The 120,340-nt window shown below is 43.6% G+C and overlaps 3 protein-coding genes across 10 annotated transcripts; 1 reads left to right on the top strand and 2 right to left on the bottom strand.

Annotated features, from left to right (window-relative positions):
- Window positions 1-5,976: 5,976 nt before the first annotated feature.
- On the top strand, window positions 5,977-90,520 carry LOC109894602 (probable palmitoyltransferase ZDHHC14). 8 transcript variants are annotated; one of them, XM_031829071.1, is made up of 10 exons: window positions 5,977-6,041; window positions 7,347-7,650; window positions 49,312-49,472; window positions 66,623-66,778; window positions 71,439-71,576; window positions 72,769-72,817; window positions 75,074-75,176; window positions 78,518-78,627; window positions 83,291-83,393; window positions 89,100-90,520. In XM_031829071.1, the coding sequence occupies exons 2-10, from the start codon at window positions 7,406-7,408 to the stop codon at window positions 89,505-89,507; spliced, it is 1,473 nt and encodes a 490-aa protein (XP_031684931.1). In that variant the 5' UTR covers window positions 5,977-6,041; window positions 7,347-7,405; the 3' UTR covers window positions 89,508-90,520. The 8 variants fall into 8 exon arrangements, with proteins under 8 accessions (XP_031684931.1, XP_020343797.1, XP_020343796.1 ...); XM_020488208.2 differs by lacking the exon at window positions 5,977-6,041 and adding an exon at window positions 6,049-6,579; XM_020488207.2 differs by lacking the exon at window positions 5,977-6,041 and adding an exon at window positions 6,049-6,534.
- Window positions 90,059-99,104, bottom strand: LOC109894604 (galectin-8). The gene is made up of 8 exons (XM_020488211.2): window positions 98,660-99,104; window positions 98,202-98,290; window positions 94,032-94,242; window positions 93,711-93,830; window positions 93,588-93,614; window positions 93,388-93,476; window positions 92,880-93,045; window positions 90,059-92,748 (listed from the first exon to the last, which is right to left on the bottom strand). Exons 1-8 carry the CDS (start codon window positions 98,696-98,698, stop codon window positions 92,599-92,601), a joined length of 891 nt encoding a protein of 296 aa, XP_020343800.1. The 5' UTR covers window positions 98,699-99,104; the 3' UTR covers window positions 90,059-92,598.
- Window positions 99,105-109,615: 10,511 nt separating this feature from the next.
- Window positions 109,616-118,194, bottom strand: kbtbd11 (kelch repeat and BTB (POZ) domain containing 11). The gene is made up of 2 exons (XM_020488212.2): window positions 117,288-118,194; window positions 109,616-114,497 (listed from the first exon to the last, which is right to left on the bottom strand). Exon 2 carries the CDS (start codon window positions 114,371-114,373, stop codon window positions 112,211-112,213), a length of 2,163 nt encoding a protein of 720 aa, XP_020343801.1. The 5' UTR covers window positions 114,374-114,497; window positions 117,288-118,194; the 3' UTR covers window positions 109,616-112,210.
- Between the last annotated feature and the right edge of the window lie 2,146 nt (window positions 118,195-120,340).

Consider the following 120,340-nt stretch of genomic DNA (forward strand, 5'->3'; position numbering starts at 1 on the left):
GATTTCACCAGGCAGGCCAAAACTCCATCCCACCAAAACAGTTTCAGGCAGTCTTTTCAAACAGTTCTTACACTTAAAGGGCATTAAGTGGAATGTGCGGAGGAGAGGGGTGACATGGTTGAAAACCAGGCGGGCCGCAACGTTCTGGATAAGTTGCAGGGGTTTGATGGCACAAGTGGGGAGCCCAGCTAACAGCGAGTTGCAGTAGTCCAGGCGGGACAAGTGCCTGAATTAGGACCTGCACCGCTTCCTGTAGAGGCAGGGTCGTACTCTATGGATGTTTGTAGAGCATGAACCTGCAGGAGCGGGTCACTTTTTTGATATTTGCAGAGAACGACCGGGTGTTGTCCAGGGTCGCACCAAGGTTCTTTGCACTGGGAGGGTGACACTGTGGAGTTGTCAACCATGATGTAGAGGTCTTTGAGCGGGCAGGCCATCCCCGAGTGGAAGAGCAGTTCTGTCTTGGCGAGGTTGAGCTTGAGATGGTGGGCCGACATCCAAGCTGAGATATCATCCAGTCACGCAGAGATGCCTGTCGCCACCTGGGTGTCAGAAGGGGGAAAGGAGAAAAGTAGTTGAGTGTCATCCGCATAGCAATGACAGGAGAGACCATGTGAGATTATGATGGAGCCGAGTGACTCGGTGTATAGAGAGAAGAGGAGAGGGCCTAGAACCGAGCCCTGGGGGACAACAGTAATGACAGTAAGTGGTGCAGACACAGATCCTCTCCACGTCACCTGGTAGGAGCGGCCTTCCAGGTAGGAAGCAATCCAAGAGTGTGCATAGTCATCATGGACAACTTTAGCATTTGAGCTAATTAGCAACTTTTCAACTACTTACTACTTTTTAGCTACTTTTCAACAACTTAGCATGTTAGCTAACCCTAACCCCAGCCTTAACCCATTTAGCCTAACTCTTAAACTTAACCCTAACCCATAGCCTAGGGGTGATGGACATCCACTAATTAATGCATACTATACAAAATGTAACATATCATACTAAATGGAGTGTCTCTGATTTACATACAGAATAATGTGAAATGCACTGAGACCAGGTTGCATTTTCCTGACCTGAACACTCACCAACCACAATCACAATCATGATGAAATTGGATGAAATGACATGGTGCTGACTGCTCCATGTGATTTAGGCCACGTTCTCTGTATGTGCAGCATGCCCCCTCTACCTAGAGTGAATGAGAACAAGACACTTGACTTCACCTCAATCATTCCTTGTCCACAACATCACTGATAAGTGTGGGGGTCAGGTAAGCAAAACTGCCTGTACTTTGGGGTTGATCAGTCTGATAGAGCCTCAATCGGACAGAGAAAAAACAATTTTTCAAGCTTACCCTCTGTGGTTATTTATTGCTCAAATAAAGCACTTATTTTTTATCTTATTTTGAACTGCCTTAAGAACACCATTCCAGTTACTGACATGGATGGTCTCATTAGATGTCATCATCTCAGTTCAGATTTGATTTTTAAAGGGATGATTATAAGGCTTCTTGTGCAGAGCCAAACTGGGAAAGCAGATAAGAACCCACAGTATATATTTTTCTATAATAGTGCCTGTGAGGTACTTCGTATACCTAAAACGTCCTTCCTTACAATTCTCAAACTACTGTACCTGTACTTTGGCAGTCTGTGTTGGTTGTTTGTAAGCAGATTGTCATGTTCGAATGAAATACTATGATTCAGAGCACCACTTAAGATACCTTAGTTCAGAATGTAGAACATGGCACAGATTGTGTCAGAACGTGGGTAGTTGTATTGTAAATGTATTAGATTTTAGCGTTGGTGACTGATTTTCACTCAGGGCCCACCACCACCACAGTAGTAGGCCTCCCACACAGTGCTGCTTCTGAGTGGCTGAATCATAGCTCTGACAGCAAGGCTGGAAGTTGTGCCAGAGCGTGTGTGAGAGAGTGTTTGCATGTGTGTAGTTTTTGAATATCTTTTGGGGGAAATCAGTCTGTAAAAATGGGGATTCTTTGTATATTTCAGGTTTTCCCAAACTCGGTCTTCGGACCCCAAGGGGTGCACATTTTGTTTGTTGTCCTAGCACTACACAGCTGATTCAAATAATCAACTAATCATCAAACTTTGATCATTTGAATTAGCTGTGTAGTGTTAGAGCAAAAACCAAAACGTGGGGTTCCAAGGACCGAATTTGGAAAACGCTGGTGTATTTAGTTGAACAAATGTGTGTATTCACCCCATTTCATGTAAATGGTAATTCTATCATCACATCCTCATGCAAAGACTAGCCAATGGGCACAGACGTCAATTCAACATCTAATCCACATTGGTTCAATGTAATTCAATGTAACATTGATTTAACCAATGTGTGCCCAGTGGGTATTGATTATATTTGACAACTCTGATACTGAATGGACTTGGTCACAGCACTGACCATCCTTCCCTTTCCATTATGTATTAGAATATATCCCTGGACAAAGGCCCAGATAGATTCTGAATCAACCCCATGTGGTTCTTAAATTGGAGGAAAGGGATATCATATCCAGTAATTTTCTTAGGCAAATAAAGCTTCATCATATGTCAGCACTTTGGTCAAACATGCTGCCAGTCCAGGATTTAAAGTCTGACCCTGTGGATTAAGGGTCAGTGAAAAGCATTGAAAACATCCATGGCTTGTCACAGATTTTTGAGAATGAATACAACAGCTTTATCCACTATGTCAGCCTCATTATACTGTATATACGTTTCAGATGATGTAATCCACTAGTATGAAAGTGTTTTGGATTATAACATCCAAATGCTGTTTGATTGGAAATGTGTTTCATGGCAATACCTCCTGAGACTGCTGATCAATCTACATGTACAGTAAATGTTACAACCACCTTCAGATAGTATTCACATCCCGAGACATTTCCCACATTTTGCTGTGTTGCCGCCTGCTTTTGAAATAGATTACATTTAGATGTTGTGTCACTGGCCTACACACACAATACCCCATAATGTCAAGGTGGAAATGCTGAAATGAAATGTCTGGAGTCAATAAGTATTCAATCCCTTTATTATGGCAAGCCTAAATGAGTTCAGGAATAAAAATGTGCTCAACAACTCACATCATAAGTTGCAATAATAGTGTTTAACGTGATTTTTGAATGACTACTTCATCGCTGTACCCAACACATACAATTATCAGTTGAGCAGTGAATTTCAAACACAGATTCAACCACAAAGACCAGGAAGGTTTTCCAATGCCTCGCAAAGAAGGGCACCTATTGGTAGATTTAAAAAAAAAAACAGACATTGAATATCCCTTTGAACATGGTGAAGTTATTAATTACACTTTGGATGGTGTATCAATACACCCAGTCACTACAAAGATACTGGTGTTCTTCCTCACTCAGTTGCTGGAGAGGAAGGAAACCGCTCAGGGATTTGTCTTTGAGGCCAATAGTGAAACAGTTACAAAATGTAATGGCTGTGATAGGAGAAAACTGAGGATGGATAAACAACATTGTAGATAATAAATTAGCTAACATTTCTAAAAACATGCTTTCACTTTGTTATTATGTGTAGACAGGTGAGAAAAAACGATTTAATCCATTTTGAATTCAGGCTGTAACACAACAAAATGTGAAATAAGTCAAGAGGTATGAATACTTTCTGAAGGCACTATATCCACATTTTACTATGAACATAAAATTGTATTTCCAATATATTGTATATGAAAAAACCTGTGGAGATGTCATGAAGAATGATGTATAGGCTATGTGTACCACTACTCTGAGAGACTAATGAGCATATTGGGCTCCTTTTCCATTCTCATTTCTACTCAATAGTGCATAGTAGTGATCTAAGCCCACTCAGGTTCTCATACAGTACAGGAAAAACAACTTCCTGTGCTCTCTCTGAGTCTATTTCTCACCTCTGAGAGACCTGTTGATAATACGTATGTATGCCCATTGACTCAGACAGAGTTCTCTAAGCCTGCCTGTGAAAGAGGAGCATTGACTGAACAAGGACATGTTTGTAGGACAGTGGGAGTGATTGAGTGAATCAAGCTGGAAGCCAGAGGCATTGTTCAGACTTGGAGATGTGTAGGAGGGCTGTGGGAGTGATCGAGTGAATCAAGCTGGAAGCCGGAGGCATTGTTCAGACTAGGAGATGTTAAGGATTTCTGTGGTGTGTAGGTGGTATGGGGGAGTGAAGAATCCAGAAAAATGACCAGGACCTCAGGAACTTGCAGCATCACATGACGAGGCTGGCATTAGAGGGCATGTCTGTATGACACGTGACAATGACTCCCCTGTTGATGTAAACATGGTAGACTAGAATTCAGGATCTAAAAGGGCATCATTTTCATGATAAATTGATTATATTTGTTCTATTAGTGAAGCTGTAGATAATATATGAATGTTCTTTTTTGTATTATTCAGGCATTGGACAGTTGTGTTTATTTTCTTTCCAGATGTGCAATCAATGAGATCAATGGGCTACTACATTCCCCATAATTCCTGTTGCACAGCTATCCACCAATTCATGCATTTGCTATCCACTGACCAAGATGAAGAGCGCAGAGGGGATGTGTCACAGCAGGAGAGAAGTGTGAAGATGTGAAAAATTCAAAACCATGGTGCTAAGTACAAACCTTCTTTCCCTGAATAAAAGACAAGTAAAATGAAATCCACTTTATCGCTTGAGCATCTTGAGGATGTTGGATCCCATTGGTCTGAGGATCATGAGATGGAGTCAGTTGGCAGTAATGAGTCCTTTGAAAATGAACCTGACCAGAATGAAGGTCTACCTGTGGCGACAGGTTTGGCGGTAGAGATTTCTAATGTTTGCCCCGAGAATCCTACGAGAGATGGAAAAGTGGATCCATGCTTTTTTGGAAAAAGTGGATCTATCCAACCCATACAGTGTATTCGGAAAGTATTCTGATCCCTTCCCCTTTTCCACCTTTTGATACGTTACAGCCTTATTTTTTTTTTACCCCTGTCTGGGATTTATTTAGAATCCAAGACACACTTAACCAGCATGGCATTCTGCAGCGATACGCCATCCCATCTGGTTTGTGCTTAGTGGGACTATCATTTGTTTTTCAACAGGACAATGACCCAAAACACATCTCCATGCTGTGTAAGGGTTATTTGATCAAAAAGGAGAGTGATGGAGTGCTGCATCTGATGACCTGTCCTCCACAATCACCAATCTCAACCCAATTGAGATGGTTTGTGATGAGTTGGACCACAGAGTGAAGGAAAAACTGCCAAAAAGTGCTCTGCATATATGGGAACTCCTTCAAGACTGTTGAAAAAGCATTCATCATGATGCTGGTTGAGAGAATGCCAAGAGTGTGCAAAGCTGTCATCAAGTCAAAGGTTGGTTACTTTGAAGAATCTAAAATATACTTTGATTTGTTTAACACTTTTTGGTTACTACAAGATTCCATATGTGTTATTTCATAGTTGATGTCTTCACTATTATTCTACAATGTAGAAAATAGTAAAAAATAATGAGTAGGTGTGTCCAAACTTTTGACTGGTACAGTATGTCCCTCTTTGTGGCACTTGACCATGTGACTGGCAGTTGTCCCGGTGCAACACAACTAGAGCCTGTAGGACTTGTTTTGTTGATAGCTATGTCAAGAAAACAGAGCAGTGCTTTATTATAGCCATGGTGATTAACTGAACTGCATGGATGGAGTGGACATCACAGAAGATAGGCGTGGTTGTTGCAGCAGCAGAGAAATATTTGGGTCTGAGTGATTTTAGTGCAGAAGATCTACAGGGTGTTTTGAGAGAAGGGGTTCCATCCTCCAAGGCTGATGGCCTGGTGTAAGATCATTTAGGGCCAAAGTAGTGGGATGGGTGGTGGGTTTTGGGGACAGACCGTTGCAGGGTTAGATGGTTGTGCAATTTATAATGTTCCCCTTTCCTTTTTTTGTGATAAATGTGCAATATGCACTCCGACCTCTGAAAGGCAGCAATACCCAACACAGCGTCTGGTCTGCCAGAAATTCACACGAATAAGAATGTGTTTCGAGGAGGGCGGGATGTGTGCTCGGTATGTTGTTGTTTGTTACTTGCGATGAGCAGTGCAACGTGATGGAGATAACAGTGTGAATGCTTTCCGAACAAACACTGTGGGATATCCCGATGTTTCAGCAGCCTTGCTGGGAATGGTGCATCTTTTCACTACGCAAGCGAACGAGTACGTGACATAATTATGTGAATATCCCCAAATTTAGCAACTGTAGATGGAAATTGGACCTGCAAGCGCGTTCAGATTTTTCGTATCACACGCAAACTTGTCTGAGAATCACTCGCGCGTCTTTCCACTGTGGTTGAGTTTGAAATGGTGTGGCGTGGGACCTACCCAGACTATCCTCAGATTTTTCCATGATTGAAGTGTTTGATATTTTCAAATCAGTCGTAAGCCTTTTGTAATTATTGTAATTCCGAGAGAAATTATGATATTGTTTTCGACTGCAGTTTGCAACAAACACCGATAAGGAGACCATAAAAAAGTGGCGTTCCAGCAGTCTCGACTTTCTTTGGTGAGCTGTCCAGAGGGCTGTCAAAACTGGAGGGTTTCTGTGATGGTATGCGGTCCGGGATGTGCCCGTAATGTTTGGTGAATGAAAACGGGTGTTGGCTCACAGGAAACGACAGAACACTCAGAAGTTTGCCCACGAGTTAACGTTAGCCTAGCTAACTAGATCTAGTTACTTGGCTGCATTTTTCTTTTTGCTAGCTAGCTGACGTTAGCTGTCTATATCTAGTCAATAGTAAAGTCATGTTGCTGGGTGATTCAGGTAACATTACCTAACTAGTGTAAGATAGTTAACGTTTGTTTATTTGGTCATGGTAGGTAGGTAGTTAGCTAGCTAGGACCAAGACTTATTAGCTAAGTATATTTGATTAAACCATTAGTTGCAAGCGTGCTAGTTGCTAGCTAGTGAAAAGTTTCAAGCATGTGAGAAGCTGTCACTGGTAGCTAACTAACGTTACTAAGCTAGTTAGTTATGTAGCCTAGTAAGATGGATAGGTCTGGATGTCATGCTGGAAACCATAGCCCACAAACGAATAAAACCATAGCTAGCTGATAAAACATGAACTCTAAAATGGTAGCAAGCTAAACCCTATACTAGCTCCTTTCAACATAATCTGCAAAACATTGAATGTGATCCTATAATCAGACTGATCCCAGATCTGTTTATATTGTTTTGCCAACAACTATTAATTGTCCGTCTGGCATGACAACATAGTAGTTGACTGTATACTCCACACACAGATCTGGGACCAGGCTATAATCAGACATCTATTTTTCCAGTAGATTAACATCACAGTTCTGTTGCTTTCATTTCAGCGGTGCTCCTGGCCCTGGACTGCTTCAACTGTGGAGGGGATCTCACTGAGTGACCATTGATGCTGCAACTCGGGGTGGCTGAGCCTATGCGAGAGTGCGAATACAGCCAGATCAGCACTCGCAGCTCAACCCCAATGGAAACTCCATACAAGAAGAGGACCCCCAAAAAGAGGAAGTGGCAAGCCTTCCCGGGGCGGAATAAATTTTACTGCAATGGGAGGATCATGATGGCCAGACAGACAGGGGTCTTCTACCTCACCCTCGTCCTCATTCTCATCACAAGCGGACTCTTCTTCACTTTTGAGTAAGTAGCTAAAGGTTGTTCCCTATGATTTTGCCATCCTTTGGCCCACATTGCCTATGAACAGGGCATTGGGGCTGTAGCTAACAAAGAGCCAGGGTTTATGGCCCAACCTGTCACTGTTGATAAGCCAGTGGTAGCCTGTATGTGGATGAGACAGGCTCCCTCTCACTCTTACTCAAGGTGCTCTTTCACCTTGAGCTGTCACATTGAGCAGCATCTTGTCTATGAGTTGGCAGAGTTGTATAAAGCCTTGTAATTCTGTTAGCTCAGCTTTAATGTTTAGTCTCAGACCTTTTTCTGGACGTCTCAGCAATCAATATGGTGTAGATAGCATAGAAGACTTGTCTTAACTCTCATGCATCATTCTTACTGACAGGGACAGCCCACTTGATGTCCTTTGTCTCCTGAGTTACTCATCATGGTAACACCTGTCTGGTTTCCTTTGAAAAGGTGTGGCTGTTCTAGTTTCTGTCATCACAGGATCTGTGTTTGAATGAATCTATCATACGATACATGTCCATTCATGTAGATTGAATAAACCTGAGGAGGTCATCCTTCCAAATAGATAAATACATTTTAGTTTAGTTAAAATATTTGTTATAGACAACCTCTCATTGTTACTGATCACACTTACCAGCTAAGAGATGCTTAACAACTGAGGTTTCTGATGTAGGCGTGCATCTTTCTGTCTCGACCATTTTCTCTCTTTTTTTTCTCTCTCGCTCTTTCTTCATTGCTTCCTCTTGTTCTAGATGTCCCCATGCCTAGACTGGTTTACCCTCTTCTTCTAAAATGTCTCCAGTTCTCAGACGAGCTCTTTGTGACATGTTGTTTATTACTATATTTAATGTGGTGAAATGTGGAGCCTGTAAAACCTGAGCAGCAGGCTGTTATACCCACAGACACCACTTCTCCTCTCCCACTGTCTGTCCCTGGTTTAATAACCGTGCCTGCTGCCTGGTTGATCTCAGCAGCACGACAACCTGAGTCCCTCTCATCCATTTTCAGGAGGTTGTAAATTGGCCCTCAGTGACTTCCAGGTCCCATGGAGTACAAAGGGGAGAGCATATATTTATATTTAGACACTGAGTGCTATTAGCATGAGGGATGTCTCCACAGCACTGGACCAGTCAGTCACTCTTTTCCCTGCTTGTCCTGACTAATCACTCATTGTGGTCCAGGAGCCAGACAGTGCTTAGCACAAGAGGCTGCTGAGGGGAGGACGGCTCATAGTAATGGCTGGAATGGAGTGACTGGAATGGTATCAGACACATGGAAACCATGTTTGATGAGTTCAATACCATTCATGTATTCTGTTCCAGTCATTAATATGAGCCCGTCCACCACAATTAAAGGTGCCACCCAACCTGTGGTGCTAAGGAAGATAAGGCTGTTTCTAACTCCTACCATGGATGTTGTTGCTCAATTAGACCGGCAGCTTTTCTCACTGTGTTCCGTATGTATGATCAAGCCCTGGGTGTATTCTGTACAGTGCATTCCTAAAGTGTTCAGACCCTTTGACCTTTTCCACATTTTGTTACATTACAGCCTTATTCTAAATGGATTAAATAATTATTTTTTTGTCCTCATCAATCTATACATAATGCCCCATAATGAGAAAGCAAAAACAGGTTTTTAGGAATGTTTGCACATTTCATATTTACATAAGTATTCAGACCCATTACTCGGTACTTTGTTGAAGAACCTTTCAGCTATTACAGCCTAGAGTCTTCTTGGGTATGAGGCATGGCACACCTGTATTTGGGGCGTTTCTCCCATTCTTCTCTGCAGATCATCTCAAGCTCTGTCAGGTTGGATGGGGAGTGTTGCTGCACAGCTATTTTCAGTTCTCTCCAGAGATGTTTGATTGGGTTCAAGTCGGGGCTCTGGCTGGGCCACTCAAAGACATCCAGAGAATTGTCCAGAAGCCACTCCTGCGTTGTCTTGGCTGTGTTGCTTAGGGCCGTTGTCCTGAGGTCCTGTGTGCTCTGGAGCAGGTTTTCATCAAGGATCTCTCTGTTCTTTGCCCTGTTCACCTTTCCCTAAATCCTGACTAGTCTCTCAGTCTCATGCTTCACCGTAGGGATGGTGCCAGGTTTCCGACAGATACAGTGCCTTGCGAAAGTATTCGGCCCCCTTGAACTTTGCGACCTTTTGCCACATTTCAGGCTTCAAACATAAAGATATAAAACTGTATTTTTTTTGAAGAATCAACAACAAGTGGGACACAATCATGAAGTGGAACGACATTTATTGGATATTTCAAACTTTTTTAACAAATCAAAAACTGAAAAATTGGGCGTGCAAAATTATTACCTGTTTTTGCTTTGTTGTCATTATGGGGTATTGTGTGTAGATTGAGGAAAAACATTTGATTTGTTGAAAAACAAATGATAGTCCCACTAAGCGCAAACCAGATGGGATTCCGTATCGCTGCAGAATGCTGTGTTAGCCATGCTGGTTAAGAATGCCTTGAATACTAAATAAATCACTGACATTGTCAACAGCAAAGCACCATAACACCACCTCCTCCATGCTTCACGGTGGGAACCACATATGCAGAGATCATCTGTTCACCTACTTTGCTTCTCACAAAGACGCAGCAGTTGGAACCAAAAATCTCATCAGAACAAAGGACTAATGTCCATTGCTTGTGTTTCTTGGCCCAAGCAAATCTCTTCTTCTTATTGGTGTCCTTTTTAGTAGTGTTTTCTTTGCAGTAATTCGACCATGAAGGCCTGATTCATGCACTCTCCTCTAAGAATTAACCAATGATATCCGGCCATGATTACAGACACCTGCTTGTGTCCTTTGACACTATATAAACGAGTTACCTGCAGTGTTTGTCATTATACCCTGATGAAGACAGCTTGTCTGTCGAAACGTTGGTTATTAAATTATTGCATCGGAGCTCCTAGAGTGTTGCTCTCCTTTTCCTTTTTTACTTGAACTCTGTGAAGCATTTATTTGGGCTGTGATTTCTGAGACTCTAAACAACATATCCTCTGCAGCAGAGGTAACTCTGGGTCTTCCTTTCCTGTGGCAGTCCTCATGAGAGCCAGTTTCATTGTAGCGCTTGATGGTTTTTGTGACTGCACTTGAAGAAACTTTCAAAATTCTTGAAATGTTTCTGGATTGACTGACCAACATGTCTTAAAGTAATGATGGACTGTCGTTTCTCTTTGCTTATTTGAGCTGTTGTTACCATAATATGGACTTGGTATTTTACCAAATAGGGCTATCTTCTGTATACCACCCCTGCCTTGTCACAACACAACTGATTGGCTCAAACGCATTAAGAAGGAAATACATTTCACAAATGAACTTTTAACAAGGCACACTAGTTAATTTATATTCATTCCAGGTGACTACCTAATGAAGCTGGTTGAGAGAATGCCAAGAGTGTGCAAAGCTGTCATCAAGGCAAAGGGTGGCTACTTTGAAGAATCTCTTATATAATATATTTTGACACTTTTTTTGGTTACTACAGGATTCCATATGTGTTATTTCATAGTTTTGATGTCTTCACTATTATTCTACAATGTAGTAAAAAGAAAGGAAAAACCATTGGAAGAGTAGGTGTGTCCAAATGTTTGACGTGTGTGTGTGTGTGTGTGTGTGTGTGTGTGTGTGTGTGTGTACTGAACAAAAATATAAACGCAACCATTTTAAAGATTTTACTGTCATATGGTTCTTATATGGAAATCGGTCAATTTAAATAAATTCATTAGGCCGTAATCTATGGATTTCACATGACTGGGAATACAGATATGCATATGTTGGTCACACATGCAGTCAAAAAAATAAATAACAAATGGGCCTCAGGATCTTGTTGCGGTATCTCTGTAAATTGAAATTGCTATCGATAAAATGCAATTGTTGTCTGAGCTTACGCCTGGCAATACATATCCCCACCGCCACCATGGGGCACTATGTTCACTATATATATATATTTTTTTTTTATTTTTTATTTTTGTAATTTTTTTTACCCCCTTTTCTCCACAATTTCGTGGTATCCAATTGTTAGTAACTGCTATCTTGTCTCATCGCTACAACTCCCATACGGGCTCGGGAGAGACTAAGGTCGAAAGCCATGCGTCCTCCGAAACACAACACAACCAAGCCGCACTGCTTCTTAACACAGCGCGCATCCAACCCGGAAGCCAGCCGCACCAATGTCTCGGAGGAAACACTGTGCACCTGGCGACCTGGCTAGCATGCACTGCGCCCGGCTCGCCACAGGAGTCGCTATTGCGAGATGAGACAAGGATATCCCTACCGGCCAAACCCTCCCTAACCTGGATGACGCTAGGCCAATTGTGCGTCGCCCCACGGACCACCCGGTCGCGACCCGCTGCGACAGAGCCTGGGTGTGAACCCTGAGTCTGCGCCACCCGGGAGGTCCTCTGTTCACAATATTGACATCAGCAAACCGCTCGCCCACACCACGCCATACATGTGGTCTGCGGTTGGGAGGCTGGTTGGACGTTCTGCTAAATTCTTTGAAACAACAGTGGGGGATTATAGTAGAAAAATTAACATTCCATTCTCTGGCAACAGCTCTGGTGGACATTCCTGAAGTCACCATGCCACTTGCACGCTCCTTCAACTTGAGACATCAGTGGCATAATGTTGTGTGACACAACTGCACATTTTAGTGGCTTTTATTGCCCCCAGCACAAGGTGCACCTGTGTAATGATCATGCTGCTTCAACATCTCCTAGATATGTTACACCTGTGAGGTGGATGGATTATGTTCGCGAAGGAAAAATGCTCACCAAGAGGGATGTAAACAAATTTGTGCACAACATTTGAGAGAAATAAGCTTTTTGTGCATATGGAACATTTCTGGGATCTTTTATTTCAGCTCATGAAACATGGGACCAACACTTTGCATGTTGCGTTTATATTTTTGTTCAGTATACTGTAGATGCAAGCGGCAGAGCCTGGTCCCCACACAAGGACCACCATCCACACACCTGGAGGATACCAGCTGCTTCTTGGTAATCGACACCCCTCAATTTTTCCTTTCCTGCCTGCCTGTGTTCCCAGTGGAACCACATCCCCCTCTCTGTGTCGCCTGCTGCCTCTGGTTATGACTGCAGGTTTCAGTTCACAGGAACTCTGGAGGATAACAGAGCTCATACACAGAGAGCTCCGTACTGTTGTCTCCAGCCCCTCAGGCCATCGGAGTCCTCCTGACTGTCCTCTGTTCAGCTGAGGGGAACCAGCTATCTATCAGACAGGGTGCTAGTCAGTCCAGTCCTCAACTGCTGTCCTCTAAAGCATTTCTAGATTTGCACTGCATTTCCTACCTTTTACCATCTGCCAGTCTCAGCTGAGCCCAAGGCATTATGGTAAACGTCTAGCCTAATCCCTATTGATGCCTGCCTGGCTGTCAACGTCTCCTTCCTAAACACTGTATCAAGATGGTGTGTTGTCCCTCACAGGACTTCTTTAATGATCAGAGCTGGACAGAAGTGTAATAACCAGGAATTCCTCTTCTTGCCCAACAGCAGGGACTTGACTGTCAGTCATTGCCCTTGAACTCTGATGAGAGGTCCTGGTGAGATCTGCCATTTTTCCTCTGCTTTCTCCAGACTTTCTTTCAGTTGGTCTCATGTGGAGAGCTGGGGAGAGAAAGCAGAGATGTACTTATGAAGCAGTAAAGCCTGGGAGCGAGACATATACAGGGCAGCAGGAAAAGCAGATATCTTCCTCATCCCTCTTTAATGTCCCCATCTCAGAGAGATGCTCAGCTATGTGTGTGCATATATGGTGAACCCTCTTAGTGAATGCCAGACTGAGCTGTTTATTATTCTGTTGTGTTGCTCTCTCCCAGACGCCCTTGTGTCCTGTTGTTGCAACTTGTACATGTCAACCTTTTCCTCTTGTTTTGTTATAGTTTTATCTAGAAAAAGGTTTTCAGTAGTACTTTTGAGCAACTATAGTTCATGTTCTTTAAAGTACTATAGGCCTAGTTCCACAGCATTTTCTGTTGTGCAAGGAGATGGTCTGAACTCAGGTCTTTTTCTATGATATTTGTCTATTCTACACTGAAATTTAGGCTTAGTTATTAAAGGGCAGCAAGGCCGTAGCACTGCACAAATAAGTTGGAGCTGTGTGCCTGTGTTGATGGATGGTGTCTCGAAGCTTGCTTTGTTACGCCGTCTTTTGAGCTAAGAAATGTGGACAAAAGAAAAAGGTGCTGCAAGTTTCGATGCAGATTGTGTCAGGAGGTGTAGCAAATCAGCAGAGACGGCAGGCGATATTCAGTGACTGGAGAACACCAGGAACATTGCGTAGTCTGCGTAGTATATGCGTAGTTTATGCTGCTCAGACAGGTGTGGTTGCTATTAGAAAGGATGCTTTGTTTCTCTCTGAATCGTGCAAGACAAAGTGATGCAGTTCCCCCTTTGTTTGCTTTCCACATTGTTCTCCAGAATAAAATCGACATCTTGGTCTAACATATGATCTACCACATTTGGCGTGCAAGTCCCTGTGTGTATGGATGAATGTTTAATTTAATGGGGATTTTTGTACGTTGACTCATTTAGGGTTAGTGGGTGGTAGCGGAGCGATTTAGTGCTTTTCTGTTCAATTGATAAAAAAAATAATTGTTTTCAATTATTTTGGTTGAATGCTTTAACACAGAATAAAATAATTAATTGAAGGCCCATGATTGTAGTGACTGCTAGGGCTGGGGGGATATCGGCAAAATATCATATCACAGTAAAAATTTCTGACGGTATTTTATGTTTTTCAATAATAACAGTTCTAAATGGACTTTGAGTAGTCGTAACCCTAGGGTGGCAACACATACACTGATCAAAAATATAAACGCAACATGTTAAAGTGTTGGTCCCATATTTCATGAGATGAAATAAAAATTCTCAAATTTTCCATATGCACCAATAAAATTGTGTGCACAAATTTCTTTACATCCCTGTCCAACCGGCCTCCCAACCGCAGACCACGTGTAACACGCCAACCCAGGACCACCACATCTGGCTTCTTCACCTGCGGGATCGTCTGAGGATTTATTTCTGTCTGTACTAAAGCCCTTTTGTGGGAAAAACACATTTTGATTGGGTGAACCTGACTGCCAAGTGGGTGGGCCTATGCCCACCCATGGCTGCACCCCTGCACAGTCATATGAAATCCATAGATTTAGGGCCTTATGAATTTATTTCAATTGACTGCTTTCCTTGTATGTACTGTAACTCAGTAAAATCTTTTGAAATTGTTTCATGTTTTGTCTATTTTTGTGATTTAAATGGGTCTTTCTACATTGACTGTTTTTATATTGTTCAACTAAACTTAAACCAAAAATAATTTTCAGCATTAATCATTTCTGTATTTCGTGCACTCATTTGAGATTATTTCCACGGTGCCATATTTTTAACCAAATGCGATTTTAGTAAAACACTTGGGTCAACTGTTGGAGTCAAGGAAATATAATTATTATTCTAATTGTATAGTTAGAATATAATAGTGTGCACTTTGAATACAGTGTTTGACAACGAATGAAAATGCCAGGGAGGAGTTATTGTGACAGGGTAGGAACTAAAGTGTCGATAAGTGTGTTTCCTAGGGAAAACACTTATCTTAGCTGCTACATGTAGCTAACATATTCATGCTTTGCATATTCCTCTTTGATTTAGACGATACTGTTGCACAAACAATATGCTGATTTAGGTCTACACAATCACTGGTGTTAGGCTCTATAGCTAGTTATGTTAGCTAATACAGTTAGTCAGAGCAAACTAGTGATTAGCATTAGTTGCTAACATGATTTAGCCCCAACTTGTTAAGAAAATACTATCAGTTTTCAGATGTAAGAGAAACAAACTAATAGTGTAATTATAGAACACTAGTGGATTTATATTAAGAAGCAAAGTGAAAACCGCATCATCAACATGTGCTGTATTGTCCATGCAGACTAAACGCAAGTGTCTCGTGGTTGAGTAAGTACAAATGAAGAGGGGGAGAGAGAGACCCCTGTTTATAGAGGGTAAAGTAAAAACCTAAACCGGTCCATGCATCAACACCGGTCTTTATAGTAAAATACGGTATTTTATTTGACTAGGCAAGTCAGTTAAGAACAAATTCTTATTTTCAATGATGGCCTAGGAACAGTGGGTTAACTGCCTGTTCAGGGGCAGAATGACAGATTTTTACCTTGTCAGCTCGGGGATTTGATCTTGCAACCTTTCGGTTACTAGTCCAACGCTTTAACCACTAGGCTATCTGCCGCCTTACACTGTCCAGCCCTAGTGATTGCCCATTACTGCTTATCACTTATTGACAATAAAAATGTTACTGAACTAAAATCTAAACACAACATGTAAAGTGTCAGTTCCATGTTTCATGAGCTGAAATAAAAGATCCCAGAAATGTTCCATACGCACAAAAAGCTTATTTCTCTAATTTTGTGCACAAATTTGTTTACATCCCTGTTGAGCATTTCTCCTTTTGCCAGAGGCAGGTCGTTATTGCGTTGGACTAGTTAACTGTAAGGTTGCAAGATTGCAACCAGGACTTCCACATCAGGCTTCTTCAGCTGTGGGATCGTCTTGAGATTTCCTTCTATGAACTGTAAAATCATTGTAAAATCATTGTAATTGTTGCATGTTGCGTTTATTTTTGTTCAGTATAAATGTAAGGGAAATGTTTAACCAGGTATGTTATGGTGAGGGTGTGCAGCGTGGTTTTTATGTGGGTGTTGGAAAGCAGGATCTTGTTGTCCATTCACACACCCCCAAGCTCTCCTTTCCATAGTCTAATCCATCTCTGCATCCTGGCTCCTAACGGCTGCAGCTCTCTGCTGGCCTGGCTGTGTCTGAGGAGTGAATCCACATAGGGGAGGGGGAAACATTCGCAGAGGGTGTGCCTCAGTGCCTGCCTCGTTGACTGGCCCTCATAAACCTCTTTTAAAGCATGCGATTAGGATTGACTAAATGCTCAGCAGTTTTTGAATAGTGAATAAGCTTTGCTATTAAGTAGGGGAGGCAACGAGAAAGAGATTTTGCCGTCAGCACTAAGTTCTTTGAGTCTCCTGATAAAGGAGAGTGGAACAGAAACATTGCCTTGAGGAAAGGAGAGTTAAGGACAACTAAATGCTCTTCATCATAGCTCCCTCTTGATGAGACTTTGTCAATGTCAGGCAGTGCCGCTACAAATGTGGTTTTAAGTTGCCATCCACAAATGAGGGCCTTATCTGCTTGTACCACCTTTACAACTTCCATTACAGTCTGAGCTCACATAACACGTGGGTCTAGATAATTTTTCAGTCCCCATCATTGCAGGGCATTAGAAACCAACGCAAATAACATCGACATGATCACACCACCAGTGGAGCTGCTGATCAAAACTACTCTCCACCCCCACATCCACATTAATGCCAGGGCATGCTCATTTGTTTTCTCATCATGCTGAGGTGCTCTGTCATTATGAACATGATCCCGTAGAGCAGCTGTTGCAGCTATGTAACCCTGTGGTGAGTCATCATACGCTCTCATTTGCATGGCCTGCCTGTGACTGAGCAGGTAGCAGTCATGTAGCTATGATGGGATGGCATGGTAACTCAGTGGGGTATGGAATGGGATTCGACTTTCATTTGATATAGCCATTCAATTATTGTCTTATTGTTATTATTATTGTTTTCTGCATTTCTGTGATATAGCTCTTTGTTCAAAGCTAAAACTGTGAACTTCTCCTTTTCAGAGACTGTTTGCAGATTGGCTATACCTAATTGAACACCCCAGGCAAAGCATTAGTAGCAAATTAGTGTAACTGCCTCCTTCAAAGAATACAGTAGGTCAGAATTCCCCCAGGAAAGAATGTTGGACTGTTTTACCATTTTTATTACAGTATTACATAGGATACATCCTCTTTATGCATCTTTATTAGTTCTGCCCAGTGCTCAGAGAGAAGGTCATCTGCTTTGGAGGACTATGCAAAGGCAGAACTCCTGTAACCGTTAAGTCAGTCATCGGGGGCAGCTTAATGATGATGAATTGTGGAAAACATTCAGCTGAACCTCTGAAGGCAGCAGCTTGGAGCAGAACAGCCACACCTGCATTACACACACGCTTCACTGAGGATAAAGCACACACTTTTCGGAGACTAAGACCTTGTTGAAAGCTTTTCTGAAGAAGGGGGTTTGTTCTAGGCCTACATGGAGTCAGCAAGAAACCACACCTGCCATTTTTTGAACAACATACACAATAACCTGCCTTTCACTAAATCCCCAACCACAGAGTTCAAATTGCTTTTCATTACTGTACATTTCATAAGCTGAACTTTATTGACACACTTACCTGCATTGCATAACTGGTCATTGAACCAGGATGAAAGGTAGAATACTAACATAAAATATGTTTGTCCAGTCACATCTGTGTGTTTATCCAAACATTTCCCTTTTTTGGACATGACATCGCTTCCCGCAGGTCACCTTGTCACGCACTTTCCTTTCCTGTTTCCGTCTCTTTCCTGGGGATGGCGAGAGGCTAACTCTGTCAGCTAGACTTAGTCCAACCAGGCAGAAATCAAGTTGTGTTCCTTCTCATCCCAACTCCCCCAGGCTGTCACTGACTTCTGGTCCCCAATATGTGCCACACAGCCTTCTCATTCTACCCCATGTCCGTTCACTTGGGTGGGGGTAATTGAGTGCATTGCATATGTTGGCGGCTTATACTAACACATTTGGAAGGATTTACACACACACACACACACACACTTCTGCTCTGCAAAGCTTTGATTGTTGCTCTGCTGGTAGCACATCATGCTACCAGAGGACATGACGACTAATTCATAACAGCTTTCACTGTGCTTGACAGACAAATAATTTCTTCCAGGGTAGGTTCATGCCCTGCCCTTGTGTAGATGCAATTAAGTGCAATGAGAATGCAATTAAACATAATGCTGACAAAGCTCTGAATCCATAGGCTATAGATTAAAAAGTAATGAATACTCTTTGCTAAAGGCCACTAAAGCTGCTGTTTTAATGGTCTACGCTCAGAGAAATTAATGGACCTTTCAGCAATGTTTTTTATCAACGTGCTTAATGGCTAACTAGCCTGCTTAATCATTTTCATTCTGTCCTGCAAATGCAGCATTAGATAAGTGCTTTATCTTTCACATAGCAGCTTCTTCTCTTGCACTACATCGTCTGCCTTCAGCTCTCACAAAACAAACAGTTATACATTGCTTCCCACTTACGCACATTTTGTCCCCCCCAGGCTGTTTGTAGTAGATCAGAGGGTATTGATCGTCTCTAAAGCCTTTTACAGCCTAGTACTCTAGTTCTGGGGGTTCTAATGACTTGAAACGTAGGCACTAGGCAACTGTGAAAGAGTGTTGCCACATCTCACAACAAGCTGCTGGGAAGATTTATTATAATCTATTTAGCAAGAGACCTGGCCAAAATAGTTGCACACAAAGTTTCAAACATTTACAACATAAAACACAAAGCACTCCAGTTTTAAAACCTCGGTTTACACACATTGAACAGGCATATTAGTTTATGGAGGAGTGGTTCAACACCTGTATGTATTGTCCCATCAAGAAATGGGTTGTTTTACAGGGTATGCCGTAGTACGGCTCACCTGGAGCATATTAGGGTTAAGTGTCTTGCTCGAGCACATCAACAGATGTTTCACCTTGTCTGCTCAAGTATTCAAACCAGCAACCTTTCAGTTACTAAGGTAGGGGTCAAAAGATTGACAACCCCCTAAATCATTTTTCACCATAAGGTAAAATCGAACAAAAATAATTTAAGGAGACGATTTCCTGTACTTTAAGTCCTTTTTTTGTAGCTCGTTCCAAGTAGAGGGGGACAGAGTACTGGAACACTTTATTTTTTAACCTATACGGGCCTTACGCCATATGTCCACCAGATGCGCATGAGTTTGCCGAATGTTGTTTTTGCCAGATGTCTAGTCTGCATTTTCCATACATGACGCACATGTGCTTCGCAAGCCTGCAGAATGGTTTACAGCATGGAGAAGGTCATTTTGCTACCGGCGGCTCCATGCTAAAAATGCTGCAGGGAGACACATTGCCAATACGATTGGATTACCTGGTCAGTTGAATGGGAAATAATTAGCTGGAAAGTGGGAGCTAGGTGCTGTTCATTCTTTTGGGATAAGCTATACAGCAAAGTTGTTAGCTTGACTGTTTATGAACTTCTGCTTGTACCACCGCACGGTAAAGCAACACATGAGTTGAAAATATTGAATGCATGCAGAACACACCGAAGTCTAGTGTGGCATCCCCAATGCAGCGTTGCGGACTGCTCCATTGACAATGAATGACCTCCGCTGGACTGCGAAGAGTTTGACGCATCTGGTGGACATGCAGTCCTGTGAGCGTAGGCAATAATTGTCATTAGCTTGCTGGACAATCTAGGTACTCTGGTAAAATGGGGACCTTCCATTAAGATCTGTGAGAAGTGGTAAATAATGTATAGTGATAACTATAACCTGTGTCTGGTTATTGTTGCAATTAATCTTCTCTGCTGGAGACAAAATTAGTGGGAAGACCTTCAGGCACCTCACTGAGGTAAAAAAATATTGTGCGAGATGCCACCGGTGATGATCAACTTACTCTCTTGAGTCTATCCGGCTCAACAGGATATGGATCTGACACTTCTGACTCATGTTCAGAGTATTTCCAAGAGACTGCTCAAACAGAATCCTGATTGACTGTTAATTTGCTTCCTCTTCCTGTTTCAGAACGGTATTGCTTCCTACTGAAAACAGCACAGATTAATTTTAAATGTCCCTAGACTGTGGTGTAGGTTGTAGGAGGGGAAATGGGCTTGGCTCAGATTCAAGCATCTCTAGTGTTTTGTTGGCCTTTGACCTCTTGGCTCAAAATGCGAAGCTCAAATCACTGTGTTCAATTTCTTAGTTTTAGTAATGAGGAGAAAGTTCATATGTTGTTTGTCCTTTGATTCATTACCAAACTATTTGTTTAAATTGCAGAGGGGTGGTGTGTTCCTATAGTCTCATCTGTTTTTATGTGGTGATGACAGTGAGTTAACTGGAATATTGGCGATTTTAGTGTTAGGCATACCATTTGCCTAGAAAAGGAGTGTTGAACTGTCCATCTAGGCCATAGGCTGATCTGAAGCAGTGTTGGTGTTTTTGACTGATGGGCTGATGTCACTTCTGTAGAACTTCAGTGCTTCAACATAAAGGCACCACATGTGGAGGTTCCTCTAGTGAAATGCAGGAAACAGTCTGCTTGTGGTAAACATACGATTGAGTCAAGATGTCACACATGGAATGTAAATGCATGTTTATGTCTGAGAGACGCATTTGAAACTTTTTAAAATTGAAAGTGATGGTAAGCTCCGAAACCCAAATAAACTCCCCATATGGTACGCAGCAGTGCATAATCCTAACCCACATCATCCTCCATGGATTTGTACAGTCTGCTTTAACATCTTAGTGATCCCTTCCCGCTCGAATCCTGGTAACGGGATTGATTTGACAACATCCAGTGAAATTGCAGCACTCCAAATTCAAAAACAGAAATAATTATAATAAAAATTGACAAAATATGCATGTGTAATTCATCAAAATAAAGGTTAACTTCTTGTTAATCCAGCCGCAGTGTCAGATTTCAAAAAGGCTTTACGGCAAAAGCAGACCATTATCTGATTATCTGAGGACAGTGCCCCGCATACCAACACATGAAAATCATATTTCAACCAGTCAGAAATAACAATATAATTCATGCCTTACCTTTTGAAGATCGTCTGTTGGCACTCAAATGTCCCATGTTCGATAAATTCCTTCTTTATATTCCCAAAATGTACATTTATTTGGCGCGTTTGATTCAGAAAATACACCGGTTCCAACTCGCCCAACATGACTACAAAGTATCTAATAAGTTACCTGTGAACTTGGTCCAAACATTTAAGACTATTTTTATTTTTTTATGGTCAGATAATGGAGTTGCATACAGGCACAGTTTTTTGTTGTCATCTATCATGTTAAGAAGTTAGTCTCATGATGTACTCCCTTCCTGCATTCCTACAGTGAACTGTCACGAACTTTTAATTGACTGTCTTTGCTATTTAAAGCAGCCAATTGCCTCTGTGCCATGGTTAGGTGATGTCAGTTTTCGGGACCCCTCAGTTGGTTCGTGATTTAAATGTTATTTTTTGTTATGGATAAAACATTTCTCAAAAGCCAATGTGTTCCCACACTGTTGTCGTTAAAACCCTCTACCCCCGTTCACTAATTTCACAGCCCACAGCTATAATTCAAACCACAGTTGTAGTGAATTGACAAGCCCATATCATCTGCCCTATCTAGTTAATTCTGGATAGCCTTTTTTTGGTTGTCATCCTCATGCATTTAAAAGAGAAAAGAGAAAGGCCTCCATAACAATTAGGCCAAACTTCCAGATTGAGCATTGGTTCGCCTCACCAGCTACCAGCACTCGCAGTGGGCTCTGAGGGAGGAGAGCGGCGCATTCAGAGAAAGAGCTGGAGAACGTGCAAGCTGAGAGGGCTCTGTGGGTGTAATTTTTCCGGTGGTACGCTGTTCATTTGAGACAAATCGTTTCAGGGATGGAATATTTCCCTCCTGATAAAGTAGGTCAGTGCTATAATACCCAATGGATCAACTCTGAGGGGAGGGGGGGAAGACGGCAGTTTGACCCTTAAGCCGAGAGAGGTGGAAAACCAGTTATAAAACAAGGAAAAAGAGCTGCTGTGGCAGGGCAGGGGAAATTGACGAGACATAGCTGAGGCTTGGTGCACCATGCTTGGAGGGAGATGTGGAACATCGTACCCCGGAATCTGACTCCGTTAACAACCCGTCCAAAGAATGTCAGAAGACCGGGTCTGACCCCGCTGCAGTTTGCCATCAGATCTCATGAAACCCGAGTTAATGATGCCTGAAATCACTGTTTTATTTGCTTTTGTGAGGACTCTTAACCTTTCTAGCGCAGGCATTCTGCTAGCGGAACCCCTCGACAACATTCCGCTGAAAAGGCAGCGCGCAAAATTCAAAAATATTGTTTTGAAATATATAACTTTCACACATTAACAAGTCCAATTCAGCAAATCTGGTTAATCTACCCCATCGTGTCCGATTAAAAAAATGCTTTACAGCGAAAACACAACATGTGATTATGTTAGATCATAGCCAAGTCCAAAAATCACGCAGAAATATAGATATAGCTTTAGATAAAATTAATCACTAACCTTTGATGATCTTCATCAGATGACACTCATAGGACATCATGTTACACAATACATGTATGTTTTGTTCGATAATGTGCATATTTATATCCAAAAATCTCAGTGTACATTGGCGCGTTACGTGCAGTAATGTTTTGATTCAAAAACATCTGGAGATTTTACAGAAATACTCATAATAAACATTGATAAAAGATACAACTGTTATTCACAGAATTAAAGATAGACTTCTCCTTAATGCAACCTCTGTGTCAGATTTTTTTTTTACTTGATGAAAAAAGCATAATCTGAGAACGGAGCTCAGAACCCAAAACAGCCAGGTGAATATCTGCGATTTTGGAGTAAACAGAAGTTAGAAATTACACCATAAATATTTGATCGTCATCAGAAGGCACTCCCAGGAATCCCAGTTCGACAATAAATTACCGCTTTGTTCCATAAAGTCCATAATTTATGTCCAAATAGCCACTTGTTGTTAGCGTGTTCAGCCCAGTAATCCATCTTCATGAGGCACAGGCACTTCGTCCAGACAAACTCAAAAAGTTCCATTACAGTCCTTTAGAAACATGTCAAACAATGTATGGAATCAATCTTTAGGATGTTTTTAACACAAAACATCAATAATATTCCAACCGGATAATTCCTTTGTCTGAAGAAAAGCACTGGAACGAGAGGTAACTCTGTCGGGAGCACGCGTCATGAGACCAAGGCACTCTGCCAGACCACTGACTCAGAGGTCTCATGATCCCCTCCTTTATAGTAGAATCCTCCAAGTTTCTAAAGATGGTTGACATCTAGTGGAAGCCGTAGGAAGTGCAACTTTATCCATATCTCAATGTGTATTCGGTAGGCCAAGCTTTGAAAAACTATAAACCTCAGATGTCCCACTTCCTGGTTGGATTTGTCTCAGGTTTTTGCCTACCATATGAGTTATGTTATACTCACAGACATCATTCAGACATGTACTGTTTTCTATCCAATACTAATAATAATATGCATATATTAGCATCTGGGACAGAGTAGGAGGCAGTTCACTCTGGGCACGCTATTCATCCAAAAGTGAAAATGCTTCCCCCTATCCCAAAAAGGTTAAGAACTTTGGAGGGGGGGGCAAAGGATTTAGTGACACTGCCTTGAGCTACGCTGGGCAATGAGATTGCAGGTATAGACTGAACTCTTTGTTATTTTGGGTGACTGGGTGGCCTAGCTATGCTGTAATTGCAGTCCCGGATAGGGCTGTATTACCGCCACACCGACAGTCATGACTGCAGCAAAATTCCACATGACCTTTGAGTCACGGTAATCTCCTGTTATGTAGTCTGGACATGAGCTGGTAGTACCCAACTCGCTAACTACCATCAGGTCCTAATGGCCTGGTACTCAGGGTTCTATTGTCCCTCCATCAGGTCCTAATGGCCTGGTACTCAGGGTTCTATTGTCCCTCTAACCACTCTTACATCAATGCAAATGAAATCGATAATCACATCAAACACTTATCATCAAAACAGTATCATGCTTTTAAAACTCGCCTCACTGTCATGATCAATTTGAAGAGAGAAGTTCAACAGCAGGTTGAAACTGAGTGTAAAACATGGTTGTTGTGGAGATTTGTTTGAAACCCATATACATATTTGAGCTTATGCATACGCTTATAAGCCCCCCCCCCCCCCCCCAAAAAAAAACTGATTAAAATGCTGTTATACAATACATAGTCTTTCACTTATTAAGCATGGCAGCAAAACATCAACCAAAACTGATTTTAAGATGTCTTTGGTACATACTTGATCTAACCTATAATCCAAAAGTAAATAGTTCTTAGTGATCACCTTTGTTTGTACTGTATTATTATGCATACTGGATGGACTTATGCTATGCTCCAAAATGTCTATCCACGAGTCTGAGAGAGAACTTATAGCCCTAGGCGATGCATTTGGTTCATTGATTATGCAGGGCGATTTTGAATAGCCTAGTAATAGGGATGTTAAATATTTTCATAATTAATTGGGTGACATTAACTTTAGCTATACAGAACATCTCACCACCATCTGTTTCCATCTCCTCCTCGCTCTCTTTTATTCCTTTCTCCAGCGTGCAGAGGGGCTGTCGACAGTTTAGTGAAATAGGTTTCATTGCGAGAAAAAAAAGAAGATTACTATTGATGTTCCCGAACAGATTTCACTTGGTTTCCCAAATTAAGCACTGGGTAGCTGCAGGAACAAGGTTGGAGAGCCCATGGCATATAGAGTTTGGCCGGAATATCACCTGTTGCGCAGCGAAAGCATCCTCCTCAAACAGTGGTTAATAAGTGTTTTTATATTAATTTGTCAGTTGTTCATATTAAGCACATGGTCTTCTATAAAACCAAAGGAGCCTGCCAGGCATTATAAAAAAAATTAAAAACAGACCTGCAAGAAAGCGCAGCATCCATTTGCAATTCGAGGGCATATAGATTAGAGGTCGACCGATTTTAATCAGCATGGGCGATTTGAATTAGTTTTCATAAATCAGTAATCGGCCTTTTTGCTCTATCAAATATCAAATCATAGACTTAACTATAATAAACACACAGAAATACGAGCCTTAGGTCAAATCCGGAAACTTATCACCTCGAAAACAAAACGTTTATTCCGTTCCCTTATTTTATCTAACGGGTGGCATCCTTAAGTCTAAATATTCCTGGTACATTGCACAACCTTCAATGTTATGTGATAATTACAAAAACTTCTTGCTAATTAGTTCGCAAAGAGCCAGGCGGCCCAAACTGTTGCATATACCCTGACTCTGCGTGCAATGAATGCAAGAGAAGTGACACAATTTCACCTGGTTAATATTGCCTGCTAACCTGAATTTCTTTTAGCTAAATATGCAGGTTTAAAAATATGTACTTGTGTATTGATTTTAAGAAAGGCATTGATGTTTATGTTTAAGTACACATTGGAGCAACGACAGTCGTTGATTGATTGTTTTTTTATAAGATAAGTTTAATGCTAGCTAGCAACTTACCTTGGCTTACTGCATTCGCGTAACAGGCAGGCTCCTCGTGAGGCAGGTGGTTAGAGCGTTGGACTAGTTAACTGTAAGGTTGCAAGATTGAATCCCCCGAGCTGACAAGGTACAAATCTGTTGTTCTGCCTCGTTCCTAGGCCGTCATTGAAAATAAGGTGTTCTTAACTGACTTGCCTTGTTAAATAAAAATTAAATTAAGGTGTAAAAAATTTAATTGGCGCCCAAAAATACAGATTTCCGATTGTTATGAAAACTTGAAATCGGCCCTAATTAATTGGCCATTCCGATGAATCGGTCGACCTCTAATATCAATTGTTTTGATGACTCCAGAGTAGTACAGTCGTGGCTAAAAGTTGACCTTTGTCAAGACCTCTGCAATCCTGGCATGTTGTCAATTAACTTCTGGGCCACATCCTGACTGATGGCAGCCCATTCTTGCATAATCAATGCTTGGAGTTTGTCAGAATTTATGGGTTTTTGTTTGTCCACCCGCCTCTTGAGGATTGACCACACGTTCTCAATGGGATTAAGGTCTGGGAAGTTTCCTGGCCATGGACCCAAAATATCAATGTTTTGTTTGCCGAGCCACTTAGTTATCACTTTTGCCTTATGGCAAGGTGCTCCATCATGCTGGAAAAGGCATTGTTCGTCACAAAACTGTTCCTGGATGGTTGGGAGAAGTTGCTCTCGGAGGATGTGTTGGTACCATTCTTTATTCATGGCTGTGTTCTTTGGCTGTGTTCAAAATTGTCAGTGAGCCCAGTCCCTTGGCTGAGAAGCAACCCCACACATGAATGGTCTCAGGATGCTTTACTGTTGGCATGACACAGGACTGATGGTAGTGCTCACCTTGTCTTCTCCGGACAAGCTTTTTCCGGATGCCCCAAACAATCGGAAAGGGGATTCATCAGAGAATTACATTACCCCAGTCCTCAGCAGTCCAATCCCTGTACCTTTTGCAGAATATCAGTCTGTCCCTGAGGTTTTTTCCTGGAGAGAAGTGGCATCTTTGTTGCCCTTCTTGACACCAGGCTATCCTCAAAGTCTTTGCCTCACTGTGCGTGCAGATGCACTCACACCTGCCTGCTGCCATTCCTGAGCAAGCTCTGTACTGGTGGTGCCCCGATCCCGCAGCTGAATCAACTTTAGGAGACGGTCCTGGTGCTTGCTGAACTTTCTTGGACGCCCTGAAGCCTTCTTTACAACAATTGAACCGCTCTCCTTGAAGTTCTTGATGATCCGATAAATGGTTGATTTAGGTGCAATCTTACTGGCAGCAGTATCCTTGCCTGTGAAGCCCTTTTTGTGCAAAGCAATGATGACGGCACGTGTTTCCTTAATCAGCATGACCGAGTGATCTCCAGCCTTGTCCTCGTCAACACTCACACCTGTGTTAACGAGAGAATCACTGACATGATGTCAGCTGGTCCTTTTGTGGCGGGGCTGAAATGCAGTGGAAATGTTTTTGGGGATTCAGTTCATTTGCATGGCAAAGAGGAACTTTGCAATTGATTTGCAATTCATCTGATCACTCTTCATAACATTCTGGAGTATATGCAAATTGCCATCATACAAACTGAGGCAGCAGACTTTGAAAATTAATATTTGTGTAATTTTCAACTTTTGGCCACGACTGTAGGCTATTAGGCTTATCCCATTCCCTGCATTAATTAATTTGTCTGCATTTGGATGAGAGGAAACCATTCCATGAATGAAGAACGATAGGCCTGTCTTATTTTCACGATTCGGCACATTGAAAACTCAAATTGCTTTGGAAAAAAAGCCTTGTTACCTAATGAAAGCCTATAGCCGACATAACAAAACAATACCTTTACATGAACCTACCAGACGAGCTAAATCACTTCTGTGCTCGCTTCGAGGCAAGCAACACTGAGGCATTCATGAGAGCATCAGCTGTTCCGGAAGACTGTGTGATCACGCTCTCCTTAGTCAATATGAGTAAGACTTTTAAACAGGTCAAAATACACAAGGCTGCGAGGCCAGACAGATTACCAGGACGTGTGCTCTGGGCATATGCTGACTAACTGGCAGGTGTCTTCACTGACATTTTCAACATGTCCCTGATTGAGTCTGTAATGCCAACATGTTTCAAGCAGACCACCATAGTCCCTATGCCCAAGAACACAAAGGCAACCTCCCTAAATGACTACAGACCCGTAGTACTCACGTCCGTAGCCATGAAGTGCTTTGAAAGGCTGGTAATGGCTCACATCAACACCATTATCCCAGAAACCCTAGACCCACTCCAATTTGCATACCGCCCAAACAGATCGACAATCTCCATTGCACTCCACACTGCCCTTTCCCACCTGGACAAACGAGCACTTATCTGAGAATGCTATTCATCGACTACAGCTCGGCGTTCAACACCATAGTACCCTCCAAAGCTCATCACTAAGCTAAGGATCCTGGGACTAAACACCTCCCTCTGCAACTGGATCCTGGACTTCCTGACGGGCTGCGCCAGGTGGTGAGGGTAGGTAGCAACACATCTGCCACGCTGATCCTCAACACTGGAGCTCCCCAGGGGTGCGTGCTCAGTCCTGTACTCCCTGTTCACCCACGACTGCATGGCCAGGCACGACTCCAACGCCATCAAGTTTGCAAATGACACAACAGTGATAGGCCCGATCAACGACGACACAGCCTATAGGAGGTCAGAGACCTGGCCGGGTGGTGCCAGAATAACAACCTATCCCTCAACGTAACCAAGACTAAGGAGATGATTGTGGACTACAGGAAAAGGAAGACCGAGCATACCCCCATTCTCATCGACGGGGCTGTAGTGGAACAGGTTCAGAGCTTCAAGTTCCTTGGCGTCCACATCACCCACAAAGTAGAATGTTCCAAACACACCAAGACAGTTGTGAAGAGGGAACGACAAAGCCTATTCCCCCTCAGGAAACAAAAATATTTGGCATGGGTCCTGAGATCCTCAAAAGGTTCTACAGCTGCTACATCGAGAGCATCCTGACTGGTTGCATCACTGCCTGGTACGGTAATTGCTCGGCCTCCGACCGCGAGGCACTACAGAGGGTAGTGCGTACGGCCCAGTACATCACTGGCTAAGCTGCCTGACATCCAGGACATCTATACCAGGCTGAGTCAGAGGAAGGCCCTAAAAATGGTCAAAGACCCCAGCCACCCCAGTCATAGACTGTTTTCTCTACTACCGCATGGCAAGCGGTACCGGAGTGCCAAGTCTAGGACAAAAAGGCTTCTCAACAGTTTTTACCCCCAAGCCATAAGACCCCTGAACACGTAATCAAATGGCTCCCTGGACTATTTGCATTGTGTGCTTCCCTCCACCCATCCCCTCTTTTATGCTGCTGCTACTCTGTTTATCATACATGTATAGTCACTTTAATTATACATTCATGTACATACTACCTCAATGGGGTGGCAGGGTAGCCTAGTGGTTAGAGCGTTGGATTAGCAACCAGAAGGGTGCAAGTTCAAACCCCCGAGCTGACAAGGTACAAATCTGTCATTCTGCCCCTGAACAGGCAGTTAACCCACTGTTCCTAGGCCGTCATTGAAAATAAGAATTTGTTCTTAACTGACTTGCCTGGTTTAAAGAGTAACAGGGAACTGTTCCAAGCTGCGTGGCTGGGAGCCTAGGCTGTGTCTGCCTCACTGCTCACAGCCTAATGGAATTCGCAACACAATTCAACACTACTAGCTTCTGGGTTTGTCAAACAAATATTAAAAAATAATTGTTCTGAACCGCAAGCTGACCCGTAGGTTGAAATTGTTATTCATTCCACCCGCCAGCTGATTTTATTTGTTACATTTTTTTGGGGGGTGGTCAACCACAGGGAACTGTGGGTATCTGTAAAGTCCATGGAGAATAAGAACACCTCCTCCCAGCTGCCCACTGCACTGAAGATAGGAAACACTGTCACCACTGATAAATCCACCATAATTGAGAATTTCAATAAGCATTTTTCTACGGCTGGCCATGCTTTCCACCTGGCTACTCCTACCCCGGACAACAGCACTGCACCCCCAACAGCAACTCGCCCAAGCCTTCCCCATTTCTCCTTCTCCCAAATCCATTCAGCTGATGTTCTGAAAGAGCTGCAAAATCTGGACCCCTACAAATCAGCCGGGCTAGACAATCTGGACCCTTTCTTTCTAAAATTATCTGCCGAAATTGTTGCCACCCCTATTACTAGCCTGTTCAACCTCTCTTTCGTGTCGTCTGAGATTCCCAAAGATTGGAAAGCAGCTGCGGTCATCCCCCTCTTCAAAGGGGGGGACACTCTTGACCCAAACTGCTACAGACCTATATCTATCCTACCGTGCCTTTCTAAGGTCTTCGAAAGCCAAGTCAACAAACAGATTACCGACCATTTCGAATCTCACCATACCTTCTCTGCTATGCAATCCGGTTTCAGAGCTGGTCATGGGTGCACCTCAGCCACGCTCAAGGTCCTAAACGATATCTTAACCGCCATCGATAAGAAACATTACTGTGCAGCCGTATTCATTGATCTGGCCAAGGCTTTCGACTCTGTCAATCACCATATCCTCATCGGCAGACTCGAAAGCCTTGGTTTCTCAAATGATTGCCTCGCCTGGTTCACCAACTACTTCTCTGATAGAGTTCAGTGTGTCAAATCGGAGGGTCTGCTGTCCGGACCTCTGGCAGTCTCTATGGGGGTGCCACAGGGTTCAATTCTTGGACCGACTCTCTTCTCTGTATACATCAATGAGGTCGCTCTTGCTGCTGGTGAGTCCCTGATCCACCTCTACGCAGATGACACCATTCTGTATACTTCCGGCCCTTCTTTGGACTCTGTGTTAACAACCCTCCAGGCAAGCTTCAATGCCATACAACTCTCCTTCCGTGGCCTCCAATTGCTCTTAAATACAAGTAAAACTAAATGCATGCTCTTCAACCGATCGCTACCTGCACCTACCCGCCTGTCCAACATCACTACTCTGGACGGCTCTGACTTAGAATACGTGGACAACTACAAATACTTAGGTGTCTGGTTAGACTGTAAACTCTCCTTCCAGACCCATATCAAACATCTCCAATCCAAAGTTAAATCTAGAATTGGCTTCCTATTTCGCAACAAAGCATCCTTCACTCATGCTGCCAAACATACCCTTGTAAAACTGACCATCCTACCAATCCTCGACTTTGGCGATGTCATTTACAAAATAGCCTCCAATACCCTACTCAACAAATTGGATGCAGTCTATCACAGTGCAATCCGTTTTATCACCAAAGCCCCATATACTACCCACCATTGCGACCTGTACGCTCTCGTTGGCTGGCCCTCGCTTCATACTCGTTGCCAAACCCACTGGCTCCATGTCATCTACAAGACCCTGCTAGGTAAAGTCCCCCCTTATCTCAGCTCGCTAGTCACCATAGCATCTCCCACCTGTAGCACACGCTCCAGCAGGTATATCTCTCTAGTCACCCCCAAAACCAATTCTTTCTTTGGCCGCCTCTCCTTCCAGTTCTCTGCTGCCAATGACTGGAACGAACTACAAAAATCTCTGAAACTGGAAACACTTATCTCCCTCACTAGCTTTAAGCACCAACTGTCAGAGCAGCTCACAGATTACTGCACCTGTACATAGCCCACCTATAATTTAGCCCAAACAACTACCTCTTTCCCAACTGTATTTAATTTTAATTTATTTATTTATTTTGCTCCTTTGCACCCCATTATTTTTTATTTCTACTTTGCACATTCTTCCATTGCAAAACTACCATTCCAGTATTTTACTTGCTATATTGTATTTACTTTGCCATCATGGCCTTTTTTGCCTTTACCTCCCTTCTCACCTCATTTGCTCACATTGTATATAGACTTGTTTATACTGCATTATTGACTGTATGTTTGTTTTTACTCCATGTGTAACTCTGTGTCGTTGTATCTGTCGAACTGCTTTGCTTTATCTTGGCCAGGTCGCAATTGTAAATGAGAACTTGTTCTCAACTTGCCTACCTGGTTAAATAAAGGTGTTCTCAACTTGCCTACCTGGTTAAATAAAGGTGTTCTCAACTTGCCTACCTGGTTAAATAAAGGTGTTCTCAACTTGCCTACCTGGTTAAATAAAGGTGTTCTCAACTTGCCTACCTGGTTAAATAAAGGTGTTCTCAACTTGCCTACCTGGTTAAATAAAGGTGTTCTCAACTTGCCTACCTGGTTAAATAAAGGTAAAATAAATAAATAAATCTAACTTGATACAGGACTCTACATCTCCTTTTGGAGATGTTACACGCCTGGAATGTGATGTGAACACAAGCCCTAGAAGAGGTAGTTTTGCTGCTTTGGTCAAAATGGACCAACTGCTTCACTCACGGTCTTTGCTATCGCTGACCTCTGTGCACACTGATCACATAGGCCAAGAAACAAGTTAACCCTTTCCTGCACAGAAAGTGACCCAGTTTGTTTATTTTGTATTTTCTGTTTTGATTTGTCAGTCATAACTTCATGCAGATCAGAAAATTTTCCCACGTTTTTACATTTCTATTCCGAGAGCACTCATGTAGAGAAATACAGGAACTTTGGATATATCCAATAACTTTGAATATTATGTTATTTATTCTTGGTATGAGAATCCAAATTAAGTAGGCCTAGTTTGCGTGAGACAGTGGACCTTTATCACGATCATTGTTCTTGCTTGAAATGTCCTGGACCAGTGTAGACCTAGAATGATATTAGAAGCAGCACAGTGAGAGAGTTATAGAGACATGTTTAGATTTCAGTCTAAACCTTTCAACATGGGCTAATTCAGCCTGCTCTGAGAACCTTACTTTAAGGAACGTTAGCTGGGTGGGATTCTGGCATATTACACGTAGGCTACATCATACATTGCAGTAATGTTTATCAGATTTCTGTGTACTGTGTAATGACATGTGGCAGGGGGAAAGTAACTCAATTCCCTTTGTGCTAAACCACAGAAAAAAACATGTCTTCAACTGAGAAGAGGAAAGTTATGCCAAGAGACAACAGAAGTTATAAAAGACATCCCCCCCCCCCCCCACCCACATATCAAGCCAAATTGTCTCCCTACGCTTTAATGACTTCCATCTTGTTTGCTGCCACAATTTCGATATCAAAGCGAAAGCTGAATTCAGACTCCTCTATAACTTGATGGTTTGTTGGAATGAAAAGGATTTGAATGTATTTCATCATACACTCTCATCATACCTCCTTTTTACCCATCTTTCTCGTCTTTGTTGCTGTCAGTTTACTCGGTTCACTTGTGTGGTTGTTTCCACAGTAACCACTTTCCCCATGACTGACAATGAATAGTGTCCGTCTCCATGACAACTATAAGCTAACCCTTTCAAAGCTCTGGTTTATTTTCAGAGTTTGGCATTGAACTGAAATATAAGGAATGGATTGAAAGTCTTGAGTCTTGAAATTGGTGCAGTAGATGTAGATCCATGTCTGTGGGGAAAATAAAGGCCTGATGTAGCAGGGTCTTCCCTCCTTAATCTACTGACGGAACGTAAGGGGTGGCTAACAGACCTCCATCCTATGCTAGCTTGCTACCGATGCCCTGGCTAGCTGTCTAAATCACCAACCAACCTCTCCACTCACCGGACCCTTTTGATCACTCGACTAAGCATGCCTATCCTTAATGTCAATATGTCTTGTCCATTTCTGTTCTGGTTAGTGTTTATTGGCTTATTTCACTGTAGAGCCTCTAGTCCTGCTCACTATACCTTATCCAACCTATTAGTTCCACCACCCACACATGCAATGACATCTCCTGGTTTCAACGATGTTTCTAGAGACAATATCTCTCTCTTCATCACTCAATACCTAGGTTTACCTCCACTGTATTCACATCCTGCCATACATTTGTCTGTACATTATACCTTGATGCTATTTTATCGCCCCCAGAAACCTCCTTTTACTCTATGTTCCAGACGTTCTAGACGACCAATTCTCATAGCTTTTAGCCGTACCCTTATTCTACTCCTCCTATGTTCCTCTGGCGATGTAGAGGTGAATCCAGGCCCTGCAGTGCCTAGCTCCACTCCTATTCCCCAGGCGCTCTCTTTTGACGACTTCTGTAACCGTAATAGCCTTGGTTTCATGCATGTTAACATTAGAAGCCTCCTCCCTAAGTTTGTTCTATTCACTGCTTTAGCACACTCTGCCAACCCGGATGTTCTAGCTGTGTCTGAATCCTGGCTTAGGAAGACCACCAAAAATTCTGAAGTTTTAATTCCAAACTACAACATTTTCAGACAAGATAGAACTGCCAAAGGGGGCGGTGTTGCAATCTACTGCAAAGATAGCCTGCAGAGTTCTGTCCTACTATCCAGGTCTGTACCCAAACAATTTGAACTTCTACTTTTAAAAATCCACCTCTCTAAAAACAAGTCTCTCACCGTTGCCGCCTGCTATAGACCACCCTCTGCCCCCAGCTGTGCTCTGGACACCATATGTGAACTGATTGCCCCCCATCTATCTTCAGAGTTCGTGCTGCTAGGCGACCTAAACTGGAACATGCTTAACACCCCAGCCATCCTACAATCTAAACTTGATGCCCTCAATCTCACACAAATAATCAATGAACCTACCAGGTACCTCCCCAAAACCTTAAACACGGGCACCCTCATAGATATCATCCTAACCAACTTCCCCTCTAAATACACCTCTGCTGTCTTCAACCAAGATCTCAGCGATCACTGCCTCATTGCCTGCATCCGTAATGGGTCAGCGGTCAAACGACCTCCACTCATCACTGTAAAACGCTCCCTGAAACACTTCTGCGAGCAGGCCTTTCTAATCGACCTGGCCGGGGTATCCTGGAAGGATATTGATCTCATCCCGTCAGTAGAGGATGCCTGGATATTTTTTAAAAATGCCTTCCTAACCATCTTAAATAAACATGCCCCATTCAAGAAATTTAGAACCAGGAACAGATATAGCCCTTGGTTCTCCCCAGACCTGACTGCCCTTAACCAACACAAAAACATCCTATGGCGTTCTGCATTAGCATCGAACAGCCCCCGTGATATGCAGCTGTTCAGGGAAGCTAGAAATCATTATACACAGGCAGTTAGAAAAGCCAAGGCTAGCTTTTTCAAGCAGAAATTTGCTTCCTGCAACACTAACTCAAAAAAGTTCTGGGACACTGTAAAGTCCATGGAGAATAAGAACACCTCCTCCCAGCTGCCCACTGCACTGAAGATAGGAAACACTGTCACCACTGATAAATCCACCATAATTGAGAATTTCAATAAGCATTTTTCTACGGCTGGCCATGCTTTCCACCTGGCTACTCCTACCCCGGACAACAGCACTGCACCCCCAACAGCAACTCGCCCAAGCCTTCCCCATTTCTCCTTCTCCCAAATCCATTCAGCTGATGTTCTGAAAGAGCTGCAAAATCTGGACCCCTACAAATCAGCCGGGCTAGACAATCTGGACCCTTTCTTTCTAAAATTATCTGCCGAAATTGTTGCCACCCCTATTACTAGCCTGTTCAACCTCTCTTTCGTGTCGTCTGAGATTCCCAAAGATTGGAAAGCAGCTGCGGTCATCCCCCTCTTCAAAGGGGGGGACACTCTTGACCCAAACTGCTACAGACCTATATCTATCCTACCGTGCCTTTCTAAGGTCTTCGAAAGCCAAGTCAACAAACAGATTACCGACCATTTCGAATCTCACCATACCTTCTCTGCTATGCAATCTGGTTTCAGAGCTGGTCATGGGTGCACCTCAGCCACGCTCAAGGTCCTAAACGATATCTTAACCGCCATCGATAAGAAACATTACTGTGCAGCCGTATTCATTGATCTGGCCAAGGCTTTCGACTCTGTCAATCACCACATCCTCATCGGCAGACTCGACAGCCTTGGTTTCTCAAATGATTGCCTCGCCTGGTTCACCAACTACTTCTCTGATAGAGTTCAGTGTGTCAAGTCGGAGGGTCTGCTGTCCGGACCTCTGGCAGTCTCTATGGGGGTGCCACAGGGTTCAATTCTTGGACCGACTCTCTTCTCTGTATACATCAATGAGGTCGCTCTTGCTGCTGGTGAGTCCCTGATCCACCTCTACGCAGACGACACCATTCTGTATACTTCCGGCCCTTCTTTGGACACTGTGTTAACAACCCTCCAGGCAAGCTTCAATGCCATACAACTCTCCTTCCGTGGCCTCCAATTGCTCTTAAATACAAGTAAAACTAAATGCATGCTCTTCAACCGATCGCTACCTGCACCTACCCGCCTGTCCAACATCACTACTCTGGACGGCTCTGACTTAGAATACGTGGACAACTACAAATACTTAGGTGTCTGGTTAGACTGTAAACTCTCCTTCCAGACCCATATCAAACATCTCCAATCCAAAGTTAAATCTAGAATTGGCTTCCTATTTCGCAACAAAGCATCCTTCACTCATGCTGCCAAACATACCCTTGTAAAACTGACCATCCTACCAATCCTCGACTTTGGCGATGTCATTTACAAAATAGCCTCCAATACCCTACTCAACAAATTGGATGCAGTCTATCACAGTGCAATCCGTTTTATCACCAAAGCCCCATATACTACCCACCATTGCGACCTGTACGCTCTCGTTGGCTGGCCCTCGCTTCATACTCGTCGCCAAACCCACTGGCTCCATGTCATCTACAAGACCCTGCTAGGTAAAGTCCCCCCTTATCTCAGCTCGCTGGTCACCATAGCATCTCCCACCTGTAGCACACGCTCCAGCAGGTATATCTCTCTAGTCACCCCCAAGACCAATTCTTTCTTTGGCCGCCTCTCCTTCCAGTTCTCTGCTGCCAATGACTGGAACGAACTACAAAAATCTCTGAAACTGGAAACACTTATCTCCCTCACTAGCTTTAAGCACCAACTGTCAGAGCAGCTCACAGATTACTGCACCTGTACATAGCCCACCTAAAATTTAGCCCAAACAACTACCTCTTTCCCAACTGTATTTAATTTTTATTTATTTATTTATTTTGCTCCTTTGCACCCCATTATTTTTTTATTTCTACTTTGCACATTCTTCCATTGCAAAACTACCATTCCAGTATTTTACTTGCTATATTGTATTTACTTTGCCATCATGGCCTTTTTTTGCCTTTACCTCCCTTCTCACCTCATTTGCTCACATTGTATATAGACTTGTTTATACTGCATTATTGACTGTATGTTTGTTTTTACTCCATGTGTAACTCTGTGTCGTTTTATCTGTCGAACTGCTTTGCTTTATCTTGGCCAGGTCGCAATTGTAAATGAGAACTTGTTCTCAACTTGCCTACCTGGTTAAATAAAGGTAAAATAAAAAAAATAAAAAAAAAAATGGACTCAGCTTGGAATCTGTCCATCTCCATCACCCTGCCACCCCTTAACACACTGTGACCTGACTCTTTCTCCATTACATGTGGCTTGTCTCCCAGCGTCAGAGCTGATGACAGAGGCAGTAGTTGTCGGCGCATTTGGGAAGCACACTCCTTCAGTGTCTGTCAGTAAACTTTGCATTTAGTCTACACAGTCAGGAGGGCGTTCATGGGTTGAGATATTGGATGATGTATTTTGTGCTAGGGTTGGACGGTATCCAGACTGTCATACTGTTTTCTGTACCATACCGGCATAAATGTTGTTACCAGAAATGCAAAAAAAGGCATGTTGTATTTTGAGACTTTAAAATCAAAGAAAATAGTGGTTTGTGGTTGATATTGCAGTATGTATTTAGTTTGAATAATTTAAATGAGCTAGCATGAGACTGGTTTCGTCTAGACAAAATGTTGCTTAGCAACCAGATAACGTGTTCTGTGGAGAGAAAGTAATGTTGATCCAGAGCATCCCAAACGTGTATGACAGCATGTTCAGGTTCCTGCCAATATCCATCAACTTCGCACAGCCATTGATGAGGAGTGGGACAACATTCCACAGGCCACAATAAACAGCCTGATCAACTCTATGTGAAGGAGATGTGTCGCGCTGCATGAGGCAGATGGTGGTCACACCAGATACGGACTGGTTTTCTGATCCATGCCTCTACCTTTTTTAATGGTATCTGTGTCAACAGATGCATGTCTGTATTCCCAGTCATGTGAAATCCATAGATTAGGGCCTATTTAATTTATTTCAACTGAATTATTACCTTATAACTCAAGTAAAATCTTTGAAATTATTTCATGTTGAGTTTTACATTTATCTTCAGTGGACTTTCATGAAAGCTTGACAACTTAAAATACAAAGTCAATGTTTGATCACTCCATCCACAAGTAATTACAACACCTAACCAGCCTATAGGCTTAGGGAAAGAAGATACAATTCTTTTAAAGTATTTGGAATTAATTGTTACCTCGACAACAGTCAAGCCAAAGAAGGCTTGCCTCCCTCCCTCAACCATGCTGTGATGTTAACTTCTTCGATATAGGGGGCGCTCTTTTAATTTTTGGATAAAAAAACGTTCCCATTTTAAACTATGCATATAATTGACACCTTTGGAAAGAAAACACTCTGACGTTTCCAAAACTGTAAAGATATTATCTGTGAGTGCCACAGAACTGATGCTACAGGCGAAACCAAGATGAAATTTCAAACAGGAAATGGCCCAGATTTTGAAGGCGCTGTGTTCCAATGTCTCCTTATATGGCTGTGAGTGCGCCAGGAATGAGCCTACACTTTCTGTCGTTTCCCCAAGGTGTCTGCAGCATTGTGACGTATTTGTAGGCATATTATTGGAAGATTGACCATAAGAGACTACATTTACCAGGTGCCCGCTTGGTGTCCTCCGTCAAAATTATTGCGTAAACTTATTGCGTAAACATTTTTCCATTTGCTTCAGAGGAGAAACCCAACTGCCACAAATTATTTATCATCGAATAGATATGTGAAAAACACCTTGAGGATTGATTCTAAACAACGTTTGCCATGTTTCTCTCGATATTATGGAGTTCATTTGGAAAAAAGTTTGGCGTTGTAATGACTGAATTTTCGGTTTTTTTTCTTAGCCAAACGTGATGAACAAAACGGAGCGATTTCTCCTACACAAATATTTTTGGAAAAACTGAACATTTGCTATCTAACTGAGTCTCCTCATTGAAAACATCCGAAGTTCTTCAAAGGTAAATGATTTTATTTGAATGCTTTTCTTGTGAAAATGTTGCCTGCTGAATGCTAGACTTAATGCTATGCTAGCTATCAATACTCTTACACAAATGCTTGTGTAGCTATGGTTGTAAATCATATTTTGAAAATCTGAGATGACAGTGGTGTTAACAAAAGGCTAAGCTTGTGAGCCAATATATTTATTTCATTTCATTTGAGATTTTCATGAATAGTTAACGTTGCGTTATGGTAATGAGCTTGAGGCTATGATTACGCTCCCGGATACGGGATTGCTCGACGCAAGAAGTTAGTCAGTTATATTTTAGGATACAGGGGCTTGCGAAAGTATTTGCCCTCCTTGGCATTTTCCCTATTTTGCTGCCATACAACCTGGAATTAACATGGATATTTGCGGGGTTTGTATCATTTGATTTACACAACATGCCTACCACTTTGAAGATGCAAAATATGTTTTATTGGGAAACAAACAAGAAATAAGACAAAATAAACTAAAGTTGAGCATGCATAACTATTCACCCCCCCCCCCCCCCCCCCCCGTCTCTATAAGCTTGGCACATCTAGCCACTGGGATTTTTGCCCATTTCTTCAATGCAAAACTTCTCCAGCTCCTTCAAGTTGGATGTGTTCCGCTGGTGTACAGCAATATAAGTCATACCACAGATTCTCAATTGGATTGAGGTCTGGGCTTTGACTGGGCCATTCCAAAACATTTAAATGTTTCCCCTTAAACCACTCGAGTGTGTTGCTTTAGCAGTATGCTTGGGGTCATTGTCCTGAAGGAAGTTGAACCTCTTTCCCAGTCTCAAATCTCTGGAAGACTGAAACAGGTTTCCCTCAAGAATTTTCCTGTATTTAGTTCCATCATTCCTTCAATTCTGACCAGTTTCCCAGTCTTTGCCGATGGATAAACATCCCCACCGCATGATGCTGCCACAACCATGCTTCACTGTGGGGATGATGTTCTCGGGGTGATGAGGTGTTGGGTTTGCACCAGATATAGTGTTTTCCTTGATGGCCAAAAATCTCTATTTTAGTCTCATCTAACCAGAGTACCTTCTTCCAGATGTTTGGGGAGTCTCCCACATGCCTTTTGGCGAAAACCAAACGTGATTGCTTATCTTTTTCTTCAAGCTATGGTTTTTTTCTGGCCACTCTTTCGCAAAGCCCAGCTCTGTGGAGTGTACGGCTTAAAGTGGTCCTTTTGACAGATACTCCAATCTCCGCTGTGGAGCTTTGCAGCTCCTTCAGGGTTATCTTTGGTCTGATTAATGCCCTCCTTGCCTGGTCTGTGAGTTTTGGTGGGCAGGTTTGCCCTCTCTTGGCAGGTTTGTTGTGGTGCCATATTCTTTCCATTTCTTAATAATGTATTTAATTGTGCTCTGTGGGATGTTCAACGTTTTGGATATTTTATCACCCAACCCTGATCTGTACTTCTCCACAACTTTGTCCCTGACCTGTTTTGAGAGCTCCTTGGTCTTCATGGTGCCACTTGCTTGGTGGTACCCCTTGCTTAGTGGTGTTGCAGATTCTTTCAAAACAGGTGTGTGTATATATACTGAGATCATGTGACGGATCATGTGACACTTAGATTGCGCACATGTGGCCTTTATTTAACTAATTATGTGACTTCTGAAGGTAATTGGTTGCACCAGATCTTATTTAGGGGCTTCATAGTAAAGTGGGTAAATACGTATGCACGCAACACTTTTCCGTTAAAATATTTTTATAATGTTTTGAAACAAGTAACATTTTTTCATTTCACTTCACCAATTTGGACTATTTATGTCCATTACATGAAATACAAATAAAAAATCCATTTAAAGTACAGGTTGTAATGCAACAAAATAAAGAAAATTCCAAGGGGGCGAATACTTTTGCTTCTACACCTGCATTGCTTGCTGTTTGGGGTTTTAGGCTGGGTTTCTGTACAGCACTTTGAGATATCAGCTGATGTACGAAGGGCTATATAAATAAATTTGATTTGATTTGATTTTGCAAGGCACTGTAACGTGACAGGTTTGGAATTTAATGTAAGTCGTCAAAAGCAAACAAACTGTCCAAGGGTTGTATGCGGTGGTTTCCCTGGCCAACATAGCCTACAGTCTGTAAAAGCTTGACTAATTACCCTCTTTGGCTGTCCTTGGGTCAGATTATCATGAACAGTTTGACAAGAAAAGCACAGAGCAGAAATGCTTTCAAATTTCCAAGAAAGTCTTGAAAGCTACGCCGATCTTGCTTCGCAGTGATGGGCTGTGGAGATATGGCCTCACATGATCCTTGTAAAGTGCTTCACATCCCTAGTGATTTCGCATTAGCTCTGGTAATTGCTGGATTCCTCAATACGATATGTGTGACCAATCAGACTGAATGGAAGCCAGATTGAATGGATAGATGAAAAGAGCTCCAGTAACAATTTTGGACATTCATGTTTGTTTCCTAGAGATTTGACATGTCCCTGTCTGCCTGCTTTCTCTGTCTAAATGGACTTGCAGTGTAGGGCTTGAGAGACTGCCCCTGAAACCTTTCCACTTGTCATTGCATTTAGATCTTGTTCTTGTGTCAAACCGCTTCGGCCAGTAGTGTAGCCTAGTGCTTTTCAAACAATTAGGTCTACCTTGTTTTTACTCATTGTCGTGATACGCTTTGCTCTTCATGTCTTACATTTTCAGGCACCTATCTCTTTCTAAGGCATTGAACTGTTAAACCTTGTCCATTCCCTACAGATGAGACCAGCTCACCTTGAATGGATTTCATGTCACAGTAGGTCCTGTGGGTTTCCCTTCACTTTAGCTGGAGCAAAATAGACAGGGATTAGGCCTCTCCAGCCTGCTGTGTGTTGTAAATTCAATCGATCAGCAAGCCTTGCATCTGGCCTGCATTGACAGGGATAAACACATGAGTGCTTAGGGCTCAGAATGCTCAGAATCACCCTCCATTACTGTGTGAGCTCTCCAGAGCAAGGAGAAATGCGAGTGGTAGGGACCAGCGATTCAGGTCATCTGTGAGATTTATTCATCTGCCCACTGTGGTGTACTACTACAGATGTAGAATCAAAATGTGACCAATATTGTCGCAGCAAAATAATCGTGCAGCAACAGGATTTTAATGTTTAGTCAATAATGTTGCTGGATTGGTGGTTAGACTATTAGCTGGCCAAAATTTGGCAACATGAAAAGTGCAGTACTGTTATTAATAACCTGGGCGGCAGATGTCCAATACTCTAACCACTAGGCTTAGTAACCGAAAGGTTTCAAGATCGTATCCCCAAGCTGACAAGGTAAAAATCTGTCATTCTGCCCCTGAACAAGGCAGTTAACCCACTGTTCCTAGGCCATCATTGAAAATAAGAATTTGTTCTTAACTGACTTGCCTAGTTAAATAAAGGTAAAAAGTAATTTAAAAATACCTTGTGTTAGTGTTTTCTATCCAATACTACCATGCATATGTATATCCTAGCTTCTGGGCCTGAGTAACAGGCAGTTTACTTTGGGAACATTTGTCATCCAAACATCAAAATACTGCCCCCTACCCAAGAGAGGTTAACAAGCCCAGGATGCATCAAGAGCAGAAAGGAACAATCACTCTGCTCATCCTCGCCTGGGTTAACCCTCCCACAGAGGGGGCAGGTTAGCGTCCACAGGTATCTATACCATCCATATGATGACAGCAGAAAGACATTCAAACTAGTTTTATTCCATCTTGCTTAGCGGTTTCCATCATTAAAAGCAGACAATGGCTCTGGATTGATGGACACACTATTGGACTGCTATGGTCGGAGCGAATGACTCTTAGTTCCACTCTGGCCTTCTATACGGCAGGGTCATGGTGGTGATGGGCTATATATATCAAGCTCCAGCTCTAGCAGGGCTCAACTTGGCTCTGAGGATTTGGCCTGGTAATGGATTACATCGTCAGGCAGGGCAGGAGCAGGCCTCTGGAGTACATCTTCCTCACTGTAATCTCTCCTCACAGGGACAGCTGTGCTCAGAACGACATGATCTCTCAACAGACAGAGGTGGAGGGGGATCCACTGGGTCTGTACTACCTCATGGGAATGAGAGCTTCACCATGGAGTGGGTTGTATGCATTCATAGTCAGTCTTTGCAACTCCGTTGCTATACCATCTCCCGTGCACTTAATCGTGTGTCTCCCTGTCCCTCTCTCCCAGACTGTCAGAGAGGGTGACGATGTCAGTGAGTTGGTATGTATGCTCACCCTTGGTTGAGCTGTAGAAAGAGGCTCACTATGACCTGCCTCTGGTCTGTAAGTCTGCTATACCCTCTGCTCTACCAGCATGTGACTGTGGAAGAGTCAGTGCTCACACACAGACACAGACAATTTCCAGGCACACAGCAGATCACATTTAGTCCATCTCTGGCAGAACGGGAAACGTGGATATTAGTCCAGCCAGCGCTGCTATTATCCCATCATTGTGCAGAGTAGACCCTAGCTGATGTCCCAGACAACAGGACAGAGGACACTACCACCATGTTTCATCCACACGGCTCTACTTTTACCCTCACTTTCTGTGGGAACTCATTTTCTCTGCTGCTCTGGGAACTTGGTGAAACAGGAGCTACTTTTGCTGTTTCACTGTTACTTGATCACTTTTTATAGCAGGTCCAGATTTGGTGTGTTAGCCAGCTGGCGACAGCAGCTGCTGCCCAGTCGTGGTATTAATAAGGCTTACAGGATGTAGTGTCCTCCAGCTTGCCTGGCAGCAGCCTTACTGAGGGATGGGAACTTGGGATGGGCATTGACCAGGTTGGGCCCTGGGGGCAGGCCAGCAAGCCAGGAACATGCAGCCACCTGATGCAGCCACCCAGAAAAGATAGCCAGTGGATTGGAAGACACTGTCAGTCACACCCCCAATCTGGCAATCAAATCAAATTTTATTTGTCACATACACATGGTTAGCAGATGTTAATGCGAGTGTAGTGAAATGCTTGTGCTTCTAGTTCCGACAATGCAGTAATAACCAACAAGTAATCTAGCTAACAATTCCAAAACTACTACCTTATAGACACAAGTGTAAGGGGATAAAGAATATGTACATGAAGATATATGAATGAGTGATGGAACAGAGCGGCATAGGCAAGATACAGTAGATGGTATTGAGTGCAGTATATACATATGAGATGAGTATGTAAACAAAGTGGCATAGTTAAAGTGGCTAGTGATACATGTATTACATAAGGATGCAGTAAATGATAGAGTACAGTATATACGTATACATATGAGATGAATAATGTAGGGTATGTAAACATTATATTAGGTAGCATTGTTTAAAGTTGCTAGTGATATATTTTACATTTCCCATCAATTCCCATTATTAAAGTGGCTGGAGTTGAGTCAGTGTGTTGGCAGCAGCCACTCAATGTTAGTGGTGGCTGTTTAACAGTCTGATGGCCTTGAGATAGAAGCTGTTTTTCAGTCTCTCGGTCCCAGCTGGATGATAGCGGGGTGAACAGGCAGTGGCTCGGGTGGTTGTTGTCCTTGATGATCTTTATGGCCTTCCTGTGACATCGGGTGGTGTAGGTGTCCTGGAGGGCAGGTAGTTTGCCCCCGGTGATGCGTTGTGCAGACCTCACTACCCTCTGGAGAGCCTTACGGTTGTGGGCGGAGCAGTTGCCGTACCAGGCGTTGGTACAGCCCGACAGGATGCTCTCGATTGTGCATCTGTAGAAGTTTGTGAGTGCTTTTGGTGACAAGCCGAATTTCTTCAGCCTCCTGAGGTTGAAGAGGCGCTGCTGCGCCTTCTTCACGATGCTGTCTGTGTGGGTGGACCAATTCAGTTTGTCTGTGATGTGTACGCCGAGGAACTTAACTTACTACCCTCTCCACTACTGTTCCATCGATGTGGATAGGGGGGTGTTCCCTCTGCTGTTTCCTGAAGTCCACAATCATCTCCTTAGTTTTGTTGACGTTGAGTGTGAGGTTATTGTCCTGACACCACACTCCGAGGGCCCTCACCTCCTCCCTGTAGGCAGTCTCGTCGTTGTTGGTAATCAAGCCTACCACTGTTGTGTCGTCCGCAAACTTGATGATTGAGTTGGAGGCGTGCTTGGCCATGCAGTCGTGGGTGAACAGGGAGTACAGGAGAGGGCTCAGAACGCACCCTTGTGGGGCCCCAGTGTTGAGGATCAGCGGGGTGGAGATGTTGTTGCCTACCCTCACCACCTGGGGGTGGCCCGTCAGGAAGTCCAGTACCCAGTTGCACAGGGCGGGGTCGAGACCCAGGGTCTCGAGCTTGATGACGAGCTTGGAGGGCACTATGGTGTTAAATGCCGAGCTGTAGTCGATGAACCGCATTCTCACATAGGTATTCCTCTTGTCCAGATGGGTTAGGGCAGTGTGCAGTGTGGTTGAGATTGCATCGTCTGTGGACCTATTTGGGCGGTAAGCAAATTGGAGTTGGGTCTAGGGTGCCAGGTAGGGTGGAGGTGATATGGTCCTTGACTAGTCTCTCAAAGCACTTCATGATGACGGAAGTGAGTGCTACGGGGCGGTAGTCATTTAGCTCAGTTACCTTAGCTTTCTTGGGAACAGGAACAATGGTGGCCCTCTTGAAGCATGTGGGAACAACAGACTGGGATAGGGATTGATTGAATATGTCCGTAAACACACCAGCCAGCTGGTCTGCGCATGCTCTGAGGGCGCGGCTGGGGATGCCGTCTGGGCCTGCAGCCTTGCGAGGGTTGACACGTTTAAATGTTTTCCTCACGTCGGCTGCAGTGAAGGAGAGTCCGCATGTTTTAGTTGCGGGCCGTGTCAGTAACACTATATTGTCCTCAAAGCGGGCAAAAAATGTATTTAGTCTGCCTGGGAGCAAGACATCCTGGTCCGTGACGGGGCTGGTTTTCTTTTTGTAATCCGTGATTGACTGTAGACCCTGCCACATACCTCTTGTGTCTGAGCTGTTGAATTGAGATTCTACTTTGTCTCTATACTGACGCTTAGCTTGTTTGATTGCCTTGCAGAGGAAATAGTTACACTGTTTGCATCAATACCCACCTCTCAAATCTTGGCCAAAATTCTTGAAGTTTTGGCTGCATGAATTTATACTAGTCGACCTGAGATCATCTGAAAACTGAGATGGTTACTTTTTTACCAGCCAGTGTTTGAACATTGTTGGTTCCTTAGCTTCAGCTTTGGACTCCCATCCTCCACTCAAGCACCAAAGAATGGTAGGCTTATAATAGTGTGGCCAGGTTGGTGGGAGTGCTGGCTCCCACCTTCTGACCCTGGCTGCGACCCTGGTTCTGTAGCACCGTGGATATGGCCAGGCTCCCAAGGTGTTGCCATCTGGAGAATGGTGATGGAACAGGCCTCTGCCATAAATCTGCTGAATAGTCAATCCACCAATGCTCCCTGATTCACAATATCTTTGCATACCTAGTAGTGTTTGGCCATACTCGTAATCGTATCTGTAAATGTACAGTTTATAGTCGGATCAGATGATATTGGTGATCGGAGATTTTTATTTTTTTTATATGCCTAAAATACCTCACTGCACGTTCTCACTGCAAATTAGGTGTGTGTGTGTCTGTGTCCCTCAACTTGCAGCAGGCAGACATGTTTTCTGTCACTCAGCGTTTTCATTATTTTTACTTCATTTTTTTATTTTTTACTTTCCCCGCTTGTAAGATATTTGACACATTTATAGCTTGATTGCAAACGTTCTTGCTGTGTGATTTATCATAGTAGCAGGCAGCAATCTATATTATCAGACCAAAAACATGGAGGAAAAGTGATCGGGTGAAATTATGGAGAAATACAACTTCACTCTCCAATCAGGGCAATCAATCAAATGTATTCTTACATCAGCTGATGTCACAAAGTGTTGTACAGAAACCCAGCCTAAAATCCCAAGCAGCAAACAATGAACCCAGGAAGAAACCTAGAGAGGAACCAGGCTATGAGGGGTGGCCAGTCCTCTTCTGGCTGTGCTGGGTGGAGATTATAACAGAACATGGCCAAGATGTTCAAATGTTCATAGATGACCAGCCGGGTCAATAAATAATAATCACAGTGGTTGTCGAGGGTGCAACAGTTCAGCACCTTAGGAGTAAATGTCAGTTGGTTTTTCATAACCGATCATTCAGAGTATCTCTACCGCTCCTGCTGTCTCTAGAGAGTTGAAAACAGCAGGTCTGGGACAGGTAGCACGTCTGGTTTACAGGTCAGGGTTCCATAGCCGCAGGCAGAACAGTTGAAACTGGAGCAGCAGCACGGCCAGGTGGACTGGGGACAGCAAGTAGTCATCAGGCCAGGTAGTCCTGAGGCATGGTCCTAGGGCTCAGGTCCTCCGAGAGTAAGAAAGGGAGAGAGAGAGCACACTTAAATTCACAAAGGACACCAGATAAGACAGGAGGGATACTCCAGATAGAACAGACAGACCCTAGCCCCCCGACACACAAACTACTGCCGCATAAATACTGGAAGCTGAGACCGGAGGGGTCGGGAGACACTGTAGCCCCATCCGATGATACCCCCGGACAGGGCCAAACAGGCAGGATATAACCCCAGCCAATTTTCCAAAGCACAGCCCTCACACCACTAGAGGAATATCTTCAATCACCATCCTGAGACCAGGCCAAGTATAGCCCACAAAGATTTCCTCCACGCCACAATCCAAGGGGGGGCGCCAACCCGGACAGGAAGATCACGTCAGTGACACACCCCTCCTAGGGACGGCATGGAAGAGCACCAGTAAGCCAGTGACTGTATTAGGGTTAGAGGCAGAGAATCCCAGTGGAGAGAGGGGAACCGGCCAGGCAGAGGCAGCAAGGGCGGTTCGTTGCTCCAGTGCCTTTCCGAGTATCGGAACGGATATGAGTAAGCAGGATGAACGTAGAGCCCGCCCTGTTCTTTACAGACAGGCAAAGTAACCAGATGAGTTCTTTAGACCACGTAGAACCTCGCACATGACTGACATGAGAAAGGTGTATGCTGGCACCTGAGTTTGTTTTTCTTCGATCACAGCTAATTACAAAAAATACTTTGATCATAATTGTATCCAGAAAGTTGCCCATATCCGTTACGATACTCGTTTTGTCTTTTTACTCGGCACACCCCTATTACCTAGTATTTCCTAGCATGCCATGTTTTCAGGTTCTCACATAGTGCCAACTAACACTGATGTAAACATGACTATAGATAATTTCCCCTCTCGCCTCTGTCTACACATACAGGGATGTATGCTACCTTTCTCCCACTTATCAATCTCAGCAACCTATCACTTCCTTTTAGAGTCCCTAACTTGGCCTTTATGATCAAATGTGATTTTGCTTGGCATTGACTTTCAAACCACAGTCAATGAATGAGAGCGTAAGTACTCTGTGAAAGGGAGCACTGCTGTCCTCCCGCTGCAGGCATCTTCCCTCCTGCTGTTGAACATCATACTAATGGAATAATAATAATAATCCTCACCTCTCTGTGCCCTGTTCCATGTCATCTTGCCTCATAACAATCCATCTTCTCTGAGAGACTAAAGCATGTTTAGGATCACCTCTCCTTCTATGTTGTGAATTTGGGGACAGTTCAATGATGAGCGTTTTTGATAATGACATTTTTTGACGTGTGTTTGAAATTGAGCGGTTTTACCAGTCCGATCAGGTGCTGTTCCTCGTCCTTCTATTCCTGGGCTACAGTGGTCACATCATTCAGATGGGCTAGTGTGGTACAGAACTTTTTGAGCAAGGCTCAACTCTATAGTACAGTTTTTCATAGTAAGTGTCCGAGTTAAAGTAACAGAATGACTTTTTGTTTGTTTGATAAACCATAAGGATTCCACATCACACATTCATTAATATCCCCCTCAAGGAATGCCTCACATCTGCCCCCCCGGCTCCTCGTCAGTAATGAAATCGGAAGTGACAGTGCATGGCCTGGCCATATCAGCTCTAATGATAAAGCGATTACAGTAATAAGTACCTGCAAGATCAGACCTAACTAACGGGATAAAACTCAATGATCTGTCATTAGATCAGATTACAGGGCAGACACTGGGGAAGCCCTGGCCCAGGAGGAGGAGGGTGCTGAGGGGGTGGGATAGAGACAGGCGTCCGGATAATTGTCTGTAAACGGAGGTCATGAGTCTCCATATCTAATATCTACGCTCTGCTTTGAAATGGGGCTGGGCGTGGAGGATAATTATATCCACTTCCGAAACGACACTTTCTTGGCCAGCAAACACGTGCCGACGATTCTCATGATAGTCGTATGTTTGACTTAGCGCAGCCTACTCTGAATACTTCAGGACTTGCATACACTGAGGATCTGTGAGTCTAACTCTGCCTCTCTCTCTCATCTTTCTTTCCCTTAGCTGTCCCTTCCTGTCGGTGCAGCTCACCCCAGCCATCCCAGTGATAGGGGGGGTGCTATTTGTCTTTGTGCTGGGGACTCTCTTCAGGACGAGCTTCAGTGACCCGGGGGTCCTGCCCCGAGCTACACCTGACGAGGCTGCAGACCTGGAGAGACAGATCGGTAAGAAGACTTCTATTAGTTCTATGTAGTGTATTTATCCCTCCTTCTCAATCATCCCTGTCCACAAACACTCCCTCCTAGGGATGTGAACATTAAAACGTTTAAACCAAATTGGGATCCTTAACATTAAGAGAAATCCCTAACCTTTTTTTTATTGTTGCAGAAAGTAAACAGCATAGTGCCCTCAAATGCAACTCTGGACCTTGAAGCCAGTTCCACTGCATTTGATCATTTTCCCCCTCTAATCAGGGACTGATTTAGACCTGGGACACCAGGTGCTTGCAATTCATTATTATCAGGTTGAACAGAAAACCAGCAGGCTCTGGACCTCGTAGGGTAAGAGTTGAATAGCCCTGGCATAGTGGGTCAATTTCAGCAACAACTAAGAGCGTTGAAGCGTGAAACTAACTTCTCCTCTGTTTTAGTGCCCTGGCTACCACACTGAACAAACTCATGCACGTTCGCAGGTACTGTGAGAGCAAACTGTTGCATCTCGCTCATCTTTAAAGCCTAATCACTGATGATAGGCCTTGTTGAGTGATTTTGCAAGCCAAGATATTGCTAGGTACAGAATTCCATTGCTGTTGATTGAAGATAGATGGCCCTAGTGCATAATTCTGATTCTGTATGCCTGGTGACCTACCTGCCTATACTGTGCCCCTCTCCACTCTCTCCGTTCCTCGCTTTGAAAGATGTGAGTGTTTGTGTTCCCGGAAGTGTGGCAAACGAATTGGTCTCCTCCATCCTAAAAATACTGAATCTCAGGAGTCGATTCTTAGGGGAATCCAATTTTCACACTCAGAAATGGGAGTCGACATTGTGAGTCGATGTGCAAGGAGTTGAGGAATCCGTTATTTTAGAGTCAACCCTACACTACTACGTCATCGTCATTAACAGTTGAAAAAATGGCAGAGAAAGGCAAGCGACAGCAGCAAAGTCCTGTATGGCAATACTTTTAGAAGTTAAACGAGGAAATGCAAACATTGCGAGGTGTAATTAAGGTACAGTAATGGTAGTACAGGTGCAATGATTATTAACCATCTGAAATGGACTCGCTTTGAGACCAATTTGTTTTCTATTCGTCATGTCCCTACTCAATCCCACACGTGTCTCACACACATCCTTCTTTTCCACTCCTCCTTTCCCTGTCTCCCTCCTTCTCATGTCCTCACCATATCTTTCACTGTCTCTCTCCCCTTCCCTCTCTCCCTGACCTCCACCTGCTATGCCCAGACCAGTGGTCATGTTGTTAGCTTTGACTGATGCCTCTCCCCCTCAGGCGGTGGTGTGCCAGTTGTCCCCTGGCAGGTCAAAGGTCATCTAGTCTCATTATGGAGCAAGCTTCTGACAGCCTTTTCTGCTGCTGTGGGCTGAGCCAGGAGGAACTCTCCTACTCCTCTGACATCTCCAGAGTCACAACTGTGAGAGAGAGAACTGAGAGCAAACACAGTCAAACCTAGCTTTGCTCTCCTCGGTCTCCTGTAAGCCTCTCGAGAAGAGCCTAAACCAGAAGAGCCGTTCTGAGCTGCTCTGTGGAATGAAGCTTTGCTTAGCTATAGAAGCTGCCAAGTCTGGAGCTTCCCTGGATGATAATGATGATGAGGCTGATGATGAAATATAGAAATGGTATTGTAGGTTGGTGTTTGTTCAAGTGTCTCTCTGTCTGGCAGGCAATCTGTTTTTTTCCTCTTTCATTGAGACCTCACATTTGATACGAGACGTGATCAACTTTATGACCAATAAATACATTTGGAAGTATATGCCTATATCGTTTCTCTCACTTTTGATAGACTCATGTTAAGCAGCTTTTGGTGAAAGCTAGCTACTGTACTTTCCCACTGTGAATCTCTTATATGATAATCTATATACATTAACTCCTTAGAGATACTGAGTGTACAAAACATTAAGAACAGCTGCTCTTTTCATTAGACTGACAAGGTGAAATCTATGATCCCTTATTGATGTCACTTGTTAAATACACTTCAGCTACACTTCAGTCAGTGTAGATGAAGGGGAGGACACCGGTTTAAGTAGGATTTTGAAACGTTGAAGCAATTGTGACATGGATTGTGTGTGTGTGCCATTCAGAAGGTGACAAAATATTTAAGTGTCTTTCGAATTGGTTATGGTAGTAGGTGCCAGGCGCACCGGTTTGTGTCAAGAACTGCAATGCCGCTGGGTTTTTCAAGAACAGTTGAAAACAATTTGCTGTGTCTATCAAGGATGGACATCCATCCAACTTGACACAACTGTAGGAAGCATTGGAGTCAACATATGCCAGCATCCCTGTGCAACGCTTTCAACACCTTGTAGAGTCCATGCCCCAACGAATTGAGGCTTTTCTGAGGGAGAAAGGGTGTGCCACTCAAGATTAGGAAGGTGTTGTTAATGTTTTGTATACAGTGTATTATGCTCTTATCTGTGTCAGGAGTCTGAATCAGGAGTTGTTCTTCAGGCCCTTGTTAAACAGCAGAGTGGTGTTTTTATTCATCTTGTTTGGAGACTTAAGCTTTGGGAGGGAGCGGAGGCATGGTAGCACTCGCCCTGCCCCCCCCCCCCCCTTCAGTTAATGTCAACGTGTGTGGTATCAGAGAATGCACTCTGAATGAACTCTGCCCTGCATCTGCTGTGGGAACTTGAGCCCATTACACCTCTTCAAAACTACGTCTCCCATGTTCCTACAGTGTAGTAGCTCTGTAGTCCATCCCAGGAGCACCTACCACTACAATGCCCATGTTTGTCATTGTCAGCGTCCAAACAAATTGCCTCTTGCCCAGGTCCAAGGGTATATCTGTAGTGGTGTACCAAGCATTGATTTGCAGCTACCTAGATCCAGCCAGAACTGTATATTTACCTCTTCTTGATAGAAACCTCTGAATCCAGCTATTGCACAATGATGATTTTAGGAGCATGTTGGGGCACCCATCCAGGCCAAGTACAGAGCATTCCTCCAGTTTGTGAAAGCTGCAGTCCTGACTAATGCTACCCATACAACCACCTCAGGCTATAGCTCTTTTTTCAGGAATCCCAGGTTCAACCCACTGACAGAAAAAGATCCCTGGTTGTTCTGATAGTGAGGAGAGAGGAAAAAGCCATGTTAAAGGTTCAATCAGCTAAACAACAACAAAGTACCCTCACTGCCAGTGTTTTGTAAAAAGCTGAAGAATGGGTCTGGAGAAATGGAATCATTCTCAAATTCATAAGCTGCTATGGATGCAAGGACTGACCATCCATGATATCAAAATGATAGCTTTAACCATGTTTTGAGGCTTTACAGTTTTTAACATTTACTTTGTTTATGAATATTGGAGTAAAACAATCTTATGTTTTGGGTTTTGATGGGGTAGTGAATAATGAATTTACAAGTCCAGAAATGGATGTCGCAACTGCTGATTGACCCTTTTTAAATGCCGACTCTCTGCCCCCCCCCAACCATTGCCCACTGTAATGCTCTATTCATGGTGTGGCTGGATGATATGCAGATGCATTAGAGCAAATCTGTTAGCACTTACCCTGATCCAGCTCCTACAAGGAGTTGGCATCCTCTCTTCTGGACGCTCACTCACTCGGTTTCTTTGTTTTATCTCGGTCTTCACTCCATCTTCACATTCCTGGATCCATCTTTCCCCTCTTTCTCTTTCTTTCACTATATTGCATTAATCTCTCTGGCCTGCTCTCGGTCACCAACTTTTCCATCTCCCTTTCCATCAAACACACACACATACGTCAGGGCTCATTCCTCACATTTCCAGACTGTATTTCTCAGGCTGACTGTTGTACTGTTCCCATTCCTCCTCAGAACAGCCCAGACAGCCTTGCTTTCCTCTCCACTAGTAGTGCAGCATCCTTATATAACTATACACACACACACACACACACACACACTAACAGCAAGTCTCTAAGGAGAAGACTGGCCTTGTCTGCAGAGGAGCAAGCCTTGTTTTCTCTTATTAGTGGTGCTTTCTCTCTGTGTGCTTCACAGCATTAGGAGAACGTGTGAGTATGCAGTGTTGACATAACATGGTTTGTTGTCTGCTCTTCTTCGCTGGATTGATTAGCATTCCACAGCCCACTCTGCTGCTGGTATGAAATAGTCGCTTCCTTTACAGCGTATGGTGTCATGAAGCTGATGATGGGTTTTAACTGTCAGTGTTAACAGAGTTGTAACTGTGCCGACACAGACTAGAAACTCACTGGCAACTCGGCCTCATGTCATCTCCCTGCCTGCCTGGGTTAATATGTTGTGGGAAAATACCAGAGTCTGGCAGCCCGTCAGTAAATGGGCTGATAGAGCCACCACTTCAACTCAAATGTCTGTGTTTTATTTTTACAAGCCCACATTGTCTAGCAGTGTTTATGTTTGAAACAGACTCCTGGGCCTATGAGAGATGAGAGAACATAGTATCTCATCCAAAAGTATTTATTGTTAACTGTATTTTGGTTCTGTTTCTTTGTTGTTTTTAATTAGTTTGATTCCATTTGAAAGACAGTGTTGAAGGTAGCGAGCCGTGGGTTCACAGGACCAGGTCTGATGTTTTGTGAGTGAATGACTAAATATAGGCACATTGAGTCATGGATCTGGTTCTTCTGGAATAATGGAGGGACTGGGTCACAGAGGGAGAGAGATATAGCCCCCTAGACACCACTACGAGAACATAACCAACAAAAATGGGTCATCTCCTGCAGCTCTGTCACACGCTGGGTATGTACATAGTCCATGGAATGCTTTGAGGGGTACACCTATAGAACATCCCTTGGCAGTAGTAGGCCTTACTGTAGGCCCTACTTTATTACTGACCGAAACCCAGTCTCTCAGAGCGTTCAGTCAGCCCACTGACACCCCTATCAGATCACAGCAAAATCTACACTACCGTAGAGAAGTTAAAATGCTAATTGATCATTAGAAAACCCTTTTGCAGTTATGTTAGCTTAGCTGAAAACTGTTTTCTGATTTAAAGAAGCAATAAAACCGGCCGCCTTTAGACTAGTTGAGTATCTGGAGCATCAGCATTAGTGGGTTTGATTACAGGCTCAAAATGGCCAGAATCAAAGTACTTTCTTCTGTAACTCGTCAGTCTATTCTTGTTCTGAGAAATGAAGGCTATTCCATGCGGGAAATTGCCAAGAAACTGAAGATCTCATACAACACTGTGGACTACTCTCTTCACAGAAAAGTGCAAACTGGCTCTAACCAGAATAGAAAGAGGAGTGGAAGGCCCCGGTGCACAACTGAGCAAGAGGACACGTACATTAGAGTGTCTAGTTAGAGAAACAGACACCTCACAAGCCCTCAACTGGCAGGTTCATTAAATAGTTACGCAAAACATCAGTCTCAACATCAACTGGGAAGAGGTGACTTCGGGATGCTGGCCTTCTAAGCAGAGTTCCTCTGTCCAGTGTCTGTGTTCTTTTGCCCATCTTAATATTTTATTTTTATTGGCCAGTCAATATGGCTTTTTCTTTGCAACTCTGCCTAGAAGGCCAGCATCCCGGAGTTGCCTCTTCACTTTTATCTCAAGTTGAGGGAGCGTGCAGTTGGCATGCTGACCTCAGGAATGTCCACCAGAGCTGTTGACTGAGAGAGATTATTTCTCTACCATAAGCCGTCTTCAACGTCGTTTTAGAAACATTTTCAGTACGTCCAACCGGCCTCACAACCGCAGACCATGTGTATGGCTTTGTGTGGGTGGACCTCCACATCCGGCTTCTTCACCTGCTGGATCATGAAAGACCAGCCACCTGGACAGCTGATGAAACTGGATTTGCACGACCAAAGATCATGGGAAGCTCATCTGCGTATTCATTATCCTCACCAGGGTCTTGACCTGACAGCAGTTTGGTGTCCTGACCAACTTCAGTGGGAGAATGTTCACCTTTGATGGCCACTGGCATGCGGGAGAAGTGTGCTCTTCACGGATGAATACCGGTTTCAACTGTACCGGGCATATGGCAGACATGGGCGAGTGGATTACTGATGTCAATGTTGTGAACAGTGCCCCATGGTGATGGAGTTATGGTATGGGCAGGCAATAGCTATGGACAATGAACACAATTGCATTTTATCGATGGCAGGTTGAATGCACAGAGAACGTGACGAGACCCTAAGTCCCATTGTTGTGCCATTCCTCAAGGCATATTGACATTTGAGAGAGGCAAAAAGTAATCGCAGGTCTTGATTGGGAGAGCTTGCTAAAACAACAGGTGAGACAACAACAGCTAATCAGCTTGTTAGCTTGTCAGCTTGTCAGCTTGTTAGCAACAACAGCAGGTAAAAATGGCGATGACTAGGCAGAGAGGGTCAGATTAACTACACACAGAGCCTGAGTTTGCGGCTGGGGCCGACAAATTAAAAAATAAAGAAACAGAATGGAGTACCGTGATTAATGGATAGTCCAGCAGCTATGTAGCCAAGTGATCAAGTGCTTGTGTTACGTTGTTCAGCTTATGTTATCAGAGCGTGTGCTGTGAGCTCTTCACATGGTGAAGTAATGTTTGACCGCAACTGAACTGCTGGTTCCTTTATTCCCAGCACCCTCATTAATAAGTAATGCTGTTGTCTTCTATTCAAAGTGGTACAGGGCTCAAGTTCACCTCTGGTATTGATCTGTTGTGAAACTACATACTGAATGGGACAGGACAAGGTGCCTCTTCAATGTTTCCCTATGTCTGGGATGCAGTGTTTGTGTCCAATTATAGGAAGTGTTGTGTTTTCGGTCCTGTCCTCAACTTTCTTTTGAGGAAAGGGCTCAGCGGATAAAGCCTGCTGTGTAAGTCAATGAGCATCTGTCCCTGCTCTGAGTGTGACTGTGAACTGAGGACTAGTATATCGATCACCACTGTTGTTACTGCAGCTCGTCTTTCCATTCATCATGTCTGTCTGTCTGCCATATTTAGCAGTGCAGGCCCTGGTTCAGACGTGGCATGGCTGCAGAGACTGAGAGACTGGCATCCTCCAGGCGGAAGCATGCCAACTTCAAAGGCTTTCATTACCGGAACCAGGCAGGATATGTCTCTTCTGCTGTGCGTGCCAGAGACCTAGCGATAGGCTAGCCAGTAAATGTCAGAGGATGTTTCTAAAGCCAGTGGCCATGCTAAACTCCTGCTCATATCCCAGTGTGTGTATGATGGAGAGGAATATAATGAGGATTCACTGACATTTAAGGTTCTTATTGGCTGCAACTGGACCCTATATGATTATTTTGAGCGTTTCCGTCAATGCTGCTGAGAAATCAAACAATCCATGTTTGTGTGTTTGTACGTGTGAGTGCATGCTGTGTGTTGTCGACAAATGCATTCAATCAGGAGGGCTCTACTTATAGTTCACAGCTCTCCTCTCCATCGTTCTCCATCCTCCCACCCTTCTATCCCTCTATTCTCCTCCTGCCCACACTGGCAGACAGACCATCCTGTTACAGGCGGAGCAGAGTACTGTAGTCTCACCACAGTACTCTTGTCTGCCTGTCAGACATGTCTTTAGCCCTCAGGGGATGTGCTCCAAACTGTTTCCTCCTCAGTCACATGGTGTGACTGGGCATGTATCACTGTCTTATACAGAACATCACAAAGTAGATTGACTGACACCGTTTTCTATCAAGATAAAACTCACAATGATGAACCTTGTCTCTTTGCTCCTGCATAATATTGGCAACATTTGAGTTAGTATTTTGTGGCTAGATACAGTTCTAGAGTCTGACTGACTGATAGCTGCTCTGGTAGAGGAGGAGAGGGTTGAGTGACTGCCTCCAGTTAGAGTGAGGATGTGGAACCGGTCTCGTTGAACCAGAGTGAGGACGTGGAACCGGTCTCGTTGAACCAGAGTGAGGACGTGGAACCGGTCTCGTTGAACCAGAGTGAGGACGTGGAACCGGTCTCGTTGAACCAGAGTGAGGACGTGGAACCGGTCTCGCTGAACCAGAGTGAGGACGTGGAACCGGTCTCGCTGAACCAGAGTGAGGACGTGGAACCGGTCTCGCTGAACCAGAGTGAGGACGTGGAACCGGTCTCGCTGAACCAGAGTGAGGAACTGCTTGCCATACACACGGACTCAATACAAACTTTCTCAACAGAGACGGCCTCAAGTCCTTACCAAATGAGTGGTAATCTCATTTAAAACATCTGATCAGTAAGGCTTTAAAACACAGCCTACGTTACTGTGTTCTGCTACACTACTGTCACATTGATGCTGGGAATTGGCAGGTACCATGAAATTTATGTGCCGATATGTATTGCGTATCTCACGATTGTATATATAGATGTAGGTAGATATTCCTATTCAATACTGGGATTTTAATTGCGATTTTATGTTCTAAACATTGCTCACTATATGTCTGCTGTAGAGGGACAAGAGAGAGCATGATAATGAGTTTTGATCAGTCATGGAAATAAAATGGCTGAAAACATGTTGGCTCACTATTTAAAAAGATAGAGAACAAGTTACGCTACCGATACTTGGAGTCAAAGTATTGATATTATATCATCTAAAATAATAGCACTGTATGTAACTCTTCCCCCCCCAACACTAATTGCTACATTGGCCCCATTGTTTGAACCTGAACAATGGCCGGTTGGAGAATAAAGGAGGTTCTAAAGGCCTCCACTTGATCTGATCTGTGTAAGTGGGCTTGTGGAGTTCTTTACAGCCACCCTCCATTAATCCATTGTAGCTCCTCTCTAAAGCACTCGGAGGTGGTTATTAACTGACAGGGAGAGAGTGAGGGGAGAGATGCTCTGGGAGAACAGGGAAGTGAGATGGAGAGAGTGAGAGGTGCTGATAAGTGTGTGTGTGTGTGGTAGGAGCCTCTGTCATCCACAGCAGTCTCTTTTCTCTCCGCGTCAGTGCAGGGGTAGGATATAGCAGTGTGTCACAATATCCACCGACTGACTTCCCCCATGGTGAAATGTTGATTCAGAATTCAACCAGGATTTCTTCTTAATTCACTGTCAGAATTCTCCAAGGTTCCGTTGCCAGGGGTTACCATGTGTTCTGTGCATTGTGTGGCTTCACTCTTGATGTCTTCATACGTTGTCTGTACATCTCTATATGTGCTAACATCAAACAGTATGTTCATGATGTCCTTGGAAGGAGAAGTTTGACTGTTTAGATAGGAAGTAATGTTCTGTTCTGGTTTCACAAAGCATCTCTGGGATATAATGAAATCCCATGCACAATTTCAATGGACCTACAGGTCTATTCTTCCAGTGTTCATGTGGTCTTTAATTGAACATCCACAATTCCACCATTTGTCTCACATCAGAAAGCGACGGCCAACTGCACTGATCTGTCTAACTCGCAAACAGTCATGAGATAGCATATTGTTGCCCAACTTCTTTTTAGCTTTCTTAACATTCAAAACTGTTACCAAGGTGACATAGACCACTGAGAACCCCCCCTTTCATCCTCCATTCAGAGTTAATTTTACCAAAAACCATAAACCTTTTGCTTATATTGATATTTTTTTTCATGGGCAAGTCTTCACTGCCTAATTCTACATCTAGCTAAGGTGTTTTGTGGTGGTAGAATCGGTATTTATTCAATTCAAAATGTGCACGTAAATGTCTGCATGCTGGCTGAACCAGTCTCAAATCAATCCATATGAAATGAAAGGCAGGAATGTTAACATTGTCAGTTCACACATGCCATACAGAATAGTCCCTCTAGCTAGCTAGCTATTGTAGTGAAGTTCTAGCTTATGCACAAATTAGTTTTAATGAAATCTGTCAGTCAGATACATGCTGATATCTGAGAACCGTCTCATAACTTTGGTGCCGTACAACTTCATCAACAACCTGGCAAACTAGCTACCATATGGCCATTCAAACAAGCTTGCAATAGGATGTTGGTTGGAGCAAGTTTGCTCAAGTGATCCAACATGGTTTGCCATAGCAGCCAATGCGTCATAGCTACCGAGAGTGGAGTGATTTTTCAGAAGTGTTAGGAGAATACGCTATTATTATTATTATTATTATTATTATTATAATAACATTTTTTAGATGAGTTCCACGTCTTACAAGACAGATTGGTCTCTGCAATTTGGGATCCTTGGGAGTAGAGGTCGAACAAATTATTTTTCAACGCCAATACCGATTATTGGAGGACCAAAAAAAGCCGATAAATTAAATATATTTGTAGGTTGGAAAAAGTATGAACCCCAAGGCTAATGACTTCTCCAAAAGCGAGTCAGGAGTCGACTAACCTGGAGTTGAATCAATAAGACGAGATTAGAGATTTTGGTTAGATTTACCCTGCCCCATTTTTAAAATAAAATCACAAAATTTGAGTTTGCTATTTACAAGAAGCATTGCCTGATGTGAACCATGCCGCGAACAAAATATCTCAGAATTCCTAAGATTAACAATTGTTTCCTTGCATATAGCTGGAAAGGGCTACAAAAGTATCTCTAAAAGTCAGTCCACGGTAAGACATAGTCTATTAATGGAGAAATTTCAGCATTGTTGCTACTCTCCCTAGGAGTGGCCGTCCTGCAAAGATGACTGCAAGAGCACAGTGCAGAATGCTCAATGAGGTTTAAGAAGAATCCTAGAGTGTCAGCTAAAGATTTACAGACATCTCTGGAACATGCTAACATCTCTGTTGAAGGGTCTACAATATGTTAAACACTAAGCAAGAATGGTGTTCATGGGAGGACACCACGGAAGAAGCCACTGCTGTCCCAAAAAACATTGCTGCACGTCTGAAGTTCGTAAAAGAGCACCTGGATGTTCCACAGCGATACTGGCAAAATATTCTGTGGACAGATGAAACTAAAGTTGTGTTGTTTGGAAGGAACACACAGCACTATTTGTGGAGATAAAAAGGCACAGCACACCAACAGCAAAACCTCATCCCAACTGTAATGTATGGTGGAGGGAGCATCATGGTTTGGTGCTGTTTTGCTGCCTCAGGACCTGGACAGCTTGCTGTCATCGACAGAAAAAGGAATTCCCAAGTTTATCAAGACATTTTGCAGGCAAATGTAAGACTATATGTCCAATTGAATCTCAACAGAAGTTAGGTTATGCAACAGGACAACAACCCAAAAGACAGAAGTAAATCAACAACAGAATGGCAGAAGAAAATACACCTTCTGGAGTGGCCCAGTCAGTCCTGTCCTCAACCCGATTTGAGATGCTGTGGCCTGACCTCGAGACATCCCACGAATATTGTGGAACTGAAACAGTCTTATAAAATTCCTCCTGACCATTGTGCAGGTTTGATCCGCAACCACAGAGAACGTTTGGTTGAGGTTATTGCTGCCAAAGGAGGGTCAACATGTTATTAAATCCAAGGGTTTACATACTTATTCCAACCTGCACTGTGAATGTTTACACGATGTGTTCAATAAAGACATGAACAATTATAATTGTGTGTGTGTTATTAGTTTAAGCAGACTGTTTGTCTATTGTTGTGACTTAGGTGATGATACAATTATGACCAATTTATGCAGAAATCCAGGTTATTCTAAAGGGTTCACATAATTTCCCTAACCGCTGTTTAAGGATTTATTTAATCTGACCGACTTGGATAGGTCTCCACCAATATACTTTCTCCAATCCTGTAACTTGATATCAGTTAGGCTGCAGGCCTATAATGTTGAGAAAGGGAAGGAGTAGGAATATAGGCCTAAAAGTTATGTCTGTTGGAAGAGAAGCGAGGTGTTCTTCTGGCTGAAGTCTAGATTGATGGTCTCTGTGGGCTAGACACTCCCTTTCCCTTACCCCTCGTCACATCCTTAAACCTGATTCTCTTCTCTGGGAACAAATAGAAACCAGTTCTTCAGAAATGAACTGAAACAGCCCTCATTTTTTCATTGGTAAAACTAAGCAGAACAGGGTGGAATGGAATCTCAGGATGTTTTCATCATAGTCAGCCGGGAGCAGAAAGCTCTCTGAACCCTTTAGGGCACGCTGTCATCTTAGGGCTGAGTAATGATTTTAAAACAGTCCAGAAACAAAGCCTTTTGCACAAAAATAACTCAGCCCTACTTTACAGAGCTGTATTTCCACTTCAGTAAAGTTCATCTTGCTTAATTGTATTCTTTTTCACCTTGTAATCCCGTGATGTGGGGGGAAAAAAAGCACATCTTATCCTTTTAATTTTACAATGGCGGTTGGCTATTACAGTGGTTGACACGCACGTGCACACACGGCATTCTGTGGCCCAGAGGTACGAGAGGAAGTAGCAAGGGTGTGTGCCTGCGGCAATAGGAAGTGTGTTTGTGATGTCATAGTAAATGCTCAGTGTTATCATTAGGAAACCTGCTCTTTGTTACCCACTGAAGAGGAAAGTTTCCTTCAACTAACAGTTTAAATAACTGCCAAAGCCTCGATTTCCAGGACAGGAGTTATGTTATGCAACAAAAAAACATACCACACACACATTTTAATAAAACCCACCTTACATAATATTTTTCTCTTTTGATTGCCTATTTCTGCATTTTAATGTTCAGCCAGCAAAGGCTTCCTCTGGAAGATGGTTTCCTGTCTCTCTGGTCTCTGTTTTTTTTTTTTTGGCCTGTCTTGAGGATTATGAGCGATAAAAGGGCTCCGATGAGGCCTTTTGGATGGGGCCTCGTGGCCCATGAATAGAGATGCTGCTGCTGGGATAGTAATTGCAGCCAGTTGAATTTACCAAATGGTACCAGACAAAGAGAGAACGGAAGCCATAAGTTGTCGAGCAATTAGTGGCCTGGGTAGGCCTCTGCTGTTACTGACGGCCCCTGTCTACTGTATGCCTCTGCGTACTGGGGACACACACTCAGACCACTGTACAGTACGCCTGTATCTGAGAGGCAGAGAGTACTTACTCAGGGATAGTGTGTCTGGATGTGCTCTCCTAGTCTCCCGTGGGACTAATGGGCCTCATTACCTCTCATCATGCAGACGTACAGGAACCAACAGCATCTGCCTGGGAAGTCCTGTACAGAGAATGGATGCTCCTCAATAGTCATAAATTACAGGGCTTCTTCTCCTTGTCCCCTTTCCCATATCTGCAGTGATATAAATGGTGCATTCATGCAGAGTCTCCTTTAAAGTAGTCTCTATTGTGAGGATTTAAGTCGATGCCAACTGCTAAGGGCACACAACTCCAAACTAACACACTCATCAAGACTGACAGTCTTATGGGGGCGAGACAGTTGCCATGGAGTCCTGGAGCCCCCTGAAGAGAGAACAGTCTGACCTGTGTGTGGCTGACACACACACAGTCTGAAAGATGGAGGATGGCTTGTCAAGATAAGATAGGGCCTGGAATGTTTTGCTGGTTATTCATATTTTGCTCCCCAGGGGTGTGAAAGTAATGCTGGAAAATCAAGATCACAAATATCACCTATTATTATCCCATTACTTGGTTGTGATATCGACTTGACTTTCAGAAATCAGAAGTAAGCACTCGTCTGTACAGGCTACCCTTCTCTTTGTTCATAGTTTTAAGTCCAGTGTCTCTCAAGTATTGGCTCAGCCAATGTCTCAGGTCATGGTCTTATTAAATCTGCGGTCAGTGTTTTTTTTGTTGTCTGAGTGAAGGTCCATCTGCTAATGCCCTGTTCCCATCCTTTCCCCATCCTCTCCCCATCCTCTCCCCATCCTTTCCCCATCCTCTCCCTATCCCTGCAGGATAGCAATGACATGTTCTTTCTACCCTGTCGAGATGGGGCTGGGTGGATGCTTTGGCCTTCAGTCTCTGCTCTGCCTCTGTGTGCTGGTTAAGCTGTACCACTGCCCTCCCTAATCAACCCCTTCATCACTACTCTCTTCGTTCCAACTCCATCCTCTCTGTCTCAGACAGAAAAACTACTGTTAGGCCTAGATCCATTCTGTGAAATATGGAATGTTCTGGATAGGATCACACCATTATACAAACCCACCAGTCAGCAGAAAACGCTTTCCTCTTAGAGGTGTCTGAGGTGTTGAACATAAACTCATAGTTGTGACTGAGAGTGGAGAAGGAGCATATCATTGGGTGATTTAGAGGCTTGTTTTCACAGAATTTGAGAGAAATTAGTTGTGATTCTTTCCTTTATAAAGGTGGTTCAACTTGTTTAGCCTACCTGCTGTCAGCAGATCTGGCTGTATGTGATGCCTGAGGATACAGGTGCCCTGGGCCTGTATCCACAAAGCATTTCAGAGTAGGAGTGCGGATCTAGGATCTGTCCATAATCATATTTATTATGACCTATGTAAAAGACAAAAATGATCATAGATCAGCACTCCTACTCTGAGACACTTAGTGGATACGGGCCCTGGTCATGACCTTTAACCTCACTAGCTATTGAGCTCCATCTATTTAGAGCCTTCAGTATTTGCCTGGGTGTGTTTGTGTTTTTAGATGTGATCTTTTAGACGAGAGAAGCAGGTGAATGTTTATTTCACAGTCAATAGTACAATATAAAAGGATTAGGCTACACTCAATGTTATTCCTTCTTGTTTGTCTGTTAATCTTTCAGTTTACAGTACGTCTTGATACAGTTGTAGCCAGACAGTGTTTTACAGTTGATGCTGGTGGTTAGGCTTGGGAATTGCCAGGGACCTCAGATATTATCGCGACACGTGCCAAAACTATATGTATTGTGATTCTCACAATTCTATATGTATTTCGATTCGATACTGCGATTTTTTTTTTTTTTTTTTGCAATTTGAAGTTCCAATCCAGGGTTCTTTTCTGGCTAAAAATGGGGCTTGGGTGGTGGGCGTGGCAATAATTGTGGTCGGCCATCGGTTTTAAAGCTAATTTCCTTCAATTGCACACATTTTGCCATGCAGCTGAGAGAAATGTTGCCGTTTCAACGTGAAAAAGTGCTTAGGCAGACTGCCCAAGGATTGAGAAAATGAGTTTTGATCAGGGAAATAAAAACGCTGAAAACATATTGGTTCACTATTTCAAAAGAAGATGGGGATACAAGCTATAGGATGAAAATATTGGAATTTTGGCGCAGGTACAGCCGACACGCGCTAGCTAACGCTATCTACAGTAGCAAAAATATATATATGTACTTGGAGTCAAATATCGCTATAATATTGCGATATTTAACTGTATAGATTTTTTTCCCCATCACTGCTGGTGGTCTAGCTGAGTGAAATGAGTGACTTATGTTTGTAAGAAGAAGCAGCAGCAGCAGTAGTAGTCTAGGCTCCATGCCTGTCAGTCCATGAACATTTAATTCGCTGTTCATCACAGACAGGGGCTTGAAGTGCACATCATGGAGAGCTAGGGAGCTGTTAAATGTATGTGAGGCTAGATGTGATTTTTATACAGTCATTACAGAAGCTGTGACGCTTCTCATTTTAGAGGCAGCTTGATGTCCTTGATTGGCATTTATGGACATGTTTCCATAGACGTCAACACAATAAAAATAAACGATGATGAGGGGTCCCTCTATTGAGCCCAGTACATTATACAGTCTGAATAGCATGCAGTTCAGTTCAGCAACATCACCTGACCTTTCTACTCTCTGTTGGAAGCTCTGACGGATGTAGAGTTGTTAATTCTCCTCCCACTCATTCACTTACCTCCTGGTTGACTGTATCCCTCATTATGTATGCAGGAGGAGAGGATGGAGGGAGTGCATTGATCACTCTGAACATGGGCTGAAAAGAGGGCTCCTGTTGAGTTGTGCACACACACCACTCCAGCTTGGCCACTGTGTTTTAGAGGCACGCAATGATCCACCCACACACACTCTTTCCCACACACTCTACCACACGAGAGTGGGCTTCAGAAATGAGCTTGGCAGTTATACCTTTTGTGCTTTTCCTATGTTCATACAGGGCGTTCACTCACGACTCTAGAATGTAGAGAAAACGGGGCAATTCAAGAGGGTGCTACGAAATGAATGTCAAAACATTTTCTTTGCCCCATGTCATTATATATCACATACAATGAATCATTACATTGTTCTCTACAGTATTATAACCTTAATATAGTGGTTGTGTTGATGAAATGACAATGTTAATTTGCTGTGACCATTGCTAGTGTAGGCCACACCTCTCTTGGTTGTAATTTCTTCCATATTTGGCTTTGGAATGTGGTACAGCACAAGCTTTATGCATGTTGTGGATATCAAATAGATTTTTGATTGATCTGTCATTTTCATCTCCAGATCCTTGGCTTTCATTGGCTATATTGCCGATCAATCCACATTGAGGGGCTGTTTTCTATGGCGATTTTAAAGGGAAAGACTCAAAATACACAATGAAAAATAGAAAGAGATTGTCTTCTCAGAGGGTGGATATTGAAATTTGTAAATAAATATATATACATTGTTTAATTCTGCGGATTTCCTAATAGTAAAAGCCCATGTTTTCACTCAGAAACCTGCAGCCACAAGTTAGCTTGTCAGTTGCCATTCAAAGTAAGCGCCGTTCTGTCACGGAGCAGCGCCACGGTGAACCATATAGTGTAGATGTATGGGGTTTGGATTATTGTTTTCCTGACGCAACTCTCTATTGAATGAACATATTTCTCTAAATTTGAATGAAATAATCATTTTATGGGTGATAACCCTACATCATATTTTTTACGTAATCATCCACACAGTAATTTCTCTTATTGTTGTCATCCTCTCTGCTGCCAAGCCGTTTTACTACATTTATGACTGTGAGGGATTTTATTAAAGCATTTAATTCTGTTGAGAAAATAACCTGTTTGACTTGCCAAGGTGCTTCCTCCAGCTGAGACGTTTATTGTGAGCTGAGTGCAGAGTGAAAGGCATGTTGTTCTGAGCAGGTCAGAATAGATCAGTCACCGTGTGACGTCAGGACAGCAGGTGCTGAACAGCTCTCTGGCTGATTCTCTTTCTGCATTCAGAGCCAGATATAAATTTAGTAATGAACCAACATTTTAAAAAGGCTTTTCACTCTGCTGTTCACATGACCAATACACTACTAACAAATAGGTCTAGTTTATTGTGACCGTTCCATTTTGACTTCACTTTGGTTCCTGTAGAGGCTTGTATGGACAGAGACCCTGTTCTGCTCTACAGTGCCAGCTTTTGTGCAGGATTGTAGTACCCTCCTCCCATACACGACGTGTTGGAACTAGCCAACTCTTCAATAGCATGACAATGAATGAGGCTAGGATTGAAGTGTATTGTTTGCCAAAAGTAGCAGACTGCAATTTAATTTCCCAGTGATTTAAGTCTGATTCTCCCTGACAGATGTAGCCAACGGCTCCAGTTCGGGGTACCGTCCGCCCCCCAGGACGAAAGAGGTGGTCATCAATGGGCAGACGGTCAAGCTCAAATACTGCTTCACCTGTAAGATCTTCAGACCACCACGTGCCTCTCACTGCAGCCTTTGTGACAACTGTGTCGGTGAGTCACTGTGTGGGCCACACATGCTGGGAGGGTGGGTGGACTGAAGGTGAAGTGGGTGTGTGTGTATGTATGTACTCCTGTGTGTGCAAATGTGTTTGCCTATGTGTGCAGATATTTTTCTATGTCTCAATTTGTGTTTGTTTTCTGCATGTTTGTTTGTGCTCTGTATATACATGTAGCTAAAAGCTATGTCATGTCACGTCACAGGGAGTAACATTCCTCCTTAGGAATGTTAAAAGACTATCGACTTCTATGGTGTTCGACAGATGAAGCATTGGTCTTCGAGCCTTCTCTCCAGGGCCACCTGAGACTCAGTGATCACTGCTCAGCCTCCACAGAGCCACAGCCTCCCTCTTGTGGTGTTCTCCTGTTCTTTTCCCAGAGACCCCATTTGGCTAGGGATTTATGGGTTCATTAACACTGAGCAGAGAAAGATGGATGACACAACTGTCATTATGAAATCGGTAGCCCCCCTTGTTTCATAACTCATTCTGAATCACCCCACCTCCCCCAGGCCTGTTCTGTCGTGGGGAGATTGGGGCTTTTACAACACTCAGAGGGACATTGTTTTCACTGAACAACTTTCTCCCATCCTCCTACATCTCCCTTTCTCCACCCATATCTTTTTGTAGTGGAAAAGCAGGCCATTACCTGAAGCAGTAGAGGAAGAAGCAGGAGGATTTGCTTCTCTCTTCCACACAAGCAGTGAGCATGCTCTCTCTAGGTTTCTCACCTACTGGCTTGTCTGAGATTCTGTGGCTAACCTAGGGCTTTTCTCACCCTCTTCGAAACGAATCAAATAAAATGGTATTGGTCACGTACATATACTTAGCAAATGTACTTAGCAGATGTTATCGCGGATGTTGCGAAATGCTTGTGTTCCTAGTTCCAGTCTGGAATATACACTACCGTTCAAAATATTTGTCCATGAAAATAACATCAAATTGATCAGAAATATAGTGTAGACATTGTTAATGTTGTAAATGACTATTGTAGCTGGAAACGGCTGATTTTTGTGTTCCAATGACACGTTACGTTAGGTAAATCAAGTTGATCATTTTAAAAGGCTAAAAACCCTTTTGCAATTATATTAGCACAGCCTAAAACTGTTGTCCTGATTTAAAGAAGCAATAAAACTGGCCTTCTTTAGACTAGTTGAGTATCTGAAGCATCAGCATTTGTGGGTTCAATTGCAGGTTCAAAATGGCCAGAAACAAAGTACTTTCTTCTGAAACTTGTCAGTCTATTTTTGTTCTGAGAAATGAAGGCTATTCCATGCGAGAAATTGCCAAGAAACTGAAGATATTGTACTACGCTGTGTACTAATCCCTTCACAGAACAGGGCAAACTGGCCCTAACCAGAAAAGAAAGAGGAGTGGAAGGCCCAGGTGCACAACTGAGCAAGAGGACACGTACATTTAGAGTGTCTAGTTTGAGAAACAGTCCTCAACTGGCAGCTTAATTAAATAGTACCCGCAGAACACCAATGTCAACAGTGAAGAGGTGACTTCGGGATGCTGGCCTTTTAGGCAGAGTTCATCTGTCCAGTGTCTGTGTTCTTTTGCCCATCTTAATCTTTTCTTTTTATTGGCCAGTCTGAGAGATGGCTTTTTTTTGCAACTGCCTAGAAGGCCAGCATCCCGAAGTCGCCTCTTCACTGTTGACGTTGATACTGGTGTTTTGCGGGTACTATTTAATGAAGCTGTTGACGTTGTGGGAAAGGTTATTTTCCTGGTACCACTCCATCGCCACGCAGTCATGGGTGAACAGGGAGTACTGGATGGGGCTGAGCACGCACCCTTGAGGGGCACCTGTGTTGAAGATCAGTGTAGCGGAGGTGGAGTTGCCTACCTTCACTACAAGGGGGACGGCCCGTCAGCAAGTCCAGGACCCAGTTGTACAGGGCAGGGTTCAGATCCAGGGCCCTGAGCCTAGTGTTGAGCTTAGAGGGCATTATGGTGTTGAAGGCTGAGCTGTAGTCAATGAATAGCATTCTTGCATACACTACCGGTCAAAAGTTTTAGAACACCTATTCATTCAAGTGTTTTTCTTTATTTTTACTATTTTCTACATTGTAGAATAATAGTGAAGACATCAAAACTATGAAATCACATAGTAACCAAAAAAGTGTTAAACAAATCAAAATATATTGAGAGATTCATCAAATAGCCACCCTTTGCCTTGATGACAGCTTTGCACACTCTTGGCATCCTCTCAACCAGCTTCACCTGGTGGACATTTTGGGATAGACTGGGATAGGGAGATTGAATATGACTGTAAACACTACAGCCAGCTGGTCTGCACATGCTCTGAGGACGTGGCTAGGGATGCTGTGTGGGCCAGCTACCTTGCAAGGTTTAACACACTTAAATGTCTTTCTGACGTCAGTCATGGAGAACCGGAGCTAATTACAATAATGATTGATTGGATTTCCTTACCACGGGAACGTCCTGTTTATGTTTCTGCTTATAGGAAGGGATGAACAGAATAGAGGCGTGATCTGATTTGCCGAAGGGACGGCGGGGTGGGCCTTGTAGTCCCAGAAGGGGGAGTAGCAATGGTCAAGAGTCCTCGATGAACATGTAGCGTAGGCAATGTGTTGATAAAACTTTGGTCGTTTTTCCCTCAGATTTGCGTTAATAAAGTCGCCAGCTAGATTAAATGCAGCCTCGGGATATGCAGTTTCCAGTTTGGACAAAATCCAGTGTGGTTTCTTTAGAGCCGTCGTGGTGTCTGCTTGAGGGGGAATATACTCGACCGTGACAATGACCGAAGAGTATTTTCTCGGGAGGTAATGCATTCCAAATCGGGAGAGCAAAAGGACTTGAGTTCTTGTTCTTACCACAATCACACAATGAGTTGTTAATCATGAAACGTGGGAGGAGGGTAACATACACCTTTGTTGCTCGTGGTTTCAGCAAGGTGCCTTCGGTTGCCTAGGTAACACACCTCCCTGCAACAGCACATGTAGTCAGGAGCAGAGAAGAGCTGAGGAGAGGAACATTTGCAAGTTTTTTTTTTGCTGTTCAAACGATTACAGTGGCGAAAAATAACCATCATCCAAAATTCCAGAACGGTGACAGCCCTGCTCATCACATTCTCTGTTTACTCTTCTCTTCCTTAAGCTCCTCTCCCAGCATGCACATTCCTGATTATCTTTACATAGCTCGTAGCATTGAGATTTAAATGGCAAATATCCAAAAGCTGTGTATTTAGATAGTGTTCCAAATATAGATTGTTTACACAAAATGTCTAAGCTAAGCGTAGAAATGCACCTTTTATTCTATTGTATTCGTGTATGCCCAGGCATATTTTGGAGGCACGTTGCCAGAACTGAATCCTGACAGTGGTTCTCTGTGACTGGATTCTGGCTTTGTGAGATTAATAACACACACACACACACGGACGTGCGTACAAACACACACAAACCGCGTCATCACCAGACTTTGTCTTTTATTTCTATTGAAAGAGTGGTGTTTGAAGCAATCTGCCTGGTAACAGTACTGAGTGGTGTTTGAAGCAATCTGCCTGGTAACAGTACTGAGTGGTGTTTGAAGCAATCTGCCTGGTAACAGTACTGAGTGGTGTCTGAAGCAATCTGCCTGGTAACAGTACTGAGTGGTGTTTGAAGCAATCTGCCTGGTAACAGTACTGAGTGGTGTCTGAAGCAATCTGCCTGGTAACAGTACTGAGTGGTGTTTGAAGCAATCTGCCTGGTAACAGTACTGAGTGGTGTTTGAAGCAATCTGCCTGGTAACAGTACTGAGTGGTGTCTGAAGCAATCTGCCTGGTAACAGTACTGAGTGGTGTTTGAAGCAATCTACATGGTAACAGTAATGAGTGGTGTCTGAAGCAATCTGCCTGGTAACAGTACTGGCACACTGGACTCTACTATAATGGTCCTTTGCCTCCTGTCAGCTTCAAGTCCTCACACAGTCAGACAAGTCTCTAATGGAGGTCTCTCAGGATGTTATTATCCATGTGCCCACAGTACCACTCATTCACAGACCCACTTAACTCTGCAGCAGATTTGGGCTGTGGATACACAGCCTCCCTCCTCTCTGTGTAATAGCTCCTGTTTGAAATGGCAGCAGCAGTCTGAAACAGTAGCTAATCATGCCAGGGCTCAAAGGGAAGGCTCACTCCCTGTAATTTGGATGTAATGTGGGATGTGGATAATTTCCATTATAATCACAGTTCACATTCTGCCAGGGAGGATTAGGTAGGAGTGTGGTAAAGGTGCCAAGAAGGCCCACTGGTGTGTGTGCACCCCAGGGACAGGCACTTTAACTGTAAATAGCAACATTTAATTTGCCATCAAGGTGGAAATGGTGAACTGTATGTGGGTTACATACTGTGGGTATGTGGTGCTTTGAATATACTGCTGTTGTTCAGAGTCATACCTCTACCTACCTTTTGTACCTGGCTGTAGCCAGCTTCCTCTCGCTGGCAGGTAGGCAGTGTCTCAAAGCTCTAGTACACTTAATATAAATATTCCATCTACACCTTATTCTCTCTATCTGTCTCTGTGTCTCCTTCTCTGTCATTCGCTCTCTCTGCACCCTCCCCCTTTCTCGCTGTGTATCTCTCTCCCAAGCATCATTGCACTTGCTTAATGTGTCTTTAATGTGAGTTTCTCTCTTCTCTTTCTCCGCAGAGCGTTTTGACCACCACTGTCCCTGGGTGGGGAACTGTGTTGGGAAGAGGAACTACCGTTTCTTCTACATGTTCATCCTCTCCCTCTCCTTCCTCACAATCTTCATCTTCGCCTTTGTCATCACACATGTCATCTTACGTAAGTAATTGACAAAGATTGTACACACACACACACACACACACACGTCTTCCTCCTGGTTCTGGTTGTGTCAGAGCAGTGAGCCAGCAGGCTGTAAGTGGGCGGGCGTTGTGAAGCACAGCAGTATTCTGGCTCCTTACCATCCCCCCCAGAGTGAGCAGATAGTAGAGTCTGTGTGTGGGTGTGGGTGAGGGCGAGGGAGAGTGGGTGAGGATGACGGCTGAGAAAACAACTGGAGAAAAGAATGGAAGTCACAAATGAACCAACAGAGAATTCTCTATTCAGTTGATCCTTCTTTTGTATCCTTCTCTTGATTTTGACTGTTGGGCAGAATAGAAATGCTAGTCTCCTTCTGAAGAGAAGTCTGCTCTGTTTACAAAGTGTTATATTGACTCTGCCCACGTCACTATAACAAGGTTACCAAGCCCCTGTCCTGTACAGCCCATATAATTATAGTAGTCCTCTCAGAGTAGCTGTGGAGGGCACCTAGCTAGAAACACCTGCCACTGTTATGGATGAGACGAGCAGCACAGAGATCAATATGTCTCTGGTGACCGAATTAGGCTAGATGGCCGTATTTGATTGTGCTCCTTCTCCTCCCCTCTCTATCCTGTATCCCAGATGGCAGTTAAAATGGAATGGCAATTAAAGTGGGTGCGCTCGGTCTTGCTCAGCCTGAGCATAAACTTGCTGACTGAATTTTTAAAAAGCTATAAGTGTTTATGGCGTATTATAACCAATCCGGCCTGCATCATTATGTGTACACACAGCACAGGGAGCGCTGTACGCCACTTTATACTCTGAAGGCTTATCACTATCAGTATCTTGTGTGCCAGTACAGACGGGTTGTCTTCTGCTGCTCTCATAATCCAAGCCTATTAGTCAAAACGTTTCACTGTAGACTAATGATATTGTCTCTTTTTGAGAGGGGCTCTCACTCCCTAACATAGTGTCAGATATATTGTAGGTGCCATGGTATTTTGACCTTCTAACTGGTGTTGTTATATGTTGTCAGCTTTGAGAGGGTATTGTGCTCTATCCCCTAGTAGCCTACAGTACATCGGGCTTCGCTCCATTCAAAGCCAAGCTCTGCGGCTGACCTTTCACCTTACTCAGTCTAAAGTTTTGATTGAGGAGGTTTTAGATTCTTTAGAATGTTTAACCGTTATTAAACTCTCATCTCTCACTGCAGGATCCCATCGACAAGGGTTCCTCAACGCACTCAAAGACACTCCTGCTAGATATCCTTTCTCACAATGGTGTTGTGTATGTTTTCTCTCTCCTCTTCTGCCTTCTCCTGCCAGTCCCTGCCGCTTCCATGCTGTGATCTGTCCTGTTCTTCAGCTTTGCTGTGCATGACTGCTGTCCCAACTGGTGCCTCTGTGGCTCCCTTCCTCTCATCTAAATTGTCTCGATCTCACTGTACAGTATCTCTCTCCCTCTCCATCCTCCCTCCCTCCATCTCTGTGTTGTGTTACAAACAGCAGGATTTGTCTTGTGTCTTCCGAGAGGTTAACAGCCGCCTGGGGTGGAGAGGATGACCCTGTGGCTGACCCTGTGGCCACTACTGTTCAAAATACTACTAGAAGCTAGCTGCTAGCCAACCCATAGTCTCTGCACAACTGCAGAGGAACAGTAGTTTTGCTTTGATTTTAGGGCCAGGCATTTCTTTCTTCCCAGATCAAATAGTTATTACAATATATGTCTTTTTATTTATTGGAATGCTTTTCAGTTTTAAGCCAAACAAAAATGCTAATCCTCAAAATGAACTGTTCTATGATTTCCCTGTGTACTAGTGTCACTTCTCTGTGCCTCTCACCTCTCAGACAACTGTAGACTGTATTCTCCATTTCAGTGGCCCGGCCCTCAGGTAATCTATAATCTGCCAGCCGGGCTGCTTGATGTGTGAGTATGTCTCTCTGTCTGTCGGGCTTCATTTGTCTGTAGGCATGCTGCTGCTCTCTCCTCTCTCAGGGAGATAAGCAGCACGTCAGGCCCTCTGGTGAGGAACCGTGTGGCAGGCTCAGCTGATAACACAGCAACCCAATGTTGTACAGCAGCACAGTGCTTTAAAAAGGCATGCAGGGGATGAGGCCTGACAACATCTATCTCACCAGTCTCCTGTATGTGAACGATGACATCCTTTGCTTGTCCTTGAGAGAGGAGCGGGCAGAAAGTCATCATGGAGGAGATGGTAGTTGGATTAACTCTAACCTACCCGTGTGTGTTCTCTTTTCTTTTAGTGTATGTATGGGTGGCAGGTAGCCTAGTGGTTAGACCGTTGGTCCAGTAACCGAAAGGTTGTGGATCAAATCCCTGTACTGGCAAGGTAAAAATCTGTTGTTCTGCCCCTGAACAAGGCAGTTAACCCACTGTTCCTAGGCCGTCATTGTAAATAGGAATTAGTTCTTAACTGACTTGCCTAGTTAAATAAAGGTTAAATAAAATAAATGTATACATGTGGCTGTGTGTGTATGCAAGGCTGGCACAGGAGTCAGGACATAATGACAGTAGTAGTAGCAGCCCAGGGGAAGCACTTTTACATAACTCCTCTCACTGGGATAAGGGTTTGGCAGTATACTGTATTTTACAATATACTGGTATTGATGCATGTACATGGCTCATCGCGCTCTAGCGACTCCTTGTGGCGGGCCGGGCGCCTATAGGCTGCCCATGTCGTCAGTTGAACAGTGTTTCCTCCAACACTTTGGTGCGGCTGGCTTCTGGGTTAAGCGGGCGGGTGTTAAGAAGCGCGGTTTGGAGGATGCGTGGCTTGAACTTCGACTCCTGAGTTGCAGTGATAAGACAAGATCGAAAAAGGGGGTAAAAAATAATAATAATAAGCCCTGGAAATGATCAAATACCATCATACCGCTCTAACTCTGATCTGCTGCTACTCCTGGTTCTGCTGGTTCTGATCCTGATTCTGCTGGTTCGGAGTATTCTGCTGCTCCTGGTTCTGATCCTGGTTCTGCTGCTCCTGATTCTGCTGGTTCTGATCCTGATTCTGCTGCTCCTGGTTCTGCTGCTCCTAGTGCTGCTCCTGATCTTTGAGACCACTGTTCCACTGTACTACCATGCTGTTTCCAGTCAAGTGAACAGAGGGCCAGGCAGGCTAGCTTGAGTAAGGACACGCATTGGCAGCAGGTCAATACTGCCCTTTCCTTTCCTCAACTCTGTGTTTGTATGTATGTGAGGGAAAGAGAGCAGATGTGTGTCTCTGTCTGTGAGTAAGAGAGGGTACCTGGTGTGAAATAGCTTTTCAATCGGTGATATCACTCGCTCTGCGACCTTGAAGTATTTTTTTCCCCCTTGCATTAGTGATAGGTAACAATGTTTCGTGGGAGGCAGTTGTTGTGTTCAGAGGGTCCCTAGTTTGAGCCCAGGTTTGGGCAAGGAGAGGGAGTGAAGCAGACCTGTTTCAGGAGCATGCACCTGTTACACTGTCCTATGCTACAGCTCAGTATGTGTCAGGTTTTCCTTAACCCTTTGGTCACTGTGCTGGAGGTGGTGGTGTGTTTCTTCTCTGTCTGGTCCATAGTGGGGCTGTCTGGATTCCACACGTACCTGATCAGCTCCAACCAGACCACAAATGAAGATGTGAGTACATGGACACACACACTCACTCTCTCTGCTTCACAAGTTAAGAGGATTGGTAAGTGTTTAACTGGATTTCTCTTAAATTGCTGAAGTTCTCATGTGTAAAACATCAGTACCTGCAGGGTTCATCCATACCCCCAGCCATCTCCTGTCTCCTACCAGATTACACAGACACTACTAAACCCCCAGCCATCTCCTGTCTCCTACCAGATTACACAGACACTACTAAACCCCCAGCCATCTCCTGTCTCCTACCAGATTACACAGACACTACTAAACCCCCAGCCATCTCCTGTCTCCTACCAGATTACACAGACACTACTAAACCCCCAGCCATCTCCTGTCTCCTACCAGATTACACAGACACTACTACATCCCCAGCCATCTCCTGTCTCCTACCTGATTACACAGACACTACTAAACCCCCAGCCATCTCCTGTCTCCTACCAGATTACACCGACACTACTACACCCCCAGCCATCTCCTGTCTCCTACCTGATTAGACAGACACTACTAAAGCCCAAGCCATCTCCTGTCTCCTACCAGATTACAGACACTACTACACCCCCAGCCATCTCCTGTCTCCTACCTGATTAGACAGACACTACTAAAGCCCAAGCCATCTCCTGTCTCCTACCAGATTACAGACACTACTACACCCCCAGCCATCTCCTGTCTCCTACCTGATTACAGACACTACTAAACCCCCTCCTCCTGTTTCCTACCTGATTAGACACTACTAAACCCCCCCTCCTTCTCCTGTCTCCTACCAGATTACAGACACTACTAAACCCCCTTCTCCTGTCTCCTACCTGATTACAGACACTACTAAACCCCCTCCTCCTGTTTCCTACCTGATTAGACACTACTAAACCCCCCCTCCTTCTCCTGTCTCCTACCAGATTACAGACACTACTAAACCCCCTTCTCCTGTCTCCTACCTGATTACAGACACTACTAAACCCCCTCCTTCTCCTACCAGATTACACAGACACTACTAAAACCCCTCATTCTCCTGTCTCCTACCAGATTACAGACACTACTAAACCCCCTCCTTCTCCTACCAGATTACACAGACACTACTAAACCCCCTTCTCCTGTATCCTACCAGATTACAGACACTACTAAACCCCCTTCTCATGTCTCCTACCAGATTAAACACACTACTAAACCCCCTTCTCCTGTCTCCTACCAGATTAAACACACTACTAAACCCCCTCCTTCTCCTGTCTCCTACCTGATTAGACACTACTAAACCCCCTCCTTCTCCTACCAGATTACACAGACACTACTAAACCCCCTTCTCCTGTATCCTACCAGATTAGACACTACTAAACCCCCTCCTCCTGTCTCCTACCTGATTACAGACACTACTAAACCCCCTCCTCCTGTCTCCTACCTGATTACAGACACTACTAAACCCCATCCTTCTCCTGCCTCCTACCTGATTACACAGCCACTACTAACCCCCTCCATCTCCTGTCTCCTACCTGATTAGACAGACACTACTAAACCCACTCCTTCTCCTGTCTCCTACCAGATTAGACACTACTAAACCCCCTCCTTCTCCCGTCTCCTACCTGATTTCAGACACTACTAAACCCCCTCGTGTCTTCTACCTGATTAGACAGACGCTACTAAACCCCCTCCTTCTCCTGTCTCCTACCAGATTAAACAGACACTACTAAACCCCTTCTCCTGTCTCCTACCTGATTAGACACTACTAAACCCCCTCCTTCTCCTGTCTCCTACCTGATTAGACACACTCCTAAAACCCCTCATTCTCCTGTCTCTTACCAGATTACACAGACACTACTAAACCCCCTCCTTCTCCTACCAGATTACACAGACACTACTAAACCCCTCCTTCTCCTGTCTCCTACCTGATTACACAGACACTACTAAACCCCCTCCTTCTCCTGTATCCTACCAGATTACACAGACACGACTAAACCCCCAGCCCTTTCCTGTCTCCTACCTGATTACACACACTACTAAACCCCCTCATCCTGTCTCCTATCTGATTACAGACACTATTAAACCCCCTCCTTCTCCTGTCTCCTACCTGATTAGACACACTCCTAAAACCCCTCATTCTCCTGTCTCTTACCAGATTACACAGACACTACTAAACCCCCTCCTTCTCCTACCAGATTACACAGACACTACTAAACCCCTCCTTCTCCTGTCTCCTACCTGATTACACAGACACTACTAAACCCCCTCCTTCTCCTGTCTCCTACCTGATTACACACACTACTAAACCCCCTCCTTCTCCTGTCTCCTACCTGATTAGACACACTACTAAACCCCCTCCTTCTCCTACCTGATTACACAGACACTACTAAACCCCCTCCTTCTCCTGTCTCCTACCTGATTACACAGACACTACTAAACCCCCTCCTGTCTCCTACCTGATTACACAGACACTACTAAACCCCCTCCATCTCCTGTATCCTACCAGATTAAACAGACACTACTAAACCCCCTCCTTCTCCTGTCTCCTACCTGATTAGACACACTACTAAACCCCCTCCTTCTCCTGTCTCCTACCTGATTACACAGACACTACTAAACCCCTCCTTCTCCTGTCTCCTACCTGATTACACAGACACTACTAAACCCCCTCCTTCTCTTGTCTCCTACCTGATTACACAGACACTACTAAACCCCCTCCTTCTCCTGTCTCCTACCTGATTACACACACTACTAAACCCCCTCCTCCTGTCTCCTACCAGATTACACAGACACTACTAAACCCCCTCCTAAACCCCCTCCTTTTCCACCAGATTACACAGACACTACTAAACCCCTTCTAATCCTGTCTCCTACCTGATTAAACAGACACTACTAAACCCCTTCCTTCTCCTGTCTCCTACCTGATTAGACACTACTAAACCCCCAGCCCTTTCCTGTCTCCTACCAGGTTACACAGACCCTACTAAACCCCCTTCTCCTGTTTCCTACCAGATTACACAGACACTACTAACCCCTCCTTCTCCTGTCTCCTACCTGATTAGACACTACTAAACCTCTCCTTCTCCTGTCTCCTACCTGATTACAGACACTACTAAACCCCCAGCCTTCTCCTGTCTCCTACCAGATTACACAGACACTACTAAACCCAGGCATCAGTTTGTTTTTTCCTCTGGTGGATGGTTGAGTTTGGGGGAAGACAACCAGATCAGAGTTTGCCTCATCGCTCACCACTGTAGAGCTGCCTGGGACATTATAGACACACGCATACAGGAGGAACCGAAAGTTCCGGTCAAAAGTCTTTCAATACAACTACGTTTTTAACCCCTGGTTTATTGCTCTGATTGTGGCTTTTTCTGTTTCAGATCAAAGGGTCGTGGTCGTCTAAAAGAGGGAAAGACAATTATAACCCTTACAGCCACGGAAACATATTCACCAACTGCTGTGCAGCACTGTGTGGACCCCTGCCACCCAGGTAAGGACAGTCCTGTGTTTGCGTGCGGATCTGACACTATCTGGCTCTGTATATTTGGATTTACCCAGAATGTAACATATGGCACACTATCATCCTCTGTCTTAGAGAAATCTCAAATCCAATAGTTCTTCTCATTCTAGGAGAGATCAGTTTTTCCTGTCACTGTAATTTCCTACATTGTCAGAAAGCTAAAATAAGTCTGTCATACAGAGCTCATCTTGATCTCGCTAGAGAGCTGCTGCTGTTAAATCATCTGCCTGCAGCTATTCCTCATTCAGACCTCTGATAGTACAATGGATTCCAGCACCTCCCAGTGAGATCAAACTATGCACATAGAAGTGCTAGATGTAGTAGTCATTGTATCTATAGACTCATAGCCATTGATTGCTTATTAGCTTGTGTTATCTAACACTTCCTTCTCTACAGAATTTGCATTCAGACACATCATCAATATAACCCTTTCATTTGGATTGCCTCACTGTGTATAACTCATAGTTGAAACCCCATTATTTATTTCACCTTTATTTAAATAGGCCATAGAGGCAAAATAATTACAATTTAGCATTAACACTGGAGTGACATATGTGCAGATGATGATGTGCAGGTAGAGATACTGGGATGCAAAAAATGAAATGGGGATGAACAGTGAAATATACCTGCTGGAGCTACGGGTGGGTGTTGCTATGGTGACCAGTGAGCTAAGATAACGCGAGGCTTTACCTAGCAAAGACTTATAGATAGTGGATTTGGCGACGAATATGTAGCTAGGGCCAGCCAACGAGAGCGTACAGGTCGCAGTGGTGAGTAATATATGGGGCGTTGGTGACAAAATGGATGGCACTGTGATAGACTACATCCAATTTGCTAAGTGGAGTGTTGGAGGCTATTTTGTAAATGACATCGCCGAAGTCAAGGAGCGTAGGATAGTCAGTTTTACGAGGGTATGTTTGGCAGCATGAGTGAAGGAGGCTTTGTGAAATAGAATGCCGATTCTAGATTTCATTTTGGATTGGAGATACTTAATGTGACTCTGGAAGGAGAGTTTACAGTCTAACCAGACACCTAGGTATTTGTAGCTGTCCACATATTCTAAGTCGGAACTGTCCAGAGTAGTGATGCTAGGCGGGCGGGCAGCAATCGGTTAAAGAGCATGCATTTAGTTTTACTAGCATTTCAGAGCAGTTGGAGGCCACAGAAGGAGTGTTGTATGGCATTGAAGCTCGTTTAGAGGTTTGTTAACACAGTGTCCAAAGAAGAGCCAGAGGTATACAGAATGGTGTCGTCTGCGTAGAGGTGGATCAGGGAATCACCAGCAGCAAGAGCGTCATCATTGATGTATACAGAGAAGAGTCTGCCAGCAAATTGAACCCTGTGGCACCCCCATAGAGACTGCCAGGGGTCCTGTCAACAGGCCCTCTGATTTGACACACTGAACTCTATCTGATAAGTAGTTGGAGAACCAGGCGAGGCAGTCATTTGAGAAACCAAGGCTGTTGAGTCTGCCGATAAGAATGCAGTGATTGACAGAGTCGAAAGCCTTGGCCAGGTCGATGAAAACGGCTGCACAGTACTGTTTTTTTAGCGTGGCTGAGGTGCACCCATGACCAGTTCGGAAACCAGATTGCATAATGGAGGAGGTACGGTGGGATTCCAGATGGTCTGTGATCTGTTTGTTAACTTGGCTTTCAAAGACTTTAGAGAGGCAGGGCAGGATGGATATAGGTCTGTAACAGTTTGGGTCTAGAGTGTCTCCCCTTTTGAAGAGGGGGATGACCGCGGCAGCATTCCAATCTTTAGGGTTCTCAGAGGATACAAAAGAGAGGTTGAACAGGCTAGTAATAGGGGATAAGAAAGAGAGGGTCCAGATTGTCTAGCCCAGCTGATTTGTAGGGATCCAGATTTTGCACCTCTTACAAAACATCAGCTATCTGGATTTGGGTGAAGGAGAAGCGGGGGAGGGCTTGGGCAAGTTGCTGCGGGGGGTGCAGGGCTGTTGGCGGGGGGTGCAGGGCTGTTGGCGGGGGGTGCAGGGCTGTTGGCCCGGGTATGGCTAGCCAGGTGGAAAGCATGGCCGGCCGTAGAAAAATGCTTATAGAAATTCTTGATTATCTTAGATTTATCGGTGGTGAGTGTTTCCTAGCCTCAGAGCAGTGGGCAGCTGGGAAGAGGTGCTCTTATTCTCCATGGACTTTACGGTGCCCCAAAACTTTTTAGAATTAGTGCTTCAGGATGCAAATTTCTGTTTGAAAAAGCTAGCCTTAGCTTTTCTAACTGACTGTGAATATTGGTCCCTGACTTCCCTGAAAAGTTGCATATCACGGGGGCATTTTGATCCTAATGCAGTATGCCACAGGATGTTTTTGTGCTGGTCAAGGGCAGTCAAGTCTGGAGGTAACCAAGGGCTATATCTGTTCTTACTTCTAATTTTTTTGAATGGGGCATGCTTATTTATGGTGAGGAAAGCACTTTTAAAGAACAACCAGGCATCCTCTACTGACGGGATGAGGTCAATATCCTTCCAGGATACCCGGGCCAGGTCGATTAGTAAGGCCTGCTTGCTGAAGTATTTTAAGGAGCGTTTGACAGTGATGAGGGGTGGTCGTTTGACCGCGGGCCCATTCCGGATGAAGGCAATGAGGCAGTGATCACAGAGATCCTGGTTGAAGATAGCAGAGGTGTGTTTGGAGGGCAAGTTGGTCAGGATGATATCTATGAGGGTGCCCATGTTTACGGATTTCGGGTTGTACCTGGTAGGTTCCTTGATAATTTGTGTGAGATTGATGGCATCTAGCTTAGATTGTAGGACGGCCGGGGTGCTAAGCATATCACCTAACAGTACGAACTCTGAAGATAGATGCGGGGCAATCAATTCACATATGGTGTCCAGGGCACAGCTGAGGGGGGTCTATAACAAGCGCAACAGTGAGAGTCTTATTTCTGGAAAGGTGGATTTTTAGAAGTAGAAGCTCAAACTGTTTGGGAACAGACCTGGATAGTATGAGAGAACTCTGCAGGTTATCTCTGCAGTAGATTTCAACTCCGCCCCCTTTGGCAGTTCTATCTTGACGGAAAATGTTGTATTTAGGGATGGAAATGTCTACATTTTTGGTGGCATTCCTAAGCCAGGATTCAGACACGGCTAGGAAATCAGGGTTAGCGGAGTGTGCTAAAGCAGTGAATAAAACAAATTTAGGGAGGAGGCTTCTGATGTTAACATGCATGAAACCAAGGCTTTTACGGTTCCAGGACTGTTATGACCTATGGCCTCCTGTCTCTCTCCCAACACCCTACGTGCCTCCCCTCACGTTCTATACACACTCTCTGTGGTGAAAGCTCTGGTTCTTCACACTCACTCAGCCTAGATAGCCTCTATCTTCTCTTATCTTTACAGCCCAGGTTTCCCTCACTGACGAGACAACTGGAGACGCAGCACCTCTTCTGTGGTTTAACTCTAAGCTCAGTGCCAAATAGCATCTATTCCCTATGTACTGTAGTGCACTACTTTTGACCAGGGCTCGTAGGGCTCTATAGTGAATAGGGTGCCATTTGGGACATGTAGAAAGGCATGCTACAGTGCAACAGTAGCATGTTATTAACAGTGAGGTAAAACACACGTAGAGGGCCAGGGGGAACCGGTGAATAAACAAAAATTAAAAATGCTTTTAGCTCTGGGCCTTTCAGTGTGTTTGGCTGCACTCTGTGTAACGGTCCCAACCCAGCCTCCACTGCCCACATCATTACTCACTGGTAATAACTCTACTGGGTAGCAAGGGACAGTACTCACTGGGCAGGTGGTGGGCAAGAAGGGAGGGGGCAGGTGTGTGTGTGTACATTCTATATGTCTTCAGTTTTCACAAGTCCACCTCCGCCTGCCTGTCTGGTGAATTCCTGTAAGAGACTAGCTAGCTCTGAGTCAACAGGCTCTCTGTTACTGATTACCCTGTGCACGCACACATTCCATTAGAGCTGACCTGTGTCACTGTTTCATATCAACACACATCCCCTCCATGGTGGTGAATGGATGTTGGTTAGCCCATGACTTAGTCTGTCTATGCACTTACACATACTCGCACACCCCCTTTATACAGACACACATGCATCCTTAGACCACATACAAGCTCTCACACACACAAAAAAAAAGACACACACTATAATTCAATCATGTTGCTTAACCTCAGCAGGTTCCTGTCTACTCAGCCATGTGTCAGCCCAGCAATGGTAATGATAGAACAGCGATAATGATTCACTCCACTGATCGTTGTATGACCTCATTGACTGAATACTAAGAGGAGAGCCTGCATACGGAATGAAACATTAAATACAACGCACCTTTAGTGGGTTTCTCTGTGTGCTTCTTCTGGTGGGTTTCTCTGTGTGCTTTATTCTTTCACAGTATTAACTCTGTCATCTCATTTCATCTGCATTCTGTATCCTCTTAACATCGATTTACATTGTGTAAGGATATCTGCCAACGATTGAAATTAGAGTATTCAAAGAAAGTAAAGCATTTCATTCACAAATGCAAAATAAATGTACAGTGTACTTGCCTCAAAGTACGGTATTGAAATAGACTTGGGATTTGCCTTATTCACTTGTCAAGGAAGGGATCTAAAATATTATATCATTGAATGGTTTTCTCAGATATTTCTCTTTCTCTCCTCAGTCTCATCGACAGAAGAGGCTTTGTCCAATCAGACACGCCACAGCCCACCCCGCCAACCAATGGCATCACCATGTATGGATCCACCCAATCACAGAGCCACATGGTGAGCCATTCTCCACTCTGTGTCTTTTCCAAACCTACTTATGGCCATCAGTGCAAACCAAACCACACCCTTGCCATCTTAATATGGCTTACCATATATCACCTGGCCTCTTGAAGATTAGTTAGCTATAGGTTTCTTATAAAAGGTCAAGCATGGTGAACAGTGATATCATTGATTCAGCCATTCCGGGCCTTGAATGGAGGGTGGCCGCACAGTGACCCATCATTGGCTGACTCAACCTGGAAAACGAATGGCAGCTGTTGCTGTGCCAGGCCCTGATTGCGTGGCAGTGCCAGCTTCTTCAGCTCTCATAGTAGCCTGATTGTCCAGCTGTTGTCTTATATCCTGCTTGTTTTTTTATCTGTAAACAATGGCTCTACTGTCCGCCTTGCCATCTAGATAGATAAACTATCCCAATCAATCTCCCGGGAATTATGATGACCAGCGGCATCATGGTGTATTATTGCAATCATCAGCATTGGTAATTGGTTTAGAGTTGGACCAGGGCCCTGTTTCCACGCGATGGGGGTCAAGGGCAGAGTAGGGTTAGAGCGTCCCTCCCTCCCTCAGGGTGATGAATAAATACCGCTGCTCCCCTCATACCACGCTAGCAAGCCAACTGACAAGGCTGTTGATCTCACCTCTCTCCCTCTTTCCCTCCAGCTCCTCTCAATCCAAATCTAGAAAGCCAAATCTATTTAGCAAATCTCATTTCCATATCTGGTCAACAGATTGGAACAAATCAACTGCTGGGATTCCAAATAGTGGATTGTTTCTGTTAATATTCACACAGATTTTTCCCATGATGCTCAGTGATCTGGCATTATGGCTGGGAAATAGGTCAGTGCGTGTGTGCGAGCGACAGGCAATGTCATTATGGACAGTGCTCGTGCTGTGTGACTCCTTGGCTCCCCCCCTCATCACACTCTCCCCCTCTCTGACATCTCTGAGATCCCTAGGGAGGGACATGTGTTGTGCTCATGTACAGTGCACACTCTCTACCCCTCTGCTTCCCACAAGCTTATCATGCAGACTGACTGGACAATCTAACTCTTGTGCTGGGAGGTTTTGGCATGGCAAAAACAGATAGATGGCAAGAAAGGGATGACAGACAATAACAGACATAGGGAGAGGAAATGAGAATAAATGGTGTTTTAGAGCGAAAGGTCCTACAGTACCCAGGTAGAGTGAGTCTGACTTAACAAGGCACTGTCAGCAGACAGTGTAATTGGTGTTGGCGTGTTTCAGAACAAAGGGAGAGGAACTGTAAATGTCAACCTCACCCCACCAGTCCTGCAGGGAATGAAAGAAAGAGTACGGCTTTGGTGGCCCTTAGTGAACAAGCCGTTGTTTCCCTTCTCCTACATTCTAATGAACGGTCACTACTTGTTATACTCCTCTGAACTTGAATCCAATAGGCTGTTAGAATAATCCAGTGTCCTGGATGGCAGCCTGGTCTTATTGAGTGGGTCATGGCCATCTGGAACAGTTGTGCTGGCTGGGAGACGGGTTTGGCATTCCATCGCTTTATCACATGTAGAGTCTGTTAGGACCAGTTGTTATTGTTAGGAGTAACATACTACATTTATTACTTTTCACAGGGAACCATTTGAAATGTCGCCACTAACGAAACCTATATTTAGTCACCAACTCAAGAGAATGTGGCATGTGTTTGACTTAACAAGAGAAAGAATTTCCATTGAAATATAGCACCGTTGAATCATAGCTGGTCATCATGTAAATACGGAAAGACTGAAAAACAGCTTCTGTCTCTGGGCCTGCTGACGTGTGATTTTTTAAATTCATTAGACAAATGACTAATAGAATGCTTCTCACCTATGTCAAACTAATAATCTAGCTTGAACAACCCTAGAATGAACCAATGTTTAGACAGCTGTCATCATTTGAATGTGCAGCAGATCATCATGTAGTCAGCCAGGCAGGCAGGCAGATCATCATGCAGTCACAGCCAGGCAGGCAGGCAGATCATCATGCAGTCACAGCCAGGCAGGCAGGCAGATCATCATGCAGTCACAGCCAGGCAGGCAGGCAGATCATCATGCAGTCACAGCCAGGCAGGCAGGCAGATCATCATGCAGTCACAGCCAGGCAGGCAGGCAGATCATCATGCAGTCACAGCCAGGCAGGCAGGCAGATCATCATGCAGTCACAGCCAGGCAGGCAGGCAGATCATCATGCAGTCACAGCCAGGCAGGCAGATCATCATGCAGTCACAGCCAGGCAGGCAGATCATCATGCAGTCACAGTCAGGCAGGCAGGCAGATCATTATGCAGTCAGCCAGGCAGGAAGGCAGATCATTATGCAGTCACAGTCAGGCAGATAATTATGCAGTCAGCCAGGCAGGCAGGCAGATCATTATGCAGTCAGCCAGGCAGGAAGGCAGATCATTATGCAGTCAGCCAGGCAGGCAGATCATTATGCAGTCAGCCAGGCAGGCAGATCATTATGCAGATCGTCATGCAGTCAGTGAGCCAGCCAGGCAGGCAGATTGTCATGTAGTCAGCCAGGCAGGCAGACAGATCGTCAGCCAGGCAGGCATGCAGATCATCATGCAGTCAGTCAGTCAGCCAGGCAGGCAGATCAAGAGCAGACATGGTTTTCTTCAGGCTAGGCTAGACCAGGTTTGGTTAGTTGTATTCCTTCTCTCCCTAGCTCTGTGCCAGCTGCCTTCCTGTAGTTTGCTGGGCTGATGGCCGGTTTATGACCAGGGCTAAACTTATCAGAACTCAACTTCACTACCTCACAGGCTCCTAGCACAGAGCAGCACGCCAACATGGGTAATGACAGCCAGTACTTTGGAAAATATCTGTCTTTTCTCCCCCTGGGCAGAACAGGGGGCAGCAGTCCCAGACCCAACCAGCAACTCACCCTCCCCAGCCTCTAAAGGAATTACAGCCAAGGAGATAGTCAAAGCTCATTAGTAAATAATGCCTATTTCTCCAAAGGACAGTATGGAGCTAAAACATTTGAAAAGCATTTATAAAGTAACCTAAGGAGTGCAACTTTGCCAAAGCTGGCCCTTATTATTAGATTTGGAGATGTGATGGGATTGTGGAGCGCACCTGTCAAAGAGAAGCTTTCGATCTTGACTAGCTGACATTGGGGCTAAACTAATCATGATGAAAGACCTATAGGCTGTCTCATTGTTGTCGGTGATCAAGCCTGCCAATGTTGTGTTGGCAAACGTAATGATGGTGTTGGAGTCTTGCCTGGCCACGCAGTCGTGGGTGAACAGGGAGTACAGGAGGGGACTAAGCACGCACCCCTGAGGGCCCCCGTGTTGACGATTAGTGTGCCAGATTTTGCATAATACAAAAGGTTAAATAAATTATTTAACCTTTATTTAACCATGTAGGCTAGTTGAGAACAAGTTCTCATTTGCAACTGCGACCTGGCCAAGATAAAGCATAGCAATTGGACACATACAACAACAGAGTTACACATGGAATAAACAAAACATACAGTCAATAATACAGTAGAACAAAAGAAAACAAAAAGTCTATATACAGTGAGTGCAAATAAGGTCAAATAAGGGAGTTAAGGCAATAAAAAGGCCATGGTGGCGAAGTAATTACAATATAGCAATTAAACACTGGAATGGTAGATGTGCAGAAGATGAATGTGCAAGTAGAGATACTGGGGTGCAAAGGAGCAAGATAAATACAGTATGGGGATGAGGTAGGTAGATGGATGGGCTGTTTACAGATGGACTATGTACAGGTGCAGTGATCTGTGAGCTGCTCTGACAGCTGGTGCTTAAAGCTAGTGAGGGAGATATGAGTCTCTAGCTTCAGAGATTTATGCAGTTCGTTCCAGTCATTGGCAGCAGAGAACTGTAAGGAAAGATGACCAAAGGAGGAATTGGCTTTGGTGGTGACCAGTGAGATATACCTGCTGGAGTGCATGCTACGAGTGGGTGCTGCTATGGTGACCAGTGAGCTGAGATAAGGCGGGGCTTTACCTAGCAGAGACTTGTAGATAACCTGTAGCCAGTGGGTTTGGCGACGAGTATGAAGCGAGGGCCAACTAACGAGAGCGTACAGGTCGCAATGGTGGGTAGTGTATGGGGCTTTTGTGACACAACGGATGGCACTGTGATAGACTACATCCAGTTTGTTGAGTGGAGTGTTGGAGGCTATTTTATAAATGGCATCACCGAAGTCAAGGATCGTCAGTTTTACGAGGGTATGTTTGGCAGCATGAGTGAAGGATGCTTTGTTGCGATATAGAAAGCAGATTCTAGATTTAATTTTGGATTGGAGATGCTTAATGTGAGTCTGGAAGGAGAGTTTACAGTCTAACCAGACACCTAGGTATTTGTAGTTGTAGTCAGAACCGTCCAGAGTAGTGATGCTGGACGGGCGAGCAGGTGCGGGCAGTGATCGGTTGAATAGCATGCATTTTGTTTTACTTGCATTTAAGAGCAGTTGGAGGCCACGGAAGGAGAGTTGTATGGCATTGAAGCTCATCTGGAGGTTAGTTAACACAGTGTCCAAAGAGGAAAACAAAACGATCCATGACCAGATTCAGATTTTTAATGATTTTTTAAGAGTTTGGGATTATGATGATTCCATGTTTATTAGTGTTTTATTTTTTTATACAGAATGGTGTCGTCTGTGTAGAGGTGTATCAGAGAATCAACAGCAACAAGAGCAACATCATTGATGTATACAGAGAAGAGAGTTGGCCCGAGGATTGATGAGACGTGTTTTGTTGCCTTCCCTTACAACCTGGGGGGCGGCCCGTCAGGAAGTCCCGGATCCAGTTGCAGAGGGAGTCCTTAGCTTATTATTAAATAGGCTAGACAAGGACTCATTTAGTTCAAAGGCTAAAACAGTGCACTGCTGGCTCATTCCCAGTCCATTTAGATGTTTGATTTACATGGACAGTATTTAGGTTACAGAGATACAGAGCTAAATCATTATCTGGCTTAATGCTGTTTCAACTCCATGTATTGACTTCACTATGCATTTGAGTCACATTGAATACTGTGTATTTTAGGGCTGTCCCCGACAACAACAAAAATCTTGGTCGACCGAAAGTCATCTGTTCTTTCGACCAATCGATTGGTCTAAATGTTTTAACGTGTGTTTTTCCATATATTTTGGGGAACCTTGGCCTATGTGTTTTAATAAAAACATTTATATGCACTGAGCTTGTCTGATGCTTTAAGCACACTGTTTGATGAAATAATCAAGACACAAGTGACTCTAGAGTGAGTCCGACCGCAGTTGATTTGATTGTGCCGGGCCGGGCTCAGAACGAGTGCCTGTGTGACTAGCAACCTTTGCCTCTCTCTTGCCTGCTGCAGCGACCACCAACAGTGTTTATCACGCTGTCTGTGTTGCTGAAGCTGCAACATAATTACAGCCATTTCTGACTGAAAAGTTCTGTTACTACTGCTCGACTAAAAACATCTGTCAACCAACAGCCTATCGACAGTGGACTAAATGGGGTCAGCCCTAATGTTTTTCTCTGGTGGTTTACTGTGCATTCTAACAAGGTTACTAACAATATTTTCTCTTTTCTCATCTCTTCATTCATTCACTACACATGTTAACCTCATCTATCTTCATTCATTCACTACCCTCCTCCTTCTATCCCCACATTTCCCTCTGTCTCAACATGTCTTATTACTCTCCCTATCTCTCCTTTCCTACCCTTCTCCATTTCTCCTGTCTCAGTGTGTTCAAGACCAGTGCATTCAGAGCACCAAATTCGTTTTGCAGGCTGCCGCCACGCCCCTGATGCAGAGTGAGCCGGTCATCCTCACAGACGAGGCCTCTCTACCGGGCAGGACGTCGTTAGGCGGTCCCTGCTCTGGAGCCCTGCCGCTAGGGGGCCAGCCTACACCCCCCACCTCCACCCCCAACCTCAGCTGTGACAATGGCATGCTGCCCACCCGGAACGACCACAGCGAAGCGCACCACCACTTCCTCACGCCTGAGGAAGCCCCCTCGCCACCGGGCATGCTCCCCTGCGGCAGCCCCCTGGGACACAGCCACACCATTCAGGGCTTCTACAACCCAGCCAGCCAGGACTCTCTACATGAGGACTCTGTCAGAGGCCTGGTCAAACTCAGCTCTGTCTGACAGGGAGTTCACTCAAATATCTGTCCATCCTCTAAAACACTCCCCCCAGGCTCTCATTCCACACCTGTGCCAAACAGTGGGTCTTCCCAACCCTGAATGACTTTAACCAATATCCTCTCCGTCCTCTAAAATCACAGGACTTCTCTAAAAGACTGTGATACTATTTGGCTACTGAGAGCAGAATTGAACTAGGACCTTCCCTCCTAAGCCAACGACTTGCCAAACCTCTGCATCATACAGGGGGTTGTTGCTGGTGAAGGGCCCAGGGGACTTGTGCTTGTCCTGTGCTCCTCTCTTCTACTGAAGCGTAGTCCACTGTCCTGGGAGGGGGACAGACAAAAGAGGGCTGTCTGTCAGCTATTTAAAGCAGAAAGAGGTGGCGTTGTGAGTTATTCCTAAACATGTTAAAGAAAAGCTGCTTTATTTCTGTCGTGAATCACAGGTCTGCCATTTATTTTTTTGTACAACGGACTATGGCCTACTTGTTGATCTGATGGACAGTGTCTTTGCCTTTATCTGATTCTGGTTTACAGTCAATCACCAAACAAGAGTTGATGTCATCATGATGTATATCATTTAATTCATACATGTTTTTAAGTTACATGTTAAGATTCTGTATTGTGCCATACCAAGGTCATTTCTTTTCCTCAAGTACTTTTTCCTGTGGATATATTAATAAAATCACATTTTTAAGGAACTAGATTCTGTTGACGCCAAGCCTCAAGGTGACCTGTTGAAAGTCATGTGTTATCACCTCTGACATCACACATCCTTCAGTAGGTATTTAATGGTAGCCTTGTGACGAGTGCCTTTGATAAGTGTAGCTAAATGAGAATAACACAAACGATTCAACAGTTTTAAAATCATTCTACATGATGTATTGAGGGTAAGTCCTGCTCTAGGCTCCTGTAATGGTCCATTCATCAGGGGTCTAAGGCCTCAGGACCTCCAGCATCAGAGAGAGTGGAAAACAAGGGCCCTCTGTCACCAGGAGACAGTCAAGAAGAGACTTGCATGGGCTAGGCTTACTTCAAACGGAATTTCATTTCCTCAAGCCACATGGATTGTCTTTTTTTATGTAGCAAACTCCATAGGAAACCATCATCTTACACCAATTTCTCCTTGATTGGATGGTCGGAAGATAATACAAATATAATTTGACTGCAAATTGACCTTAAATATCTGTTTAGGCTTCTTAACAAAAACAATCATTTCAAACCTTGATTCCATTTTCCTGTGTAGGGTGCGATATTTCTGGCTTCGGCCTCTGTTTATAGTAGGGGCTTGTCCGCTGCATGTTTTGATTTAGAAAAATGGGCCAGTCGACCGCTGTTTGTACCGCTTAACTTATAGCCCCATCTGGCTGGTTGAAGAGGAGAAATGCACCTGTGTAGCGGTGATAAATGTGCATAGATATCACAGGTAATTGAGGACCTGCTGGATGGATTAGAACATTTAAAAATGACCCCCAATCATAATTGACTTAAAAGCAGACTAATGATAAGACATTACTACATACAGTAGGTTACAGCAGAAGGAAACAGTAGGCATCACATGACAACAGAATTGATTTAAATAAGGCTGAAAATGGGTGACTGAAAGAACTTGCAATGTTCCCAGGTTTGCGGAGACTACATTCACGGTAAACGCACGTCTGCTCAATTGGAAATTACCTTTACATTTTAAGCGTGCTATAGCGCTGGACTTTTGGCCAAGCATGAAAATAGTGGCCGTGCAGTCATACATTCGATCCACGTTATAGCTCGATTTGACATTTTAAAGGCAATATTCACGGTAAACGCTGCATATGTCAGCTCAATCGGAATTTACCTTTACATTTGAACGCAGATCTTTCTGCAATACGGATTGAATCCAGCCCTTGTTTTCATTGAACCATCACCACCCAGTGCAATTGGTTTGACCCTGTATTGTAGTTATGCTTGAATTGAAGTGCACTAGACTAGGGGCTGGGTTTAACCACTATCGCGGAAGAGCCGCGTTAAAATGCGAAGGTAATTTCCAATGCAGTCTCCGCATGTTTCCTTTACATTTCAATCAAGCTATAATGCTGGTTTTCAGGCGATACGGATTGAACCCAGCCCTAGGTCATATGGTCGGTGAGCTTAAGTCAACTAGATTTGGCCATTTCACATGGAAGAGTTTGACCTTGTGACAACCTTTTCAGGCCATATTGCCTTTAATGTGTGAACTTAAACCGCTATTGGATTATATTTGAAGAACATATCCTACAGAGGGTAAATAAATAGCCACATGTTCCCTCAGGTACAGAACATTAAATATATTCAGGATTTTCATATTCTGAGTTGTCAAGCAGCACTTGTAACCATCCTATAATTTGTTTCAGCACTGAAGAACCTGAGATGGAAGAATGAGAATGGATTATTTTAGTGATTAGGCTTAAGTATTTAATTTTAGAATGATGAAACAGTGCAGCTCTAAGATATTTTAGTCGAGCCCTTCCAAATCACGGTCCCTGTCAATGTAAATGGACATTATGGCCTTCCAATGAGTTTATACCTGGTGCTAACAAGCGACCTCTGTCTTGATTGTGACCATATTTTTAGACCGGCGTAGTGGATTAAAATACATTGTATATCTTCCTGACCACCTCCAGAGGTAGTCAGACAAGCCATTGTAAACAGATCTGGAGGGTGAAACCATTTAAATCGTTGACAGGTGGCATTAATAATCATTTCAAATGTAAGGGAGGGACTAGGAAATCCAGTCAATGCAGATGGATAAGATACATTTGAATACTATTTATAGACGCAACAAACCTTGATCAGATCACAAAACCCACAGGTTAGCGCAAGGTGTAAATGGGGCTGTTTCTATAATACTCCTGTCATTACACATTATTCCAGTCTCCCTTGCACCAGAGTGCATACAAGTATTACTGTCAAATCCTGTAGACCCACTCAAACAGATCCAAGGCTACCTCAGCTGTAAACCTCATGGCTCAGACATTGGAACCCATAATCAAGCACTGCTCACTGCCCAGGGTGGGGGAGTTGTGAACGGGCCTGTTGTCCAGAATAGGGCTTAGCCCATTGTGGCCTCGCCTCATGGGTCACCACAGCTTGATGTCCATCAGCTCCAGGTCTCCCATGATCTCCAGCTGGTTGATGGTGCTCAGGTCCTGCACCCGGTGCCTGTATTCCAGCAGGTGAGAGCCATTCACCGCCAGCTTGAACTGGTGGGGCTGGCAGAGGATCAGCATCTGGGGCAGAGAGTACTTATAGTGAAAAAGACTAGTAAGAATTCCAATAATACAAGTAACATGTGAGAACTGCTCATTTAGAAACAGCATCCACCTGAACAAATAAAATACTTAATACTGATAGAGCATACCTCAAAGTACTCCCCAGGCGAGAAGGGGAAGATGGGAAGCTCCCTCTCCTCTGGTCCCCAGGACTCACTCAGGTAGGAGTTCCTGATGAACATGGCCGACTTCATCCGGGGGTTCAGGTGCAGAGCGATGTTCTCACTGCCGTTGTTGCGGAGGTTCACAGTGAAGCTGCCAGACACGAGGTTCATCAGAAAAGCAATGATGTAGAATAACCTACATTGTCACGCACAGGAGGCTGGTGGCACCTAAATTGGGAAGGACAGGCTCGTGGTAATGACTGGAGCAAATTTGTGGAATGGTATCAAATACATCCAACATGGTTTCCATGTGTTTGATGCTATTCCATTTGCTCCTTTCCAGTCATTTATGAGCCGTCCTCCCCTCAGCTGCCTCCTGTGATGTCATGGATAGTGGGCAGTCCCTATCTTGCCATTATACACTCCCTCAAAAGATACACTGTCTATTTTCTTAGAACATGGTTTAAATACTCAGTGGTGTCCTATTGCCTACCTGTGTGGGTACATGCTGACGTGTCCCTTGATTGTGATGTGCTGTCCTGGACTCACCCCTTTCAGTAGACTGCCTTTGTAAGGGAGACTCTGGAAATGCAGAAGATATAGGCCATGTCTGTACACTTAACATATTAATGCAATTGGTCATGTTGCCTAATATAGATCTATCCTTTATGTAAAATATAACACACAACTCACCAGGTCACCTGAGATTGAGTATATTGCCTACAGGAGAAAATAATAATGAAGACATTCATTATAGAGCTCGTTGAAAACATTATTCTATTTACCTATAAAAAGAGTATTGGAGGGGGTACTTACTGAGTTTGGTATAAAGCCAATGGCGCGCACCTTGACTTTCCCAGATATAGAAAATGTGTCAATCCTGTCCAGTGGGATTCTGTGCTTGTATTCTAACAAATGAGAACCATTTACTGCCACCTGCAGGTACAAAGGTGAACAGCATTCACACAGGGATCACAAAAATCCATTACACTGTATTTGCATGACTATACTAGCTTCTTTTGACTTAACAGTAGTGAATGTGAAAGCAAATGTAGGTTAGTGAGTTTTTCCTGTATGTAGCCTAATTAAAGACACCTTGTTAACCGCAAGTAAAGTCCCAGACATTGGTCCACTTGCCTTAAAGACATCATCATGGACCAGGATGATCGTCTCAAAGGCTGCTCCCTGTCTGTAGGGCAGCTGCTGAAGGGTCTCCTCCCAGCCCCAACTCTCCTGCACCAGGGAGTTACACACCACGCACGGGGAGCCCTTAAAACGGGGGTTGAAGTGGAGGGCGATGTCCGCACGAGGTTTAGTGCTGGTGCCACAGGATAGGTCCATCTGGAACCTGCAGTTACCACATTGGTACGTATTAGAGAAGAGTTTCTAACTGTCTTAAAGCTGAGGCTTTAGGGACTCACAAAAAAAAATTATGAACTTAGATTTTTTGTTAGCTAAACAACGTGCTGGGTAAAATTATTATCTGAGTGTGTTGAACTGATGTATTTTTTTGTTTGTTACCTAAACGTTTTATTTCTAGTTAAGCATATTCTTATATGAAGCTAGGGTTGAAGGTTAGGGTTGAACTGAGATGTGGACATTAAGCTAGGGTTAAACTGAGATGTGGACATTAAGCTAGGGTTAGGTTTGTGGTTAGGTTTGAACTGAGATGTGGACATTAAGTTAGGGTTAGGTTTGAACTGAGATGTGGACATTAAGCTAGGGTTAGGTTTGAACTGAGATGTGGACATTAAGCTAGGGTTAGGTTTGTGGTTAGGTTTGAACTGAGATGTGGACATTAAGTTAGGGTTAGGTTTGAACTGAGATGTGGACATTAAGCTAGGGTTAGGTTTGAACTGAGATGTGGACATTAAGCTAGGGTTATGTTTGAACTGAGATGTGGACATTAAGCTAGGGTTATGTTTGAACTGAGATGTGGACATTAAGCTAGGGTTAGGTTTGAACTGAGATGTGGACATTAAGCTAGGGTTAGGTTTGAACTGAGATGTGGACATTAAGCTAGGGTTAGGTTTGTGGTTTGAACTGAGATGTGGACATTAAGCTAGGGTTAGGTTTGAACTGAGATGTGGACATTAAGCTAGGGTTAGGTTTGTGGTTAGGTTTGAACTGAGATGTGGACATTAAGTTAGGGTTAGGTTTGAACTGAGATGTGGACATTAAGCTAGGGTTAGGTTTGAACTGAGATGTGGACATTAAGCTAGGGTTATGTTTGAACTGAGATGTGGACATTAAGCTAGGGTTATGTTTGAACTGAGATGTGGACATTAAGCTAGGGTTAGGTTTGAACTGAGATGTGGACATTAAGCTAGGGTTAGGTTTGAACTGAGATGTGGACATTAAGCTAGGGTTAGGTTTGTGGTTAGGTTTGAACTGAGATGTGGACATTAAGCTAGGGTTAGGTTTGAACTGAGATGTGGACATTAAGCTAGGGTTAGGTTTGTGGTTAGGTTTGAACTGAGATGTAGACATTAAGCTAGGGTTAGGTTTGTGGTTAGGTTTGAACTGAGATGTGGACATTAAGCTAGGGTTAGGTTTGTGGTTAGGTTTGAACTGAGATGTGGACATTAAGCTAGGGTTAGGTTTGTGGTTAGGTTTGAACTGAGATGTGGACATTAAGCTAGGGTTAGGTTTGTGGTTAGGTTTGAACTGAGATGTGGACATTAAGCTAGGGTTAGGTTTGTGGTTAGGCTTGAACTGAGATGTGGACATTAAGCTAGGGTTAGGTTTGTGGTTAGGTTTGAACTGAGATGTGGACATTAAGCTAGGGTTAGGTTTGTGGTTAGGTTTGAACTGAGATGTGGACATTAAGCTAGGGTTAGGTTTGTGGTTAGGTTTGAACTGAGATGTGGACATTAAGCTAGGGTTAGGTTTGTGGTTAGGTTTGAACTGAGATGTGGACATTAAGCTAGGGTTAGGTTTGTGGTTAGGTTTGAACTGAGATGTGGACATTAAGCTAGGGTTAGGTTTGTGGTTAGGTTTGAACTGAGATGTGGACATTAAGCTAGGGTTAGGTTTGTGGTTAGGTTTGAACTGAGATGTGGACATTAAGCTAGGGTTAGGTTTGTGGTTAGGTTTGAACTGAGATGTGGACATTAAGCTAGGGTTAGGTTTGTGGTTAGGCTTGAACTGAGATGTGGACATTAAGCTAGGGTTAGGTTTGTGGTTAGGTTTGAACTGAGATGTGGACATTAAGCTAGGGTTAGGTTTGTGGTTAGGTTTGAACTGAGATGTGGACATTAAGCTAGGGTTAGGTTTGTGGTTAGGTTTGAACTGAGATGTGGACATTAAGCTAGGGTTAGGTTTGTGGTTAGGTTTGAACTGAGATGTGGACATTAAGCTAGGGTTAGGTTTGTGGTTAGGTTTGAACTGAGATGTGGACATTAAGCTAGGGTTAGGTTTGTGGTTATGTTTGAACTGAGATGTGGACATTAAGCTAGGGTTATGTTTGAACTGAGATGTGGACATTAAGCTAGGGTTATGTTTGAACTGAGATGTGGACATTAAGCTAGGGTTAGGTTTGAACTGAGATGTGGACATTAAGCTAGGGTTAGGTTTGAACTGAGATGTGGACATTAAGCTAGGGTTAGGTTTGTGGTTAGGTTTGAACTGAGATGTGGACATTAAGCTAGGGTTAGGTTTGTGGTTAGGTTTGAACTGAGATGTGGACATTAAGCTAGGGTTAGGTTTGTGGTTAGGTTTGAACTGAGATGTAGACATTAAGCTAGGGTTAGGTTTGTGGTTAGGTTTGAACTGAGATGTGGACATTAAGCTAGGGTTAGGTTTGTGGTTAGGTTTGAACTGAGATGTGGACATTAAGCTAGGGTTAGGTTTGTGGTTAGGTTTGAACTGAGATGTGGACATTAAGCTAGGGTTAGGTTTGTGGTTAGGTTTGAACTGAGATGTGGACATTAAGCTAGGGTTAGGTTTGTGGTTAGGCTTGAACTGAGATGTGGACATTAAGCTAGGGTTAGGTTTGTGGTTAGGTTTGAACTGAGATGTGGACATTAAGCTAGGGTTAGGTTTGTGGTTAGGTTTGAACTGAGATGTGGACATTAAGCTAGGGTTAGGTTTGTGGTTAGGTTTGAACTGAGATGTGGACATTAAGCTAGGGTTAGGTTTGTGGTTAGGTTTGAACTGAGATGTGGACATTAAGCTAGGGTTAGGTTTGTGGTTAGGTTTGAACTGAGATGTGGACATTAAGCTAGGGTTAGGTTTGTGGTTAGGTTTGAACTGAGATGTGGACATTAAGCTAGGGTTAGGTTTGTGGTTAGGTTTGAACTGAGATGTGGACATTAAGCTAGGGTTAGGTTTGTGGTTAGGTTTGAACTGAGATGTGGACATTAAGCTAGGGTTAGGTTTGTGGTTAGGTTTGAACTGAGATGTGGACATTAAGCTAGGGTTAGGTTTGTGGTTAGGCTTGAACTGAGATGTGGACATTAAGCTAGGGTTAGGTTTGTGGTTAGGTTTGAACTGAGATGTGGACATTAAGCTAGGGTTAGGTTTGTGGTTAGGTTTGAACTGAGATGTGGACATTAAGCTAGGGTTAGGTTTGTGGTTAGGTTTGAACTGAGATGTGGACATTAAGCTAGGGTTAGGTTTGTGGTTAGGTTTGAACTGAGATGTGGACATTAAGCTAGGGTTAGGTTTGTGGTTAGGTTTGAACTGAGATGTGGACATTAAGCTAGGGTTAGGTTTGTGGTTAGGTTTGAACTGAGATGTGGACATTAAGCTAGGGTTAGGTTTGTGGTTAGGTTTGAACTGAGATGTGGACATTAAGCTAGGGTTAGGTTTGTGGTTAGGTTTGAACTGAGATGTGGACATTAAGCTAGGGTTAGGTTTGTGGTTAGGTTTGAACTGAGATGTGGACATTAAGCTAGGGTTAGGGTTGAACTGAGATGTGGACATTAAGCTAGGGTTAGGTTTGTGGTTAGGTTTGAACTGAGATGTGGACATTAAGCTAGGGTTAGGTTTGTGGTTAGGTTTGAACTGAGATGTGGACATTAAGCTAGGGTTAGGTTTGTGGTTAGGTTTGAACTGAGATGTGGACATTAAGCTAGGGTTAATCTGAGATGTGGACATTAAGCTAGGGTTAGGTTTGTGGTTAGGTTTGAACTGAGATGTGGACATTAAGCTAGGGTTAGGGTTGAACTGAGATGTGGACATTAAGCTAGGGTTAGGGTTGAACTGAGATGTGGACATTAAGCTAGGGTTAGGTTTGTGGTTAGGTTTGAACTGAGATGTGGACATTAAGTTAGGGTTAAAAACAACAATAACATTATTACATACCTGTCAGCATCATTGTGAACAGTGCCCTGGATAAGGACTATCTCCCCGGGGTGTAGTCCCCCAGGTATGGCCCCAGTGAATGGAATCACCTAGATGGAGGGGTCAGATGGTCTTAATAAAGACAAACCATCTAGGCAAACATAATCAAATCATATTCGCTGTGTGTGTATGTGGCCTATAGGATTATTTATCAATATCTTCCATCCCATTGTTGAAACACCAAATCATATAAAATCGTTAAACATGCCAACAGCTTTTCGGCCCAACAATTATACAATGAAATGACTGCAAAACAACAAACGTTAAAGGCCACAGCTGCACATAGACCTATTGAAGACAACATGCATGCGGTATACTATGTTTTTATTCCTACAACGTTAGTAGAGAAAGGGAGATAACGTTAGTCTCGCTGTAAATATATGAGTATACTAGAGGTAGTCTAGTAAAAAGCCTCTTACCGGATTTAGGACCGTTTGTTTCGCATGTGCCACAGCCATTGAGACCGTTATGCAACAATACCATGCAGTGGTTGTAGCCTAGACCGCTAAATGATGAGTGTAGAATGAATTGGGTCGATGTTTTTATTTTTTGCTATATTAGGATGGCAGTAGACATCTTCTCTTCCTCTTCTATCCAATAACCTACTACGTCACACACTATGCGTACCATGTGATCCAGCCTATGTGCGACGACATCTGCCGCGACTGTATTCAAAATAGCGTCAGGTTAAAGGGACTGGAGAACAAATACATTCCTGAACACACATTTTTTTATGTAACCTTTATTTAACTAGGCAAGTCTGTAAATAAGAATAGGTTCTTAACTATGACGGCCTACCCGACCAAACCTTGTCGACGCTGGGCCAATTGTGCGCCGCCCTATGGATCTCCCAATCACCGCCGGATGTGATCCAGTTTGGATCATCATCATCTGTACAGCAATACGCGTAAAAAAAAAGGTACAATAAAATACAAATCGCTAAAATAAAATTGAAACTAAACAGCTTCTATGTCTTGAAAATCTATTTATAAAAAAAACATTTGCAATTGATTTTTAAAAAATTAATAAATTCCTAACCATATCCAAATGTATTACAGTGCTACAGTGTATTTTAGTCAATGGATATGAAGATCAAACAAAAGTTGACTGGGTACTGGCCAGTGCAAAGAACATAGAATTATCTCTATGGCATAGAATTGGAATTGCATAGAATTAGAAATGGCATAGACTTCTATGGCATAGAATTAGAAATGTAGAATGAATGGACCAGTGGCCTTTAGCACGCCAGTTACCTGGGAAACACCTTTATGGCAATTGTGATGTCAGACAGAACTGGGTGAAACTTGCATGTAGCTAAGAACATAAATGTTCCTAGGCATGTAGGCCTATCCACCTTTATTTAGCCCCCTGAGGTCTCTTCGAACCGGGCAAGCTGGACAGCACCCTAGGTCCGTGTATTTAGTGCATCAAGATGCACATCTTCCGGACTGCCATTCCCTTCAGGAGGTTTTACTCCGAGCAACCCAAATGTATTCCTCAGGAGCATCGCAGATAACATGTTAGTCATCAGACTGAAACAATTTCACATTACACTGTAAACTCAACTGTTGTAACTACACATTACAACAACTATTTTGTATTACAAAAGGGATTGTGTGATCATATGTGTAAATGGTGATACACCTGTAATTAACAAGTAGTTACCAAACTGCACAAATGACCTGCTGCTGTACCTACATGTTATACATGGAAACCTGCTAGCTACCTAACCTTAAGACCCACTCTCTGCTGGTCTGTAGCATGGGTTGGCTCCATCAGCTACGGCTCCATCATGATCTGTGTGTCCCTGTCTGGGAAGCTGACAGTCAGGTACGGTGCCAGAGAGTTCTCCATTCTAGGATCCCTCATCATCATGATCTCCATAGTATGCTCGTCATATGCACCCAATCTAGAAACGCTGTTCTTCACACATGGCTTCCTCAGTGGAGTGGGCTCCAGCTTTGCCTTCACCCCAGGTTGGTACAGGGGAGGGAGGAAATTAGCTAGCAGTCAGTTACACTATGGATTCACTGACACTTCCATCCATAACTTTTCTAGTTCATATTGTATCTTGTTAGAGGGTAAGCTACATTGTTGTATTCTCAAGACCACGACAGCTAACACATTATCTCACCTCCATCTCCCACCCCCTCTTGTGGAGCAGGTATGATCATGGTGAGCCAGTACTTCAACTCCAAGCGTTCCCTGGCCACAGGGATAGTGATGTCAGGGGGAGCAGCAGGGGCCCTGGTCCAGACCCGGCTCCATCTGTACCTTAATGACACCCTGGGCTGGAGGCAGAGTCTCCGAGTGTTCTCAAGCCTCATGATTATCTGTGTCATCACCGGCTTCACCTATCTGCCACTCAACCCCAAAGGTACTGCAGGGTATTCAAACCCATAACAGTTTTAATTAATTAAGCATACAGTAATGGGACCATTTACCCCACCATGACTGAGCACACCCTTGTGTACCCTTTCAAACAGAAATTTCATATATTCAAAAGCTACAGTATGTGTTTCTGATGAGCTATGAGGGATTTACATTTCAAATGTCTTTGAAAGGTGTTACTAGAAGTGTGGTGGATCATTTAAAGAACTCTCCCTTGAAGAAGTTTATTGTGGTCCTTGGTCCGTGGAAAGACAAATTCTTTCTAATCTGGGTTGCAGCCAATGGACTGTGTAAATTTGGATTCTTCATTCCATATGTCCACTTGGTAAGTTACATACTGATGTAAACAACGGAAGGCTCAGCTGCAACGGTACGACGTTATAGTTTGGAAACATTCTGTAATTTGACTCATTCTTTTAGGGAAGAAATGCTATTGAAATGTAATAATCTGATAACAAATACCCTTAGTACTACCTATACAGGATACATATAGTAAATAGATAGATACCTGTATGTGTGTGTTTTTGGTTTTTACTGGGGACGAGAAGTCCTCACAAGGATAGTAAAACAAGGAGAATTCAGGGACATTTAGAGGGGTAGGTTTAAGGTTAGGGTTAGAAGTTAGGGTTACGCAATATAGGATTTTGAATGGAAATCAATTATTTGGTGCCCACAAGGATAGTATAACAAACATGTTTGTGTGTGTGCTTGTGTGTCCTGCTCTAGGTGAAGCATGCTGTTCAGCTGGGCATCCCAGTCCACAGTGCCACTAACATCATACTGTTCCTGGGCTTGACTAGCATGGTCAGCCGGATCATCTTTGGCAGGATCTGTGACTCAGAGAGAATCAACAGGCTCTACTTCAACCAGGCCTCTGTCTTTGGTGTTGGTGGGTTGCCCCTACTCCTATCTCAGTCACTGTGACCGTTAGTAAGGCAATACGACACAAGAGAGTGTGTGTTATGGCATTTATTGTCACAACTGTGCTGCAGTCAAATGTACAAGGTGAATGCTGCAGACCGTACACAACGTGACACCTGTCTCCTCCTGTGTGTCCTCCTGCTGTGCCGGGTCTGCTGTACATGTTGATCCCACTACTCAAATCCTACGGCTCTCTGGTTGATTTGGCTTGTTCCTGGGGATTGCTGATGCTGGCAACTACATCCTACTCCCTGTTCTGACCTTTGACCTGATGGGGCCGAGAAAATGCCCATGGCCCGGGGGTTCATGCTCAAGGTGAACGCTGTCAGCTGCTTGGGGCCGCCCTTCGCTGGTAGGTTCACTGCAGCTGATGTTATTGTACCAAACCAAATCAAATTCGTCACATGCTTAGTAAACAACAGGTGTGGGGACTAACAGTGAAATACTTACTTACTTGTCCTTCCCAACAATGCAGAGGGTAATAATATCTACACAATAAGTAACGATAACTTGGCTATATACTAGTACCTAGTCGATGTGCAGGGGTTACGAGTTAATCAGACACCTTGACTTTTTCCACATTTTGTTACATTACAACCTTATTCTAAAATATATTAAATAGTTTTTTTCCCCTCATCAATCTACAAACAATCTCATAATGACAGCATTTAAAAAAAGATTAAAAAAAGATAATCTATACAAAATAAAAAACTGAAATTTCAAATTTACATAAGTATTCAGACCCTTTACTCAGTACTTTGTTGAAGCACTTTTGGCAGTGATTACAGCCTTGAGTTTTCTTGGGTGTGACGCTACAAGCTTGTTACACCTGTATTTGTATTTGGGGAGTTTCTCCCATTTCTCTCTGCAGATCCTCTCAAGCTCTGTCAGGCTGGATGGGGAGCGTTGCTGATCGGTTCAAGTCCGGTCTCTGGCTGGGCCAGTCAAGGACATTCAGAGACTTGTCCCGAAGCCAATCCTGCGTTGTCTTGGCTTTGTGCTTAGGGTCGTCGGGTTCACCTATTGGAAGGTGAACCTTCATCCCAGTCTGAGGTTCTGAGCGCTCTGGAGCAGGCCCTCATCATGGAGCTCTCTGTACTTTGCTCCGTTCATCTTTGCCTCGATCCTGATTAGTCTACCTGCCCCTGCCGCTAAAAGATATCCCCACAGCATGATGCTGCCACCACCATGCTTCACCATAGGGATTGTGCCAGGTTTCCTCCAGACATGATGCTTGGCATTCAGGCCAAAGAGTTCAATCCTGGTTTCATCAGACCAGAGAATCTTGTTTCTCATGGTCTGAGAGTCTTTAGGTGCCTTTTGGCAAATTCCAAGCGGGCTGTCATGTGCCTTTTACTGAGGGGTGGCTTCCGTCTGGCCACCCTACCATGAAGGCCTAATTGGTGAAGTGTTGCAGAGATGGTTGTCCTTCTGGAAGGTTCACAAATCTCCACAGAGGAACTCTAGAGCTCTGTCAGAATGACAATCGGATTATTGGTCACCTCCCTGACCAAGGTCCTTCTCCCCTGATTGCTCAGTTTGGCCGGGCGGCCAGCTCTAGGAAGAGTATTGGTGGTTCCAAACTTCTTCCATTTAAGAATGATGCAGTCCAGTGTGTTCTTGGAGACCTTTAATGCTGCAGACATTTCTTGGTAGCCTGCCCCAGATCTGTGCCTCAACACAATCCAGTCTAGGAGCTCTACAGACAATTTCTTTGACCTCCTGGCTTGATTTTTGCTCTGATATGCACTGTCAACTGTGGAACTGAACTAAGCGGATTCATATAGCCCTCTCTCTCTGTGTGGGCTATGACCTGCTTCCATGAACTACACAGGGACCTGCAAGGATATCTTCCATAATGGCTCATAGTCCTAGACTGCCAAGGAGTCAGAGACCCCATTTGGTCTACATAGAACTACACTGAGACATCCTTCCCAATCTCCACTCTCAATTCCTGTTTATCCAGATCAAGTGATCTCTTATGCTTGGTTAATAGAAAATCCTCATCGTCTAAACTATGGGTCAAGTTACCACCTTCTGCATTCTTGGGATGGGTCATGGTGTATTTAGGAATATTGCTCCCACAATAAGATAGCTCAGACCAATCAGCACTCCTGTAAAGCCCCACCCTTTCCCGGAGAACATATCCTCAGCTAGAGGCCAGCCCATACTTTCACTTCTATGAACGCACACAGGAAGGATAGGGCTGGTTCAGGGAATCTTCGTTAGAGAGGTAACCTCCGAACCCTATTGCATTCTGTTCTTCTCCTAACTCTGTGATTGTTCGACAGTGTCAGTGTGTCTTACCCTCAATGTTGTCTATGTTCCTTTTTCTATATTGTGTTTTGCGTTTGGCCTGGTATGGTTCTCAATCAGAGGCAGGTGTCGTTAGCTCTTGCAGCTATTCTCACCGCGAAGGCTGTCACCAGGTGTACTTGGTATGGCCCCTCCCAACGGGGCTGCTTCCCGTCTATTCTCATCAGGGACAGGATTGAGTGAATCACCTTCTCCTGTAATTCACATGTAGAGCATAAAATCTTGGACATACTGGTTTTGTTAACAAACAGTCTTCTCATGTGTTCTGCTAGTATATCTTCAACTTCTATGCCTATTTATTACAAAAGATAATGTTTTATCAGTTTATTATTCAATAGGCCACAAAGTATCCTATCCTAGGCCCCTCCTAGGCTACAACTGCCTAGCCCCTCCTAGGCCACAACTACCTATCCCCCCTTTGATACCTGGCTCAGCCCAGGTATCAACGTTGCCGATTAGTAAATTATCCTTATGTCTGCCATTATCTTGTAGGAGCGCTCCTTTCATTCTCTACATGTCCAATTCTCCCCGGGGCGTTCCGTCATGGCCATCATGTAACCATTCTCTGTCAAGTGTCTTATCTACTTTAAGAGTTATCCGTGCTGCTCTGTATGGTCTTAGATGTCCATGTGCTTGTCTAGGGAACTAGTCAATGCTACTATTTCGGCCTGTTTGTGCAGAATTTCTGGGCAATGTTTCCGTGTTTAACACCATAGTTCCTGAAACCAACTAAGCTTTCATTCCCCTTTTGTCTCCACTCAGTAACTGTTATCTACCCATTCTGTGTCACTCCAATCTTGCTGATTTCCTGGCCTCCCTTCCCCACCTTCTCCTCTCTGCTCCCAAAGCTTCAAGGTCTCCGCAATGCGGGGAGGGCTCCTCCGTCTGCCCTTTCTCCTATCTGTCTGTTGCTCTTTCTCACAACAATCAGTATTAAATATGGGTTGTTTCCAAATCTTGACTAAGTGTCTCGATGTTTGTCATTATCTGAACTCGTGGTTTTTAGAAAAAACATGTCTATGGTGGCAATCTCTAAAGTAATTACATAGGTTGATTAAGGTCCTATCCTGAATCACCACAGATGTCATATATCCCTGTCCTGTTGGCCTGGATTAGGTTCTAAATACTTATTAACATAACAAGGCTATGCCATTTCTTTCTTCTCAGTGGTTCAAATTACAACTCTGTCAAAGAACTATAAACTCGTTCATAATTATCAATTACCTTAAAATCAGTATCACAAATGACCTCAAATTAATCATTCAAATGGCCCTCCCATAAGGCTGATCAGACCACAACGGAAAGCCATGAGAGGTCAAAGGTCATACCACCCTTTTACAGTCGGGTTCCATACTATATTAGACAAATTAAAGAAAAACCCTCAAACATTTTCTACATGTTGTATCCCAGGTTCCCAGTACATTCCCTTTATCAAAATAATGTTTCATTAAAACTCAGAAAATAAAACCTCTAATATTCCATATGTGTGTACCCCTTTAAGATATCGTCTCTAGGAAATCTCCTCAAACCCAAAGGCTAGAAACAAACATAACATAACATTACATTTACCGACCTGGCATGGTTCCACGTAATGGAAACAGATAATGTTTAGAATACATTAACTTTCTGTTCAAATTCACTGGTGTTACCTGAACAATCAAACCAAGAATCAATAACTGGAAACTATCACAAAACCTTTACGATTAAACTATTCAGACCTCTCTTACAGCCAAATATAGCCCAGTGAGCACCTCCAACAGTGATGTCCACCTAGCAATTTTGTTGCTAGTTTAAGCTTATTTTCAGACTACCCTGTAGTACGGGTTCGACAAGCCAAACCCAATGAATATAGTTGGTCACGAATGTTTAGTCTTGAACAGAACTTACAACATCAATCAACATCTCTCAATCAAAATTGTACTGCCAGAAGTACAGAAAAGAGTGCGAGTCTGTACCTGAACAACTGTCAAATCAATTTGAGTAACGTTATTGTGTATTCTACGTAATGAAGCAGATTTAAGTTATCACGCAATGATATCACAACGTCATTTTGCAACAAATCAACCTGCCTCCAGCAACTTACCCTGAAAATTAGTAGGCAACTGTCACGTTCTGACCTTAGTTCTTTTTGTTATGTCTTTGTTTTAGTATGGTCAGGGCGTGAGTTGTCTATGTTCTTTTTTCTATGTTGTGTTTTGCGTTTGGCCTGGTATGGTTCTCAATCAGAGGCAGGTGTCGCTAGTTGTCTCTGATTGAGAATCATACTTTGGTAGCCTTTTTAAAGTTAATATCTCGTAGCTTACTCCGTTATATTAGGCTTCCCTGCAATTTCTAGAATCTATTTCAGTATTGGTTATTGAATTGGTTGGGTTATCCTGTTCGCATAGAATTACCGTCTATTTCACAAAGACAAAACCCAGTTTATATCCTCGCCGTATATACTTTATTTAGGTATGTCTTTTGAATTTGATCTATGGCTAATATTACATGTTAATTAACCATTTAAGTTATCCTATTTGTACAGAAATCCCTGTCCTCTCACAACACCTATTTAAATCCGGCTTTAACAAACCTTGCAGGCCGTCACAAATGTGGCCAGATCTATTAAGCTAGTTTTATTTCATGGTAGTACACATGTACCTCAGGTCATTGCTGACCTGCACAATTAGTTAACTATCGACGTGCACAAGGTGACGCTTGGTGATATCTTAAATCATTCCCCCAAATTCGTGAAAAGATTACTGACCTTGTCTTGAAGACTGGGAAAAGCAATGTAGGTTGGATCTCGTCACCAACTCTGTCGTGTACCAGTTCACCACTGGCCTGAAATAAACCCTCAATTCAGAGGTCAGGTCTTTGTCTTACGGATCCTGGATCCGCCTGTGCACGGTTTTCAGCAGTTCCTTGGGACGACAGAGGCAGGTATTGAAATCCTGCTCGAAGGACCAAATTGTCACGAGAATTATGTTCTCAATGTTCATAAACCCAATTGAATTAATTACTCAGCCTGAAACCCAGAATTTGTAAGAAACTGGTTGAAATGAATCAGACGGAGGCCCAGTTACAATAGTCAGAAAATGTATTTAAGAGAGCGCGCTAGCCTGTTGTACAAAACAATTAATGTTATACTGGCTTCTCACGCACACCTTCACACAAACATACGCACACACATTCACACAAACATACTTCCACACAAAACAGAAGGTATCCGACGCACATACTGTCTCACTACCCAGCCAACAGAGATTATGGAGACCTTGTCCATTGAGACGTCCCGTTCTCTCCCAAATCTCTAGTCAATTCGGCACCGAATATTGCTCAGACAGTCTGTGCTCAAGACACTATAATAGACATATTGTTTGACTGACTAAAACTACACACATCATTAATTATAACTTTATGATTCTAGTCAATTTCTACAATTATATGGTTTCTGAGTGGAGTATTCTAATCATTCCTTTAAAGCTATAAATTCCATCAACAGGAACTTAATATAGACAGGTGTGTGCCTTTCCAAATCATGTCCAATCAATGGAAACAGGATGCACCTGAGCTCAATTTCGAGTCTCATAGCAAAGGGTCTGAATACTTATGTAATTAAGTTGTTTTTTATGTTTAATACATTTGCAAACATTTCTAAAAAACGTTTTTTGCTTTGTCATTATGGGGTATTGTGTGTAGATTGCTGAAGAAAAACAATTATTTAATCAATTTTATAATAAGGCTGTAACGTAACAAAATGTGGGAAAAGTCAATGGGTCTGAATACTTTCTGAAGGCACTGTATAACTAGGAATAAAGTGACAGATAATTAACAGTAGCAGCAGCGTATGTAATGAGTCAAAAAAGTTTGTGCAAAAAGGTTCAATGCAGATAGTTAAATAGTTAACCAAATAGCTAACTATTTAGCAGTATTATGGTTTCGGAGGAATGGAGTGTTTGACTATTTTTAGGGCCACCTTCTGATACCGCCTGGTATAGAGGTCCTGGATGGCAGGGAGCTTGGCCCCAGTGATGTACTGGGCCGTCCGCACTACCCTCTGTTGCACTCTGCGGTCGAATGCCAAGCAGGTTGCCATGCCAAGATGCTCTCAATGTTGCAGCTGTAGAACCTTTGGAGGATCTGATGGCCCATGAGAAACATTTTCAGCCTCCTGGGGGGGAGAGAGGCATTGTCGTGCCCTCTTCACGACTGTGTTGGTGTGTTTCAACCATGATAGATACTTAATGATGTGAACACCGAGGAACTTAAGCTCCTGACCCGCTCCACTACAGTCCCGTCGATGTGAATGAGGGTGCTCACGGACCTCATTTCCTGTAGTCCAAGATCAGCTCCTTTGTCTTACTGACATTGAGGGAGAGGTTGTTGTCCTGGCACTATACTGCCAGGTCTCTGACCGCCTCCCTATAGGCTGCCTCATCGTCGCCGGTGATCAGGCCTACCACTGTTGTATCATCGGCAAACGTAATAATGGTATTGGAGTCATGTGCGGCCACGCAGTCCTGGGCGAACAGGTATTCTTAAGTTGGAGGAGTATTAGCCATGTCAGTACAACCAAAGAATGACTGAATTGGATCAAAACGTCAAAGCCATCTTTTTGCCATATGTGCAGACAGAGAGGTTGCATCACTGTCTTTGCATGAAAGAAAATCATAAAAGTAGTGTGATGATAAAAGTCAGTCATATCCTTGTTGTTTGAAGTCTCAGTCATACCCTTGTTGTTTGAAGTCACAGTAGTCATACCCTTGTTGTTTGAAGTCACAGTCATACCCTTGTTGTTTGAAAACTCAGTCATACCCTTCTTGTTTGAAGTCTCTGTCATACCCTTGAAGTCTCAGTCATACATTTGTTGTTGTCCCGGTCAGGTTGGATGAATGACATGACAGGCTTTGTGGTTGCGGGGGCATTGAACGTGGCAGCCTGTTTTGTTCTGACCTTCATGCCCCTGGCCAAGCGCTCAACTAGACAGACATGTAAGAACATCATGAACGTCACCATCGACCGCTCCACACAGGAAATCATGCAGTGGGCCGATATCCTGCCTCCTTTCTCTGAGGGAGCACACTGGTACCTGTAGTTCTTCCGTATGAGGGTTAGTAATCTATCTAACAACATATTTTGTTTCATCGTACATTATTGATGGCACAAGTTTTTCCTGACCACGTGACTCAACCAAGAAAAAGGTTATGGTCAGGAAAAACTACTAGTCCTAATGATAAAATGTACATTTACTCATAATATTTCAATATCAATTGTCAAATAGCAGGAGCCAACAGTGTCCACATACGTGAATTACTTCTCTAAGACTACGTTTCTAAGTCCAGAGATTGTTGACAGTAGACCTGAGGTGTACAGTGAAGATGATGCCGAGACAGCAGGACCTGCTGAAGTCACCCAGCTTTAGTAGCTTCAACACCACCAACGTTCTGCCTCAGCACTGCATAGGAGAGAAGAAATGTATCTTTTCACTACAATAATATATTAATACAGAACTCAGAATACAGAATACAGAACTCAGTTATGGCTGATATTATTCGTCAATTAATCTGTTTTCATTCAAGAGAGAAATGACAAGCACAGGGCATTGTGACAGTGTTACTTACAATCATTACTTACAATCATTGTCCAGTAGTTGGCGCTTCTGTACCAAGAAAATCTCATTATTATAAGGATAATAATTGGTCAGTGATAAGGACCTCTCCATCCATACTGCAAAACACACTATAGAAAATGATACTGAAATGATACTTTTTTCAAACACTAAATATTTTATTTGCAGCACTTAGTTTTGACTGAAATACATCATCCAACAGTTAGTTTGTTAGCTGTTATTTTATATGCTAATTAGCAGTAAGAAAGCCTTCAACCAACACTGTACTTTCAAGCATTTATCATCCAAAACCAACAGTCCGTAAAAGCTTCACTACACACTGAAGGCAGCCAGCAAAATACCAGACAAATAAGTCCACATCTACTCAGTCATCACAGTTACAACAGCCTCTCAAGGATACTGTTACCAAAAGTAGTAGTAGCATTTTGTTCACCAAATAAACTCCACTGAATCAATCCAACGTATTAACAAAACTCCCAATTGGTGTATTATTGCTAAAAGCAAACAAATATGTCAAATTCCTAAGAAAGCGCAAGGAGATGAAGTGCTATTGGACCCATTTCCAATATTGTAAATGTAAAAGGGATTAGGCATATTTTAACAGAACAGATGAACACTGAGCTGAAGTTGATGCAAAATATTCTTCCGACTAATTGCAGTGTGGACGAGATGATTAAATGCATTATAAAGGGACAGGCTACACACCAAAGGAGATATACATCATCTAATAGGGGCAAACGTCTTCATCATCGGAAATTATACTGAAATAGTCAAGTACTTGAGAGACAGTTCAACAGCATCTGGAATTACATACTGTGTATGACGGTCACAGTCTTTCTGGCTGGCTCATCAAATACTTGTGGGAGATGACAACATAATAGCATTTTCATTATCGGTAGGTCTATGGCAAATTCCCCTGGCCTGCATACGAGAAATGACTCCTCACTTCTCTGAAGAATGTTAAAGAACAGAGTAGCTACGTGTGCCTTTAAAAAAAAAATGTATGTGTAGTTCTGTCCTTCAGCTGTTCTGGTCTATTGATGTTCTGTATTATGTCATTCTGTATTATGTGTCATGTTCTGTGTGGACCCCAGGAAGAGTAGCTGCTGCTTTTGCAACAGCTAATGGGGATCCTAATATAATACCAAAGTAGCAGTGAGTGTGGTGCCCTTGTTTTCACAGCAACATTGATACATTGTTGCTAATACTAGTGTTGCGTGTGGATGTTAGAGAGATCATAAGACTGTTTTTGATCTAGGATATTATCACCCAAATATATTTAATATTTATTTATTTAGTGAAATATCTGAAAGGGTTTGATATGTCGTATCAAACCAGACTATTTTGTCTTTGGCAAATGTGAGGCCTAACGCTTCGATCAAACCTACAGCGCCGTTGTGCAAAATGGTACGCAAACCGCCTATTCATACAATTTGACGCATACATCGATAAATCCAACATATACATCACACCAAACGCACTGCAACTGCCTCTGCAACGCAGCGCTGCAAGGCAAGCGCAGGGTTCCATTGGAAATGGATGTAATTCTGGTGTACCACAATGCAATGACGCTGTCGGTGTAATCGAAGCGTAAGAATGAGCAGTAAGCAGTGAGCACCATCCCTCATATCTACAGTATGCGGACTCAATCCGGCATTCTGTAAACATCAGTGCACACCTAGGGCCTGTTTCAATCAAACTCAGGAACCTAACCCGATCCACAGATTCAGAACCATTCTTATGCTGCAATAATTCACCTTGTTTCTAGTGTGTTGAAACTCAACTCAATTGTATGTGCGGGTAGAGTGTTGTGTTTGACACAACCTGGAAGGCTGGGTAATGGTTCTGAATTAATAGTTGGGTAGTAGTTTTGAATAAATAGGTGTGTACTGGTTTTGAACCTAACCCACTGGGCACAGACGTCAATTCAACGTCTATTTCACGTTGGTTCAATGTAATTTAATTGAAATTACATAGAAACAATGTTGATTCAACCAGTGTGTGCCCAGTAGTAATGCATTAATATGTAATTGCATTGTGCTCTTCAACATTATTCATTGATGATCTATAATAGTAGAATACAATTATTGTAGAAGATACATGTGGCTTATTGTGCTCCTGCTGGTCAATGGCCTTGTGAAGTAATGTCAAGGGCAGTTCTGGTATCAGGCCTTGGGGCTGTGTGAATGTTATAGCCCTCCCACTGTTCCTTCATAGAGCAAACATCACCGCCGTAGCAGGCCTTGTGTTGTTTATGGGTTCGCTTGTGTAATTTGCTTATAGGACCTGTGCGTGCCAGCTGTGTCAGTCACTTGTCCCCTCAACTGTCCCCTCATTCAGACTATTCCATCTCTGCGGTTTGATTTTTGGCTAAAAGCCACCAGCCAGCAAACAATATTCTAAACAATATCTATTCTAACTATCTGCAATTGCAAAAGTACACAATACAAAACTGAACACAGGGAAATGCAACAACAAACAAAAACTACTATGTGTGTCATTATCTCATTATGTGGAGTCAGATGCATTTCTGGTTGCTCTCATTCAACATGTAAAAGTAGTCCTTGTTAAGGCTTGTCCTGTTAACTCGCCATGCAAAGAAACACATTCCATTACGAGCAGGTACACTGGACAGGGGAAAATAAAGGTGAAATATGTTCATCTTATTTTAAGGTCCACTATATTAGATTGATGGGCGTCTGTAAAGTAGCATCAGTGATCCATGGTCACATCACATCAATCTGTCAGTCTTCTCAGGCAGACTGAGGATGAAAGGGAACAGTAGGCCCTTAGCTTCCAGTGGTGGCTTGAGTGGTTCATCTACAAAGTAAGAGCCGTCCTCCTCCACCACAAACTGCAGAGTCTGAGTCTTGTTCACACAATAGATGCAGTTTCCGATGACGGCACACCTGAACGGCATAGGGCTGCCCTGCCGCTGCGATGCGCAGTCATGCCACATTTTCACTATGGTGTCGTACTTGAACACAGTGACCCCCTGGTCACGGTTGACGTCAAACCTGTAGATGAAGCTTTTCAGAGCCACCATGTCGGTTGACTTTTTCCTGCTGTTGTTGTAGGGGCACTCCTGCCACTCGTCCCCCTTGGGGTCATATTTTAGGAGACGGTAGAACAGAGACCCTCCAGAGACGTAGAGCTCTCCGTTACAGGTGGTGGCTTCATGGGCCACAGCGAACGCCCCTTTGGGTAAGGGAGCCACTGTGGTCCATCTGTCAGTCCGAGGGTCGTATTTTTCTACTGTGAACAAACACTCCCCTCCTATGGCGTACAAGTTACCCTCCATAGACACAAGCTTGAGCTGCGACCGCGCCTGGTTGAGCGGCCGAACCTCGCTCCAGCGGTTAGTGATGGGGTTGTAACAGAACACCTTGTCTGAGACCTTGCCCTTATCTCCATATCCCTTTATCCCACCGGCCACAAACAGGTAGTTGTACATGGTGCAGATCCCACAGCCCTTAGTGTTAATGTCCTCCGGCATCAGAGTCAGAGGTCTCCAGTCATTGGCTGCCTCGTTGAAGTAGTAAATCATGTGGTTCTCCTCGAAGGATGCCACGGACAGAGGGCTCTGTGGTCGACTGTTACACCGACTCGGAGGTCGGCTCCCGACACGGTCAAACACATCGTTGATCTCAGCGACCATCAGGGACCTCTTCCCCTCCATTCTCTTCTTCAGGACCAGATCCCTCTCCGACCCCGTCAGACGCCCGTACACCGCTGGGTCCTGCAAGATCTGGAGGAAGTTGTCACTCATGAAGCGATAGGCCGTCTCTTTCAGTTCGTTGAGTCGTTGCTTCTTGGCGATAGTTAGAATCTCATAACAGTTCTCTGCTGTGACCTGCTCTGAGATGGTATCCATAGCAGCCTGGACGGCACATGGGATCTGTAAGATCTTAGCTCCTGTGATCACCTCTACCACATTGTCCTTGTGCACATTCATCTGAGAGGTGTAGATATAGTCTATCAGGATGGTCAGGGTCTTGTAGTTCAGCCCTTTCACTTTTAGGATGTCTCTTGACTGACGAGCCTTGAAATAGTCACTCTTCCCTGCCAGAACAGACTTGTGAACACTTATTTTCTGGCCACCGACTTCAATCACTAAATCTGGCTCCTCTTTAGGCGTTGTGTTACTGACCCTACCATGGCCACTACTGCCCCTGTGTCCTTGGTTCGACTCAAGCCCTGACTGTCCATGCAATGTGTCATATTCTGTGGGAGAGCTGTGGCTGAACAAGCACCCCAGCTCTTGTATGGTTGGCTGGTTGCCCATGGTGATACAATGAGTGTCAGGCGCAGCGGTCCCCTGCTCCCGGGAGTCAGTGACGTTTGTGATGTGACACTGACTCCTCACTATGCTCTCTCTACAGAGGGACAGAGACCCTTCCGCTTCCTCTCTGGCCTCTCCCTTGAAGCATAGAGAGGGACCCACACTGCAGGGCACTTTGGCCCTCGCTCCATTCATATCCTCACTGATACCGTTTCTGCCATGAGTACAGTTCTGGTCTCTACCAGCATCAAGCTTGGGTATGTGAGATGTATGTGCTTGATGAGAAGGATCCGTAATGTGAAACTGATCTGTATTTGAGATGTGTGATCCATCACCCTGTGGACGGTCAAATTGATGATGCCCAATCACCGTACCACCATCCAACAAGTACTCCTTTGTAACTGGTGTGCTCTGTCGACAGAGTCCCTGGTCGCCCAGTACGAATCCCAGGTCTGGAACATTAGTGCTCGCCTCCTGCTTCCTTGGGAGGGAACAGACACCCCCATCCTCATCCGAGGGGGAAGAGAGAAGGTCCGAGCAGATGGGGTGGTGGAAGATGACATCTGCCTCCACTGTGTGCACCCCTCCTCTCTGTCTCTGTCTGTCATTCATCCTGTCTGATCAGAGCTAGTGGCAGTTCAGCTCCTCAGTGTTCATAATGAGGAGGATCCAACACAGTCTTCTGGAATCACTCCTACAGATCTTGGCAGGTCTTGTCTCGTGAAACTCTTTGACACTTTAGGGGAGAAGAGAAATATATATTGAAATATGAAAGTTTCAAAGAACTAAAACATGTCAATTGTTGGCAGTGATACTTGAAAACTCAGAGGGGCGCCCTTACTCCAAAAGAAACAAATGGAGCCTACTTTGGCATATCTACAGAGATTTATGGAGTAGCTTTTATGTTTTCTCCAAATGCACTAAACTCTACTGTAAAAGGCACTAAGAGAACACATACTTTTAAAATTATACAGATATTATTATATGGTCTAATTGCACATTTGACAATTGTTGTGCAGGAAAATATTAATTCTAGGCCTATTATAAAGATATTAGACAGTGTGAATTGAGTAGTAAGTGAATTATTGTAGATATTAACAGCTAACACACATGACGTACTGGGTGATCATACTAATCGAGTATTTAAATTAATCGCGACCCTCGCTGGAGAATCGCACATAGGGCGCATGCTCGGTGGCACCTCCATCCCACCAGCAAGAATAAGCAAGACCTAGCATGAATAAGGCCGTGACCGCCGAGATTTCCCTTCAAAATAAAAGTTCCGCAATGAAGATGGTAAGAAAAAATACAAAAAGGGTTGAAATTTGTAACATTTTATGAGGACATTTTTGCAGAATTTTGTATATTTCACAAATAATATTATAGCACTGACATTATTGTTAACAGCATTAAAATGTATGATTACTCGATAGTTATCATGTACAACAGTACTACAAATAACAAAACATTATTTATAATGCAACTATTAATATTAATAGTATAATAATTATTATAATAATCAACTTTAGAAAAACTAATCCCATTATTAATTAGCCCATTCCTATTGCACGATAATCAGTAAGTTTTTAATATTGGACAGACATATTGCACCTTACACAATTTTCTGTGAGGCGGGTCCATTCTATTTGCACAATGGACATACACATTGCATTGTACACAATTTTCTATCTTTAAAAGTGGGCTCTTTGCCTTTTTGCAATTTATAAACTGACATTTTCGGTGGACTGACAATGGATCCCTATTTAAACTATCCTCCTCATACAGAGTTGGCTACAATTTAAATTTCATCCTCCAGAAAAGGCAGATCTAATATTACAGCAAATAATATGGCTAAACTCCAACGTACTGATAGAGAAAAATTAGTTTTACAAGAAGGGTATAATATTTATGACGCACATTGTAAACAAGAACGGTAAAATTGTCACAAAGCAACTATCAACAGTGTACAGAGGTCTATGCCCAACACAAAATTATAACCAACTCATCGTGACTCTGCCACAAAATTGGAAGAGACAATTACTTAAAGAAGAAATTTAAGAATTAGTCTCTCTGCCACCCATAAAACAATCATAAATGATTAGTATAAATCAAAAAATATATAAGTTCATTTAAACTTAAAAGGTTTGACAGCAATAATGTATAACATTAAAGTCAGTTGTGAATAGGTTGATGTCCCAATACCTTGGCATCGGGTCTATGATTTGACATTTGAAACAACAATTGACACATCAATCCGTTCGTTTCAATTTAAGCTGTTATATAAAATACTTTCTACAAAAAGAGAGCTCAATATATGGGGCATTGAACAGTCTGACTGGGGCAGACTCTGCCACGAGGAGTCAGAATCAATAGAAAATATTTTCTGGTACTGGCTATTGGTGGCTCTCGCTTTTGGAGTCAGGACCAGGAATGGTTGTTATGTTATAATATCAGGGTTCAGATTGACCTGCAAACTGTATTGTTAGGGAATCTGAAAAAACACTATCAGTCAATGGTAAATATCATTATACTCTTGGGTAAAGTATTTATATTTAGGGCAATATGGTAGAAATCTTACAAATAGGGAGGTTCAGGACCCTCGTTAGACATAATAGTAAAATGGAGGGATGTATTCCAAAATGGCGTTAAACTGGTCGGTTTATCTGTGGACATTAGAAGGTTGGAGTTAACATCAGAATGAATAGTAGATTGGCCTCTGTGGGTGAAAATCCAGCACTTGTAGAAAGAGACAATTAGGAATATATGTATAATTATTTAACTACAGGTACTGTAGATGTGAGCGAAATAGATGTAAGTAGCAGTAGAAGTCAATGGAGGCTGCTGAGGGGAGGGCGGCTCATAATAACGGCTGGAACGGAGCAGATGGAATGGCATCAAACCACGTGTTTGATACCATTCCACTCATTCGCTCCAGCCATTACCACGAGCCCAACCTCTCCAATTAAGGTGCCCCTAACCTCCTGTAATAAAAAAAGGGGGGGCGAGTATAGGTTAAAAAGGGGGGGGGTGAGTATAGGTTAAAAAGGGGGGGAGAGTATAGGTTAAAAAGGGGGGGGAAGAGTATAGGTTAAAATGTTTAAAAGTATACCGAAGGGAATTCTTATTCTGAAGAATTCCACAAATCCAGACCCGGAAGTACTTAGTTATTCTTGCCTGATTCACAACAGTTTTAGTGGTAACTGCTGACTGATAGATAGATAGATTCATGTTGAATACGATAGGGGAGGAGGATAAGGAAATCCGCCCAAGCGCACATTAAGCAGTCAAATTGTGTCATAGGTTAATAGAAATTGATTAATACATTCATTCATCACAATGAAATGTTAAGAAATATAAATTGGGAACCTTGTGCGCAATATAGCCTAATTGCAACGCATGCAATTATTGCAGGCTAATTTTACAGTTTGGCTAAATCATCATTAAAGATGGAAATGGTAATGCATCTCGACTAATATAAAACATTGGCCAAAATAGCATGCATATTATTATAGGGTAGCCGACTTACGTGTTTAGATGCAGGTAGCGCAATTCAATGGACTGCTCTCGGCAGTCTCTCACACAAAGCCCAGTTATGGGAGGTAGCCCGAATCTTGAAAATAGGAGAACCTCACAAATGCAATACGGCTGTCTTTTCCCTCGTATATAGAGGATATTTCGTTAATGTGGCCCCTAATTCCACGTCCATTAGAGACATATCACTTGTTAATTGAGCTCCAGGACAAATAGTCTCCGGGTAAATGGATCATTGTTATTCCTTCACAACTCATAAGAGAAAATCCACTGTAGCTACGTCTTGTCTGAAACCAAACGCAAACAGTTATTACAGAACTTAGTCTTTCAGAGTACCGATCCACAACAAATATGTCGCCAATATCCTCCTGCAGCTCTACAGTGCGTCTGAGCTAAGCATAGATAGAGCATCAAAAATCAATCCAGCATGGACCAGGGATCTCCGTCTCTGCTGCCACTACTCTGTTTTGCCTTTTCCAGTAGACTACCGACCGACGGTTATTGATCTAGAGTAGACCACACCCCCTCTCAGTATTCACCCCACATACATAGGCATGGCTATCCCCATCTGCCGGGTTTGCACCCTGCACGAGCTGGAGGCAACCGGAGGTGAAAATGCGACATTCCTTCACACGCCTTGTGCGCGATTTACCATGAGGGAAACCCAGCGATCTGAGCCCCTGCGTGCGTTATAATTCCATGCCTCTGTATAAATCCTAGTACTTCAAAAGCAAACCCAACGGGCAACGAGTCTGCTGTTCACTATACAACGGACACGTTTGTGTTTCCCCTAGTGGGGTACTGTAACTCTAAAGACCCATGTGTCCAGATTAAAATGTACTAGGCTACTGCCTTCTGCTTGGTATGCTACAACATCCCATAATAGTTCAGTCTGAAAGGAAGAACATTGCTTCAACTTCCCCTGTAAACCATGGGCTATATACATAATAAAATACTGTTTTCGAGCCCTGAATGTTGATTGGCTGACGACAGTTGTGGTATATCAGACCTTGTATACCACACGTGTGACACAACATTTATTTTTACTGCTCTAATTAAGTAGGTAACCAGTATATAAGGCACCTCAGAGGTTTGTGGTATATGGCCAATATACTATGGCTAAGGGATGTATCCAGGCACTCCACATTGCGTCTTGCTTAAGAACATCCCTTAGCCATGATATATTGGCCATATACCACACCTTGTTGCTTAAGCATCTCTCCCCTCAGGCCAGTCTTTCAAATTATTGCAAACCTGACTTTTTAAATAATCGAAACCAGCAAAACAACCAATTCATACCCCTAGACTTATTCCACATGTTGTTTTACAACCTGACTTCAAAATGGATTTTAAAAATATCTCACCCATCTACACACAATACCCCATAATGACAAAATGAAAATGTTAAAATATTTTTCAAATGTATTGAAAATGAAATATCTAATTTACATAAGTATTCACACCCCTTAGTCGGTACATGTTAGAATTTTGCATATTTTTTTATTTTTAAATTCTTCAAGCTCTATCAAGTTGGTTGTTCGTCATTGCTAGACAACCATTTTCAAATCTTGCCATATTTTCAAGTCAATTTAAGTCAAAACTATAGCTAGGCCACTCGTCTCTGTAAGCAACTCCAGTGTACAAAACATTAGGATCACCTGCTCTTTCCATGCCTGACCAGGTGAATCCAGGTGAAAGCTATGATCCCTAATTGATGTGACTGATCAGTGTAGATGAAGGGGAGGAAAGGGTAAAGGAAGGAATTTAAGCCTTGAGACAATTGAGACAGAATGTGAACATGTAACATTCAGAGGGTGAATGGGCAAGACAAAAGATTGAATTGCCTTTGAACGGGGTATGGTAGAAGTTGCCAGGCGCACCAGTTTGAGTGTGTCAAGAACTGCAACACTGCTGGGTTTTTCACGCTCAACAGTTTCCCAAGTGTATCAAGTATGGTCCACCACCCAAAGTACATCCAGCCAACTTGACACAACTGTGGGAAGCATTGGAGTCACCATGGGCCAGCATCCCTGTGGAACGCTTTCAACACCTTGTCGTCCATGCCCTGACGAATTGAGGCTGTTCTGAGGGCAAAAGGGAGTCTGTTCCTAATGTTTAGTGCACTCAGTGTATATTTGGGAAAGGAAAGGGGGATACCTAGTCAGTTGTACAACTGAATGTATTCAAATTCAATTTGTCTTCCGCATTTAACCCAACCCCTCTGAGAGGTGCAGGTGGTTGCCTTAATCGACATCCACGTCTTCGGCGCCCAGGGAACAATGGATTAACTGGTCTTATGTAGGGTATTGTCTTGCTGAATGTTTCCCAGTGTCTGTTGGAAAGCAAACTGAAGCATGTTTTCCTCTAGGATTTTGCCTGTGCTTAGCTGTATTCTGTTTCTTTTTATCGTAAAAAAAATAACTCCTTAGTCCTTGGCAAGGACAAGTATACCCATGACATGATGCACCCACCCCCATTCTTGAAAATACAAAGAGTGGTACCCAAGGATGTGTTGTGTTGGATTTGCCCCAAACATAACACTTTGTATTCAGGACAAAAAGTTAATTTCTTAACTTTAGTATTGTGGAGTAACTACAATGTTGTTGATCCATCCTCAGTTGTCTCCTTTCACAGCCATTAAACTCTAACTGTTTTAAAGTCACCATTGGCCTCCTGGTGAAATCCCTGAGTGGTTTTTCTTTCCTCGACAGCAACTGAGTCAGGAAGGATGTATCTTTGTAGTGACTGGGTGTATTGATACATCATCCAAAGTGTAATTTATAACTTCACCATGCTCAAAGGGATATTCAGTGTCTTCTGCGAAGGCTTTCCACTAGATGTTGGAACATTGCTGCGGGAACTTGCTTCCATTCAGCCACAAAAGCATTAGTGTGGTTGGGCACTGATGTTGAGCGATTGGGCCTGGCTCTACCAATAGGTGCCCTTCTTTGTGAGACATTGGAAAACCTCCCTGGTCTTTGTGGTTGAATCTGTGTTTGAAATTCACCGCTCGACTGAGGGACCTTACAGATAATTTTATGTCTGGGG

The sequence above is a fragment of the Oncorhynchus kisutch genome, linkage group LG7 (assembly GCF_002021735.2).
Source record: "Oncorhynchus kisutch isolate 150728-3 linkage group LG7, Okis_V2, whole genome shotgun sequence".
NCBI lineage: Eukaryota > Metazoa > Chordata > Actinopteri > Salmoniformes > Salmonidae > Oncorhynchus > Oncorhynchus kisutch.

What these genes read in the sequence shown, in the direction of transcription:
- LOC109894602 (XM_031829071.1), top strand. Translation starts at nt 7,406, where the DNA reads ATGCTGCAACTCGGGGTGGCTGAGCCTATGCGAGAGTGCGAATACAGC. An exon ending in CCTTTGTGACAACTGTGTCG is followed by an intron (nt 66,779 to 71,438) that starts GTGAGTCACTGT and finishes CTTTCTCCGCAG; the next exon opens with AGCGTTTTGACCACCACTGT. An exon ending in ACCAGACCACAAATGAAGAT is followed by an intron (nt 75,177 to 78,517) that starts GTGAGTACATGG and finishes TTTCTGTTTCAG; the next exon opens with ATCAAAGGGTCGTGGTCGTC.
- LOC109894604 (XM_020488211.2), bottom strand. Translation starts at nt 98,698, where the DNA reads ATGGCTGTGGCACATGCGAAACAAACGGTCCTAAATCCG. An exon ending in AACAAACGGTCCTAAATCCG is followed by an intron (nt 98,291 to 98,659) that starts GTAAGAGGCTTT and finishes CCCTCCATCTAG; the next exon opens with GTGATTCCATTCACTGGGGC. An exon ending in GTCAGCATGTACCCACACAG is followed by an intron (nt 93,046 to 93,387) that starts GTAGGCAATAGG and finishes CGTGTCTGGCAG; the next exon opens with CTTCACTGTGAACCTCCGCA.
- kbtbd11 (XM_020488212.2), bottom strand. Translation starts at nt 114,373, where the DNA reads ATGAATGACAGACAGAGACAGAGAGGAGGGGTGCACACAGTGGAGGCA.